This window comes from Schistocerca americana, chromosome 2, assembly GCF_021461395.2.
Source record: "Schistocerca americana isolate TAMUIC-IGC-003095 chromosome 2, iqSchAmer2.1, whole genome shotgun sequence".
Classification (NCBI taxonomy): domain Eukaryota; kingdom Metazoa; phylum Arthropoda; class Insecta; order Orthoptera; family Acrididae; genus Schistocerca; species Schistocerca americana.
Genome location: NC_060120.1, coordinates 757,838,814 through 757,982,992, shown reverse-complemented (window position 1 = coordinate 757,982,992; position 144,179 = coordinate 757,838,814). Strand labels below are relative to the sequence as shown.

Genomic DNA, 144,179 nt, shown 5'->3' with positions numbered 1-144,179 from the left:
TGAAGGAAGGTAATGTTGACTTCGGTGCTTGTGTTGACATGCCGCTCATTGCTCTACAGTACTAGAGTATGTAGCGTCAACAACGAACGTGGTTTCGCAGTCAGTGTAATGTTTACAAATGCGGAGTTGGCAGATGCCCATTTGATGTATGGATTAGCACGGGGCAATAGCCGTGGCGCGGTACGTTTGTATCGAGACAGATTTCCACAACGAAGGTGTCCTGACAGGAAGACGTTCGAAGCAATTGATCGGCGTCTTAGGGAGCACGGAACATTCCAGCCAATGACTCGCGACTGGGGAAGACCTAGAACGACGAGGACACCTGCAATGGACGAGACAATTCTTCGTGCAGTTTTCGATAACCCTAATGTCACCGTCAGAGAAGTTGCTGCTGTACAAGGTAACGTTGACCACGTCACTGTATGGCGAGTACTATAGGAGAACCCGTTGTTTCCGTACCATGTACAGCGTGTGCAGGCACTATCAGGAGCTAATTGGCCTCCACAGGTACACTTCTGCGAATGGTTCACCCAACAATGTGTCAATCCTCATTTCAGTGCAAATGTTCTCTTTACGGATGAGGCTTTATTCCAACGTGATCAAATTGTAAATTTTCACAATCAACATGCGTGGGCTGACGAGAATCCGCACGCAATTGTGCAATCACGTCATCAACACAGATTTTCTGTGAACGTTTGTGCAGGCATTTTTGGTGATGTCTTAATTGTGCCCCATGTTCTTCCACCTACGCTCAATGGCGCACGTTATCATGATTTCATACGGGATACTCTCCCTGTGCTGCTAGAACATGTGCCTTTACAAGTACGACACAACATGTGGTTCATGCACGATGGAGCTCCTGCACATTTCAGTCGAAGAGTTCGTACGCTTCTCAGCAACAGATTCGGTGACCGATGGATTGGTAGAGGCGGACCAATTCCATGGCCTCCACGCTCTCCTGACCTCAACCCTCTTGACTTTCATTTATGCGGGCATTTGAAAGCTCTTGTCTACGCAACCCCGGTACCAAATGTAGAGACTCTTCGTGCTCTTATTGCGGACGGCTGTGATACAATACGCCATTCTCCAGGGCTGCATCATCGCATCGGGGATTCCATGCGACGGAGGGTGGATGCATGTATCCTCACTAACGGTGGACATTTTGAACATTTCCTGTAACAAAGTGTTTGAAGTCACGCTGGTACGTTCTGTTGCTGTGTGTTTCCATTCCATGATTAATGTGATTTGAAGAGAAGTAATAAATGAGCTCTAACAAGGAAAGTAAGCGTTTCCGGACATGTCCACATAACATATTTTCTTTCGTTGTGAGGAAAGTTTGGCCGTACCTTTTTGTAATACCCTGTATTCGTGAAGTTGTCATAGTTACGTAGTGGACATGAAACAGATATGAGAAATGTTCAGCTATCTACATGTAACTCGTAGCTAATCCTATTAAAATGGTAATCTGTCCACCCTAAAATAAATCTCTGAAGTACAACTAATGAAAAATATTTCTGAGCGTTATTAAGAGAAGTCTGTATTTATATACAAAGCGGAAAAAAAGAGACTCGTGAACCAATTACTCGCAGAAAAGGTCGGGGCTAAAGTGAAAATGAGGGTCATGCTTGACTCAAACGTATGTACACTCAGATACCAAAATCATTATAGGCGGAAACGTGATTACCAAAATTAACTTCCGAATCATGACTTCCGAAAGACTTCTTAGCTGGACCTTCAAAGAAATGTGCATTTCTGGAAAAAAGGGGAGAGAAATATGTCTACTACTCATTCATAAGAAAGGGAGAAGAGTCCCAAAAAAAGACAAAGGTCACCAACGTACTGAGGACGGGCGCACCATAGAACAGTAAAGATGATTTAGAGAGAAGTTACTAGACGCAGTGCAATGACGCTTTGCATCCCATCACGTACCACAGATTTTCCGTGGAGGGTAGACGTGAAGTTTGAGGCTGGAGGCGCCGGAGGATCGAGTCCTCCCTCGCGCATGGGTGTGTGTGTTGTTCTTAGCATAAGTTAGTTTAAGTGGTCTGTAAGTCTAGGGACCTATGACCTCAGCAGTTTGGTACGTCAAGAATTCACATACGTTTGAACGTTTGAGGCTGCGGGAACTGACGGACGGATTATATATTCGGTTACTTCGATGTCTATCTTACATTATATGTGGTTTTATGGCTGATGGTCACGTATTCAGCTACTTTTACACAATCTGATTATGCCAAAAGGGGTGAATCGCGTCATTGACATTAAATAATTTCGAAACCAAAACTGTTTTTGTTCTGAAGTATAGGAATTGACATTTTCAGACCGACCTTGGTAACGCTTAAGCGCCTGCACGGGCATTTTCCTCTCTGCACGGACCATCTTCATGATGGTATAGAAATGGCACCGTAATGCGACACATGTTCTGTACGTAGACTAAGTTGACAAAAGTCATCGAATAGTGATATGGCCGGCCGGAGTGATCGAGCGGTTCTAAGCGCTACAGTCTCGAACCGCGCGACCGCTACGGTCGCAGGTTCGAGTCCTGCCTCGGGCATGGATGAGTGTGATGTCCTTAGGTTAGTTAGGTTTAAGTAGTTCTAAGTTCTAGGGGACTAATGACCTCAGACGTTAAGTCCCATAGTGCTCAGAGCCATTTGAACCATTTGAATAGGGATATGCACGTATGCATATGGCGGTAGTATCGCGTACGCGAGGGCAGCACATTGGCGGAGCTGTCATTTGTACACAGATGATTCATGAGAAAAGGTTTGCGTCGTAATTGTGGCCGCATGACAGGACTTAACAGTCTCTGAACGCTAACGGTACATGGAGCTAGACGCACGGGACTTTCCATTTCGGAAATCGTTAGGGAATTCCATATTACGAGATCCATGTGTCAAGAGTGTGCCGTGAATACCAAATTTCAGGCATTACCTCTCACAGCAGTGGCCGACGGTCTTCACTTAGCGACCGAGAGTAGTGACATTTAAAGCGAGCTGTCAGCGATAACAAACAATACTGAGTGAAATATCCGCAGAAATCAATGTGGGGTGTACGACGAACGTATCCGTTAGCACAGTTAGGCGAAATTTGGCAGTATGGGCTATGGCAGCAGAAGACCGATGTCTGCAGCGCCTCGCCTTGGCTCGTAACCACATCGGTTGGTTCCTGGAAGACTGGGAAATCGTGTCCTGCTCAAATTAAGTCTGGTTTCATTTGGTAAGAGCTGATGGTGCGAGAGTGGCGCAGACAGCAAGAAGCCAAGGCACTGTGCAAGCTGGCGGTGGCTCCGTAACGGCGTGGGCTGTGTTTATGTACAATCGATTGAGTCTCCTGGCCTAAACGAAGCGGTCATTGACTGGAGATATGTTCTACTGCTTGAAGATCTTTTGCAGCCACTCATGGACTTCGTGTTCCCAAGCAACGAAGAAACTTTTATAGATGACAGTGCGCCACGTCACGCGTCCACAAATGCTTGTAATTGGTTTGAAGAAGAATCTGGACTGGACGAATTTATGGTTTGGGCACCCATGAAACATTTATGGGACGTAATCCTGAAGTCAGTTCACGCATAAAACCCTGCACTGGCAACACTCTGTGGCCGGCTACAGAGGCAGCATGGCTCAGTATTTCTGCAGGGGACTTCCGACGACAAGTTGAGTCCATGCCACGTCGAGTGGCTGCACTGCTCTGACGGGCAAAAGGAGGCCCGACACGATATTAGGAGGTATCCCATGACTTTTGTCATCTCAGTGTATAACTCTCCGTACGGTGTTCTATCAACAAAAACCAGAGGTGCACGGTCACCGTAAGCTATGGCTCCCCTACACTTTTACACCCGAACTTGGTACAGCACTACGTGATACCCCATGGTAGTTTCCGTTACATTGTTGACACCACACTGAAGACTATAAAGGATCCTCACTCTTCTGTAACCACAATTCGAGTAATTTATGCCTCTAGCTGCGGCTGTGCGGAGCGCTACACACGAGGGGCAGCATCAGTCGCATCCAACTTCATGGAAAAAGGGTGCTGATGGTTTTCGTGGGTAACCACAGTCCTAACGTGCGCTACCATTGCCATGTAATCACACAAATATTGAGATGATTAGACTGATACATTTCAAGCAAATATGATTAATTTGCGTTTTTCTACGCCAAGACTCCGTATCAGACACAAATTCACCGTCGTTCTTGCATATATCTTACTGGGAAAGCTACCACATTGACGCACAACACCAGATGTTAAGTGTTTCAGGAGAAATTTTCAGTGTTCTGCAGGTCTGTAACAATATATTACCGAAATTCAGTTAGCTGCATTGTACTCATTTGTGATCTTTTCTTCCTTGACATTGTAAGTAGCCTGTTTATGTGTTTCTATGTTGGCAGCGCTATGCAGCGCTATACACTGCGTTAATATCTCTGGCAGCGCTGTGTGCTTTCTGTAAGAGACTCTGTGGCTGGTCTGACTCGCAGTTAGAAGTTGATAGCAGTGATGGAGGTTAGAAGCAGTGTTAGCGCGCGCAGACGGTCGGGACGTGTATCGGTGATGGAGATTTAATATTGGTTGGACATGGATTGTAAAATGTGGGTAATGGAATACTTGACGATTATATAATTTTTGGAACTGGATGTCACAAGATTAAGGTAAAAATCTGCCAAATACATTGTTTGCTTTGCAACAAAATCTTTCCTTTGCTAACCACATGCCTATTAGTAGTTAGAGCTTACAGTAGTTAGAATATTTTCCTTTAGCTGGCTGTATATTTGCTGTATCTGCTGTAGTTCGTGTCATGAAGATTTTTTGTGAGGTAAGTGACTTATGAAATTTTATTGTTAGGATTTCTTCTAATTCAGGGGCATTCTTTTGTGTTGATTAATAGTCAGATTGCGTTATCCTTCTATATTGTGGGTCATTAATGAATAGAATATTTTGAGCTGTATTTGTCAGGGAAAATTCTGTAGGTCAGTGTTGAAACGATAAAGACAGGCAAAGTGACAATACGTTCAGTTTCAGTTTCACTCAGCAGTTTGAGAAGGTTCACTTGCATTCAGTTTCACTCAGCAGTTTCAGAATTAAATAAAGATGTCTCAGTATAACAGACTGCGAAATACTGAAGTCGCTTTTTTACACTGTCCACACAGACAGAAAACGACCATGTACTTATTACGCAAATCTTTGTTGTGATACGCCCTTGGGAACCCGCCGTCACCACTTTTTTAGCTGGATGTTGGTTCCTGTGTACCCCGCAGTCTAGGGGTAGTGTCTTAACGTTCTCGGCTACAGATTCGGATCCCGCCACTACTAAAATTTTGATTAATAATCAGCACTGGGGGCCCAAGACTTCCGGCGTAGGATGTCACCCTCATCCTGACAACGACCTTGTCAAAGAGGACGGACGAGCCGACAGAGGTTCAGGGCACTCTCTTGTCCCAGGACTGGGAAACTGTCCCTAAAGGGGGAAGAATCAGTAATGATTAACAGCATGAGGATGCAGAAGGCAATGGAAACCACTGCATTAAAGACACGTAACGTGTATCCACAAGACAAGTTTTTACAGTTGCATGTTAGGCACATTAATAAGAACAATGCTGAACTTTCATCTTCTTTAATTAAGTAATAACAACCCAAAAACGTGTTAAGTGAAAAATAGAAACAATGAGAAATACCAAACACAGGTTACATACAAAAGATTTAGAATATTATGCCCATTCAGTAAGTCGAATGTTATTAGGAGTTGAAAATTTTCGTGCTCTGTCGTATTCGTATTTTCACAGCACCGCCTTTTAAATTATGGTCTTTAGCGTCCTCTACTGCTTCCGCATGCAGGTACGATATTTCTGCGTCACATTCTAATTATTTTTAAGACACCAATTGCAGTGTTATGTCAATACCAGGTTAGAAGTTACTGTACAGTAAACTCTACAGCTTCCGCATGCAGGTACGATATTTCTGAGTCACATTCTAATAATTTTTAAGACACCAATTGCAGCGTTATGTCAATACCAGGTTAGAAGTTACTGTACAGTAAACTTCTAAAAAAATTCATCAAGCAACCAGCTTCAACCGTCTAGTGCGAAGTTGCCATAACGGATATCAAGACGGACCAGAGACTACTATTGGTGCATTTATGAGTCATCCTGTGTGATGGCACATTAATAAGAACAATGCTGAACTTTCATCTTCTTTAATTAACTAATAACAACCCAAAAACGTGTTAAGTGAAAAATAGAAACAATGAGAAATACCAAACACAGGTAACATACAAAAGATTTAGAATATTATGCCCATTCAGTAAGTCGAATGTTATTAGGAGTTGAAAATTTTCGTGCTCTGTCGTATTCGTATTTTCACAGCACCGCCTTTTAAATTATGGTCTTTAGCGTCCTCTACAGCTTCCGCATGCAGGTACGATATTTCTGCGTCACATTCTAATAATTTTTAAGACACCAATTGCAGCGTTATGTCAATACCAGGTTAGAAGTTACTGTACAGTAAACTTCTAAAAAAATTCATCAAACAACCAGCTTCAACCGTCTAGTGCGAAGTTGCCATAACGGATATCAAGACGGTCCAGAGACTACTATTGGTGCATTTATGAGTCATCCTGTGTGAGACATGATACTCCACTACCTTCTGATAAAATAGCCTTAAAGAACAGCCTCAGTCCTGACTCAGAAGCTGCCGTTATCTGCTTTGTTTATGAGTTTCTTGAACATTCACCTCCTCTCACCACCGTAAACATCTCACTGGAAGGTGGTTGAGCAATGTTATCACGCTAACAAGATGCTCACGTGCCAGTTGTACTCTTATCGAAAAACCTTTAACCTCTACGTGGCCTTCAGGATCCACACACGTCTCCGACGAACATTGATCACGTCACAGATCACAGACTAAAAAGCAATCTGTACTGGGTTCATTCGGGAGAAAAAGAATTTCTGAGCATAAGTCGATTGCGTAGTTTCGAATTTATAAACTACACACAAAATCATCGACTGCTTCGAATTTATTAACTACACACGAAATCATCAACGACCGGTACAAAGACACAGAGAAAAATAGCGCTTCTTCGATGTAGTTTTTGTTTGCCACATTACACATGTTTAAACGCTTATAAAACATTGTCTCTGGATGACAAACAAAAGTTCGAGGGATAGTGCTATTCCTTGCAACGATGGTGACTGTCGTTAGTGTACCTTGTGCCGACAAGGTAAAATCAGACGTCATGTGACATTAGTGCACGGAAAGCATGTCAGTGAATCCTGCTTCAGTTTTCATCCGTATTGTCTGTTGTTCGTCAGTAAATCTGGGTGACTCAAGTCAAAAAAAGCATTTCTTGTTACTAGATCTTTGCCAGTATGAAATACGCTCTTAGTTTGATTCCGGTTCTTTCGATGCTAGTCTGACACGCTTATTTTATGTTATTATCCGAAACATTTGTTTCAACTGGTCTGTTGTTACGCTTGTCTTCCGATGCAAAGAAGAAGAAAGGAAAAGAGCAAGAAGAGAAGGTAGTACTTCATTTTCTGCTCTCGCGTAGTAAGGACATGGTATTCACAGCACTCCAAACGGTAGTGAATTATTCCCTTCCAGCGAGAGAGTGCAGCATTCAATTTTGTTGAAGTGTACTTAACTATGTGTTATACGCACACTGCCTCTGGAAAGCGTGGCAGATCGCTTAAAACGGATCAAGTTAGTATAGTGCGCGCAAAATGCCGTAGCCGCTAGATTCGCAGTCGGCTGGGGAAGCGTGGGGAGAGAGACAGTCGTGGGGGTCGCTCAGACCGCTGTAGGGGTAATGTTGTTCTACACTGAGGCCTGCACTCACAAATTTGATAAATATTATGCGGTGATCCTCCACGCCCATGCTTGTATGGCTACTGTTCAAAAAGGTTTGTCATCTCTTCTTCGTGTAGTACTAAAAAGAATTCCGCCGCAAATTGAGCTGTTTATTCTCTCCTGGTTTGTTAATGATTTGCAACTTTCAGAGAAGAGTCTCTGTATTCATTTAAGATCTCTGGGATCGACTCTGTCTAGTGTGGCCGTGGTTTTCCTCTTTGGTCGCTTTCTGGCTATTTAAGCGCAAGGCGCTGTGGGGAGAGGGCTGATTTTGGTCGGTTGGTAGGCGATCCGGTGTGCAGTCTGGTCGTCGGCGGTCGCTCTATGCTCATGCTCTGCATCTTTCTGTCACGTGGGCAGTGGGGCTGCGGACGGAGACGTGCGTTCTGTCGGCGAGTGTGTACTGCGTCTAGTGAGAGGGCGATGGGGTCGTCTGTGTTGGTAAACGATGTGAACATGTGAACATGTGAAAGTGGCTTTGGAATGTATCAGCCTGCAGCCGGATATGCTACAGAATCCACCCGTGGGAATTATTCAGGTTCTTAAGGTCTTGCTATCTCGTATATTGAATTTCGTGCTGTTTGTAGTTAAAAGCTCTCCCAGTATTTGGACGCCCATGTTATTTGTTTCGTATTGACAACTGGCGCACCACTTATTGAACAGTGGTCACCTGTGTGAATGAGATTTGCCTGTATTGGACGCACTTGAGATACGGGCAAGGAGTGTATCAAACATTATGAATCACCTCGAAGGGAACGATCTATTGATACGTAATCAGCATGGTTTCAGAAAACATCGTTTTTGTGCAACGCAGCTAGCTCTTTATTCGCACGAAGTAATGGCCGCTATCGGCAGGGGATCTCAATTTGATTCCGTATTTCTAGATTTCCGGAAAGCTTTGGACACCGTTCCTCACAAGCGACTTTTAATCAAGCTGCGGGCCTATGGGGTATCGTCTCAGTTGTGCGACTGGTTTTGTGATTTCATCTCAGGAAGGTCGCAGTTCGTAGTAATAGACGGCAAACCATCGAGTAAAACTGAAGTGATATCAGGTGTTCCCCAGGGAAGCGTCCTGGGACCTCTGCTGTTCCTGATCTATAAAAATGACCTGGGTGACAATATGAGCAGTTCTCTTAGGTTGTTCGCAGATGATGTTGTAATTTACCGTCTTGTAAGGTCATCCGAAGACCAGTATCAGTTGCAAAGCGATTTAGAAAAGATTGCTGTATGGTGTGGCAGGTGGCAGTTGACGCTAAATAACGAAAAGTGTGAGGTGATCCACATGAGTTCCAAAAGAAATCCGTTGGAATTCGATTACTCGATAAATAGCACAATTCTCAAGGCTGTCAATTCAACTAAGTACCTGGGTGTTAAAATTACGAACAACTTCAGTTGGAAAGACCACATAGATAATAATGTGGGGAAGGCGAGTCAAAGGTTGCGTTTCATTGCAGGACACTTAGAAGATGCAACAAGTCCACTAAAGAGATAGCTTACACTACACTCGTTCGTCCTCTGTTAGAATATTGCTGCGCGGTGTGGGATTCTAACCAGGTGGGATTGACGGAGGACATCGAAAGGGTGCAAAAACTGGCAGCTCGTTTTGTATTATCGCGTAATAGGGGAGAGAGTGTGGCAGATATGATACGCGAGTTGGGATGGAAGTCATTACAGCAAAGACGTTTTTCGTCGCGGCGAGATCTATTTACGAAATTTCAGTCATCAACTTTCTCTTCCGAATGCGAAAATATTTTGTTGAGCCCAACCTACAAAGGTAGGAATGATCATCAAAATAAAATAAGAGAAATCAGAGCTCGAACAGAAATGTTTAGGTGTTCGTTTTTCCCGCGCGCTGTTCGGGAGTGGAATGGTAGAGAGATAGTATGATTGTGATTCGATGAACCCTCTGCCAAGCACTTAAATGTGAATTGCAGAGTAATCATGTAGATGTAGATGTAGAAATCCAAGTGCATGTCCGTGCACTCCAAAATAATCGTAGGTTAGATTTTCGGGCTATCTGCTGGTATTTAGATAATGTGTTCAGAGTTAAACAAGCAGTGGCTTAATGATGAAAAATTTATTGTGTGCTAGATTCCTGTCGTATTGTAATTATTGAGTGTGTCTTTATGGAATATATACATTGAGGTTACGTTATGAGTTAAGTTACGAGTGCGTGATTTAGCACTATTTGACCAGGTTCTTATATACACTCCTGGAAATTGAAATAAGAACACCGTGAATTCATTGTCCCAGGAAGGGGAAACTTTATTGACACATTCCTGGGGTCAGATACATCACATGATCACACTGACAGAACCACAGGCACATAGACACAGGCAACAGAGCATGCACAATGGTGGCACTAGTACAGTGTATATCCACCTTTTGCAGCAATGCAGGCTGCTATTCTCCCATGGAGACGATCGTAGAGATGCTGGATGTAGTCCTGTGGAACGGCTTGCCATATCATTTCCACCTGGCGCCTCAGTTGGACCAGCGTTCGTGCTGGACGTGCAGACCGCGTGAGACGACGCTTCATCCAGTCCCAAACATGCTCAATGGGGGACAGATCCGGAGATCTTACTGGCCAGGGTAGTTGACTTACACCTTCTAGAGCACGTTGGGTGGCACGGGATACATGCGGACGTGCATTGTCCTGTTGGAACAGCAAGTTCCCTTGCCGGTCTAGGAATGGTAGAACGATGGGTTCGATGACGGTTTGGATGTACCGTGCACTATTCAGTGTCCCCTCGACGATCACCAGTGGTGTACGGCCAGTGTAGGAGATCGCTCCCCACACCATGATGCCGGGTGTTGGCCCTGTGTGCCTCGGTCGTATGCAGTCCTGATTGTGGCGCTCACCTGCACAGCGCCAAACACGCATACGACCATCATTGGCACCAAGGCAGAAGCGACTCTCATCGCTGAAGACGACACGTCTCCATTCGTCCCTCCATTCACGCCTGTCGCGACACCACTGGAGGCGGGCTGCACGATGTTGGGGCGTGAGCGGAAGACGGCCTAACGGTGTGCGGGACCGTAGCCCAGCTTCATGGAGACGGTTGCGAATGGTCCTCGCCGATACCCCAGGAGCAACAGTGTCCCTAATTTGCTGGGAAGTGGCGGTGCGGTCCCCTACGGCACTGCGTAGGATCCTACGGTCTTGGCGTGCATCCGTGCGTCGCTGCGGTCTGGTCCCAGGTCGACGGGCACGTGCACCTTCCGCCGACCACTGGCGACAACATCGATGTACTGTGGAGACCTCACGCCCCACGTGTTGAGCAATTCGGCGGTACGTCCACCCGGCCTCCCGCATGCCCACTATACGCCCTCGCTCAAAGTCCGTCAACTGCACATACGGTTCACGTCCACGCTGTCGCGGCATGCTACCAGTGTTAAAGACTGCGATGGAGCTCCGTATGCCACGGCAAACTGGCTGACACTGACGGCGGCGGTGCACAAATGCTGCGCAGCTAGCGCCATTCGACGGCCAACACCGCGGTTCCTGGTGTGTCCACTGTGCCGTGCGTGTGATCATTGCTTGTACAGCCCTCTCGCAGTGTCCGGAGCAAGTATGGTGGGTCTGACACACCGGTGTCAATGTGTTCTTTTTTCCATTTCCAGGAGTGTATTTAGGTATATTATCACTTCCTGCTCTCACAGTAATAGTCTTGTCTGCACATATCACTAATGACACAGTAGTACAGATACTTAAAGTGGATAATTCCGAATGTAAATGGCTTGTGGGACCCTTGCGGTCATATTACTGTATTTTGAAATTTTTTGATGTTTTAAGGATTGTGTTTCTCTGCATACTGCCTAGTTGCTGGGTGGTTTGATGTTGAAATTGTAACAGATAGCTCTGTCGCTCTGTTTATCAGTAGACTAGTTCTTCGGTGAATGTAAGTTGAGCATTTTAATATTTGTTCCTGGTGACGCCGAGGTGTCCGTCGTTCCTTCTTCGCTGTTCGTTTCCGCTTTCATTCGTGCTCGATCTGAGTTGTAGTTTCCACGCACCCCTGATGTGCCATTACTTGTGACTGAAAGATGTCTTTCGTTGTTCTGTGTTTTTAATATCTTATTCAGAAAGAGAAATTATGAGTTGTTTCTGCTGTTATATCTTAAAAGGTGTCCAGCTTCAGTGGAAGTTTTTCTCAGTAAACCATTTATTGTTGTATGGTTCTTAAGATTTATGTAAGTAGGGTTTTAAAACTATTTATTGTTTTGGATGGGCTTTGACGCCCGTAGACATTTTGTCTCAATGTTTCAAATTCTAGGGCAATTATGTATATTATTGTGGGGTAACAGCTGTTTGCTGTTGTCACGTAATTGTTAAATAAAATCTGTTGGAAATTACAAGCCAGAGTTTGTGTTTGATTGGTAATTATTGCCTTGTCTTTATTGAGTTGAAGTATCCTTGAGAGTGTGACCTACGTCTCAGTTAGGAGTGGAGAATTTTGAGTAAAACCTACATATTTTTTTGTAGCCATGTTAAAATTTGCTACTTTTGCCAAAAATGAGCGGAGTTTACAGTCTTACCTGACTATGTTGTGCAGACGCAATTCCGAGAGAACTCTGTAACAGTGGTTTATTAAGTATATTAAGCGACGATCTGAGGAAAAGTAATATATAGCATTTCTCGTTTCACCAACTATCGACGGCCCTTAAAAATTACGTTTTTTCATCGGAAAAGCCTGCAGTTAGTGGAACAATGCGGTAGTTAATGAAGTTTTGCATACTAACCATACAGAAAAACACTCTCCTCTTCGTGAGGTATTATTTGCCGAAATCTCATTTCGATATCTCAGACCGTCTATTTCAAACCGCTGGCGCAAATGTGTGTGCTACGTCATAGCAATTCTCTCGACATTGGAGACGGATAGAGACCTCCAACCAAGTTTAAAGAAAAATTCAATATGTTAGCTACATTTCATGAGCAGCAAGATATTATGTAATATGCACTAGATGCCAAACTATAGCGACCTATATTTTTCATTGCATACATTTTCGAATTTCGCAAAGCGTCTTACTTCCACGTAAATATCCCAATAGCTATGACCATTAACATAGTAATGGGTGCATCATAATGAACCTGGCATATAAACCTACAAGTAAACCAAAAATGAATTTGTTTTAACGAATAGATTCTGTAAAATCGTTTGAGAAATACTGCAGGGCGTGCGCGTCGATTCTGTCATCCCTGCCCGGCCGGGAGGTGGCAAAAGCTTTGTCGGCCTCCGCTTCTCAACAAACGCCCAGCCCTTTGGACTAAAACTGGTCACTGCGCGTCGGTACCGTATCCTGCGCGAGCTGTACCTTCTGCAATGGACGCCTTTACCAGACTCATGCACAACACATTTCCCGCAGGCAACGGTAGTACGACAAGAGCAGCAATAGCCTTCACAGCAGGTACTGCAGCTTCAGCAACAACAAGAGCTATAACAGAAAGGGCAATAATGTCATCAACACTGTCTCACGAGGTTCTACAGGAAAAACAACAAAAGGAACAGATCACCATAAACTTCAAAACTAACTGCACCAACAATAGCAGTTGCTACAAAAAAAGAAACAACAACAGCACCTGTGGTAACGACCTCAGATACAGAGAAACACTTAAAACAATGGTCATTACAAAAACCTTAACCAGTGGAAGTGCATCCACTGTAGGGCAAGAAAATACGAAACCACGAAATAAACATTTTTGTATATAACCTAAAACAGAATTTCATGTAGATGTTGACATATTAGGGAAAACTAATACACGTCCTGTAGAAAGTTGCCCTGTGGTGGTATCAGCTCCAGAAGTGACTAATCAGGGGGAGGATCAGCAGCCTCCTCCAGGACAAAATATGCACGAATGTGGAAGCAATAAAAACAGGTGCAATTGTGTGGATCTGAGGACCTTCAATGTGTTAGATGGAGCTTAGACAAAAATAATGGAAATTTACATCCCACGTCTAGATAAACTAGCGCACTCGTAAAGCACCCACCTTTATAAGAATGTAACAAACGTTGGTCCTTTAGGCAGGAACAGAGTGCAGATTGAATTCAGGTATAGCAGCAAGCAACCTACTGGAGTTATGTTGATTTAAAGAGAATAACCTGAATGCGTATATCCCCAATTTCTTGATAAATAAATACAGAATCATACTTGATTCTGATACAACTAACAGGTAAGTAATACAAAGTGAACACCCAGTTACTAGCGTCAAACAATGTACAATGACAGTTATTTTACAAACCCTGAAAAGAATGGGCTGTTATTGGTCTGTAATATTCCATTTAGATCACAAATGTTACCTCATTACGTTACAATTTTGGGTATGATGTTGACCATATGCTGCTCCAGTTATACAATGCACAAATTGTTTACGATACAACTATTGCTCACCACAGTGCAGAAGCCATTCTAGACGCAGTAAATGCAGAGGTCCTCATTCAATAGATTTTTGCGCGGATTTGCTTATTTATTCGTGTGAAAGCAGCAAACTTCGTCATACAAGATAAGTGTATATACATACATTATAACATTTGTGTAATAACAGCTAATTAATAAATTGAAAATAATGTTACATCTTACAGATCATAGGGTGCATTAGTATAGCTTAAAAGAATCTTAAACAAAAGAAACATAGACCAAATTCACAAAGTAAACAACCTTCGACCAGTAGTTAGCAATCACAATAGCTTCAGAGCTTGTGGATGTCAAGTCATCAATGGCACATGTTGCAAGACATGCATTACTGTAAGTGCTCTGCAGTTTGTTTAACTCCACAGTAACAAACGGTTGATGGCGTGGGGCAACCCTAATTTGGAAGTTTACTTTTGAAACTGCGACCCCAGTTCTGAGGCTTTACTCTTATTCACATGGGCTCATCCTCAGCGAAATCAATAGCAAGGTTTTCCGATGGTGTCACCCAGTGATCTTCCGATCTTATATGCTAAATAGATATCTGCGAACATGTCTATGAACAGTGTTATCTTTTGTTCTCGATAAACTTTACCTGGACGTCAGTCATGAAGGAGGAGGATGGCCTTTCTCCGTATGCAACAATCTCATGCCTGATGACCAATGGAGCAATTCAAGCTAAATGGTAGAGTTTGCTCCTCGGTGTAGCTTTCAGACATCCAGTAACTAGTTCAAGCTGTAGTTTTATCAGTTCTCTATGCTGCATCACAGAAAGTTACCGTATTTTTGCGCACTATGTCGTTTCTGATGGATACTTTTTCTTTTACATTCAGCCAGTGCTGCTTCAAAGTCAATGTACGGTCAAGAGACCCCAAGATATATGCTGAAGGGCCAAAGAATCTGGTACATCTGCCTAATATCGTGTACTGCCCCAGTGAGCGCGCAGAAATGCCGCAACACGACATGGCATGGACTCGATTAATGTCTGAAGTAGTGCTGGAGGCAATTGACACCATGAATCCTGCAGGGCTGTCCATGAATCTCTAAGAATACGAGGGGCTGGAGATCTCTTCTGTACAGCACGTTTCAAGTCATCCGAGATACGCTCAATAACGTTCATGTCTGGGGAGTTTGATGGCTAGCGGAACTGTTTAAACTCAGAAGAGTGTTCCTGGAGCCACTCTGTAGCAATTCTGGAAGTGACAGTGACACATTGTCCTGCTAGAATTGCCCAAGTCCGTCGGAATGTACACTACACATGAATGGATGCAGGTGATCAAACAGGATGGTTACATAAGTGTCACCTGTCAAAGCCGTATCTAGACGTATCAACCGTCCCATATCACCACAATTGCAAACGCCTCACACCATTACAGAGCCTCCTCCAGCTTGAACAGTCCCCTGCTAACATGCAGGGTGGGTCCATGAATCCATGAGGTTGTCTCCATACCTGTACACGTCCATCAGCTCGATACTGTTTGAAACGAGACGCGTCAGACCGGGCAACATGTTTCCAGTTATCAGCAGTCCAATGTCGGTGTTGACGGGCCAAGGCGAGGCGTAAAGCTTTGTGTCTTGCGGTCATCAAGGGTACACGTCTGGGACTTCGGCTCCGAAATCCCATGTCGATGATGTGTCGTTAAACAGTTCGCACGCTGACACTTGTTGATGGCTCAGCACTGAAATCTGCAGCACTTTGCGGAGCGGTTGTGCTTCTGTCACGCTGAACGATTTTCCTCAGGGGTCGTTGGTCCTGTTCCTGCAAAGTCTTTTTCCGGCCATAGCAATGTCGTAGATTTGATGTTTTACCGGATTCCTGATATGCATGGTACACTCGTGAAATGGTCGTACGGGAAAATCCCCACTTCATTGCTGCCTCGGAGAAGTAGCATCTTCGAACTCATTTAAGACTTGATAATCTGGCATTGTAGCAGTTACCGTTCTAAGAACTGTGCCAGACACTTGATGTCTTATACAGACGTTTTCCACCTCAGCGCCGAATCCTGTCTGTTTACATATTTCAGTATTTTAATACGCATGCCTAAAGAAGTTTCTTTGGCGCTTCCGTGTTTTACGGTTCAAGACCCCTTCATTTGCCAATGCTGAGCGAGCAGTTCACGATAAAATTTATATTTCAAAATTAATACGATCCGTTGCTTGCAGACAGATAGTTAGCAAGTAATAATCGGCTTGATTGTATGTGAACGGCTCCTGATAGTGTGGAATTAATTTTTTCAGTTCTGTTTATTATACATTCAATATTTTTTTTCTGTCAAGAGTTCGTTCCCTTTACATGATATTGTGGAATTTTGGAGGTTATGTAAAGTAGAGTAAATGGGAAGACCTTATGACACATTTATTTATTGATACATCTGCGTATAATCCTGTCTGCATACACTGTTACGGCTACGCGATCAAGGCTGGTTCTTCGTATTTGCTGTTAGGCCAGTTCGCTCCACTGACTCTGCTCTAAAGTGTTGTTGCGCTGTGAGCAGCGCTCGAACAAATTCTGAAATAATTTGGCGTTGAGTATTGCCATGAATTCATGCACATAAAAATATAAATTTTAAGATTGTAGGTTAATGTAAGCGGGATATAAGCCAGTGCAAATGTGAAATGCCGGTGCATTAATAACCGGCGTAACCTCCAGAACGTAGAATGTAAGCATGCAAACGTGCATTCTTTGTGTTGTACAGGTGCTGGATGTCAATTTATGGGATTTAATTCTACGCCCGCTGCACTTGGTCGGTCAATACAAGGAAGATTACTGCTGTTTTTGAATGACGCTGCCATGGAGTTGTCATCCGATTGTGTCGCAGATATGCTCTATTGGAGACAGATCTGATGATCGAGCAGACCATGCTCTGTAGACCATATTGGGTTGCAACGGCGATACGTGTGCGAGCGTTATCCTGCTGGAAAATCCCCTCGAATGCTGTTAACGAATGGCAGCACAACGGGTCGAATCATCATATTCACGTACGTTGCGTGAGCTAATCACGAGAGTGATCCTGGAAATTGCGACCCAGACCATATTTCAGGGTGTATGTACAGTGTATCTAGCACGCAGACAGGTCGGTTGCAACCCCTCAGCTGGCCTCCAACACACGACCATCACTGACCAAGGCAGAACCGGCTTTCATCAGAAAACACAACAGGCCTCCACACTGACCTCCAATGAGCTCTCGCTTGGCACCACTGAAATCGCAAGTGGCGTTGGGGGTCAGTGTAATGCACGCTACAAGGCCTCTGGCTCGGAGCTGTCCTTGAAGTAACCTAACCGCTGCTCATTTTGCTGCTGCAGGTGTAGTACGATGCGCCAGAGCGATACGCCGAACACTGTGGTGTTCCCTCTCGGTAGCCCCACGTAGCCGTGCGGTGGCCGGTCTTCTTGCGACCATTCATTCCCGTGACCACCGCTGCCAGCAATCATGCACAGTAGCTACAGTCCTGCCATGTCTTTCTGCAGTATCGCAGAACGGACATCCAGCTCCCCATAGCCCTATTACATGCCTCGTTCACACTCAGTGTATATGTGAACGATCAAAATCTGCCTAATCTGTTATGGCGATCTCGCCCTCTATTCCCAGAGAGAGACCTCGGGACAGGTGGGTCTTAATTAAAACGCTACTTCGGAGGAATTAGGTAAATACCGCTGTAAGGACTTGTTAAAACAAAATCCCAGGAAAACGCAAGTGCATGAATTCCATCTGAGGAACAAACAGGCCCTCAGCAACTTCGAGTGATGTGGAGGGGAATGTTACTGACGCAGCATTGTATCTGTCTTGGCTGCCGACCCGGATAGCCGTGTGTGTTAAGTGCCGCTTCCGGGACAAATCCGCCTGGCGGATTAACGACGATGGTCGGGATGCCGACAAGTCTGGATGTTGTTTTTAGGCGGTTTTACATATCCTACTAGGTGAATACCGTGCTGTTACCCAAGTATCGCCTCAGTTGCAAGATTCGAAAACATTTAGAAAACTTTCGCTCGTTTTCACATGGATAACACTACAGCTGGGATACACAAATTGCGTCAAGGATGGCGACAAGTACGGCATCCGGCTATCCCTTAAATCAACCATGCCACATCGGTTAATAATCACGCCGACCCTGCGCCGATGTGGGACAATGGCATAAGAAAATGGTGAAGTATCCGCGAAACATGGTTCAGACAAGGGTCTTCTGTTTATTTTAGAGGATTTCTTGTGTTTGGACATGACTAGCAGTATGCCAGAGGAAAGCTACGTTCACATTTGCCTCACGATGAAATAAAAATTGAGTACTTTAACAGCAGTATTATACAGGGTGTGGCTGGTAGGACCAGCATAGTTGACAAAAAATTAAGGGTAGTGTTATTGTTATTGCCATTCTCTTCTTGGAGAAGCAGCCCATCTATGCAACTGAATTCAGTTACATCAACGGACCACTTTTCTAAGTAGATAGTAATAATAGGAATAATATTAATAACATAGAAGCAACTAAGGAACAACAGAAAACATACAACTTAAGAGTGTCGTCCTGCCCACAGGGAACAGATATCTCAAGAGGGACAGCGGGTATTTAGTCGAATAGAGTAGAACCTCTATCAGTTATTGCTGGAGATGTTAATTCCCACCGCTACGCTTGGGGATGTGACTATCAAGACAATGACGGAGAGGATTATTTCACATTATAGGTGGTTCCGTTTTTATGTTTTGATTGATTCCGAAACCAGAAGAATTCCAATCCGCTCTCGACGTAACTCTGTATTCAACAAATACCGCTACGGATCTCCAGAGCAATATCTTCAACCATCCCAAGGGATAAGACCACTATTGCTTAGAGATTGACCTATGATAATCAGTAATCAATCAAGAATGTGGGAAGTTAACAAAATAAACTGGATAGACCTTGATGGAATATTAGAGGAACGAATTATGGCTATAACCACATCATTGTCACATACAGAAAGCTACTATAAATTTTTTAATGTAATTTATGATAGAACTATTGCATCGCTTCCCACATTTAGTCCAGTCTACGTACCGAGAGAACCACTGGCACCATGATGGAAATTAGACTGCCACTCTCTTATTAAAAAGCGGTGACAAGCTTTTAAAATAATTAAACAAATTTCTCCTTCGGATACGTCTATGAAATGCTAAACTGTTAGACGTTCATGCGAAACGCGGATTTATACAGGACAAGCGAAATAATTGGCGTGACTGTCAGAAGCCGACCGAAGTGGCCGAGTGGTTCTAGGCACTTCAGTCTGGAACCCCGCGACCGCTACGGTCGCAGTTTCGAATCCTGCCTCGGGCATGTATGTGTGTGTCCTCCTTAGGTTAGTTAGGGTTAAGTAGTTCTAAGTTCTAGGGGACTGATAACCTCAGAAGTTAAGTCCCATAGTGCTCAGAGCCATTTGAACCATTTTTGACTGTCAGAAAATCAATAAAACACTTCTTTGTGCTTTTCCTTAATGATGAAACGTCAGAAGGAAAAGACAAATAAATATCATTCGTTAAGACTAGATAGAGGTGTTCGCTGGTAAACGGGCTCTCGCACTGACTGCCTGCAAAGCTCCTACACTTGGGGACTCCAGAATCCACGGACGTCCAGTATAGATGCTGAAAAAACTATTTGAGATAGGAGAGTTGGAACAAACGTAAATACTGCACCAACAGTCGATCACATCATCTATTCAATGATGTCGACTCCTGAGATCCGTTAAGAACACGCACATCGACATTTATAGTGTGCTGTAACGTAGCAATACATTTCCAACGGAATGGCGCACACATATAGCAATTACTATCTTGAAACTGAGCAGGAATCCGTTCAACACCTTTCTGACTCATTTACTTGCCATCCTGCAGCCGAAAGACTTTAGGAATGGTGGTTAGAAAAACACGTCTTGTTACTGCAGACACAAGGTTTTAGATAAATGAGATGTACCACAGATAATTTTAGAATCCTGATACTGGTCATCGAACGTACCTCTTTGGTACAAGAATACCTGATAGCGAGCGGCATTCATCGAAATAAGTGGAGCGTATGGCAACAAGAATATAACAATCCTGGTGCAAAGACTGCGAATTACAGTGACACCAGAAATATGTATCAGAAGTGTCTGTGCAATTTTGCCCAAACGAATATTTTATGAACGATAGCAGTGTAACATACTCTTTTGCTAAAGTGCTGTAACGCCATTATCCTGACAAGCCTAGACACACTTCGGGGCGTGCACATGTGCGTTCGTAACAATAGCAAAGAAAGACTCCCTAGACATTTGAAATTAATACCTGTCATTACCGACTCCGAACCCATTTTTAACGACTGACGCACTGATAAACTAGTTACCACGTTATAAATTTTATTTAGAAGTTAAATGCACATTTACCCCTCATAAAAAGTTCAGACACAGAAGAAATCATAACAGATCGATTGCTGACGTAGTGAGGAACAATCGTTTTGAGAGAATTTTATTATTTGATCAAGGCGGTCGCAATCGCTATATTAAAAAATAAAATAAAATATTCAAACGGCTCTTCTTCTTTCGAGAGAAGGCGCAGTGCTGTGAAAACCACTGTTGCAATAGTTGGAGTCAAAAGTCCTTGACCCCTCTGGCGTTTTGCACTTACCACATTTTTTGAAGTCGAAAGCACACGAGTGTGCGGACGTTCAGAAATCATAAAACTTCAGAGGGCAGTCACCCCGGCTTCGGTTTCTCACCTTCTATTCAGACCAACGGTTACTGTACAACCACTCCTTTCATACAAGCGTTATACTATTGGAACGAGTAGCCTGGATAAAGAGTAAAGTTTACCTTCTCATTATCTAGAGTAGAAGGTAGAAATGTTGATCGTGTATAAGTGCCACCGTTAATTATCAACGAGAGAGACTATGTCCCCCTCGTGCACTGAGATGAGAAGACACTCTACACATGTGGAAAACCATCAATGTAGCTAATCTGTTTTGATCACTTTGACGGCTACTTCATGGGTTCAGCTGTCTTTGTAATATGTTAAGAATCTTACGGGAATTGACATCTCCCCTGCACTTTAAACTCTAGGGCCATTTCTTTTGATAATTATGTTTGCTGATTTTAGCATTTATTGATTACTATTTCTGTACCTCAGCGGTTTGGTCAATGAAAGCTGCTCTCGGCTACGTCTATGTAAATTGTAGAAGAGCATATACAGTTGTTTAACATTCATATGTTTTAATTAAAGTCGAATCCCCTGTGCGTTGTGGTCTGTCACGAAGTTAATTGGGATTCCCTGCAAATAGCAATAACTTTTACTGTCAAGCGTACATCTACATTAGAATTCCTTGCAGTTTTCGAATATCCATCCCAGAGACAAATGCGTCTCGGCGCTTAAGAAAGCAGGGCAAGTTTCGGACCCATGCAAACCAAAAGACAATCTTCTTTCACTACCGCAAAGGCGAGAGACAACGTTTATGACCCTCTGCTAAACTGTTTCCTCCGAATTCCGAACCCTGCAGGAAAAGTGAACGGCAAAGCCTGACGATATAACTTTTTCATTTGCTTCCCTCTCTCCGAACGCAACAGTGCAGGTTTGATGTTTCTATCCATATAAGCTCTGTAACTGGCAACAGTGGACTTATTATTTATAATTTTCCATGGTTGTATGCTAGAAAGATTTCTACGAGCTTAAAATTTTCGCTCGAAAGTTTAAAGCTTTGTGATCCGTGTAATGTTCTGGAAGAGGGATGAGCTTCGAAATGTGTCGAATTGTAGCAAGGGAGTCGGGGGTGAATGGCAGTGTGTAAGCGACGGAATGGTGGGTTTATAGCAGCAGACTTATCTGTGTTTTAGATGTGTAACATGGGATGCTTTCGATACATATCGCAGACTGTGAAGTTACAATATAGATATACTAAAGTACTCCCCCCCCCCCCCCCCCCCCCCCACGGACTTTCATTTCACAAAGTAAATTCGAAAATTACCATGTGGGGGACAATGAAGTAACGTACTTGTTGTGTAGACTGTTTTCGGTGATAGCGCGGACGCTGAACTCAATGGACTTTCAGATGGAAGTGATTCTCGCGTTAAGCTGTTGCAGCAGAAAATGACAATGTGAAAGCTACAAAACTGAAATAGTGAAGAGACCAGTTTACCGATGATGCGCTGCATAGAGCGGTGGAGTTCAAATAAGCTTCTTCTCACAAAACACTTAATAGTTTGAAAGCTAGGACGTTCAGACAGTGGACTAAAGTGAAGGTAGGAGACGAGGTACTGGCAGAAGCAAAGCTGTGAGTACCGGGCGTGAGTCGTGCTTCGGTAGCTCAGTTGGTAGAGCACTTGCCCGCGAAAGGCAAAGGTCCCGAGTTCGAGTCTCGGTCGGGCACACAGTTTTAATCTGCCAGGAAGTTTCATATCAGCGCACACTCCGCTGCAGAGTGAAAATCCCATTCTAGTGAAGTGTTTATCAAGTGAAAAGTTTTTGATACATTTCACTTTCTGTGAAATATAAATGTACAGACCTGAATCTCGTCACAAGCTAATAGCTAAGAAATACAGTCTGCCTTCGGCAGTGACACAGTGCGGACCGTGTTGCCTGCCGGCCGCGCTGTGGTGCGCGCGCCTGTTTGTTTACGCCGGAGCAGCTTCGCGTGTGCGGTGTTGTGAGTCTAGAACGAGATGGCACACTCGTACAGAAAAACGACTTTGAAGTTCAGTTTTGCGAACGACTATACACGACCAAAGGCACACGAGATTGAACGTTTCTTCAGAGAAGAGGTAAAAATCGATCCACAGGAAATCGTGGGAATCAATTTATCGCTCGTTTCAAGCGTCGTCTATGTCAAGCTTGTTGACGAGGCTGCTTGCGAAAGACTTCTACAACGATCACCGAACGGGTATCGTTTCTGTCATGCCGACGGGAATGTTGGTGCGGTTACAGTCGATCACGCGGGAATGGGGATCCGCACTATACGAGTCTTCGAACTTCCGTTTGAGGTCCTGTCTGAACTTGTTACCGACGCCTTTCGACCATACGGTACAGTTCTATCCCATGTGGCCGAAAAATGGACGAGTTTTACCACGTACCCCGTTTTAAATGGGGTGAGACAAATACGGATAGAACTGCGCAAGCACGTCCCCTCTTATTTGTACATAGGAGGTTGTCGAGCGATTATAATCTATGATGGGCAACCTCGCACTTGCTCGGGGTGCGGGAAAGAAAGTCACGTACGCTCGGAATGCCTCCAGCGACGTTTAGTGCAGACTCCACGGGATGACGTTCAGGCGCCACAACCGACGACTGTCTTACCGTTGACCTTTGTGGAAGCCCTGAGAGGCGACGTGAGGGAGACTTCCGTTGGGCACCAGCAGCTGCCCCCTATAGAGAACATGGACACCAACGGACTGGAACTCCGACCACCGGTTCCACCACAGCAGACACAGGACACCGCACAAGAGATGCAGCTGACGGCCGCTCCAGGCTCATCCGTGGTGGCTGCCAGTGCTTCCACCGAGAGCGTGACAGGCCAGGTCCACGACGGAGGATACGCAACCCCAACAGGCGATGCGGAAGCAAGGCAACGGAAACAGCGTTCGCCGAAGAGAAGAAAGAAGCGTCGACTGACTTCTGCTGACGATAGCCATAGTCCCGAGGGGACAGTGGACGAAAACGACAGTATCGACCTGAGACCAGTGGATTCAACAGATACCGAGATGTCGATGCAGGAACTACACAGCGACGAAAACTTGAACTCTCCTTCTGGTGACCGGAAGGCGGAAGTGGAGATGACAACTGTCCAACATCAGAGCGATGACAACGTTACCTCCCATCCTTCGACCAGTTCCGGAAATATGCTGGGGGACTGGGCGCAAGAAATGGACCAACAGGAACAGGATGAAAATACGAACGCGACGATTGAGGACAGTCCTGCCCAGAGGCCGGGAGGGGTCGGGAAATGTTGACCAACTTAGTGTGTTGAGGGGCGCCGGGGGTGCAGATGGACGCTTAATGACACCGCCCTACAACTGATGAACACAAGCCAGGCGTACCGCATTGCCACGATAAACATTAATGGCATACGGACACCGCTTAAAATTCAAATGCTGAAAGATATGTTACGCGCTGCGGACGTGGATATTGTACTCCTACAAGAAGTGCGTTTCACATCGCCGCCAGAGTTCTACGGTTACGAGGCACATTATTCAGTGCACGATGAAAGTGGATGCGGTGTGGCGATTCTCACCAGGGAAGGAATAGGAGTGGAGGACGTCAAGTCTCTCCCTTCGGCACGTGGCATAGCGATCACTGTCGACGGCGTTCGTTTCATCAATTTATACGCACCATCTGGCTCCACAAAACGAAGAGAAAGGGCGGCTTTTTACACCGAAGAGATAGCACCGTTGTTCGCTGGACGCTTTGATAACTATATAGTGGGCGGCGACTTTAATTGTGTTGTCGACAAAAAGGACCAAGTACCTCATTATGTGCCATGCATGGAACTGCGTGCGTTGATTACCGAAATGGCGCTTCTGGATACCTGGGAACTGCAGCATGGTGACAGACCGGGTTATACGTTTGTCACGGGACACTCGGCAAGTAGACTTGATAGAGTGTACGTGACACGAGCTCTACGGACGACGATACTGGATGCCGAAATCTGGCCAGCGGCTTTTACGGATCATATGGCGTACGTCTGTACGATTTCACTAACGCGTCAGAAGATATGGCGGAGTAAAGGTCACTGGAAAATGAATTGTGCACTTTTACGTGACACTGAATGTCACCGGTCGATAGAGGCGGCCTGGGAGACCTGCGTTCGCCGCCAACGAGCATACACCTCGGTTCTCCAGTGGTGGGTTAAATGCGCAAAACCAACATTATGGAGAACGTTGATACGATACGGGCAGGACAAATCGCAGTGGACCCGCACAACGGCTGATTTTTATTTTACAGCCCTGAGGGAGCTGATGACCCAACAACCATCGCCGGAAAGGCACACGGCCATGCGCAGGATAAAAGCCAAGTTATTACTGCTGACGAGACTAAGAATGGAAGGTATAATGGTCCGGGCGAGATTGGCGGACACAGTTGCTGCCGAAACCCCCTCCATGCACCACGTGGTACGTGAACGCCAACGACGACGCAGGACATTGATCAGGGAACTAATCTCTGAAACTGGCCAGCAGGTTGTGCACCAGCGTGATATTGCGCATGTGTTTACCGACTATTTCCGCCAGTCCATGTGAACCACGAGACACTACATGATGTCATCTCGGAAATGCCAGACAGAGGACCACCACTGGATGCAGAGACTTTCATCACAGCGATAACAGAGGACGAGCTGACAGACGCAATTGCCAGGGGGGCTCCGAACAAGTCCCCAGGACAGGACGGCTTCCCAATTGAATTTTACCGCGCCTTTGCATACCTCATGGGACGGACCTGGATTCAGATGTACAACGAACTCCTGTTACCGCAGACTGAGATACCTGCCGAATTCACGGAGGGTATCATCATCCCAATACCCAAACCATGCGGTGGCAGAAATCCAGGAGATTATAGACCACTCACTCTCTTGAACTGCGACTATAAGATTTTCGCGCGCATCCTTGGGGCTCGCCTGCGGTCTTCACTTTCTGATAGACTCCTCATAGATCAAACTTGCCTCGGCGGTAAGAGCAACGTACATACGGCGCTCAGTGACTACCGAGATATCATCGCATTAGCGGCGGCATGCCGAGTGCGTGGGGCACTCGTCGCTATTGACTTCGATCATGCGTTCGACAGAGTGGATCATACCTTTTTGCATGCGGTGATGGGCAGATTGGGAATCCCACAGGCCTTCATCCTAGTGATCATGCGACTGTTACACGGCGTACGATCAAAGGTCTCGGTGAATGGGCGGGGCACTGACTACATTGTTATTTCAAGGTCAGTTCGTCAAGGTTGCCCCTTTTCGATATTTTTGTATGCTATGGCTTTGGAACCCTGTCTATATGGTCTCCGAAGACGGTTGGAGGGAGTGCCGTTGCCACAACTGACCTTTCATTGCCGCGCTTATGCTGACGATGTGATGCTGGTGGCACGGACCGGCGAAGAAGTACGTACGGCGTTGGCATGGATACAGCGATACGGGATGGCGGCAGGAAGCGTGCTTAATCTACAAAAATCACGCTGCATGAATGTCGGTCGAGGATTACAACCGGGGGAGGAAGGCCCGCTCATCTTAGTTAAGACCATAAAATGCCTAGGTATTACGTTCCACACGGATGTGCAGCGGACAGCAGCGGATAACTACCGCCGCATATTGAAGCTGATGCGGACAATGGTGCTGTTACAGAAATTAAGAGCGTTGGATATGATTCAGAGGGTGACCTATGTTAACGTATACCTAGCACCGAGACTCACTCACGTAGCGCATGTCCTGCCTTTAACGCGCACAATGGCATCACGGATCCAAGCAACTTTCGGAACCTACGTGAGTGTGGGACACCTGTTTAAGATCCGATACACAACGCTTACGCTACCACCTGGAGAGGGTGGACTTGGTCTAGTTAACGTATATGAAAAGGCACGGGCGTTATTCATCAGTAAGATGTTCCGACAGTGGCGCGGTCAATTTCGCAATATCTCGGGTGCGTTGGCCGATGTACTAGCGCCCACTTCAATGCTTCCCCCAGTCGATGTGGGCCATATTTCATCGAAGCTGTCACATTTCAAGTCTTTTTTTTTGGAGCTTAGCTATGTCAGAGATTCCTTCCCAACAACACGACTACCGACGACGCGAGACGTATACCAACTCTTACTGCGCCGGTGCCCCAGGAATACCCTGGAAAAGAAGTACCCAGACAAGAACTGGCGACAGATATGGCGCGTTATACGGAACGTTTACCTCCCAACGTCGGTACGCTCAACATGGTATGTGGTGATAAATAGGAAGTTCGCAACGAATCAACGGCGGCACGCGATTCATTTGGCAGACACTCCACTATGTTTAGGCTGCGCAACAGTGGACACTGATGAACATCGTTTAGCATGTAGTGGGACGGCTCCAGTGTGGCACTTGGCACAACAGATATTGGCGTTCCTGTTACGCTCCGCCCCTCACACAATTTCATCAGACACACTTTTTTCCCCCCAAGAATCTTATTTCCCGGTCCAAAAAACCAATGCACTGACATGGGTGCGGGGAATGGTGGTAGGCTACGTGTATAACGAATCGGAAAAGGACAAAATTGATTTTTGGCATTTTCTCCTAGATGGACACACGAAGCTGCAACAGCATAAGAAATACAGGCAAGACTTCGCTAATTACTTGCGACTTACATTTACCGACCCGCCGGCCAGATGGGGTGTGACTGGTGAGAGATGAGATAGACGAAGAAGCCGAGATAGACATCGATCACACTTACGGACCCTTAGTTAATTTCGAGAAGACGACCCAGTCTTACACCAACGTCTGGCGAACGAGTCGATAGATGGCTCTCTTGCTCTATCGAACGTCGGGTCGTGAGCAGGTGTCGCCCCCGACACGAATTTCATTTCATTGCTACAGGAGAATGTTTCTTTTGTATTTGTACTATCCGCAATGTCTTCATGTCTTTCATTTGGGCATTTTCAGTTTTATTCATTTCCTTAATTAATTAATTTTCTAATTAGCCACTATTTGTCATCATATGGACTTTGTAGACACTCTTTATGCGATAGTACAACAACATGTATGTCAGCAAAGGTGGTAAGCCTGACATTGGATAAAAAAAGTTGGTAGAGCACTTGCCCGCGAAAGGCAAAGGTCCCGAGTTCGAGTCTCGGTCGGGCACACAGTTTTAATGTGCCAGGAAGTTTCATATCAGCGCACACTCCGCTGCAGAGTGAAAATCCCATTCTAGTGAAGTGTTTATCAAGTGAAAAGTTTTTGATACATTTCACTTTCTGTGAAATATAAATGTACAGACCTGAATCTCGTCACAAGCTAATAGCTAAGAAATATGACTACAACATTGGAACAGTGGTAGTAAATGTTTAAAAAGCACATTGATGTCGGTAAAAATCACGTTTTTTTTAGTCTACATCGCTGACTACAGATACTTCAGTCAACGAGGAAACTATGAATAACTGATTTTCTAATGGAACTATATACGAGGGTCGTTCAATAAGTAATGCCCCACATTTTTTTAAGAAAGCCATTAATATGCATAGACAAACCTCCTTCTTGTTGCTTAATATTAGATGTTTGTTCAGTGCGCCGGCGAAGTTTAGAACAGTTCTGACATATGGCAGAGCCGTAGTACAGCGTCTACATGCGATTCACGTTACAGGTAGCGTGCTGTTGTTGAATTCTTATGTGCAGAAAAAGAAACCATAGTGAACATCAATAAACGTTTGTGTTCACTGTATGGCGATGCTGCAGTGGATAGGAGTACAGTTGGGCGATGGGTAAAGAAAGTTGCAGCCTCAGGAAATTCAGAAACAGAGCTCCATGATCAGCCACGCTCGGGACGTTGTGTCACAGCCACTGCTCCAGACATGCTGAATCGTGCGGATGCCGTTATTCGTGCAGACCGCCGCATCACAACTCGACAATTGGCTCTACAGTTGTCGGTCAGCATTGGAAGTGCATCTGCAATGATCGAGAGTCTCGGATATTCAAAGAGGTACTCACGATGGGTTTCACGAATGCTCACAGCGGACCACAGGATTCAAAGGAAGGCTAATTAATCTGAATTGTTGGAGCTTAAATATTCTCGACGGGGAACACACTTTGAAGCTACCGAGAGTGTCAGTCAAGCTCTGCAAACATATCTACATCTACAGGACAAGAGTTTTTACCAGCGGGAAATACATGCTCTTCCACAATTTTGGCGTATGGCCATTGAACGTGATGGAGACTACGTAGAAAAATAGGGCATGGACAAGACATGGTGTACTCTCTTCAAATTCTGACTCTTAATGGTAAATATGTTTTGAGAAAGGAATGTGGGGCATTATTTATTGACCGATGCTCGTACAAGTGGCCATTACAAGCGGAAATTCTTAATAAGGTCTGCACTAATGTGGCTTGTAGACTGCCAACATGGGATAACGACACGCCATTTCCTACAGCTATTTCTTCATCCGACATTATGACTGTTAGGCAGCTCTTCTCCCGAAAAATAGTTTCAAAAAGACTTACGTAAGTGCTTTTTTTTGCGACTTCTCATTGCTGTTACCAATCTCACGTAACGTAAATGTCAGGCACTTTCAAGCACACTTCCAGAATTTGAAACGGTTAGACTGAAATTAATTTCTTTTATTAAATGCTTATCTTATCAGTTATACTATTCTTGCGAATACTTGCTCTTTATACATTTCTGTCATTGTTGTAAGATTTATGTGTGCTATATATTCGTCTGCAATGGCTCCTTCTTTTTAATTTTACGTTTTCTTTTGCATGTTTATCCGTATTGAATGTTGAATTACGTGTTGTTTAATGTAATGTGCTAGAAAAAAAACTCGCGGGATATAATGCCCGCTGGATAGGAATGGGTAGGTGGATTTTCTTTGACGCATTATTTAGATGTCGTAGAAACTTTAAATCTGACAGATACGTTTGGGTGGCGTTTGTTCCCATCTAAGAACTCGTGACGATATAATTTTGTGGAGCTATTGTGGGTCCTTGCTTATCTGTTATGATGGATATCCATGATTCTTTCATTCCGAGTGATTGTAATACCCTGGGAATGAAACAGTCATAGTTTTATGTTTATGCACTGTCCAGTCGAATTGATGTGACCACCTTTCAAAAGCCTGAGTAATCAACTTTTTCAGCTTGGATCGCTGCCAGACGTGCAGGAAGAGAGTCCGTGCGCTTCTGGAAGGTAGCGACTGTGATGTGCCTTGCCGGCTACAATGCCATGGCCAGCTACATAAGATTTGTCCATTGACGATCCATTGCGCGAACAGCCCGTTCAAAGTGGTTCCACAGTTTCTTGACTCAATTTAAATCCAGAGAGCCTGGTGGTCAAGGGAGTATTGTAAATTGGTCCTGGTGCTTTTCGTAAGACGCGCCTACTTTGCGAGATGAGTGACACTTTGCGTTGTCCTGCTGGTAGACGCCTACGTGCCGAACTAACACAAACTGCATATATGGCTGGACATGGTCCTCAAGGATAGATGCATACTTCTGTTACACCATTGTACCTTCCAGAATGACGAGATCGCCCAGGGGATGTCACAAGAACATTCCAGAGATCATAACGCCCCCGCGTCTGTTATGGAACCGTCCGACGATTGTTTTAAAGTGTTTGCTTTGACATGTTTCACGCCCAATGGAGCATGAAACGTGATTCATTTGGAGAGGCTACCTGTTACAACTCCGTGGACGTCCGCTTTGGTACTGGCGCGAAAATTCCAGCCTTCGTCGCCGATAAACAGCAGTCAGCATGGGTGCTTGAATCAAACGCTTGTTGCAGATGTCCATGCACATTAACTTTCGATGTAGAGACATTGTTGGTAGCCCCTTGGTCCTTCTGGGAGTTCAGTTGCTCAACAGTTGCATGTCTGTTCGCCCGTTCACATGACTACTGTCATCTATGGTGCGTGATACAGCATAGTTACCTTGGCGCATGTTTTGGATAGCGGCAATCTGCCGTGCAAGGTGTACTTTAACCAAGGCGGTAAGCGAACAATTTACAAACAGCCGTTTCAGAATTGCTTCTGACCCGAAAGATAATGATCATAAGCCCTTTGTATGTCAGAGAAATTGATCAGTTTCCACATTACAACAACGACTGCAGTGTTTTCGGATCCCCCCGACACGCTTTATACACTCCTCCACAGCTAGAGCTGCCACCTGACCTTTGTGAGTGGTTTTTGCATGTTAACGTTGAAGATAGGCGTTGCTAACATTATTGTAACTGGTATATGTGTTAGGAACATAACCATTTCGGTACAACAGCTGAGATGTCTCATTCGGATCAGGCCACAGGTTTGCATTGATCCATGGTTCACGATGGGTGATGCTAACCCAACTATGTTGTTGGGTCAGCATCGGAATACGTCTACTGCGGAGTCCCGTGTTCAACAATGTACGATGAACAGTGTACTTCGAAAACACTTGTCCCTGTGCCAGTACTAAACTCAGTCCTTAATTCCGCCACAGGCTTCCGTCTACTAGTGGATTAAGCGATCGTCAATCATTTACCATAGACACTAACGGCAATAGCAATTGAACAGTCGACCAGGTTCGCCGAGTCACTCGTTCCGAGACGCCCGGTCGTGACAACGTATCGTTTGTCAAAGTTGCTTTTGTCAGTGGACTACCTAACATCCGATCCGTATCGTCGCTGAAATGATTCCCCATTTGCCTCTGCTCCACTTACATATCTTCGTGCCCTTAACACCACCTGTCGGGATTCAGTCTCGTGGTTGGCGTGAGTCATAACAGTGTTTTGGATCATCAGTGTATTTAAATTACAACAAGTTTAGGAATCTAGCGCATCTTCAGATGCTCACACGTTAAGTTTTTTGTTTGTGCATTCACTGCCAGAGATCATGGTTCAATATAAAATGCAAATTAGATGATTTTGACTAGGGAGACATAAGTAACACCACTGGATGTGGCGAAGCTGTAAGAATTGAATGTACTTACATATACACCGAAGCGCCGAAGATACTGGTATAGGCATGCCTATTCAAATACAGAGATATGTAAACTGTCAGAATACGGCGCTGCGGACAGAAACGCTTGTATAAGACAAAAAGTGTCTGGCGCACTCGTTAGATCGGTTCCTGTTACAGATGGCGCACGAGAGATGGGACACAGTATCTCCGAGGTAGCGATGAAGTGGGGATTTTCCTGTACGACCATTTCACGAGTGTATCCTGAATGTCAGGAATCCGGTAAAACATCAGATCTTCTACTGGAAAAAGATCCTGCAAGAACGCGACCAACGACGACTAAATAGAATCTTTCAGCCTGACAGAAGTGCAAGCTGTCCGCAAATTGCTGCAGATTTCGATGTTCGCCCATCAACAAGTGTCATAGTGCGAACCATTCAACGAAACATCATCGATATGGGTACCATTGACGATTGCATGACACAAAGCTTTACTCCTCGCCTGAGCCCATCAACCCCGACATTGGTCTGTTGACGACTGGAAACATGTTGCCTGGCCGGACGAGTCTAGTTTCAAATTGTATCGAGTGGATGGACGTGTATAGGTATGGAGGTAACCACATGGATCCGTGGACCCTGCGTGTCAGCAGGGGACTATTCAAGCTGGTGGAAGCTCTGTATTGGTGTGGGGCATGTGCAATGGAAGTGATATAGGACTCCTAATACGTCCAGATACGACTCTGATGGGTGGCACGTGTGTAAGTATCCTGTATGTGCAACTACATCCATTCATATCGATTGTGCACTCCGACAGACTTAAGCAATTCCAGCAAGACAATCCGACATCCCACACGTCCTTAATAGCTGCAGAATGGCTCCAGGAACACTCTTCTGAGTTTAAATACTTCCGCTGGCCACGAAACTCGACAGACATAACGTTATTGAGCGTGTATGGGAAGCCTTGCACCGTGCTCCTCAGAAGAGATCTCCACCCCCTCGTACTCTTACGGATGTATGGACAGTCCTGGAAGATTCATCACGTCACTTCCCTCCAGCGCTACTTCAGACATTAGTCGTGTCCATGACACCTGTTGCGGTACTTCTGCGTGCTCGCGGGGGCTCTGTATGACATTAGGCAGGTGTACCAGATTCTTTGGCTGTTCATTGTAGATGGGGTATTCAGAGGTCAGTTGCACATTTGTCACCAAAATAATAATGAGCACCACCATAAACCGATTACTACACACTGATATCCTTTAAAGGTTTATTAACTGTACCTGAAACATAAATACATAGCATCTAAAACATTAACATTTAAATACAAAAATTATACCCAAAGAGTTTACAGCTAAGAGGCACAGAGTTGTTACACATATAGAAACATAGTGGACACTACAATCTTCAAAAATCATTGCATTATTGTAAAACCGTACTACCAGATTATAATATATGAAACTGTTACTGCCAAATTAAAATATGTTACGTAGTCAATAATAAATAATATGTCATTCTTTTTTACGTTACATATGCTCTTACGATTATCAGTTGTCAACAGGCATAACCAGACATAACTACAGTTTTATTTATTTTTTCTTCAGTGGAAGCAATATTTGGTGAATAACCTATTGTAGAAAGCTTTCATATCATGAACATTCATTAGATTTAAACAAATTAAGTAATTTACATGAAATTATCTTACACGCCAAGGAGTTTAATAGTACAAGATCGGTGGTTATGAGCGGACAAATACACTACTGGTCATTAAAATTGTTACACCACGAAGTGACGTGATAGAGACACGAAATTTAACCGACAGGAAGAAGATGCTGTGATATGCAAATGATTAGCTTTTCAGAGCATCCACACAAGGTTGGCGCCGGTGGCGACACCTACAACGTGCTGACATGAGGAAAGTTTCCAACCGATTTCTCATACACAAACAGCAGTTGACCGGCGTTGCCTGGTGAAACGTTGTTGTGATGCCTCGTGTAAGGAGGAGAAATGCGTACCATCACGTTTCCGACTTTGATGAAGGTCGGATGGTAGCCTATCGCGATTGCGGTTTATCGCAACGCGACATTGCTGCTCGCGTTGGTCGAGATCCAATCACTGTTATCAGAATATGGAGTCGGTGGGTTCAGGTGGGTAAAACGGAACGCCTTGCTGGATCCCAATGGCCTCGTATCACTAGCAGTCAAGATGACAGGCATTTTATTCGTATGGTTGTAACGGATCGTGCAGCCAAATCTCGATCCCTGAGTCAACAGATGGGGACGTTTGCAAGACAACAACCATTTGCACGAACAGTTCGACGACGTTTGCAGCAGCGTGGACTATCAGCTCGGAGACCAAGGCTGCGGTTACCCTTGACGCTGCATCACAGACAGGAACGCCTGCGATGGTGTACTCAACGACGAACCTGGGTCTTTTTTCGGATGAATCCAGGTTCTGTTTACAGCATCGTGATGGTCGCATCCCTTTTTGGCGACATCGCGGTGAACGCACACTGGAAACGTGTATTTGTCATCGCCATACTGGCGTATCATCCGGCGTGATGGTATGGGGTGCCATTGGTTACATGTCTCGGTCACCTCTTGTTCGCATTGACGGCACTTTGAACAGTGGGCGTTACGTTTCAGAATTTCAGATGTGTTACGACCCGTGGCTCTACCCTTAATTCGATCCCTGAGAAACCCTATATTTCAGCAGGATAATGCACGACCGCATGTTGTAGGTCCTGTAGGGTCTTTCTGGATACAGAAAATGTTCGCCTGCTGCCCTGGCCAGCACATTCTCCAGATCTCTCACTAATTGAAAACGTCTGGTCAATGGTGACCGAGCAACTGGCTTGTCACAATACGCGTCACTACTCCTGAACTCTTGTATCGTGTTGAAGCTGCATGCCCAGGCGTATCAAGGCCGTGTGGTTGTTAAGGGTACTGATTTCCCAGGATCTATAAACCCACATTGTGTGAAAATGTAATCACATGTCAGTTATAGTATAATATATTTGTCAAATGAATACCCGTTTATCATCTGCATTTCTTCTTAGTGTAGCAATTTTAAAGGTCAGTAGAGTAGTTAATAGCTTTTGTTTCTAAATAATTCATGCAAAACATTTGCAAATGACTTTAGGATTAGATGTGGTGAGCTGGAACTGCGATTGTAAATTTTAATGTCTTCAATAAGATTCTTATTCTTACATCTGGTGACAGTTTGTATAGTCTGAAGGTTGTGTTTATGTCTGTGGTTGAGTGACCATGTCCTTTCAAACGTGTTGCAAAGTTTACTTGCCGAAACGCATCAAACTGCTGCTGTTACTTTAGAGTGAAGCTCCTTGCTGTCTGTGTAGAATTGTGGGTGATTATCACGTAGAAGCTTGTGAATACCTGACTTGCAAAGACATTGTGCTATTGCAGATTACTGTTTGTGCTGAAGTATATTTGGATACCAACGCTACGGAGAAGCAACTTGGTATGAAATTTTTTCTATAAAGGAGATGCAGGCACATGTGTGTTTGTTTATGTGATCATGTATTAGCTGGAGTAGGTTGTTTCTTTTCCCTTTGTATTCTGAAGTTTATCAATTATGTTGGTTTTCCGTTTGATATATGCCATTTGTTTCAGGTCATCAAAAGGAATGAGTGAGACTTGGTGCGTATCATTAAGTATAAAGAGGAAGAAGGCAATTCTGTCTTATGTGGGCAAGAAGGAGGCGTATTTTCTAGCATAACTGGTGGTGGTTTAGCAACCACTTTGAGAAGCAAGTTGTTCAGAAAGATACAGGGACGTATGCATGTCGCTGTTATTGTGGCGCTACCAACGTCCAGGATAACAAACGAAATTCCATTTTAATCTATTTTATGGGATGACGGTGATGGGGATATCCATCTTCATAGGCCACGGCTGTAAGAGAAGTGGCCACGTTATTTTACTGTTAGGAGTACTTTTAATCTTCTTGCCTATGTCTCGTGTCTTATGATGATCAGTTTTAAAGATCATTGAACTATTGTTCTGATAATGAAGACCTGACTTTCAAAACGCGTAAATTGTCTTTTATTCTGTAGATGGATGGTAGAGCCGGAATTGTAACACTGATTTTTGAGACCACGACCTTACATCCATTATGGATACAATCAAAGAGTTAATAACATCTTCTCCACTTTCCAGCGGTGCTAGGCAGTTAAAACCCACAAGCTTTCGACCGAGCTCTCCTCGGCCACTGTCAAGTGGTAAATGGTTACCGCACCGCCGTGGCCTCGCCGCTATACAGAAGTGCTACTAGTCGTGACGTCACTGGTACTCTCTCCCTCGCCAAATGGGGTAATGTATTCGTCCCGCGACCGTCGCCATGATCGGGTCCCAGGCTGTGCTGAGCTGCAAACCGCCATCCATATTGATGATGTTTTCAGACATTTTTATTTCTATGGCTTCTTTTATAACGCTGTCACAAAATCTCTTCTTCTTCCTGATGATAGCCGTTTCGTTCAATAGAATTTGATATTGATTTTCTAAAATGCGTTCTAAAACGGCTAATTTTTCTGAACAGCGTAGGCGTAACCACCTCTAGCTTTCCGTCTGGTATTGCTCCACTGTACGTACAGTCTGTCCGACATAGTAGCAGCCACACTGACAGGGTATTTTGCGCACTCCGGGCGTTCTGAGCCCTATATCGTCCTTCACAGGCCTCCTGGACTGTCGTATTTTTGCTGGGGTCTGAACACTGATGAAATGTTGTGTCTCTTCAGGAGTCGGCTGGTCTTTTCCGACACTGTGGCACATTTCCTGCTATCTTCTTCTGTGCTGTTTTTCTTGCACGTCCCACCAGAAATACCCTGTGATACCTGACGGTGTTTGTAGCCATTTTCCCGCAAGTTTTAGTTCCAGACAGATCTGCAGCGTCTGCGACGACCCATGAGTGGATGAGGGTGTTCAGAATGCTAAAGTTTTGTGCCACAAGGCGATGGCTGAGAGCATGCAGATACTGATCCATGTTTGTGGATTTTCTTCAGACAGTGTGGCTGAGGTAACCATTGGTTTTCCGGCGAACGAGGACCCCAAGAAAGGCGATTTACTCTGAATCCATATTATGTACTCATTAGACTGTCTATTCCATTCAGCAGATAATGTAATTCTTCTTCACTTTAAGCGAGGATAACAATATCATGAGCGAATGTTATCATTGATATCCTTTCACCTTGAATTTTGACTCATTCTTGAACCTCTCTTTTATTTCCGTCATTGTTTCTTTGACGTACACATTGAACAGTAGGAGCTAAAGGCTACATCGCTGTCTTACTACTTTTGAATTTGAACACTTCGTTCTTCGGCTCTCACTCTTAATGTTCCAACTTGGTTCTTGTACATATTGTATTCCCTATAGCTTACCTCTATTTTTCTCCGAATTTCAAATATCTTGCAACATTTTAAATTGTCAAGCGCTTTATCCAAGTCGACAAATCCTATGAACGCGTACTGATTTTTCTTCTGTCTTGGTTCCATTACTAACCGCAACGTGAGAATTGCCTATCTGGTACATTTTTCTTTTTTGTCATCAGTCTTCTGACTTGTTTGATGCAGCTCGACACGAACTCCCCTCCTCTGCTAACCTCTTCATCTCAGAGTAGCTCTTACAACCTACGTCCTCAATTATTTGCTGGATGTATTCCAGTCTCTGTCTTCCTCTACAGTTTTTGCCTCTACGGCGCCCTCTAGTACCATGGAAGTCATTACCTCATGTCTTAGCAGATGTACTATCATCCTGCCCCTTCCCCATATCAGTGTTTTCCAAATATTCATTTCCTCTCCGATACTGCGTAGAAATCTCCTCATTCTTTAGCTTATCAGTCCATCTAATTTTCAACATTGGTCTCTAGCACCACATCTCAGGTGCTTCGATTCTCTTCTGTGCCGGTTTTCCCGCAGTCTGTGTTTCATTACCATACAATACTGTACTCCAGACGTACATTCTCAGAAATTACTTCCTCCAATTAAGGTTTATGTTTAATACCATCTGGCTTCTCTTGGTCAGGAATGCCATTTTTGCCATTGCTGGTCTGCTTTTGATGTTCTCCTTGTTCCGTCCGTCATTGGTTGTTTTACTTCCTAACTAGCAGAATTCTAAAACTTCATCTGCTTCGTGACGATGAATCCTGATATTAAGTCTCTCACTGTTCACGTTTGTGCTACTCCTCATTACTTCTGTCTTTCTTCGACTTACTCTCAATCCATATTCTGTACGCACTAGAGTGTTCATTCCGTTCAGCAGATCATGTAGTTCTTCTTCATTTTAACTCAAAACAGCAATGTCATCAGAGAATCGTATCATTCATATCTTTTCACCTTGAATTTTAATTACACACATGAACCTTTCTTTTATTTCCATCATTGCTTCCTCGATGTACAGACTGAGTAATAGGGGAGAAGAGCTACATCTTTGCCTTACATCCTTTTTAATACGAGCACTTAATTTTTGGTCGTCCCTCTAGGCTGTTCTACGTATTGTATATGACCCGTCTCTACCTATAGCTTACCCCAACTTTTTTCAGAATCTCGTACATCTTGCACCATTTTACATAGTCGAACGCTTTTTCCAGGTCGACAAATCCTATGAATGTGTCTTGATTTATCTTAAGTGTTGCTTCCATTATTAACCGCAACGTCAGAAGTGCCTCTCTCGTGACTTTACTTTTCCTAAAGCCAAACTGATCAGCTAGCGTATCCTCAGTTTTATTTTCCATTCTTCTGTATATTAGTCTTGTCAGCAACTTAAATTCATGAGCTGCTAAGCTTATTGTGCGATAATTATCGCACTTGTCAGCTCTTGCCGTCTTCAGAATTGTGTGGATGATGTCGCCAGACATACTACACACCAACATGAATAGTCGTTTTGTTGCCACTTCCGCCAATGATTTTGGAAATTCTGATGGAATGTTATCTATCCCTTCTACCTTATTTGGCTCATAGAGGTTTTCAATGTATTCATTCCACCTATTTGCTCTTTCGCTGAATTAAACACTGGAATTCCAATTGCACTCTTAGTGTTACCACCCTTGCTTTTAATGTCACCGCAGGTTGTTTTGACCTTCATGTGTGCTGAGTCTGACCTTCCGACAACCATCCCTTTTTCGATGTCTTCACATTTTTCCTGCAGCCATTTCGTCTTAGCTCCCGTATGCTTCCTTTTAATTTCATTCCTCAGCGACTTCTATTTCTGTATTCCTGCTTTTCCCGGAACATTTTTGTTCTTCCTCCTTTCATTAATAAATTGAAGTATTTCTTCTGTTACCCATAGTTTCTTCGAAGTTACCTTCTTTGTACCTATGTTTTCCCTCCCAAATTCTGTGAAGGCCCTTTTTAGAGATTCCCATTCCTCTTCAACTGTACTGTCTACTGAGCTATTCCTTATTGCTCTATCTATAGCCTTAGAGAGCTTCAAGCGTATCTCGTCATTCCTTAGTACTTCCGTATCCCACATCTTTGCATATTTATTCTTCCTGACAAATGTCTTAAACTTCAACCTACTGTTCATCACTACTAAATTGTATCCGATTTCGGAATCTCTGTCTGATAATGATGTAATCTAACTGAAATCATCCTGTATTACCCAGCCTTTTCCAAGTATACCTCCTCCACTTGTAATTCTGGAACAGGGTATTCGCTATTACTAACTGAAAATTGTTATAAAACTCAGTTAGTCTTTCTCCTCTCTCATTTCTTGTCCCAAGCCCATATTTTCCTGTAACCTTTTCTTCTACTCCTTCCCCTACAACTGCAATCCAGTCCTCCACGACTATTAGATTTTCATCGCTCTTTATATACTGTATTGCCCTTTCAGTATCCTCATATACTTTCTCTGTCTCCACCTTCAGCCTGCAACGTCGGTATACATACCTGAACTACCGTTGTCGTTGGTGTGCTGTCGATTCTGATAAGAACAACCGTGTCTCTGAACTGTTCACAGTACACACTCTTTGCCCTAACTTCTTATTCATAACGAATCCTACTCCTGTTATACCATTTTCTACTGCTGTTGGTATTACCGTGTACTCATCTGACCAGAAAACCTTGTCTTCTTTCCACTTCACTTTACTGAGACCTACTATATCTAGATTGAGCCTTTGCACTTCCCTTTTTAGATTTTCTACTTTCCCTAGCACGTTCAAGCTTCTGACATTCCACGCCCCGACTGGTACAACTTTATCCTTCCGTCGATTATTCAATCTTTTTCTCATAGTAACCTCCCACTTGGCAGTCCCCTCCCGGACATCCGAATGGGAGACTATTACGGAATATTTTGCCAATTAGGAGATCATCATGACAGTTCTTCAATTACAGGCCACATGTTTTGTGCATACATGTTACGTGTCTTTAAATCAGTGGATTGCACTGCCTTCTGCGTCCTCATGCCGTTGATCATTGCTGATTCTTCCGCCTTTAGGGGCAGTTCTCCACCCCTAGGACAAGAGTGTGCCCTGAACCTCCGTCTGCTCCCCCCCCCCCCCCCCCCTCTCTTTGACAAGGGCGTTGACAGAATGAGGGTGACTTCTTATGCCGGAAGTCTTCGGGCGCCCCAATGCTGATTATTAATCGAAATTTAAGTAGCTGTGGGATTCGAACCCGAGACCGAAAACGTTTTGATTATGAATCAAAGACGCTTCTCCTAGACCACGGGTCCACTGGTACTATTACCTTTCCTAAATCCAAAATTACCGTCATCCAACAAATCTTCAATTTTCTTTTGCATTCTTCTGTGTATTATTCTTGCCAGCAGCTTGGATGCATGAGACTGTGGAACTGGTTGTACCATAATTCTCGCTCTTGCAATCTTCAGAACTGTGTGGATAATTTTTTTCCGAATGTCAGATGGTGTATCGCCAGACTCATACATTCCGCAGACCAACATGAATAGTCGTCTTGTTGCCACTAACCCCAATAATTGTAGAAATTCTGATGGATTGTTATCTATCCTGTCTGCTTTATTTGATCTTAATGTTCCAAAGCTCTTTTAACTTCTGATTCTAAAACTGGATCCCCTATCCCTCCTATACCAACTCCTGTTTCTGCTTCTATCACAACATCAGACACGTCTTCGCCCTCACACAGGCCTTGAGTATACTCTTTCCATTTATCTGTTCTCTGCTCTGTATTTAAGAGTGGATTTTCCAGCGCAGTCTTAATGTTACCACCCTTGAATTTAATTTCACAAAAAGGTTGTTTTGACTTTCCTATATGCTAAGTCAGTCCTTCCGACTGTCATTCCGTTTTTCATTTTCTTTTTTCACATTTTTTTCGTGTAGCCATTTCACCTTAGCTTCCCTGCGCTACCTGTTTACGAGGGCTCCCAAGAAAGTAATGAAGCGCATTTTTTTCTCAGCCTAAACCAACGCTACGAATGCGAAATTTTACGTATGTATTATTTGAAGTCTCCTGAGTGAGCGCGCCGAGTTTCCGTCACTGCCGACTGGTAGTGTAGCCGCAGGACTGCTTCAAAATGGTTGTCTGTAGGTAATGTACCTAACAAATAACGTGCTGTCATTGAATTTCTCACTGCAGAAAAAGAAACTGTGGAGAATATTCACAAACGCTTGTGCAAAGTTTATGGAGCATCTGCTGTCAACAGAAGTAAAGTCAGTCGCTGGGCACGAAGGGTGAGGTCATCAGAAGGTGGTACGGCAGAGCTCCACGATTTGCAGTGGTCGGGGAGACCATCCACGGCTGTCACACCTGATATGTTGCAGCAAGATGATGTCATTCACGAGGACGGACTCAGTAAAGGACGTCTTTCGTGGAAGATATTTTGAGGTCGATGAGGAGGTGATTCACACAGTGAAACACTGGCTCCGCCTCCGGGACAAGGATTGGTATCGACAGAGCATATACGTCCTTGTTTCGCTCTGGAGGAAGGCCATAGAAAGGTATGGAGATTAGGTGGAAAAATAGTGTGTGTAAATAAAACACCATTCTTTCGTGTGTGTAATTCTCTTTATGTTCAATAAAGAATTGCTGAAGAAAAAATTGCTGCAACCCTCGTATTTCATTCCTGTATTCCAGCATTTCCCTGAACATTTTTGTACTTCCTTCTTTCATTTATCAGTTGGAGTATTTCTTGTGTTACTCATGGTTCCGTCGTAGTTTGGTAGTTTGTACCTATGTTTTTCTTTCCAGATTCCGTGATTACCCATTTTAGAGATGTCCATTCCTCTTCAATTGAAGTGCCTACTGTTCTATTCCATATCGCAGTGTCTATAGCCTCAGCGAACATCAAGCGTACCCCGTCATCCATTAGTATTTCTGTATCCCACTTCTTTGGGCAGTAATTTTTCCTGACTGATTTCTTAAACTTAAGTCTTCTCTTCCGCACTACTAAATTGTGATCCGAGTCTATACCTGCTCCTGGGTACGCTTTACAATCTTGTATCTGATTTCAGAATCTCTACCTAACTCGGGCTTCAACTTGCGTCAAGTGGTTAACATCCCCGAGACCACCTCTGATTTGAAGGCTTCCAAAACGGAGTACAATTTTGATGTGTTCTGCCTGCAAATGCTGTGTAGATCTCCTATCCCAGTGATTTGATAGAACAGTTGTGGGTTTGTTTATTAAGTTGACATCGTCATTATGAGGGCGTTGGGATTCTGGGATAGTGTTATAAACGATGTCATAAAAATAAAAACACCTCAAACCACCATAAACATGCGCGATGGTTGCATCTCATCAAAGCCTGAGACCCGGCCATCTCCAGCTTGAAGCGGGTACCACTGACGTGGGACGGAAACATTAGCATATTTGGCGAGGACGAGAGTACCAGTGACGTCACAGCTAACAGCGCGGCTATATAACGGCGAGGCCATGGCAGCACCACAGTCATTCACGAGCAGTGTTCGGGTTAAATCTCGTGGTTTTTAACCATCTGACGCTACTGGAGGCCCGGGAAGATTTTAGTAATTCGTATCGCCGAGAGGCCACGCTTTCACACAAGTGAAAACATGTTTGTTATTTAGACTGAAATTATAACGGAGAAAATTAGTTCCTTTATCTACTTGACGTTTTGCGGTGAAGTCTATGTTATTCTGCATGCTTATGAGAGCATTTGTATGATTTTTAACTTCATTATCTGGTTGTCATGATTATACTATCATGTACATATATTTTATAACAAATGATTTTACTTTTAAATAAAGAAAGTGAATTGAAGAACAGATTTTTATACGACTAATGTAAATGTACACTAGAGTTCCTACCAGACTGCTGCCCCTTGCAAGACCATCTACTGTCTCATAAATTTTGTTGTTAAGAGTGATATAATTTTCGGACAGGATTCCTTCTAACAGTTGAACTTTTTCATGTATCTAGGCCATGGATAAAATTTTGTATTTTAATAAGTTGTTTTTAGTAACGTGAGCTATCTCATGGATAGGCTTGTCAGAGTAAAGATTTAGTGTATTTGCTGAAGCAAAGATGGCACCCTGTGGTATTGGTATGTCTTTCATACCTTGTATTAGATCACACAGTCTTAATTAAGAAATTTTTCTGGTACATTGTATTGAGAATATCTTCTAGAGTCCTAGTGGTAATAGCTGCAGAACTGTTTCTTGAGTAGACATCAGGACATGTAGGTAAATCTGCGTTAGCAATTTTTTGAACATATTTTTGGTGCTGATGGGTCCATGATAGGACGTCTCTGGACATCCAAGTAAGATAACAGAGCATCAGAGGTATTCTGTAGTTTCCCTATCTAGATCTGAAACTTGAGCGCGAGGTCATTCTGAACTTCCTGTATGTTATTACTGAAAAATTCAGGACTTTTTTGTTATTTTCGATTTATATTACTTAGTCCCTTTGTGAGCGTTCTTTACCAGAGCTTTTTTTCCTTCGATAGTGTTCTATTAATATTTATGAGCAATTTAGACTGAGTTTTCACAGAATTTTGTGTTTTCAGGCCTTAGACTTGTGTGCGTGGGATTCTTAACTTTAATGTCAATATTTATCTGTTCCTTTTAGCTGGCTTTAGAGCAGGCAATTAAATCTTTTATACTGTCGTTATTGAGCAATGGTGTAATACGAAAGCGAATTTCAAAATAATCTACAAATTGCGTTGTTTTATAAACATCGCTCAAACTACGGACACGTCCTCTCGTAGGGTGATGATTCTACTACACGCAGACGCTATGTGTCAGTGCCAACAGTGCGTACAGTTAAAGGTACGAAAGCTATGGACAAGTTGGAAGCCATCATGGACCAAAGGAGAACTGGGTAGTTTTTGCGGAAGAAAGGGGCCGAAACAACAGCTATTCATAACATTTAACTGCGGTGTGCGGTCAAGATGCTCCTCCACGAATAATTTTTACAACTGGGTCGCTGGGTTCGCTAGTGGAAGGGAACCTGGACCCAGGAATATGAGGTTTGGTCATCTGTCAACTTTGCGATCTCCAGGAAACACTGACGTCATGTCTCAGTTGGTTATAGCTGATAGGCGTATAATCTTTGATGAACTAGAAAAAGACAGGATTCGGCTGCAAAATTCTGCACTACATTATTCATAACGACTTGGACATAAAAAAGATGTGTGCATATTTGGTGCCAAGGAGCGTGACAGTCCCGGGAGGAAATGAAGTCTGGCTGAAGTTTTTTCCGACAGAGTTCTTGCACAAAAATTTCTCGGTTCTCTTGCTGCGTCATTATTGAATAAAAGTCCAAGATTTTGAACATATCCTTCCTCATCTTCGTCAGGGACTAAAACTGACGGTTGTGAACTGGCAAGGTTCCCTCGTTTATACCCATAGAACGGCACCCGATTGGCTGCAGTACGTCAAGAAGGGACGTAGATAGGTGACGCTTGCTAAATACATATCTCCGTGTTTTTTCCTTACCAAGTACCACTTCAATGCATTGCTAAGAGCTTAGCCGGTGTCTGTAATGAAGTTATTTTCACAAATGATAATTTCAACTGCTACTCTGATCATAGAGTACAAATAGTTCGATGTGGAGCAAGTATTCTCGTTTTTTTTTCAAACAAAACATTGTTTTCATTTAACAGGCCGTGCCGTGCCACTGCTGATTTTTCGAAATGCCTGTATATAAGGTAACTCTGATTCTCGATACAATCATGAACCTTGCAACGCTTTATACCACTATTTTCTCTACGGATTACTATGATCAGCAATGAAAATATCCAAAATCCTACTTTTCCTCAAACCCCACAAACCTCCTACTTATACCTTCTCCCACCAGCCCAAGTGCCTCATCTCAGTGTTCAGTAAAGTCTTGGAATCCATTCTCTTCCGACGCATCCATCAACACTTGAACCAACACCACTTTCTTTCCATTAGCCAGTGTGGCTTCCGTCGTCTGATGACCAGTTCCCCTACCCCAATTATCCCCTATCCCATCAATTCATCTCCGCATACCCTGTAATAGCCAAAAACTAGATTCCGGTAACCCCATCGTCTCGCGTCTGATCACCAACCCTGGTATGCTACTGCACGCTGAAAGACATATCTCTCCATCTGTACATCCTATCTGAATGCAACTTCAACAAACTCCCTCTCCTGTGAGAGGGAGTTCCTCACCTACCGAATCTGCATCAGGATTCCTCTCTTTTCCTTCTACACCCACCCTTATCCCTTTTTTCTTGTACCACTACCCACCCCACATACCATTACTCGTCGCCGGCCGGAGTGGCCGTGCGGTTCTGGGCGCTACAGTCTGGAACCGCGTGACCGCTACGGTCGCAGGTTCGAATCCAGCCTCGGGCATGGATGTGTGTGATGTCCTTAGGTTAGTTAGGTTTAAGTAGTTCTAAGTTCTAGGGGACTGATGACCACAGCAGTTAAGTCCCATAGTGCTCAGAACCATTTGAACCATTACTCGTCGTCACCCTCTGTCCCGGCCGTCTATATTCCCGCCATCTACTCACCTCTTATCATTTCTTTAGTTCCTCCACCTAACAAATCTCTATATCTTTACCTACTCCTCCCCCCCCCCCTCCCAAACCTCTATGAAACATATTTCCGCTTCCCAGAATACATTTTTACCCAGCGTAGTTCTTTCAGATGTTAAGTAAAAGTGCAGCTCAACAGAGTTTTTTCACAGAAGATTATTACCTCATTGCAACTTTGATTTTTACGTTCTATATATTTGTTGTCCTTTTAGCTGACTGGCGTTAATCTTTTAACTTAAAACATAATGAGTCCCCATATTTTTATTTTTCTATTATCTTCGTAATCTCTTGGTTGAAGGGAGGAGTATTGTACTGCTGACAGCCCACTCTCCGACCCCGTCGGGCGTGGGGGATGAAAAAAAAAAAAACAAAAAAAACAAAAAAAAAACAAAAAACGACGCACCAATTTGCAACCGTCCGTACAGACTGGCCCATGTAACTCTCGCCACAATCGCAGGGAACGTTGTAAATTCTCAGCACACTCTGGCCTAGATTTTATTTAACCCGTCGCAACATTTCATTAATTTTTCTGGGTTGCTGGAAGACTAGTCTGAGTATTTGCCTGTTTAGGACTCTATCTTGCTAGTTGTTGCACCGCAGAATGGAGGCCGCACTATATGTCGGCCCTTTGGACTTCTTTGAACGGCGTCGCATCTTGCTTTTCTCAACAACGTTGATCTAATGTCACGGACAGAATACCCGTTGCTTCTTCAGGTGCTTAATATGGAACCGAATTGGTCCATGTCCAAATTAGTTGTTGCTTTGTGTACTAAAGTGTTCTGCAGAGCTGTCTTTTGCGTTGAATGGTGAAACCTACGCCCCCTCAGAAACAGATGTGGATTCGTCGGTTTTGTGTTCACAGAATGGCCGTCGTCCATTGGATTTCCGTTCACCAACCCATTCAAGAAATGTACACTACTGGCCATTAAAATTGCTACACCAAGAAGAAATACAGATGATGAACGGGTATTCATTGGACAAATATATTATACTTGAACTAACATGTGATTACATTTTCACGCAAATTAGGTGCATAGATCCTGAGAAATCATTACCCAGAACAACCACCTCTGGCCGTAATAACGGCCTTGATACGCCTGGGCATTGAGTCAAACAGAGCTTGGATGGTGTGTACAGGTACAGCTGCCAATGCAGCTTCAACACGTTACCACAGTTCATCAAGAGTAGTGACTGACGTATTGTGACGAGCCAGTTGCTCGGCCACCATTGACCAGACGTTTTTAGTTGGTGAGAGATCTGGAGAATGTGCTGGTCAGGGCAGCAGGTGAACATCTTCTGTATCCAGAAAGGTCTGTACAGGACCTGCAACATGCGGTCGTGCATTATCCTGCTGAAATGTAGGGTTTCCCAGGGATCGAATGAAGGGTAAAGCCACGGGTCGTGACACATATGAAATGTAACGTCCACTGTTCAAAGTGCCATCAATACGAACAAGAGGTGACCGAGACGTGTAACCAATGGCTGGGTCATACGCCAGTATGGCGATGACAAATACACGCTTCCAATGTGCGTTCACCGCGATGTCGCCAAACACAGATGCAACCATTATGATGCTGTAAACATTCGTGCACACAGGTTCGTCGTTGAGTACACCATCGCAGGCGCTCTTGTGTGATGCAGTGTCAAGGGTAACCGCAGCTATGGTCTCCGAACTTATAGTCCATGCTGCTGCAAACGTCGTCGAACTGTTTGTGTAGATGGTTGTTGTCTTTTAAACGTCCCCATCTGCTGACTCAGGGACCGAGACGTGGCTACACGATCCGTTACATCCATGCGGATAAGATGCCTGTCATCTGGACTGCTAGTGATACGAGGCCGTTGGGATCCAGCACGGCGTTCCGTATTACCGTCCTCAACCTACCGATTCCATATTCTGCTAACAGTCATCGGATCTCGACTAAAGCGAGCAGCAATGTCGCAATACGATAAACTGCAATCGCGATAGGCTACAATCCGACCTTTATCAAAGTCGTAAACGTGATGGTACGCATTTCTCCTCCTTACACGAGGCATGACAACCACGTTTCACCAGGCAACGCCGGTCAACTGCTGTTTATGTATGAGAAATCGGTTGGAAACTTTCCTCATGTCAGCACGCTGTAGGTGTCGCCACCGGCGCCAACCTTGTGTGGATGCTTGAAAAGCTAATCTTTTGCATATCACAGCATGTTATTCCTGTCGGTTAAATTTGGCGTCCGTAGCACGTCATCTTCGTGGTGTAGCAATTTTAATGGCCAGTAGTGTAACTTCCCGTCCGTCTCCACCCCTACTGGAAATATTTTGTTGAGATAATACGATTCTAACGATCAACGAACAGCTTCGGCACGTCACTGCCATGCGGCGGCATTGCACGGCCTATTAGATAAGCACAGGATTTTGTTCCAACAAACGAGAATATTTGCTCGTGCATCGAACTATTGACACTCGGTGATTAGGGAAGCAGTGGAAATTTCATTTTGTGGAAACAACTTCAAAAGAGACACCGGCTACGCACTTGGGAATGTGTGGAAGCGTGCAAGTGATAAGGAAAAAGCACATAGGAATACATCTCGCAGTTCATCTCCCTATGTGACAGATGACGCCGCAGGCAACGCTAGGTAGGGAAAGCAAACAAAATCTATGGACGTGGAGGGCGCCACCTCAACACACGCCATCATGCCGTCCAGTAGTTATACTGTTCAGTACAGAGCCAGTTTTCGATTGTATCGAAATGTTCTTAGCGAAGCCTTCATCGTCAGTTACCCGTTTTTCGTGTACTCGCTGACGTGTTCCCGGAAGTACTTGCGCAGTTGTGTTTCTCACGGACGCGTCGACGTACGTGTAAAGGCGACTGCAGACTGTTATCGGCTCCCCATCTGAAACGACATGGTTCACGCCACGAACGTCTCGTCGAACACTGCACCACTGCACTGTGTGACACTATAATGCAACTACAGTATAACACAGGGAAGCAAAGTCTGAAAGCTAGGTCTATACCAGAAACAACGGCCAAGCACCGGGAGGAGAAGTACGAAGACCACCGTCACCACCGCAGAGAAGCTTTAAAAAATACTCCGTATCAAACAACTGCTTCAGTAAGTTACAGACGATTATTATGAGGAATTGTCGTCCTGTGCCTCTAACCACGGAGTGACAACAGCAGGTCCTGGTAGAACAGCATACCCAGACGGTGACTCTATGGAATGCCAACCTATTGTTGACATCGTGGCTAACGTGGGGTTTCAACCAGTTCAGCGCTGCTTAGGCGCTGGTACGAGCTGCGAAACCGACAATTGTCGCTACAAGCAGATGTGACACCCTATCTGGAACTTCGTGTCAGGAGCCGACCCGCCAGTCCCATCTCCATCGATCCCAAAGATGCCCAAGATACCACCTATAGTGATTTACAACTGTGCCAATCATGTCAAGCTGTGCCGCGACCTTAAGGAACAGATTTATGGTGGTTTAGAACACGGGCGACGGAGTACAATTCTACATTGACACCCTCGAGGGATACCAGAAGGTGTTCGGCTTTTGCAAGAATCAACAGTTACCATTTCACACGTACCAGGATCTCAGCAGATGGGATATGAAGGTGGCGGTCTTTGGTTACTGCGGAGGAAGTGCTCAAAGACCTACAGGAGCAAGACTTTCTCATAAATGATGTACATCAGTTCAAGCGCAAGAAGCAGGGAAAGCTCCTCCCACTGCCGGTGTACACTGTGACACTGCGAAAGGGGGATGAATCTGATACTAGCTATTGAGTCCCCTATGTGCTGTCGACGAAAGTGCGAGTGGAGGATTACCGCTTACGCAACGAACCGTCCCAGTGTACACGATGTCACCGTTGGACACGCATATCTAATTATTGTTGGCTACCGGCCACTGTGTTAAACGTGGCGCCATGCACGCCAATACTGAATGGAGAGTACCTCCAGGCTCACCGCCTAAATTTGTGGCTGCATGCAGGTTCTTCGAAGAGCGCATTTCAGAAAGCTCACAATAAATTGTGCCCATCAGCCTCACGTCCTTTACAACCACAAAGGAAACCTCCAACTGTTCCTGATGGAGTGAAACTGTAATGGCTGACGCGGTTGCCCTGGCTGCTCCAAAGCCCCCCCCCCCCTCCAACCACTACACCACCACTGGACTAGGTGAGGGCTACCCCGCCCCCACTCCAACACCACTGGACCAAATGTGGACTGCACTACAACACGGGAAGGACGACCGTTAGGTTCAGCACTGCAGGGTGTACAACGTGTCACTGGTCGTTCAACAGCGAAGCGTCTCGAGACAAAGATCCTGATACTGCACTTACAGAGGTGACAACCGTTTTCAGTATTATTAGCAGCCAGAACTTTCTACATAAACCTACCCCTGCTGGAAAAAGGATGTTGGCAACTACATTATATAAGATAGGTATACTGGTGGAAACACTGCTTCAGCTTGAGGGATCAGATTAACGGCCTGGACACATATACGACGGATGTTATGGAACGCTACTGGGGTTCGCAATAAGAACTATGCACAACAAGATTTCATTGGCTGTCACAAGATCGACAGAGTCCTCTTGTCAGAAACTTACCTACAGCCGAATGAAACTGAGTTACCGCACTGCCACACATGCACGATGTGGTGGCACAGCACTTTACCTTCGCCGTACTATTATTCACTGGGACATCGACCTACCCAACTTACAAGAGCTAGAGGCGACTGCGATTTTCGTCTGGAGAGATTTGGAAGAGGTCACTTTTGTGGCAAGAAGTTTATTGGCGGCTATTGCAAAGTGAAGCACCCTACCTGGAATTCACGCACCACGAACCCTATGGGACTGTCGCTGCACCGCCTGGAATAGGACTTCGATCTGGAGATCTGGGTAGCTCTTGAAGTGACTCATAATGACCCCCCCTCTCCCCTCACAGTCAAAATATGGTTCAAATGGCTCTGAGCACTATGGGACTTAACATCTTAGGTCATCAGTCCCCTAGAACTTAGAACTACTTAAACCTAACTAACCTCCACACACATCCATGTCCGAGGCAGGATTCGAACCTGCGACTGTAGCAATCCCGCGGTTCCGGACTGCAGCGCCTAGAACCGCACGGCCACCGCGGCCGGCCCATCACAGTCATCAACGTCCAGATGTCCTTGACATTGTTATCACCCGAGAACTTGGGATTGATCCCCTGCTTGTTACTGTCAATGACTTATTGTCGAACCATGATCCTTTTCTGGTGATACTACCAACAATGCTACCAAGGACGAGTCACCTACCGAAGCAACGAGTTCACCAGGAAAATAAATGGCCCCAGGTCAGGAGGTACTTAAATAACAACATCATGTCTACCCTGGAGGTTCAGACGCCGGCCCAAATCGATTACGCCATCAATTACTTCACGTGTAAAACTATGGAAGACTTACAAACTGGCCTACGATCCATTGCCTTCCGTCCTTGAGGAACTACGGTTACAGAAGAACCAGTACCGGAAACTATGGCAATGGACTCGCTACCCAGCTTGCCGCCGCTGGCTGTTATTGTCTGGAAAAGCAGCTTCGACGACGATTATCTGGCTGGAGAGTGGAAACTTGAGAGGATAAGATGTCCTCCATCCTCCTGCAAACCACATACGAATGGTGGTTAGTGAAAAACCTGACGGCCGACCCCACGCCCAAACGACCACGTCAGCCCCCTCAGGGATTAACGGAAGACCCAGTCACCAAAGCTGAAACATTCACGACGGCGTTTGTGCGACAAATGACGCTTCTGAGGGAACCTATCTACAGAGCCCAGACGTAATACGAATATGAAACCATACAACTAGTCGATCGGATCGTCACAGCTCCCGCGCGGTTCCGTCCCCATATATCTACACCTAGCGAAATTGGAACTATACTCAGGGAGCTAAATGGGAACAAGGCACCTGGTGTTGACAAGGTCAGCAACTTACACCTGAAGAACCTACTGCGTAAACCATTGGTCCTCCTGACGAAAATTTACAATGGCTGTCTCTTTATTCTCCACTGTGTAAAAGATCGCCAAGATAGTTCCTATTCCCAAACTACAGATGGACATTATCAAAAAATGGTTCAAATGGCTCTGAGCACTATGGGACTCAACTGCTGAGGTCATTAGTCCCCTAGAACTTAGAACTAGTTAAACCTAACTAACCTAAGGACATCACAAACATCCATGCCCGAGGCAGGATTCGAACCTGCGACCGTAGCGGTCTTGCGGTTCCAGACTGCAGCGCCTTTAACCGTGGACATTATCCTGGCTCCTCTTAGTGGTTTGACCATTACGGTCAGTATTATGGAACCACTGGTACGATCAGGGCAGAGCAGTATGGCTTCCAACGTAAACTATTCGCAAAGCAGCAGTTCCTTCGTCTGGCGAAACATGTTTCCAGAAATTTCAGTGTTTCTAGTGCTACTGCAGCAGCCTTCCAAGATAATCATAAGGTATGGAGGGAGCAACTAAATAGGAAACTGGGTGAACTTACGTCAATACCACATTGTTCCATGAAACTTATAGCTAGTTTTTTGACAGACAGAAAAGTGATTCTTACAGTAGAGGGCCAATCGTCTGATACCCGACAGGCGCAGGGGAGGGGGGGCTGCCTCAGTGATCCGTTTTATCCCCCCTAGTATTTAATCTGTATGTAACTGACATGCCATATGTCACAGAGGTACAAAATCCACAGTTTGCCGAGGATACGGACTTTTTCACTAGAGGAAGACATATTCACGGCAACATTCGACGCCTTCAAGATCAACTGATGAAGCTTGGTTTACGACCTATGAAGCGCAACTAAATCCCACCAAGAATACAGCCATCTATTTCATCAAGAAACGCCCCGTGATGACTACCAATTTGAGACTCCATAGGCGGGACATCCCTTGAGGAGGGGGGGGGGGGGGCGTAACGGTGACTTACCTAGGGGCCACTTTGGACAAACATGTCTTTCTCCATAAACATATTGACTTTCTCAGGAACAAAGCTTTTGGTCCGGCAAAGAAACTCCTTCCTTTTTTTTTTTTTTTTTTTTTTTTTAAGAGTACTGACCTCAGTACCACAGGAGAGTTTAAATTATATAAGGCCTCGGTTTTCTCACCTCAGTACCACAGGAAAGCTTAGATTATACTCGTATAAGGCCTCAGTTTTCTCTAAGATAATTTATGGTAGCTCGATCTGGGTTTTGCCAATCCAACCCAAATTGGCCGTCTACAAGTTTTACAAAATATGTTGCTCAGGTGAATACTTCGTGCCAGTCGCTATACTCGCACCGTTGACTTGCACATTGCCATCCGTATGCATGCAGTACTTGAAGCAGTTTGCAAATGGACGACGACGCTGCACAACAAAGAAGACACTTTTCGTAACCCTCTGTACCACATAAGAACTCTACGCAGGACAACACCCTTCCGATGGCGTCGGTATAAGATCCCACGTTCCTTGGTGCTATGACATCCTAACCCATTAAACCAACTGGCGGTATCTTATGGACCGATATACAGGTCCTAACAAGTTGAACCCAAAAGTTCATTCATAATAAAATGAACCCAAGCACCTACTTATCTTCCATCATGAAGTCTAATTCGTCGTCGACGATGGCACTTTGATTTACAGCGTGTTATTAATAAAACGTTCACGACACTCAATTTTAATCCACGACAGAGATGATGCAGTTTTATCCGAATATGACGTAGCAAGTGAACTGAGAAATTTTTATGCAGAGGTTAAGTGTGTCACCAGCTATTGGAAATGAAGATCCAGAACTTTTGGAGAATCTGGTGACTGGCGACAAATCATGGTAACAATACCATGGTGTCATTACCATGGAATTATCCTGGGAGTCACCAGCCCAAAAAATTTCTTGCTGCTCTATCTGCATATGAGCAGATGTTTTCCATCTTTTGGGATACTTCTGGCACAGTGCTAAGGGACTGACATCCATTAGAAACAACTGTCAACAGATGGGTGTACTGCGACAATGAAATGGTTCAAATGGCTCTGAGCACTATGGGACGTAACATCTGAGGTCATCAGTCCCCTAGAACTTAGAACTACTTAAACCTAACTAACCTAAGGACATCACACACATCCATGCCTGAGGCAGGATTCGAACCTGCGACCGTAGCGGTCGCGCGGTTCCAGACTGTAGCGCCTAGAACCGCTCGGCCACCCTGGCCGGCACTGCGACAATGTCACACGACTTAGACGCAGGGTTTAGCAGAGGCAACAGGGAACTTTATTGAAGGGAGTGCTCTTCCAGCACTACAATGCCCCAACCACACCAGCAATACTCATCTCCTTTTGTACTCTGCAAACTTGACATAACTGGGATTCACTGTTGTGCCATAAGTACCATATCCGCCGTATATTGCTCAATCTGCTTATGCTTTATTCGATAACATGGAGGACGCACTGTGAGGTAAGAGATTCGGCAACAGACACCTGTCCATGAATGGCTGCGTAAGATCCCAAAATAATGGCTTCACAATAAACTAACAAAGTTGCTAGAAAGGTGGCAGCGGTGTACTGATATCGGTGGGGAATATGTTGAGAGATCCCATGTACACTGATTCATGTTGATAATGTATGAGGTACGAAAAACCACTATTGTATTACATTTACTCGTATAATTATTGAAGACTTTCTCAAGCAACTCAGATTCATCTCTGTCTGATGTTGTAGGGGTAGACTTTAAACAAAGCTCTGATTGTGAAAGTTGACAAATCGAACCAAGCAATACCTATGTGTGAATCTGAATATATAAGAAAAACTCCTTAATTTCTCATTAAAACAACATACATAAAACACAGAATGACCCCACATCTAAATTTTAAGCCCAGCTAAGGAAACTTCTAAAATCCTCACATAAACGGTTAGATGGTTCAAAATGGTTCAAGTGGCTCTGAGTGCTATGGGACTTAACATCTATGGTCATCAGTCCCCTAGAACTTAGAACTGCTTAAACCTAACTAACCTAAGGACAGCACACAACACCCAGTCATCACGAGGCAGAGAAAGTCCCGGACCCCGCCGGGAATCGAACCCGGGAACCCGGGCGCGGGAAGCGAGAACGCTACCGCACGACCACGAGCTGCGGACAAAAACGGTTAGATGACTCTGACGTCCAAGATTGTCTTTTCATGAACCATCAGCACCGAAAACACGTTCACAACCAAAAATTCACAAGCCAAGTTGTCCTGCATGTCCTTTTGTGAACTTGTGAATCATTGTGCTCTCTGGCCAGATCAGTAACAGATCGACGCTTATCTTACTTTCCAGGCAACCACTTCTCATACACAGTCACAACAATAGGAAGCATACAGCTGAAGATCTTCATCGTTTCTGAAATGCTGGTTCCCAAGTGCTAGGCCATAACATTCTACCCTTTGTCAAAATCGCCTACGTCAGTCGATTTCTCCTTTTGCGTACCGTATCGTAGCTAGAATGACTCTGCATTCGTCTGCATTTTTATATTTCTCTTACCATGTGACGTGCCTGCATTCACGCTCTCGTTGGCTTATCATTGTATTGAGTAGCAGTACATTCACTCTCAAACTACCAGGTGCAGAAGTATGAAACCGGAATTTAGTTGCAATAATTACAGGTCTGTTGTTTGAAACTGACAACAGTATTTTATTCAAAATAATCTCCATTGCTATTTATACATGTATCCCACCTCTCCGGAAGGCTATGAATGACACGCAAAAAAAAAAAAAAAAAAAAAAGAGGTATCCTTCTGAAGCCAACCAGTCAGCAAGCCATTTTCGTACATTTTCATAGACGAAACCAAGTCTGGAGCGTAAGCCGCATGCGCTAGTATTTCCCAACTGATCGCCTCGATCGCTTCCCTGACTCGTTTTGCTGTGTGTGATGGGGCGTTATCATGGAGCAATATGACTTTGTGTTGCCTTTTTCCATATTCCGTCGCTTTACAGGTAATGCTCGATTTAAATCGATCTTTTTCTGTTGGTAACGGTCAGTGGTAACGATTTTATCAGGTTTTAGCAGCTCATAATAGATGGCACCCTTATGACCCCACCTATAACAGAGCATTGACTTCTTTCGGAAGCAATTTGGCCTTGCAGTGCATGTCGATGATCTGCCTGGAATCACCCATGATTTACGGACATTATAATTCTCAAAATGTATCCATTTTTCATCGCCTGTCACTATTCGATGGAGAAACGACATTCTTTTGTATCTGGAGAGCAGCATTTCACAATTGGTCTTTCGATTAGCTTGCTGTCTTTCACTCGGTTCATGCGGAACACATTTTTCCACTTTCTGCACCTTTACCATATCTTTCAACCGAAGAGAAACGGCCTCCTACGACACATTCAATAGTTCTTCGAGCTCCTGTTGAGTTTTAGCATCATCCTCATCCAATAAAGCCTGCAATTCATTACCTTAGAATTTTTTCGGTGGTTTCCCGCGCTCGTCGTTTCTCACGTCAGAATCACCACTTTTGAATTTTTTGTGCCACTGGAAACGCTGTGTTTTCGAAAGAGCATGTTCCCGAGAGGTTCGACAAGCATTCGATGCGATTCTGTAGCAATTTTCTTCAAATGAGAACAGAAAACCAATTCTGTTCGCAAATCGTCATTCGTAGGCACAAAACTCGACACGTTTACGGGTTTGAAACAGATATCTATGCCGATGTATGGAACTTGGGTTACTATGTTTTGACATTCGCCGTCAGCCGTTACAGGAAGCATATGGCGCTGCAGACGCGGTCTCAAGGGCCCTACACTGACAGCTAGCACCATCTGTAGGGACATTCCGGTTTCATACTTCTACACTTGATAAATTGTGAACCATTAGATGTCTTTTTATTCTCTGGCTACCAAGAACATCAGAATAATTGGATGGTAATGGCTGTTCGTAATGAACAGGAGGAAACAGAAATTGAGGATATGTTAGATAAGGACCAGCTTGGTCTTAAGAAAGTTAAAGGCACCAGAGAGGAAGTCCTGATGTTGCGCATGGTTCTAAAGCAAGACACATTCATTTGATGTGTCGACCTGGAAAAAGCGTTCGACAATGTAAAATTGTGAAAGACGTTCAGAGAAACGTAGGTGTAAACTGTAGGAAAAGAGAGGTAATATACAATATGTACAAGAACCAAGATGGAACACTAAGACTGGCAAACCAAGCATGAAGTACTGACATTAAAAAGGGTGTAAGACGGGAATGTAGTCTCTTCGTCCCTACAGTGTAATCTATACATCGAAGAAGCAATGATGGAAATAAGAGAAAGATTCTACAGTGGAAATAAATTGAGTGTGAAAGCGTGTCTGTGAAAAGATACGCTGATGACATTGCTACCCTCAGTGGAAGTGAAGAACAATTAAGGGACCTGTTGAATAAAATTAGCAGTCTAATGGGTACAGAATACAGACTGAGGGAGACAAAAGAAATGAGAAACAGCGGACATCAGAATAGCGAGAAGTTTAACAGCAAAACTGGTGATCACGAAGTAGACGAAGTTACGGAATTCTGATACCTCGGAAGCAAAATTATCCATGACAGACGAAGCAAGGAGGCTACAGAAAGCCGACCAGCAGACGCAAAGATGGCATTCCCGGTCAAGAGAAGGGACTGATATCAAACACAAATCACAATTTGAGGAAGAAACTCCTGAGAATGTACATTTGGTGTGCAGCATTGTATAATAGTGAATCATGGACAGTGGTAAACCGGAACAGAGGAGAGTCGAAGCAAGACTAGGCAGACCTACTTACTGACAGGGACCGTACAACTTTGCTGAGTGTGGCTGTAGAAAATCTCATGAAATTTTCGGGAGGAATCTTTCGTGAGTTACAAAGCCGTACCAGCAAACCAGGTAGCAACATAACTGTGCGTGGGAACTCATGGGATTGGGTTGCAACGATCGAGCAGTTTTCCATAAGCGATACGTTTCTGTAGTCAACACTCAACGACACTTGAGGTTGTGTAAAGGAGACGGCACTGCAGTGGATAAACAGAAACGATTGATTTCGAGTAATGAATCACACTATGCCCTGTTAAAATTCATTGGAAGTGTTTGTGTTCTGCGAATGCTTGGAGGACACTACTTGCTACCGTATGTAGTGCCAACAGTGAAGTGTGGAGTATATGATATTAAGGTGTGAGGTGTTTCTCGTGGTTAGGTGTGGCTCCCTTATGGCGGTTAAGGAAACGGTAGATGCGAGAGGATATGAACATATTGTACAGCACTATGTGCAGCGTACAGTACGTGAATAGAACGAGACAACGATTGCATCAGCATGACAAAGGACCCTTTCATAAGGTACCAGCTGTCAGGCAGTAGTCCTGAAATGGACTGGACCCAACAGAGTCTTGACCTGAACCCAATGATACGCATTTGTAATGAGTCAGAACGTCACCTTCGTTCCAGACAACAGCGTCCATCGTAACAGCCTTCTCTGGTTTCGTCTTTTGAGGAAGAATTGGCTGTCATTCCTCCGCAGACGTTCACACACCTCACTGAAAGTGTCCTCGGATACACCCTATATTGATGTACAGCAATAGGTGTGTGGACTCATTTGGCCAGATACATGAGTAATTTGTGGAATGATTTGTACTCAAAAATGAATGAATGGGTAGTACTATATTTTTATATTACAAAATAACTATATATATAAACGAATCAGTATTGTCCCTTAGGAATAATCTGAATTAGGTTGCGCTGTTTCAAATAGGCGTGTTTTATACACTACTGGCCATTAAAATTACTACACCACGAAGATGAAGTGCTACAGACGCGAAATTTAACCGACAGGATTCTGTGATATGCAAATGATTAGCTGTTCAGAGCATTCACACAAGGTTGGCGCCGGTGGCGACACCTACAACGTGCTGACATGAGGAAAATTTCGAACTGATTTCTCATACACAAACAGCAGTTGACCGGCGTTGTCTGGTGAAACTTTGTTGTGTTGCCTCGTGGAAGGAGGAGAAATGCGCACCATCAAGTTTCCGACTTTGATAAAGGTCGGATTGTAGCCTATCGCGATTGCGGTTTATCGTATCGCGACATTGCTGCTCGCGTTGGTCGAGATCCAATGACTGTTAGCAGAATATGAATCGGTAGGTTCATGACGGTAATACGGAACGCCGTGCTAGATCCCAACGGCCTCATATCACTAGCAGTCCAGATGACAGGCAACTTATCCGCATGGATGTAACGGATCGTGCAGCCACGTCTCGATCCCTGAGTCAACAGATGGGGACATTTGAAAGACAACAACCATCTGTACGAACAGTTCGACAACGTTTGCAGCAGCATGGACTATCAGCTCGGAGACCATGGCTGCGGTACCCTTGACGCTGCATCACAGACAGGAGCGCCTGCGATGGTGTACTCAACGACGAACCTTGATGCACGAATGGCCAAACTTCATTTTTTCGGATGAAATCAGGTTCTGTTTACAGCATCATTATGGTCGCATCCGTGTTTGGCAACATCGTAGTGAATGCACATTGGAAGCGTGTATTCCGCATCGCTATACTGGCGTACCACCCGGCGTGATGGTATGAGGTGCCATTGGTTACACGTCTCGGCCACCTGTTGTTCGCATTGATGGCACTTTGAACAGTGGACGTTACATTTCAGATGTGTTACGACCCGTGGCTCTACCCTTCATTCGATCCCTGCGAAACCCTACATTTCAGCAGGGTAATGCACGACCGCATGTTGCAGGTCCTGTACGGGCCTTTCTGGATACAGAAAATGTTCGCCAGCTGCCTTGGCCAGCACATTCTCTAGATCTCTCACCAATTGAAACGGTCTGGTCAATGGTGGCCGAGCAACTGGCTCGTAGCAATACGCCAGTCACTACTCTTGATGAACTGTGGTATCGTGTTGAAGCTTCATGGGCAGCTGTACCTGCACATGCCAGCCAAGCTCTGTTTCATTCAATGCCCAGGCGTATCAAGGACGTTATTACTGCCAGAGGTGGTTGTTCTGGGTACTGATTTCTCAGGATCTGTGCAACCACACTGCGTGGAAATGTAATCACATGTCAGTTCTAGTATAATAGATCTGTCCAATGAATACCCGTTTATCATCTGCATTTCTTCTTGGTGTAGCAATTTTAATGGACAGTAGTGTAGTTGGGAGGAGGGAAGCTCTTTCTCCAACCGCTATTTCTAATTTTCAGTGGTTTCCGCAAATTACATGAAGAAAATGCCGGACGATGTCATGTTCCATCTTTTGTCACACTGGTTCTGTAAGTATGTGATTGCCAGAGTATATGAATTAAGTCTCTTTTCTTTCCTTAAACCTTAATGCCACAACATGTCCAATATCGTTGTCAACAACAACTACTACTGACGAGTTTTTGGGACTGGAAACAAATTGGGGGGTGACACACTTATACAACAGCAACACAAAATCCGCCCCTACTATAACAGAGAGAAGACAAGTTCGCTGATGAATACTGTGGTGTCACCGCCAGCCACCACACTTGCTAGGTGGTAGCTTTAAATCGGCCGCTGTCCATTAGTACATGTCGGACCCGCGTGTCGCCACTGTCAGCGATCGCAGACCGAGGGCCACCACACGGCAGGTCTCTAGAGACGGACTAGCACTCGCCCAGTTGTACGGACGACGTAGCTAGCGATGCACACTGACGAAGCCTCGCTCATTTGCAGAGAAGATAGTTAGAATAGCCTTCAGCTAAGTCAATGGCTACGACCTAGCAAGGCGCCATGGCAATTGATAGTTATCGTATGAAGCATGTCTCATCAAGAACGATGTATACAAATGATGGATTAAAGTTAAGTATTCCAGAAGCTACGTCCTTTTTTTATAGCATTCATTACGTATCCTGTTTCAGACCTCACTCCATCCTGCGTGACCTTATAGCGTGCATTTCGGTCTCCTCAAACCACACTGTGTCGGCACTTCTGTCGACACATCAAATACTCCTACGTTGAGAATTAGCTCAACGACTGCAGCATTTACTCCAGAAAAGCTATCCGGAAAAGTATACTTATTCTCTTTTTACTGCCATAAAGCCATTTACTTTCTCATTGACTCCAGCTCTTCTCACAGCAAGTAGTATTCCATAACATTTGTTACAATGAGCACAGACTAGACGATTCCGCGTGTTGCGCTATACTCTTAATTTAAAATCTTCGACACGTGCACAATGTTTTAAATTTTGGGGGATGATTTTAAAGAAAGTGACTGCTATTATTAAATGAACGGGAGGACAAGGATTGCAGTTTGACCTCAAATACATTTCGTTAAATACATACACGCCTAAGGGTAGCTTTTAAGACATCCATTTCCCCAATGCAAATAAGTCCAGATTTCGTCTTGGTGCTCTCGAATCACTCCCTCCCGTAGGTCACAGAAAACATTTGTAAAGCGTAAAATAGTGAAAAGTCTATAATTTGCTTAAAAGATAAGCGAGATGTGGCTTCTCACAGAAAAAAAAAACAAATATCAATTTGCAAGGTTACAAAAGCAGCTAAACATTGCCTATAGCATTTGCTTCCGTGGTAGCAGTAAAAGTCAGGCAATTCAGGGTGTATCTCCTGCTCCTCTTTTTACTGTAGGTGACACAGTTCCAGAAAGTATTTAATTACAGGTCTGCAGCCTTGCTGTCTGAGAGACACCCCCACAGATATTGCCCTGACTGTCGTAGAAAATCCGAAAATTCGTTCTCTGCGTCAGAAGTTTCCCACTTTGACTTTGATACCAGTAAGTTCCGAGAGAACTTTCGCAATATAGTTTAATATAAGTAAGAAGAGTAGAGAACCTAATTTATGTATCATATTAAGTACTCTGGTAGACACAACATCAGGGTTTCCACATTTTTAAGGAATTCAATTATTCGAAAACTGTGCTTTGCCGAGTTTGACTCTTAATATACAATAAATACCCTGACGTTCCAAAGAAAATGGTATAGGCATGCGTATTCAAATGCAGAGATATGTAAACAGGCCGAATATGGCGTTGCAGTCGGAAACGCTTATATAAGGCAAGCGTCTGGCAGTGTTGTTGAATGGGTTACAGCTGCTAAAAGGGCAGGTTGTCAAGATTTAAGTGAGTTTGAACGTGATGCTGTAGTCGGAGAACGATGGGACACGCCATGTCCGAGGGAGCGATCAAGTGGGGATTTTTCCGCACGACCATTTCACGAGTGTACCGTGAATATCAGGAATCCGGTAAACAGCAGATCTCCGGCTGGAAAAAGTTCCTGCAAGAAGGGGACCAATGACGACTGAAGAGAATCGTTCAACGTGACAGAAATGTAACCCTTCCTCAAATTACTGCAGATTTCAGTGCTGGGCCATCAACAACCATTCAACGAAACATCATCAATATGGGCTTTCGGAGCCGAAGACCCACTCGTGTACCCTTGATGACTGCACGACACAAAAGCTTTTCACCTCGCCTGGGCCCATCAACGTCGACATTCGACTGTTTATGACTGGAAATATGTTGCCTGGTTTCAAATAGCGGATGGATGTGTACGGGTAGGAGACAACTTCATGAATCTATGGATCCTGTATGTCAGCAGGGGACTGCTAAAGCTGGTGGAGGCTCTGTAATGGTGTGGGCGTGTGCAGTTGGTGTGATATGGGACCCCTGATACGTACATAAGCATCAAGCTTTGCTACGAGTGGCTCCAGGAACACTCTTCTGAGTTTAAACACTTCCGCTGGCCACCAAACTCCCCAGACATGAACATTGTTGAGCATATTTGGGATGACTTGCAAAGTGCTGTTCAGAGGATATCTCCACCCCTCGTACTCTTAGGGATTTATGGACAGCCCTACAAGATTCGTGGTGTTAATTTCCTCCAGTACTACTACAGACATTAGTCGAGTCCGTGCCATGTCGTGTGCGGCACTTCAGCGTGCTCGCGGGGGTACGATATTAGGCAGATGTACCAGTTTGTTTGGCTCTTCAGTGAATATTCCTGCATGTTCTATCCTTTGGTCAGAACAACATTACCTACACTTTATGTCTTATTGACATGGTTAGGAACTAATTTGTTTCCAATGGATTCTGCACCTCCTTAAACAATTATTGTACAACATTGGCATCTACAACCGTAATCTGCAAACCAAAGCGTAGCGGTCTGATTGGGGAAATCGCGGTCGCTTAAGGAGGAGTCAGAATTAGAATACCATACACATGGATTTACCAGCTTTCGTGAACATACTACTCTGACCGGAAGTACCAACAGATAACGATAGTAACGGTCTTTATGGTGTTAAGTTTAAAGAATAAATGTTACATGGTCACAAAAATGAAAAGAAATAGCATTATAACGAAGGAAACCAACTCTGAAATCAAGAATAATACATGCAGAAGCATATTTAAATTCCATCTAATGGGAAGTAAGGTATTCACAAAAGTAATAGCTTGGCGAAATTTGAATAATTGAATGTTTCCTACATAGTTTGCTCTTGTGTTTATGCTAAAACCACAGTTGTAGTAGTCTGGGTAGCCCACCATGAACAATCTTAATGTGCCATAAACCACAGATTGTACATCTCTACCGTATTTTGTCGTTCTTAGCGTAGTCTTCGCAAACTAGACATTTTCCCTCGTCAGTTTCATTGTCGTCGTCCGAATTATCACTCTCCGATGTAATATCAACAAATGCAGCAGCTAGATTTCTCTTACGGCCTAGATCTGTCTTCTGAAGGATTGGTATCCTGTTCTACAAAGCCTTCGATTTCTCTTTGTTTGCCTTTTCCGCCTTCTATGCCCTTGTTTATTCAAGAATTTTTATCAAAAGGGGCTCAGAATTAGTGAGTGGAGCCATTTCTTTGTCTGTACTTCGGAGACGTTTCTGCGAGCAACTCCCTTTTTCTGGAATATGCTTTATCCTGAGTGTTATTTCATTCAGAAGATTATAGAATGCAGAGACCTCTTCCCTACTGAAGCCTAGAATCCGGCTCACTCTGACTGATTCTGGTTTCCCTACAGAAATGGTGGGATTTCTCTTGAGAAAACTCTCTAGCCAATCTCTACCAGCCATATGAGCAACTGGGTTGAAGTTGTTAACTGTTTTGTTCCTTTTCTCAAATTCATATGTAGCTCTTCTGAGATCAGAAGAACCGATGGATACATAGAACCGATGTCATGAAACAAGTCTGCAAATTCCTTGACATCTTCTGTAACTTCTTTCTCCTGCTAAACAGTGAATATCGATTTTCTTCGCATTCTGTGCCTCCTCCATTCCTGTCTTATTCTGTCCTGGAGGTGCTGAAAGGAAATCTTTTTTTATATACTGACCTTCTATAATTCCCATATTTGTAAGTTTTTATAGCATATTGCACCTGCTTTTGAGTCTATGTGACCTTATTCGAAATTCTTTTGCGATTAATGCATAAAATTTGATTAATAGGACATCCGCAACTATTGTGGAATCAGATACCAAACCGCTTCAGTTGGGAATAGTTTTATTGGTTCAATCATGACCACTTTCGGGCGATTATAAGCCTAGCTTCAGGTGAGCAAGACTGCAACAGGAAAATATTGTAGCTATAATTAGAGATTAGTTGTTATAATAATAATAATGGGAAAGCACTGCGTAACTGTAATTATGAAATTGATATGGTCGGATTAGAATGAGAACGGTTGTCACACCACACAATCAACAAAATTATCTGAACGGGTGAGCGGTCGAGATGAGAAGAAAAGAAGGAGAAAACTAAGAGAAAATCAATTAACAACATAAGAGAACATACACAGTGAGGGGCGTGGCCGCCGCACCATGAAAAACAGGCTGCAGGCAGGTGACAGCCCACGTAAAGCCGGGATACTGCGTGACGTGTTGGTAGAAGGCAGTCGTGCACGAGAACCAGCGAGCGTCGTACTGTGAGAGAAAGTAAAGCCATCTAGCGGCGAACACCTTCAGATCTGACTAGCCCGATGCTGGATACAAATATGTAACTGAACAAAAGCTGGTTGCATGTATATCATCGAAGTAACAGAAGAATAATGTAAAAATTATGCACTTGGGCTTAAATAGCGAAAGTGCCCAACCATCTGTTAAAATGATGTAAACGTGCCCTGATTGCTCTCTCTCTCACACTACAGCTCATTTTATACACGATTTTCATGCAGCGTCACTGACATGTTGCTGCCCAGCAGAATATACTGGCCGACTTTTGCACTCCATCTTGGTTTCAATAAAACCCCTCATGTCATTTCAACATGTGTGTCAAGTACTATCTGTCTACCTACAGTATTCCGTAAATTAGCGCTTTTTCAAATGCTAGCAGACTTCTGGGTCACCCTGTACTCTGCTGTAACTTTATTTTTTAAAGTTTGAGCCAAGTATGTTTTTGCATCTCCCGTGCTTCTAGATGCCAGATTTTGTTTGTGTTTAAATTGATGTTTTAACGGTCTAAATGCTGCTTATAATTCGATTGCTTCCTGTCTCTTATAGTGATCCATTATTCTTACCACATTCATTTGTTATTGCCATTCCAAGGCGACAGTCGACTTGTTACTCCAACAGCAATTTATCAGAAGGATACTTCATTTACTATTTTGATACATGAGTGATTCATTATACAGTTAGTTAAACATTTTATTGTTTAATAATCTCACAGATCTTCTGAAGTAATGGTTGTTAATCTCTTCAGTTAACTTGTTAAATTCACAATTAAATTTACAATTTTGCAAAATATAAATAGTTCTCATTTAGTAGAAGAACATGTGAATAAGAACATTGTGCTAATGTCCTGGTTAAAATAATCTCCGGCAGCTTACCATTTCCCAGACCTCCCTCCCTCCCCCCTCTCTCCCCCACTACAGTGTACAACTTTACATTTATGAACATTTAAGTCTTTGCAACACTTTGACTCAAAATTTGTGCAGAATTCTTTAGGCAATTATTCATTATAGAAATTTTGCTGCTGTTAATATTGTCTGAAAGCTGATTAATGAAGAAGGTGTACATAAAGATACATTTGAAGTTACTTCTACATCTGTCTATGACTCATCATCTGAGATAAAACGCTGCATTCACCCTATCAAGAAATCCAATCCTCAATACGAAGACAGTTCTCATTTTTCGCCTTATATGACCCTGTTTTCGACTGTTAGCTAGGTCTAACGCTTTTTGGAAATTGAGAAATACTACATCCACCTTACTGCCTTAATCCACAGCTTTTAGGACGGCATGTGAGAAAAGTACGCGTGTAACGTGATCGACGTTTTCGGAATATATCCTAGTTTACATGGAATAGATCATTCTGTTTGAGATGCGTCATTACGTTTCATCTCAAATATGTTATAATGGATGTTACTGATATTGGACATTAGTTTTGTGGATGACGCTTATAGATGGGAGTGTCCTGTGCTTTCTTCCGGCTACTGTGCGCTGTTTTTTTTTCTAGGGATTTGCGATATATTATGGTAAAAAGAGGGCTAACTAGAATTTCGGTACAGAACTTTATTCAAAGATGGACTGCAGCTGTTGAGCTGATATGTCATTAACTTACTTTTATTCTCGAAACTAATTTCCCATCAGCTGCTAATTCCTGATGATCGTATGTTCAAATCCAGTCGAGTTTCTCGATCACCTTTGAATAGGTATTGAAGCATGCACAGTTGTTCATGGGCAATAAATTTTGTGGATAAAGAGAAGTGGATGCATAAAAAGTAATGTCGTTTGCTTGCTGTCATCTCTCAGTCCGCGTAGCTGCTTGACCCGAACATGGTACTCGTTCCGAGAAAGAAAAAGACCAGCGTTTAATATCCCGTCCTCAACAAGCTCATTAGAGATGGTGCACGAGCTTGCATGAGGGAAGGATGACTGCTTTCAAACGAATCTTCCCGGCATTTTCCTTAGGCAATTAAAGGAAATCAGAGAACAGCTAAATCTGAATGCCCGGACGGGGATGTAAGGCAGTCCTCTCGAATGCGAGTCCGGTGTGCTAACAACTACTCCAACTCTCCCCGTTACTCTCTAGAGGAAGAATATCCGGGTGCAGACTTGTACCAGAATTTCTTAAGATTCGTGGAATGTTCCGTGATTTTCAGTTATATAGTTTCTCGGAGCACACAATTAGTTTCTTTTGGCAGTTAAACAAATTTACTTTCTTTATTTCAAATTTTGCATTTAATTCAATCTAAAGTTTTATTTTACACTGTTCATATACTCAACACAGGCCAACCAACAGCCAGTATTGCTCAGCAATTGAACACGATATCTACCGTACACGTTACACGAAAACAAAGTTTCAGTACTCTCACGTATAGACAAATTTTTTATAGAAAACTCACAACTTGTGTGAAGCATTTGGTGACAGGGGGATGAATAGTTGCCACAGCCAACAAGTGTTCGCTGGTCTTATCTTGCTTTCTGGTTACTTTTCAGTCAGTTGGGGATCACTAGACAAAAAGTTTCCGGTTAGCTTTAAACGTCAAATTCGGATCAAATCCCAACATTTTGATTACTGTCTCTATTATTGACGTCAGGGGATACGTTAGGGATCACAGGTGGACTTGAATACAGCACCCCTTTCTTGCTGATGGCTTACTGCGATGGATATAACACAGTGGTTATCTCCAAACGATTGTCCTTGCATAGCTGCCAACCTAGGGTGGGCTGGTCATTCCTCCATCTCTGTGTACTACGCTGTAGTTATTAAAATTAGTACTGAGTACAATACGAAACTGTTTCAACGTAGGACTGAAGGACATACAGAAGGTGAGCTCACGCCACTCGGCACGAAGTTGAGTGAAGTCGCAGAACTGATCCGTACGTCCTCCAGATGAAGTCGAAAGTGATGTTTGCGAGTGATACGAGTATATGAGGCATTCAAAATACACGTGCTGCAAGTCCGGAGAAAGTGTCTCTGAGGTATTGGAGGTTAAAGAACATACATCTACGTCGACATACATATTCCGCAAGTCACCGTATAGTACCTCGCGGAGGGTACCCTGTACCACAGCTCGTCATTTCCTTCCTGTTCCACTCGCAAACAGAGCGGTTGAAAAACGACTGTCTACGTACTTCCGTACGATCCCTAATTTCTATTATCCTCGCGGTCCTTATGCGAAAAGTGTATTGGTGACAGTACATCACTTTGCAGTCAGATTAAAATGTAGGTTCTCTGAATTTTCTCAATAGTGCTGCGGGGAAAGATCGTCGTCTTCCCTCGAGGTTTTTCCACTTAAGTTCACAATGCATCTTCGTAATAATAGCGCATTGATCGAATCTTCCGGTAACAAAACTAGTAAAACTAGCAGACCACCTGTGAATAGCTTCGATGTCTACTTATAATCCGGCCTGGTGGGATCCCAAACACTCGAGCGTTAGTAATGTTCTATACGCAGTCCTCTTTACCGATGAACCATACGTTGCTAAAATTCTCCCAATGAACCGGCCGACCATTCACCTTCCCTTCCACGTCCTTACTTGCTCGTTCCGGGTTATATCGCTTCGAAACGTTGTGCCCAGATATTTAAACGACTTGACTGTATTAAGCAACACACCACTAATGCTGTATCCGGACATTACGGAATCGCTTTTCCTAGTAATCCGCATTATTTTACATTTACCTACACTTAGTGCTAGCTGCCATTCATCACACAACTAGAAATTTTGTCTAAGTCATATTGTATCCTTCTACAATCCGTCACTCAACTTCGACAAGACGCCGTACGCCACAGCAACAACATCAACCACAGATTGCTGCCCACCCTTTCCCCATATAATTTATGTCTACAGAAAATATAGCGGTCCTATCACACTTCCCAGTAGCACTTCTGATGATGCCCTTGTCCCTGATGTGAGAATAATAAAATTAGAATACGCTTTGTTGTTGTTGTAATGAGACTGCTTTGATGCAGCTCTCCATGCTACTCCATCCTCTGTAACCTACATCCATCTGAATCTGTTTAGTGTATTCATGCCATGGTCTCCCTCTACAATGTTGACCCTCAGCACTTCCCTCCAATACTAAATGGATGATCCCTTGATGCCTTAGAAAGTGCCCTACTAACCGATCCCTTCTTCTAGTCAAGTTGTGCCACAAATTCCTCTTCTCCCCAATTCTAAAGAGTTACGTGATCTACCCATCTAATCTTCAGAATTCTTCTGTAGCACCACATTTCGAAAGCTTCTATTCTCTTCTTGTCCTATTCATGGTCCATGTTTCACTTCCTTACATGGCTACACTCCATACAAATACTTTCAGGAAAGACTTCCTCATACTTATATCTATATTCGATGTTAACAAATCTCTCTTCTTCAGAAACGCTTTTCTTTTTTGCGTCAACATTTTATATCCCTCCTACTTCGACCATCATCAGTTATTTTGCTCCCCAAATAGCAAAACGTATCTACTACTTCAAGTGTCTCATTTTCTAATCTAATTCCCTGAGTATGACCTAATTTAATTCGACTACTTTCCGCTATCCTCGTTTTTCTTTTGTTGACGTTCATCTTATCTCCTTTCAGGATACTGTTCATACCATTCAACAGCTCTTCCAGGTCCTATGCTGTCTCTGACAGAATTGCAATGTCGTCGGAAAACCTCAAAGGTTTTATTTCTTCTCCATGTATTTTAATTCCTACTCCCAATATTTCTTTTGTTTCCTTCACTGCTTGCTCAGTATACAGAATAACGTCGGAGATAGGCTATAGCCCTGTCTCATTATCTTCTCAACCACTGCTTCCCTTTCGTGCCCCTTGACTCTTATAACTGCCATCTGGTTTCTGTCCAAATTGTAAATAGCTTTTCGCTTCCTGTTTTTGACCAGTGCTACCTTCAGAATTTGAAAGAGAGTGTTCCACTCAACATTGTCAAAAGCTTTCTCAAAGTCTATAAATGATAGAAGCGTAAGATTTGTCTTTCCTTAATCTATGATAAGTCGTAGAGTCAGTATTCCATCACATGTTACAACATTTCCACGGAATACAAACTGATCTTCCCCGAGTTCGGCTTCTACCTGTTTATCCATTCGTCTGTTAAGAATTCGTGTTAGTATTTTGCAGACGTGACTTATTTAAATGATAGTTCGGTAATTTTGGCGCCTCTCAACGCTTACTTCCCTCGGGATTGGAATTATTATATTCTTCTTGAAGTCTAAGGGTATTTCGCCTATCTCATACATCTTGCTTACCCGATGGTAGAGTTTTGTGAGGGCTGGCTCTCCCAAGGCTATCAGTAGTTCCAATGGAATGTTGTCTACTCCAGGGGTCTTGGCTCGACTTCGGTATTTCAGTGCTCTATCAAACTCTTCACGCAGTATCAAATCTCCCTTCTCATCTTCATTGATTTCGTCTTCCATTTCCATAATATTGCCCTCAACTACATCGCCCTTGTATAGACCCTCTATATACTCCTTCCACATTTCTGCTTTTCCTTCTTTGCTTACAACTTATTTTCCATCTGAGCTCTTGATATTCACACAAGCGGTTCTCTCTTCTCCAAAAATCTGTTTAATTTTCCTTTAGGCAGTATCTATCTTACCACTAGTGATAGGTGCCTCTACATCCTTACATTTGTCCTGTAGCCATCCCTGCTTAGCCATTTTGCACTTCCTGCCGATCTCATTTTTGCTTCCTTCATTTACCTGATTTTTATATTTTCTCCTTTCATCAATTAAATTCAGTATCTCTTCTGTTACCCAAGGATATCTGCTTGCCCTCGTCTTCTTACGTACTTGATTCTCTGCTGTCTTTACTATTTCATCTCTCAAAGCTACCCATTCTTCTTCTACTGTATTTCTTTCCCCCGTTCTTGATAATCGTTCCATAACGCCTCTCTCTGAAACTGTCTACAGCCTCTGGTTTTTTCAGTTTATCCAGGTCCCATCCCCCTAAATTCCTACCTTTTTGCAGTTTCTTCAGTTTTAATCTACAGTTCTTAACTAACAGATTGTGGTCAGAGTCCACATCTGGCCCTGGAAATGTCTTGCATTTTAAAACCTGCTTTCTAAATCTCTATCTTACCATTATATAATCTATCTGAAACCTTCCAGCGTCTCCATGCCTCTTCCAGGTACATAACCTTCTTTCACGATTTTTAAACCAAGTGTTAGCTATGATTAAGTTATACTCTGTGCAAAATTCTACCAGGCGGCTTCCTCTTTCATTCCTTACTTCAATTTCATATTCACCTACTACTTTTCCTTCTCTTCCTTTTCCTGTTATTGCATTCCAGTCCCCAATGACTATAAAAATTTCCGCCTCCCTTCTCTATCTGAATAATTTCTTTCATCTCGTCATACATTTCTTCAATCTCTTCGTCATATGTGGAGCTAGTTGGCACATAAACTTCTACTACTGTGATAGGCGTGGGCTTCATGTCTATCTTTGCTACAATAATGCTTTCACTATGCTGTTCATAGTAGCTTACCCGCGCTCCTATTTTTTTATATTATTGAACCTAATCTTGCATTACCTCTATTTGATTTTGTATTTATAACCCTGTATTCGCCTGACCAGAAGTATTGTTCCTCCTGCTACCGGACCTCACTAATTCCCACTATATCTAGCTTCAACCTATCCATTTCCCTTTTTAAATTTTCTAACCTACCTGCCCAGTTAAGGGATCTGACTTTCCACTCTCCGATGCGTAGAACGCCAGTTTTCTTTCTCCTACTAACGACGACCTTCTGATTTGTACCCGCCCGGAGACCCGAATGGGGGACTATTTTACCTCCGGAATATTTTACCCAAGAGGCCGCAACCATCAATTAACTATACAGTAAGGCATATACCTTACAAACCCAAATTTAGTTCATTTGAAAACAGATAACTATACTTTGTACTTTGCTTGTTATATTCGACATGAAGTACGTAGAATAAATAATATGACGCTATGGTAAGTTTTGAACCGGAAGTTATGCACTTATTTCGGCAGTGTCATAAAAATTGTTACAATAAACTAGTGCATAACATAATATTTCAGTTTATAATGTTTCTTATGTTGAGTATATTTGTTGATATATTCACTCATAGAACAATTCATCAATGTTTTCTACACATACAAATTCCTACTGTAATGGTATTTACGCAAACAGTTTTGGATGCGGGGTGCGTTCTGTAGATCAAATTTAGGTACCTAAAATTAATCTGAAATGTTCGTTGCATCTAATTTCACATTCACCCCCACCTAGACAACTTATCTTAAGCGCTCTTCTCTTTCCTGCTTCAGGAACGTAAATTCACCTTAATTCTGTCCCATTGAAATATTTGTGGTAATCCCATCACAGAAACTGCTCGTGTCGTTTGATGGTAGCTGTAAATGGAGATGAATTTTGTTGGGAAGACATTGTAGTAGAATTTATCTTTTACTGGTGTTTTTCATCACATTTATGGACGTACTGTCCATTTTGCGAATTGAGAAATCTCAGTTTAAATAATTTCTTTTAGAATTTTTGTTTCTTGTGTAACGGCTCTGATAAGCAGAAATTGATTTCATATAACCAATAACGCCAGTGTCATCAGTTTTATTGCTTGAATTTTTCTTGCCACGTGACTCGACTACTGCAAATAAGTTTGGCTTGATATGCAGCGGTACATTCGTCCATCAGATATCTGAAATGCGTCCAGAAAAAAAAAGATTTACAAACCTGCATGCTTTGGAAATGCTTAAATGACGTTTGTATTTCATTTCCATAGCTACCTCTCGGCCGTTTCCTAGGTTCGTTGAATTATTGCGCTATTCGGCAGTGGTAAACATTTTGTTGGGAATACTTACCTAGTTTCTAGAAAGAATCAAACAAGTTCTTAGACTGTCTTTCAGTTACTCTTGAAGAGCATTTTAGGCGACTTAAATACATGCTGTAGGTAAAAGCTTGTTTCCTTCTCCTGTTGTGAGATCTTGTCAAGTATTTGGGAGACTTTTCATTTCCTATAACGAAAAATCTAAAATTAAAGTAACTGTCACAAACCCAATAATTAAAATTATGGAAAATACATAGGTTCACTATTCGTTTCAAAGTCCGCAGCTCGTCGTCTCGCGGTAGCGTTCTTGCTTCCCGAATACGGAGGCCCGCGTTCGATTCCCGGTGGGGTCAGGGATTTTCACCTGCCTCGAGATGAGTGGGTGCTGTTGTGTCGCCTTCATCATAATCATTCATACCCATTACAGTCGGAGGAAGGCAATGGCAAACCACCTCTTCTAGGACCTCGCCTAGTACGGCGGTGCGGGTTCCCCACATCGTCCCCTACGCTCTGTCGAGGAGAATGGGACCTCACCGTCATCATTGGTTTCAAAACGCGTTATTTTATTGTAAAATCACGCAGAAAAGGATATAAGTGCTAAAAATAATAAGTTTCGTTACGCAGAACTTTGTAAAATAAGTTATTTTACCATCATTTTCTTATGAAAGCTCTTCTCTGACTGTACTAATGATTATCCGGGGTAACAGCACAACAAAACATTGAAACACAGCATGGAGTGTCGACTTGCTTCACTTATTTTATAAAATAACAACTTTTTCAGTTGCCAAGTAAATTTCTGCCTTCTGTAAACAAACACCTAAACTAGGGACTTTATTTCCCAGCCCTCTTGGAAGATACCATACTGGAGAATGTAATACGCCTATGTTCTAATAATTTTTTTTAACTTTCGCCACTGTCTAGTATTCTGAACACCTCATATCTGTGTGGCCTTTCACAGAATAATACAGATCTGCTATTAATCAAAAGCTTTCAGACAGAAAATGCCTACCTAACGTACATCGGTGAAGCGAACAGTTCAGATGTACGGTGCTCGTTTTCTAACGAACCTTCGATCTAGTGTCAACTTTGAGCGTTGATCGCGACGAGGAACAGTCCAACATGATTTCTTGAAATACGCACTTCGCGATTCTTTTACAACTGGAATCCACAAATGACATTCACAAATCTCGACACTAAAACTTTAAAACTACACTAGATAGCTGGTTATTAAAGTCTAAAGTTGGAAAAATAAATTAAGACAGCCTGTATATCGACGCGACATTTGGAACTTGCGTTATGCCGCATGCTGGTGCCAATGGAGACACTACCCTTTTCATTGAGGTCAAAATTTGTCCTCCAAGAGTTCAGTTGTCGGACTGTGTGCGGCAGAGAGCGAAGGCAGCACTCGGAAGTCCACCAGCACAAATCTAAATTTTATTACACTAGGCGAATTGCTGACTATCGAACACTTTTCTGGGATACACATCAAGACTGGAGCAAAGGCGGCGATTGTAATTATCGTTCTGTCAGTTGCTTCTGATATATTCCACTGTCCTCTAAGTTGTCCCCTCTTATTGTTAACAACACGGTTAAAATTATAGAACATCGAGATCATTACATCAATGTGCATAATACTATGTATAATGTTGGAGTGAATCAAAAACATACCATTCTATTGTTCGCCTGCTTTGCTGGGTGGTAACGTGCTTGCCTCCCATGCAAACTGGGTCGGCCGGGATGGAGATTTTCTCCGCTCGGTGACTGGGCGTAGTGTTGTCCGCATCAACATTTCATCCTCATCACCGGCGCGCAAGTCCCCCGATGTGGCGTCGAATGAAATAAGACTTGCACTTGGCGGCCGAACTTCCCCGGATGGGGCCTCCCGACCAACGATGACATACACTCATTTCCATATCATTCCAGAGTCGGTTTAATAATGAATAAAAACATAGGAGTGCATGTAGGCTGCTACAAACAGCATAGTGAACGCATTATTGTGGCCAAGATAGACACGAAGCACACGCCTACTACAGTAGTCAAGTTTTATGCCAACTAGCTCTGCAGATGACGAAGAAATTGAACAAATGTACGATTAAATAAAATAAATTATTCAGATAGTGAAGGGAGATGAAAATGTAATAGTCATGGGTGACTGGAATTCGGTAGTAGACAAAGAGAGAGAAGGAAACGTAGTGGGTAAATATGGATTGGGGCTAAGAAATGAAAGAGGAGGCCGCCTGGTAGAATTTTGTACAAAGCACAACTTAATCATAGCTAACACTTGGTTCAAGAATCATAAAAGAAGATTGTATACATGGAAGAAGCCTGGAGATACTGACAAGTTTCAGATAGATTATATAATGGTAAGACAGAGATTTAGAAACCAGGTTTTAAATTGTAAGACATTTCCAGGGGCAGATGTGGACTCTGACCACAATCTATTGGTTATGAACTGTAGATTAAAACTGAGGAAACTGCAAAAAGGTGGGAATCTAAGGAGATGGGACCTGGATACACTGACTAAACCAGAGGTTGTACAAAGTTTCAGGGAGAGCATAAGGGAACAATTGACAGGAATGGGGGAAAGAAATACAGTAGAAGAAGAATGGGTAGCTTTGAGAGACGAAATAGTGAAGGCAGCAGAGGATCAAGTAGGTAAAAAGACGAGGACTAGTAGGAATCCTTGGGTAACAGAAGAGATACTAAATTTAATTGATGAAAAGAGAAAATATAAAAATGCATCATGTGAAGCAGGCAAAAAGGAATACAAACGTCTCAAAAATGAGTTCGACAGGAAGCGCAAAATGGCTAAGCAGGAATGGCTAGAGGACAAACGTAAGGATGTAGAGCCTTATCTCACTAGGGGTAAGATAGATACTGCCTACAGGAAAATTAGAGACACCTTTGGAGAAAAGAGAACCACTTGTATGAACATCAAGAGCTCAGATGGAAACCCAGCTCTAAACAAAGAAGGGAAAGCAGAAAGGTGGAAGGAGTATATAGAGGGTCTATACAGGGGTGATGTACTTGAAGACAATATTATGGAAATGGAAGAGGATGTAGATGAAGATGAAATGGGAGATACGATACTGCGGTAATAGTTTGACAGAGCACTGAGAGACCTGAGTCGAAACAAGGCCCCAGGTGTAGACAACATTCCTTTAGAACTACTGACGGCCTTGGGAGAGCCAGTCCTGACAAAACTCTACCATCTGGTGAGCAATATGTATGAGGCAGGCGAAATACCCTCGGACTTCAAGAAGAATATAACAATGCCAATCCCAAAGAAAGCAGTTGCTGACAGATGTGAAAATTACCGAACAATCAGTTTAATAAGTCACGGATGCAAAATACTAACGCGAATTCTTTACAGACGAATGGAAAAACTGGTAGAAGCCGACCTCGGGGAAGATAAGTTTGGATTCCGTAGAAATATAGGAACACGTGAGGCAATACTGACCCTACGACCTATCTTAGAAGCAAGATTAAGGAAAGGCAAACTAACTTTTCTAGCATTTGTAGACTTAGAGAAAGCTTTTGACAATGTTGATTGGAATACTCTCTTTCGAATTCTGAAGGTAGCAGGGATAAAATACAGGGAGCGAAACGCTATTTACAATTTGTACAGAAACCAGATGGCAGTTATACGAGTCGATGGACATGAAAGAAAAGCAGTGGTTGGGAAGGGAGTAGACAGGGTTGTAGCCTCTCCCCGATGTTATTCGATCTGTATATTGAGCAAGCAGTGAAGGAAACAAAAGAAAATTTCGGAGTAGGTATTAAAATCCATGGAGAAGACATAAAAACTTTGAGGTTCGGCGATGACATTGTAATTCTGTCAGGGACAGCAAAGTACTTGGAAGAGTAGTTGAACGGAATGGACAGTGTCTTGAAAGGAGGATATAAAATGAACATCAACAAAAATGTGGATAATGGAATGTAGTTGAATTAAGTCGGGTGATGCTGAGGGAATTAGATTAGGAAATGAGACACTTAAAGTAGTGAAGGAGTTTTGCTATTTGGGGAGCCAAATAACTGATGATGGTCGACGTATAGAGGATATAAAATGTAGATTGGCAATGGCAAGGAAAGCGTTTCTGAAGAAGAGAAATTTGTTAACATCGAGTATAGATTTAAGTGTCAAAAATGGTTCAAATTGATCTGAACACTATGGGACTCAACATCTTAGGTCATGTCCCCTATAACTTAGAAGTACTTTAACCTAACTAACCTAAGGACATCACACACACCCATGCCCGAGGCAGGATTCGAACCTGCGACCGTAGCAGTCCCGCGGTTCCGGACTGCAGCGCCAGAACCGCACGGCTACCGCGGCCGGCATTTAAGTGTTAGGAAGTTGTTTATGAAAGTAGTTGTATAGAATGTAGCCATGTATGGATGTGAAACATGGACGATAACTAGTCTGGACAAGAAGAGAATAGAAGCTTTCGAAATGTGGTGCTACAGAAGAATTCTCAATATTAGATGAGTAGATCATATAACTAATTAGGAGGTATTGAATAGGATTGGAGAGAAGAGAAGTTTGTGGCACTACTTGACTTGAAGAAGGGATCAGTTGGTAGGATATGCTCTGAGGCATCAAGGGATCACAAATTTAGTAATGGAGGGCAGCGTGGAGGGTAAAAATCGTAGAGGGAGACCAAGAAATGAATACACTAAGCAGATTCAGAAGGATGTAGGTCGCAGTAGGTACTGGGAGATGAAGAAGCTTGCACAGGATAGAGTAGCATGGAGAGCTGCATCAAACCAATCTCAGGACTGAAGACCACAACAACAACAACAACATGTATAACTTATCAACAAACATATAATTTTTTGAGCATTTTTAAAACCTCTTCTTAACTGTGGTATTTAACAGATTTCATTATTTGGAGAGTTATGGTATGTTATGTTCGTAGTGCTACAACTAAAAATTCCACTAGATTCTGCCACGTATTTCGCTATAAATTGATTTCTTGCTTACCATGGGGCTAACTCAAATGTTATTAACATTTCAACGGAAAGCACTGTTCACCGGTTATGTCAAACATCATCTGTAGACTAATGTTATACAAAAGAGAAGGGTCGATATCTGACAGTATTTGAAACATATTACACCTTGTATCCCATATGTAGTTTGTGTATCGCATCATGATACTGAGTGAACGATATGGAACATATGGGTCACTATATTAATTCTCACAAACGGTGTACCATTTAGCTACGTCTCAGTCTGACACAGCAGAGGATGAACGTCACTTTCACGAATAAATGACAACATATACACCACGCAAGGATACAGATTTCAATTTGTGGTACTAGTTAATACTGAAGCGCCGGCCGTTGTGGTCGAACGGTTCTAGGCGCTTCAGTCTGGAACCGCGCGACCGCTACGGTCACAGGTTCGAATCCAGCCTCGGATGTGGATGTGTGTGATGTCCTTAGGTTAGTTAGGTTTAAGTAGTTATAAGTTCTAGGGGACTGATGACCTCAAATGTTAAGTCCCATAGTGTTCAGAGCCATTTGAACCATTTTTTAATACTGAAGTCCTTTGTAAGCAAAGTGGAGGGATGTTAATGTAATGGTGTACTGCAAGGCACGCTTGTTCATATACGTCTGATTACTCATCCGCAAACACATCATTTGCTCTTACTTTTATTTCTAGGTCCTTCTCGACAAACGCGCGCATACACAAACACACACACACACACACACACACACACACACACACACACACACACACACACACACAAATACACAAATACACAAAGGCAGTAAGCCGGCAAAAAAAAAAAAAAATTTACAGTGGATTTCTGTGCAATAAAGTGTCAGAGGAAGCATGGTATGGCGGTGTCGTACTTGTGAGCAACGATGAACATGCGTTCTTGAGTGGTCCCTTATGACCAAAGCGATGCTGCCACGTACTTTAGTATTAGAAGCACGGTGTAAGGAATTAACGGCAACACATCCATGAGAACCTTCCCACCAGCTATCAGAAGAAGTAGAGGCAATTCACAAAAGAGTACAGGGAAAAATTTGCTGGCAGATTACAGTTGTGTGCTGGAACACAAATCCGGACAATTGCTTTACACGCACTATGCCTTAACTTCAACAGAATGTTTGTTATCCTTCAGGACCGCTAGTACCAATTTCATAGTTTGATGCACGATTATTAAAGATGGTTCCTTCCACTTACAGTTGTCAAATAATCTATTTTTATTGATTACGATTGCAGTTTTCAGTATCACTGTTCATGGTCAGGCAGTCTGAGGCGTACAACAAATCAGTACATGCAGTTTTTTTATAAAACAAGCGCTTGTTCCATTTAATATATAAAAGCTAGTAGTGAGCACTATTTATATGAGTTAGGTAGGAATATCCACACAGATACAAACACATCTAGTGGAAACATGAAACTAATACGAACGCTCTCAAAGTCACGGGATGCACAAATAATCACAAAATAGATAGATTTGTTATTTTCTATATAGTCTCACTTAAAAACTGGGTAACACATTTTAATTTCACACAGCATGTTTTTAATCTGATTACTGTAGTAATGTTAACATATGAAGATGGTTTGTGAAATCAGATGAATGCAGCAGTGACCCATATTTGTACCAATAGATCTGAGGAATAGTAAATATTTTGTTGCAGTAAGACGTGTTCACGGTCTTCTCCTAGACACATTGTTTTCTTACTGACGGAGTCCTGCAAACTCCATTTGGGAGCCAGCGACACACAATTTTAATCCGACGACAAGTTGTAAAACAAACTGACTCTCTTTTGCACGGTGGACGATTGAGTATGAAGAAATCAAAATTTCTGGCCGGGAATACGAACCCTAATGTCGTGGTAATTGGGTCCAGTCTCTTAATGATACTGCCCCTCGTTCGATCAGAACAAAGTTGACTACCACTCTGCTTCTCAGATACACTATTATATTTCTTATGCCTCAAGTACGGCTTCTCAGTTGCGGAATTTTCCTATTCCAGTTAATAAAGTTTCATTCTGGACCAAGCAGACACAGTCTGATAAAAATTCAGAGAGACCTTATCTGATGCGAGGTATTACTGACGAACCGGATGTTTCTTCAGAAAGAGGGCAAGATAAGAATACCTCATACGTAACTTGTCTTTTGAGCAGTGTTACGAGCTGCTACTGCAATGCAACGATGCGTGGGAGTACACATTCCTAGAATCTCCGCTGACGGCAGTCTCTTTCATATGAAGAGGGCAACGACGTCAAGATTTGTTTGTTGTGGCTTGAGCAGATGGGCGGGTGTGATTCATCAGAAATAGAACAGAGGTTAAGGTCGATGTTTCATACTAGCTGGCCTCTATTGGCCACAAATTCCCTCTTTTCGATGCTAAATTTATCAATAATCTCATATCTGCTAATCCTCAGTACTCCAGTTCCTCTTCGGTTTACTGTCAGTGAATATTCTGTGCCTATTAGACTGATCACTGCGTTCATCAGATCCTATGATTCCTCTTCACTTTAACTGAGGACAGCAGTGTCATCACCGAATCTTATCATTGATATCCTTTTACCGTGAATTATAACTTCACTCTTAAACCACTCTTTGATTTCCGTCAATGCTTCTTAAATGTACAGATTTAAGACTAGGACGAAAGACTACATCCCTGTTTACACATTTATTCTAACACATATAATGAAGTCTGTTAAAATATTCTGCCACTTGTGACTTTTCTCTTATAGCGCCAGGATGAAACACCGTTCGGCACCGTTCACGAATGGATTCTCCACTACCAACTAATTGTCATCATAAGGCCAACGTACGGGTATCCAAACAACACTCAGAATATTGTACATCAGAATATGTAGCATTTTCCTCCTTACCATCACAATGGAGCACAATGACACAATGAAGATCTGTAAGCTTTGTTTTTCATTATCTAACTGTATGTGAGTGTATAGTCATTCTCACAATTAGAAACAATCAGCATTCAAAGATACTTCCTAAGCGTTTTTCGTGCAGTCACAGGATGTCGTGTTACGACTCAGACTGTGCGCAATAGGCTGCATGATGCCTAACTTCACTCCCGACGTCCATGGCGAGACCCATCTTTGCAACCTCGAAATCATGCAGTGCGGTACAGATGTGCCCAACAGCATGCCGAATGGACTGCTCAGGATTGGCATCAAGTTCTCTTCACCGATGAGTGTCGCGTATGCCTTCAACCAGTCAATCGTCGGAGACGTGTTTGGGAGCAACCCGGTCAGGCTGAACGCCTTAGACGTCCAGCGAGTGCAGCAAGGTGGAGGTTCCCTGCTGTTTTTTTGGGGTAGCATTATGTGGGGCCGAAGTACGCCGCTAGTGGTCGTGGAAGGCACCGTAGTGGCTGCACGATAAGTGAATGCCATCGTCCGACCGATAGTGCAACCATATTGGCAGCATATTGGCGAGGCATTCGTCTTCATGGACGACAATTCGCACACCGATCGTGAACATCTTGTGAATGACTTACTTCAGGATAACGACATCGCTCGACTAGAATGGCAAGCAAATTCTCCAGACATGAACGCTATCGAACATGCCTGGGACAGATTGAAAAGGGCTGCTTATGGATGACGTGACCCACCAAACACTCTGAGCGATCTACGCCGAATCGCCGTTAAGGAATGGGACAATCTGGACCAACAGTGCCTTGATGAACTTGTGGATGTGTGGTGTCACCGCCAGACACCACACTTGCTAGGTGGTAGCTTTAAATCGGCCGCGGTCCATTTAGTACATGTCGGACCCGCGTGTCGCCACTGTGTGATCGCAGACCGAGCGCCACCACAAGGCAGGTCTCGGGATACGGACTAGCACTCGCCCCAGTTGTACGACGACTTTGCTAGCGACTACACGGACGAAGCATCGCTCATTAGCCGAACAGATAGTTAGAATAGCCTTCAGCTAAGTTCATGGCTACGACCTAGCAAGGCGCCATTAGCCTTACATAGTATGAAATGTCTCATCAAGAACGTTGTAAACCAATGACGAATTAAAAGTTAAGTATTATAGCAGCTACGTACTTTTCTTGTTACCATTTATTACGTATCTTGTTTCAGACCTTTCTCTAGCCTAAGTGAGATTACGCGTGCCTTTCGGCTACTTCAGTGTGGCGTAGCTGTCTCGTTACACCACAACAGATAGTATGGCACGACGAATATAGGTATGCATCAATGCAAAAGGACGTGCTACTGGGTATTAGACGTACTGGTGTGTACAGCAATCTCCATCACCGCCTCTGAAGGTCTCTACATCTACATCTACATTTATACTCCGCAAGCCACCCAACGGTGTGTGGCGGAGGGCACTTTACGTGCCACTGTCATTACCTTCCTTTTCTGTTCCAGTCGTGTATGGTTCGCGGGAAGAACGACTGTCGGAAAGCCTCCGTGCGCGCTCGAATCTCTCTAATTTTACATTCGTGATCTCCTCGGTTGGTATAAGTAGGGGGAAGCAATATATTCGATAACCTCATCCAGAAACATGCCCTCTCGAAACCTGGCGAGCAAGCTACACCGTGATGTAGAGCGCCTCTCTTGCAGAGTCTGCCACTTGAGTTTGCTAAACATCTCCGTAACGCTATCACGGTTACCAAATAACCCTGTGACGAAACGCGCCGCTCTTCTTTGGATTTTCTCTATCTCCTCCGTCAACCCGATCTGGTACGGATCCCACACTGATGAGCAATACTCAAGTATAGGTCGAACGAGTGTTTTGTAAGCCACCTCCTTTGTTGATGGACTACACTTTCTAAGGACTCTCCCAATGAATATCAACCTGGTACCCGCCTTACCAACAATTAATTTTATATGATCATTCCACTTCAAATCGTTCCGTACGCATACTCCCAGATATTTTACAGAAGTAACTGCTACCAGTGTTTGTTCCGCTATCATATAATCATACAATAAAGGATCCTTCTTTCTATGTATTCGCAATACGTTACATTTGTCTATGTCAAGGGTCAGTTGCCACTCCCTGCACCAAGTGCCTACCCGCTGCAGATCTTCCTGCATTTCGCTAAAATTTTCTAATGCTGCAAGTTCTCTGTATCCACAGCATCATCCGCGAAAAGCCGCATGGAACTTCCGACTCTATCTACTAGGTCATTTACATATATTGTGAAAAGCAATGGTCCCATAACAGTCCCATCTGGGACGCCAGAGGTTACTTTAACGTCTGTAGACGTCTTTCCATTGATAACAACATGCTGTTTTCTGTTTGCTAAAAACTCTTCAATCCAGCCATACAGCTGGTCTGATATACCGTAGGCTCTTGCTTTGTTTATCAGGCGACAGTGCGGAACTGTATCGAACGCCTTCCGGAAGTCAAGGAAAATAGCATCTACCTGGGAACCTGTATCTAATATTTTCTGGGTCTCATGAACAAATAAAGCGAGTTGGGTCTCACACGATCGCTGTTTCCGGAATCCATGTTGACTCCTACAGAATAGATTCTGGGTTTCCAAAAACGACATAATACGCGAGCAAAAAACATGTTCTAAAATTCTACAACAGATCGACGTCAGAGATATAGGTCTATAGTTCTGCGCATCTGCTCGACGACCCTTCTTGAAGACTGGGCCTACTTGTGCTCTTTTCCAATCGTTTGGAACCTTCCGTTCCTCTAGACACTTGCGGTACACGGCTTTTAGAAGGGGGACAAGTTCTTTCGCATACTCTGTGTAGAATCGAATTGGTATCCCGTCAGGTCCAGTGGACTTTCCTCTGTTGAGTGATTCCAGTTGCTTTTGTATTCCTTGGACACTTATTTCGATGTCAGCCATTTTTTCGTTTGTGCGAGGATTTAGAGAAGGAACTGCAGTGCCGCCTTCCTCTGTGAAACAGCTTTGGATAAAGGTGTTTAGTATTTCAGCTTTACGCGTGTCATCCTCTGTTTCAATGCCATCATCATCCCGGAGTGTCTGGATATGCTGTTTCGAGCCACATACTGATTTAACGTAAGACCAGAACTTCCTAGGATTTTCTGTCAAGTCGGTACATAGAATTTTACTTTCGAATTCACTGAACGCTTCACGCATAGCCCTCCTTACGCTAACTTTGACATCGTTTAGCTTCTGTTTGTCTGAGAGGTTTTGGCTGCGTTTAAACTTGGAGTGAAGCTGTCTTTGCTTTCGCAGTAGTTTCCTAACTTTGTTGTTGAACCACGGTGGGATTTTCCAGTCCCTCACAGTTTTACTCGGCACGTACCTGTCTAAAACGCATTTTACGATTGCCTTGAACTTTTTCCATAAACACTCAACATTGTCAGTCTCGGAACAGAAATTTTCGTTTTGATCTGTTAGGTAGTCTGAAATCTGTCTTCTATTACTCTTGCTAAGCAGATACACCTTCCTCCCTTTTTTTATATTCCTATGTTCTTCCATATTTAGAGATGCTGCAACGGCCTTATGATCATTGATTCCCTGTTCTGCACTTACAGACTCGAAAAGTTCGGCTCTGTTTGTTATCAGTAGGTCCAAGATGTTATCTCCACGAGTCGGTTCTCTGTTTAATTGCTCGCGGTAATTTTCGGATAGTGGCTCTGAGCACTATGGGACTTAACATCTGTGGTCATCAGTCCCCTAGAACTTAGAACTACTTAAACCTAACTAACCTAATGACATCACATACATCCATGCCCGAGGCAGGATTCGAACCTGCGACCGTAGCAGTCGCGCGGTTCCGGACTGCGCGCCTAGAACCGCTAGACCACCGCGGCCGGCTTTCGGATAGTGCACTCAGTATAATGTCACTCGATGCTCTGTCCCTACCACCTGTCCTAAACATCTGAGTGTCCCAGTCTATATCCGGTAAGTTGAAATCTCCACCTAAGACTATTACATGCTGAGAAAATTTATGTGAAATGTATTCCAAATTTTCTTTCAGTTGTTCTGCCACTAATGCTGCTGAGTCGGGAGGTCGGTAAAAGGAGCCAATTATTAACCTAGCTCGGTTGTTGAGTGTAACCTCCACCCATAATAATTCACAGGAACTAACCACTTCTACTTCTCTACAGGATAAACTACTACTAACAGCGACAAACACGCCACCACCGGTTGCATGCAATCTATCCTTTCTAAACACCGTGTGCGTCTCTGTAAAAATTTCGGCAGAATTTATCTCTGGCTTCAGCCAGCTTTCTGTACCTATAACGATTTCAGCTTTGGTGCTTTCTATCAGCGCTTGAAGTTCCGGTACTTTACCAATGCAGCTTCGACAGTTTACAATTACAATACCGATTTCTGCTTGGTCCCCGCATGTCCTGACTTAACCCCGCACCCTTTGAGGCTGTTGCCCTTTCTGTACTTGCCCGAGGCCATCTAACCTAAAGCACTGCCCAGTCCACGCCACACAACCCCTGCTACCCGTGTAGCCGCTTGCTCGCTTTATGGAGGTACAACACGTAATGTGTGATTTTCATGAGCAATAAAAAGGGCGGAAATGATGTTTATGTTGATATACATTCCAATTATCTGTACAGGTTCCAGAACTCTCGACACGGAGGTGATGCAAACCTTTTTTTGATGTGTGTGTATAAACTTGGTTAAGTACGTAATCAAAACTCTTGTCAGCACAGACCATGAGGAGCGTTTATTCTCGCTCAGCTAATAATACATTTATCATGTAAATAGAGTATATACTGACGCACGATTTTACACCAACCAAAAAAGTTTATCACACCTTGGTTCCGAGAGTTCCGGAATGTGTACAGAACCCTGGAATTGAGATCAACATAAACATCATTTGCGCCCTTTTTATTTCTCGTGAAAACCACATATTGAGTGTTGTACCACCATACAGCGAGACCTTCAGAGGTGGTGGTTCAGATTGCTGTACACACCGGTACCTGTAATACCCAGTAGCACGTTCTCTTGCATTGATGCATGCCTGTATTCATCGTGGCATACTATCCATAAGTTCATCAAGGCACTCCTCAATGACGATTCGGCGTAGATCCCTCAGAGTGGTTGGTGGGTCACGTCATCCATAAACAGCCCTTTTCAATCTATCCCAGACATGTTCAATGGGATTCATGTCTGGAGAACATGCTGGCCACTCTAGACGAGCGATGTCGTTATCCTGAAGGAAGTCTTTCACAAGATGTGCTCGATGGGGGCGCGAATTGTCGTCCATGAAAACGAATGCCTCGCCAGTATGCTGCCGATATGGTTGCACTATCGGTCGGAGGATGGCATTCACGTATGGTATAGCCGTTAAAGTGCCTTCCATGACCACCAGTGGCGTACGTCGTCCCCACATAATGCCAGCAGCAGGAAACCTCCAACTTGTTGCACTCGCTGGATAGTCTAGGGCATTCAGCCTGACCGGGTTGCTACCAACACTTCTCCGACGATTGTCTGCTTGAAGGCATGCAACACGTATTGATGAAGAGAACTCGATACCAATTCTGAGCGGTCCATTCGGCACGTTGTTGGGCACATCTGTACCGCAATGCATACCGCAATGCATGGTTCCGTGGTTGAAAAGATGGACCTCGCCATGGACGTCGGGAGTGAAGTTAGGCTTTATGCAGCCTATTGTCCACAGTTTGAGTCGTAACACAGTGCCCTGTGGCTGCTTGAAAAGCATTATTCAACATGGTGGGGTTTCTGTCATGGATCCTCCGAGCCATAATCCGTAGGTAGCGGTCATCCACTGCAGTAGTAGCCCTTGGTTGGCCTAAGTGAGGCATGTCATCAACAGTTGTCCATGTCCGAACAACATCACTTAGGTCCACTCCGAGACGCCTGAATACTTCTCTTGTTGAGAGCCCTTCCTGGTACAAAGTAACAATGCGGACGCGATCGAACCCCGGTATTGACCGTCTACGCAAGGTTGAACTACAGACAACACGAGCCGTGTACCTCCTTCCTGGTGGAATGACTGGAACTGATCGGTTCTCGGACCCCCTCCGTCTAGTAGGCGGTGATGATGCATGGTTGTTTGTATGTATGGGCGGGTTTAGAGACATTTCTGAAGAGTCAAAGGCACTGTGTCTGTGAAACAATATTCACAGGCAATGTCTATCTTCAGGAGTTCTGGGAACTGGCGTGATCCAAAACTTTTGCTGATGTGTGTATATTCCTTCCATTACAGGGATATGGTTTAGTCCATTCCTCCGGTTCCAAGCTCAAATTGAGAGTCACGTTTCCTTTCACTGGAAATGAATCCATATGCCAGTCCTCTATATGCTTCGAGAAGGCATTTGGCACCTCCATCGCATACATCTTTAACTTTCTCGCAAAGCTACTTCTCGAATTCCGGACCAATGGCTAACATAGCTATCTTATATGCCCTATGTATTCCGCTGCTATGTTAGATCGAAAATTGCATAAAAATCAATCCTTAAGTTAGATTTTAGTGCAAATTGCATTTATGAAATGGAAATTTCACATTTGCATATGTCCAAACCTAGTAAACAGTAATCTTTTAGTTTTTGCAGTTGGTAATGAGCTTCTGCAGCGAAAATGATATATCACTATCTCGTCTCAAAGTGTGGTACAGTTCCACTTGTTGTATGTGTAAAAAACGGGGATACACTAATGAAAGACAATACGTCACGCAGCACGCCATTTCAGCTTGGGGTCCATATATCATCGTGTACCAAAGTTAATGAGTACATGCAATCACAGATAAAATAAACTCTTATTCAAACTGATTTGATAACGCTCAGAATTTTCAAACGTCCTGGAGCCAAATTTGCCTCTGATCCTCAAATATCGAGACTGTACAGTGGCTAAAACACTGGACTTCCTTCAGGAGGAGACGTGTTCAAATAGCAATAGGTATGCACCATATACTGAAATAAGTCCTGCACTCTTTTAATCATGTACACATACAACAGTCAGGTGGAAAGATCTAAAGACTGCTTTAAAATAAACCGAACTCGAAGATCATCAATTCGACACAGAATAATTAGCTGAATAAGTAAAAGATCACAATTTATCTAGTCAAATATGTGACCCTTTATTTATAATTAGTGGTTAAGGGTTGGGCGAGGCTAAAATCTTAACAGTTTTTAAATACATTTAATAGACAAGTCCAACAAATATGAAAGCATGCGCGGGGTGAAGTGATGAATCCAGCACTGACAGTACAAGAAAGCACAACATAAGTTCTAACACAATAGAGGACACGGTAAAATCATCTTTCTCTTAGAATATCTTCAGCTTTAGAATAAGGGAACACAAAACAATTTACTATAATAATACCAAAATTGTAAAAGTATGACAAAAAAGACACACAATGATCGAAACTTTGCCCAGACTCAATATCCCAAAATATACCGGACCAAATGCTGACACCCTAAACTAATTTTACACGATCAGTTAACAAGAAACAGAATATAAATAACACAGTACACCAACGCACGTTACCCACTGCTGATTACAGCCCATAACAAGCGAAAACAGATAATCGGTCAACGCCAGCAGTAAATATGGATCAAAAGTTCACTGAACACAATAAGCATGAAATTACAGATTCTAAGGGTTTAACACACCTGGGACCTACAGTGACCTGGCCCTAATTGCCGAGTGACTTCCTGCACAGTCCATACTGAGAAATGCAGATATAGCTGTCTGCACAATACTGAAGAGTACTGTCACAATCTTCGTTAACTGTTGTGGATGAACGTTCACCATAGCTAATATCAACTTTTACCCTGGCAGTTCTACGTTCCTTGGATCCACGAGAATCAGGCACCGTCCACTCGTGCAGCCAGGTATCTATGATTCTCGTTGACAGCAAATCAGCAGAATCTACAAGAGTGACTCTACTGCTTTGTCACACGAACATTCAACTTCATTTCGTCCAGCCAGCTGTCCTGTTAGGAAGTTGCTAGTTGTGTTACCAGTCTTGCTGACCGTTTCTATACTGCCACAGCTACCTCTGCTGTCTCACGTATCGATCCATCCTACGGGCGTGGAACTGAAAATTTCCGTCTAACGCTGATAGAGTTTAAGTGGGATCTGACAGAACCAATGGTGCGTGCCTGCTGAGCCATGCCTCCACCAGCTCTGGACTACAAGCGCCCTCTGCCGCCGCAACATAGGACGACGGGGGCAGTCACACAGCCCGCTTCCTCTTGGCGTCTCAGCACTACGACACCATCCTTTGTGCTTAGTTCAGAGAGCCCATTCTGTGTTGACACTGTGATAGCTGCACGCTGTTTCTTGCTGTATTATTCGTAAAAAGGCTTTGTACATAATGAACATAAAGTTTTTGAGTCCTACTAATACAGCTACACTTAAAACTAAATTTTTTGTCAGTTAAGTGAATATTTGTCTAGGAAAACAGGAGTAGTCCAAAAGTAATAATTTTAAATTAACTTTAAGACTACCCATCAGAAATTTAATGTTGTTGAACAAAAACTTGTTGTTGGTGCATATTGAACACCTTTATGAACCAGTTACAGCTTTAATAACGGATAGTAAAGGCTATGTTTCTTCTAGTAATGTAAGTAAGCACATCATTTGCATTCTGAAATTCTGATGGATTTTTTTATGGCGAATTTCATTAGTTAATGTAGGTACTGTGACGGTGCAGTTAAGGAACCTAACCCCTTGACGAGATACATACAAGATGACTGTGAGTGAAGACCACACATATTCGATCTTCTCGCTTTTGTGCAATCAGCACTTCATTTTACTAGCAACCATACGAAGAGCAAAGATATCTGAACTTTAGTTCAGTAATACGTCTCCTTCGTTTCAAGTTTTCACCTATAAACGGACATAAAAATTTTGAGCATTCTGCAATGTTTTTGACTCCTATTCATGTGCTTCAGCAGTTGTTGGTATGGCTCTGTTTGTTGTATAGAAGTGAGTATAGCGAGTATTCCAAAAAATTAGAAAAATCTGTTTTCAGAAAACCTCTTAATAATTTTCTGAATAAAATAATAAATAGTTTTTTCTCTGTTCCTTCCTTTTCAAAGGGGTTTATTATAACACTAGAGCCTTCTGCAAAAAGTACCAGTTCCGCTTGGGAAATTTAAACTAGGAAACTGAAAGCAAAATATTTTTGGGTGTGTTGAAAGACAGGCTCTCCACAACGCAGAGCGCCTTTTTTTTTTTATAGCGTATTTCAGTGGAGTTTTCTGAACACTTTTGTAACTCTCACTAAGAATTCCGATAAGTGGTAAATACCGTAGGATATCTCTTCTTTGAAAGTCTTTTTGGTTTTTTTTCTCTCTCTCTCTCTCTCTCTCTCCCTCTCTCTCGCTCTCTGCTCCTTTAATATGATGAACAATATCGAGAACTTATAGAACTGGATTTTGTAATCCACCTCCTTCGTGGTTGTGTGACACTCTCTTATGTTATGGCCGATGTATCTCAGTCTGGGCTCTGGCTTCATTGGCTTCATCATAATGGGGTTAACCGTGTTTGTGGCCATGCAAACTTAAACCGCTCCTTATAGAAACACATAAGTACTAGATGATTGTGACTGATTCCTCTGACCTATAATCTGTCTTGTAGTAATACGATATTGGGCCTTAATTACATTAACTGTTAGTAGCGAGCTTTGCACTAAGAACTGATCATCTTCACATTTCCCCTTGTACAAAAACAGTTATATTATTATGTCCTCGTGTAGAGATTTAGTTACATTATTTATCGTTTTTTATTTGGTAGAAATATTTGGTGGCAAAGTAACTTGAGTGAGATGCATGAGAAAATCGTTGTAGTTGGTAACATAGGAGAGAGGTACTGGCAAAAATAAAACTATGATGACAGGTAGTAGGTCGTGCGTACGTACTTCATTAAGTAGGAGCATTGTCCATGGAAAGCAAGTTTTCGGTTTCGAATCTCTGCACTACCATAGTTTTAAACTAACTGGAAGTTTCCATGTCAGACACGATGACAATACCGAGAGTAACTAATAGAGGTGATAAACCATTCTAAGAGTCTCCACTTCTCTTCTGAATACTTCAAAATCTCCAACGCGCAGATATAAAGTAAGGAAGTTTTGTAGACACAGTAAATCCCGTGAAAAGTCTTATTCAAGTGGATGTTAGTATTTACATCCGTTTCTCCTCCGGATAATGAGTTGACATAATGACTGTTACATCGAAACAGCAATGCGTCATACACTTGCTCACCTCGCTCAGCCACATTCTCAGGAAGTGCCCTGACAAATTTATTTGGTGCCGTAAAGCACGGATCAAGCCCTCGGTACATGTTTACTGTGGAGCGCGTGCGCCAGATAAGGAGCGAGGACTTTATAATGAGAGGAACAGCGAGTACCGGCATCAGTGTCTCGCTACGCCTGACAAGACGACCTGCGGGATGGGCACGTACATGGTACTCGCGTTCCTTCTTTTGGTGAGCACCGTGATTCTGTAGTAATTGAATTTTATTACTAATTTCTGATGTTCCTGAGGGTATATAAACTATAATGATCAATACACATTCAGTTGTGTTGAATCATCTTCGTAATCGCTTATTCTTCGTGCCTACAAAATTCCGTTCACAAGAAACAGAACTCACTTACTCATACGGCTTTTCTTATTTTTGTTTTTGTAAGTAGTTCTGAGGAGGTAAACGAAACCGCTACATTTCTCATTTCTTACATATTTTCACCCCATTGTAATCTCGGTTTTCGGTTGAACCTATGGCTGCCCCACCAGTGAACTAAAATTCATCTCCACATCCAGTTCAACCACTTCAAGTCGTCATCTGATACTGAAGATATTTTTTTCTCTGCCGTTCCTCATATCTTAATTTATTTTATTCCCGTCGTTAAAATAATGTGGAGTCTTATGTTACCTCGGTTATACAAGGATTATCTCCACACATCACTCTAATGTATTATCGAATATATCTATAGTCTCATGTCCTTCGTTGATGAATTATTTACGAGCTACTGAGCAAGAATGCTCTTCAAGTTTTATTATTTTGCGGTAAGCGCAGTAAGAAATCAGGAAAATTTTCATAAAAAATTTTCGTTTCTAATGATAGTTTTATACTGAGGATGGTTTACGCTAGTAAGTTCTTCTGAGCAATTTTCATCGTTCTGTAGCGTAACCTCGAGTCCTGTTTCACTAACAGAATCTGTTTTTATGTTTTTTTTTAAATTTTATTTTTATTTTTTTTTAATGAGGCCACACACTACACGCACTTGGCGTTGCTAATCTGCTTCACTAATCGTTCCTCAAAAGAATAACATCGTTTCTTATGTTTCCGCGACCAGGTTACCCTTGCACTTTTCCTTAATGAAAATGTTGGTATTGTAATTTTTTCAGTAGATATTATTCATGAAGATATCATATGACTATAATATCAAGGCACATGTAAAGAAATTTATTGCTACAGCTGTTTCATTCAATTTGTTACCGCAGTTATCACATAAGAGGCTCACTGCAATGCTTCAAATGGCTCTGAGCACTATGGGACTCAACTTCTGAGGTCATAAGTCCCCTAGAACTTAGAATTACTTAAACCTAACTAACGTAAGGACATCACACACATCCATGCCCGAGGCAGGATTCGAACCTGCGACACCCGTAGCGGTCACACGGTTCCAGACTGTAGCGCCTAGAACCGCACGGCCACCCCGGCCGGCCAGACTCAATGACTTACTTGTTTACGAGAGCTGCTATATGTCAGTACAAGTAGTTACAGACAGGCACATCACACTAATTCGCAGAGTGTAATCATGATTCAAAAAACTATTTAGTTACATTCCTAAAGCCTACATTCTCAATACAAATGGTTACGTTTCAAACATATAGAATTCTTTCTTAGGTTTAGTAGGTAAGGGATTTCATTTTTCTCCCTATTTCCTTTTAAAGCGCGGGCACATTCCAGACGTTTTGAGTTTGCGTGTTTGACTCTGTGTGTGTGTCTGTGTGTGTGTGTGTGTGTGTGTGTGTATGAGAGAGAGAGAGAGAGAGACAGAGAAGATTAAGTATCAAGTGAGGACCATAGGAATATACTACAACTCCCCATGTATCGATCCCACAAAGGTCTCCAAAAAGGCGTAAATGTCCTACTGTACTTCAAATGGTTCAAATGGCTCTGAGCACTATGGGACTTAACTACTGAGGTCACCAGTCCCCTAGAACTTAGAAATACTTAAACCTAACTAACCTAAGGACATCACACACATCCATGCCCGAGGCAGGATTCGAACCTGCGACCGTAGCGGTCACGCGGTTCCAAACTGACGCGCTTAGAACCGCACGGCCACACCGGCCGGCTCCTACTGTACTATTAGCCTTGATAAGCCAAGGGGTGGATTCAGCCGCCCGTAGGAAAGGATGTTCTTCATAGGTGCACACAGGCTCCTTTCTTTGCAGATTTGTGAGCGATGTGTCGAATGCGTATTTGTGAAGTATACGTTAGTTTAATTGATGCATGTATAGTGTGGTGTTAGATTTGCATTGTATTATGATGACGAGAAAAATAAAAGAGTTAAGTCCGATATTGGCACATAAGACCAAGCATAACGTCCTCTGCGACTGACGAACGGCTCACCACCAACAGTTTGATATGCTCACGTTTTATGAGAAACTGGGGGGAGGTTTCGAATTTAGTCCAATACATTGTCGCAAAGACTGGCGAGCAGACGGATGATTTGTTCCCCCACCTCCTGTCCCCTTGTCGCCCAAAGGCTGACAGTAAATACAGGGACTGGACACTAATGTGGAAACTCTGCGAGAAATTCACGCTTGGATATAAATGCAGATGCTAGACAATCCTGCAGGATGCGCTGACCACGAATGGCAATTGCGCAACGTCGTGAATAAGCTGTAAGAGTCAGTAGTGGTCAGAAAAATGTTCTGTGTAGTTTTGAGTGCATTATCTCAGAGCTAAGTGACTTGGAAAATTGTTGGCGCTCGTATGGTGGATGCTTCACTAACCAAGGGAGCCGAATTTTTGTGTGTTTCAGGAAGCATTGTGTCAAAGAGTTACACCAAATACAGGGAAAGCGGAAAGATATCATCCACTAAGTTATGACGCGGACGAGAATGTGTGCTGATACAGTAGATCGTGACGCACAGGCACTGAAGATGATTGTGACGAGACGTAAGACGACGATAGCTACAAAAATCACTACAGAATTGAATGTCGCACTCGCGAGCCCTGTGAGCACCAAAACAACACTGGAAATTTAAGGGCGAACTGGGATTCTAGAACGATTCGTCGGAGCTGCCAAAGTCATATAATGTGGAAGATATTTGGTCGGATGAGTCTTGTTGCACACTGTGTCCAAAGTCTGACCGAGTTAAAGTCCCAAGAACTAAACATGCAGAGGTTTCGGGGTGGACAGCAATACTGTGGTATTCCATAGGCCCGGTGTGTACTCTGAAAGATGGCATTAATGCCAAGGAATAGGTGGCTATTTTGTCGGATCAGTCATTCCCATAGTGATGCTGTGTTCCAAGACTAGAGGCGCCTTTTTGCACGGCGGGTGCGTATCGTCCCGAATTGGTTTTGTGAGCTCGAAAATGGATTGTCACGTCTCCCCTGGTACCACAGTCAATATATCACCTTATTATTAAGCCTTTGTGGTTCTGTTTTTGAGAAAAGGGTGCACATCGCTACCCACCTCCATCATCGTTACATTAACTTGCCACTATTTTGAGGAAGAATGGTATAAGATTAGGTTCAAAACCACACAGCTTTTATACATTCCGAGACTACTGGAATCTGTTTTGAACGCCAAAAGTTTTCGACCACCCCATTAATCTTGGTAATGTGTTCCCACATTTTTGTTCACATCGCATGTTTCATCCAGAACCAGAATTACTTACGTCTGAATAGAGTGCCACAGCACAGTTGCGCCTTAGCGACCTCGGGTATGGAGGCGGGTAGGACAACCAAGACAACCTTAGACTAGTTACAGAGCGCACAAAGGTATGTAAACATTCTTCCCGCGCTCCATACCGGGTTGACACACACAGTGGTTACGGTTACTACAAGCCACACCACAAGTTGGGAAACGGGGCCAAATTTCTAGAAGTTTACTGTCGAGTTGAGATTTTCACCGATGTTTTACCCGTATCTTACAGAAACTACCAGTACGGCAATAAACAGCCTTTTAAACACGCCGCTAACGGCAATCAAGTGATTTATAGCAATACAACAATTTTTAAAAAATTAAAGAAATACACAGAAGCTAGCAGTACGGTAATAAACTACCTTTTAAAACACGCCGCTAACGGCAATAAAAGTAATTTATAGCAATACAACAATTTAAAAAATTTAAAGAAATTAGTAAACAGGCTACTAAAGTAAATACAGAAATTTATTAATAAAGTACGGTGAGATAGTGAAGCTACCAACACCGCCATTTAAAAAATTAAACAGGTCTCAGCAAACACACGATTAATGTCAATAAAGGGAATTTACAAACTTGGAGGAATTTAAAAAAAATTTTAAGCAAAAGTGTCCTGGAATATCATTAGAACATAACAGATATGACGGACCCGTGTAAGGCGGCCACAAATCACCCACTAAGTGATGCACAGGCTAGACAGAATACTGACCAATTTAAATAAGCCCGTAAATACAACTGCCACTCTCAGACTGGTCACTGCACCGACTTTTAGCCAGCGAAAACTTGTTATAAGGTGTCTTAATTTGCTGACAGAATTAGAACTAACCTCGTGCAAGGCAACATTACACCACACAGTCCTCAATGAGTGACCACATGATCAACCAACAAGAAGCATGAATTTACTCATAACGCACGACAGATTAGCGAAACAATTAAACTGCCAAAACTATACCTCCCATCGGACAGTAACGAGAGCAGGAGGAAAGATCACTGTCTTCTATTACACCGGTGCCAGGGACAGGAAACCCGGTCGCCGGAGGCCACAAGGCAGAAGAGACGCTGGTTACACAAAATTATTACTTAATGATTAAACCTTCCACGAACTTAACTTGCAATTATGCTTGAACAGGTAGTACACGATCTCCGACGGCAAGGATCCACACATCCGACCGCGCACGCGTCGCCAGCGTACCCAGCACGCTACGGTCGCGTCACAACACGCTCTGTCACTGGAGTTCACGTCTTCTCTGCAACGTTGGCGGGTAGTGACCGCTCCTTCATGTTAGGTGTCTCCTTTTAAACTCCAGTGTTGAAACGGAGGATTTAAAGAAGCTAGTTTACGTCTCACCAAGGCGATTCTGTATACAACCAACACGCGGAGAGCTCTTCCGTCAACTCGACCCGCTCGTTACACACAACCGACATACATCACGTGGCGACTCGGTACAACCGACCACGCTTGCTTCGCGCTTGCTCTCCCGTGTCCACCACACTCTCTGCCCGCAACCCCCTACTTCCGCGCCACCACACGAGGTTACATCCGGTCAAAGATCTCACTTCCTCCATAGCAGTTTACCGGAAGCAAAAACGCAGATATCGATAGCAGAGGGAAAAGACAACCAAGCAGCCACTTAATGACAGACAACATATCAAACAAACATGTCAGGGGGAGAAAAGGAAAACCAATGCAATCTAAACACAAGGTGTAGCACGAGTCGATACACGGCTCACGGGTTTTTCGAGGAAAGAAACAGTATCATGTAACAGAACACTAGGTACCCTCTGCATGCACTTCACCGTGGTTTGCATACCATGTATGCATATGCAAATAAGTTGACGCTGCAGCCTTGTAACTAATGTTTGCTTTTCGTCTGGTGTTCTCAGACGACGGCGCTGCTAAGCCGCAACGGCGCACTGTCGCAGTCGCCCTCCCTGACGGAGTTCGCCGCCTTCTGCAACGAGATCGGCACCTCAGGCGGTGCTCCAAACCCCTTCTTAGAGGTGCTGTGCCGCCAGGTGGCCGAGAGGACAGCCACGCAGCCGCCTCCCACCACTACCACATCCTGGAATGGGCCGGAGGCACTCAACGCGTCGGGAGAAGCACCTGCCATCAACACTGACCTGGCAACGCCTCTGATTACACAAGATGAGCAAGAGGCAGTAAAACAAGCAAACGACAGTGGCGTAATTCCTCAAGAAACAAATCACACTGCAGAGTTCCAATCACTTAGGAATGAAACTTTCAACGTGTCCGATGCGCTCCCTGGTGGAGAGCAATCAGTAATCGTTCTTAACAACATATTACCACAAGAGCAAGTAGATCTTGAAGTAAGCGGTGGTTCAGATTTTAGCTGGAATGTAGGTGGACCGACAGCGACGACAGGCGAGCAAAGCAATGGATCTGTTGTAGAACCGCAGAACAAACTCATTCACATAAAACCGCATAACACAACTAGCAATAGATCTGTTGTAGAGCCACAGAACAAACTGCTTCATATAGAGCCACATAACGTGAGTACCTTTTATGTGGGTGTAAGAGAGCAGAGTGAATTCGTTGGCGATTATGGCAATAATGGACGTAACAGTACTCTCGCTCTCCAGGCACCAATCACAAATTTAAAGACACTGAAACGAGGAGATCAAATGCCAGTGCCAGGAAATAAAAGTAGTGATTCACCTGCATTATTAAATGCAGAAACCCTTGACCAGTTACCACAAGTCGAACCACACCAATCGCCAGATGAGGGAGGACTATTGATTCAGCAATCTGGCATCCAGAATTCTAATGAAACACCGAGCATAAATCAGTCACCCGATACTACCCATGTACTGGAGAAAGAACAGGAGGATGTACCAGACGACAGAAATAATGCTACAGAAGAGTCGATAAGTGAAGCGCAACTGTACGTGGAACAGCTATCAACTAGTGTAACATCAGAAAGTGAAGCACCTATAACTATAGAAGTAGCGAGAGATGGCTTATACATATCTTCGTCAGGAAGTAACATAACTAGAGTGGAAATTCAAGATGAAGGGCATGGAAGTACTGCTAATGTGTCTTCTACAGAGTCTGGAATCCAAGTAGTAGAGGTCAATAACTCCACATTCATAGCATCAGACGTGGGACCGGAACCTGGAATAATTAAGGATGCGCCAAGTAGCATCGACGCTTTCTCTGAGGTTCAGAATCTGAATTCACAAAATATTCCAACTCAAGAATTTGGCACAACGCAATCTACGAAAGGGGAATCAGCTACTGAAAACGAACAGTCGTTAGTCTCAGAGCAAGTAACAAGCGGAGGACAATCATCAGTTGATCAAACTGCAGAAGGTGTTCTACAAGATTCACCAGCTATGGATACGCAGCGAGATCAGGGAGAAGGAATATTTACACCAAAAACAGAGCCTGCAGTGGATCTAGTAGAAGCGGATGTAGCCACAACTGAATCGACCGTCTTCAGCACAGAAAGTACAGTTGTCCTCACACAAAACCCAGCTCTTATTAATGGTGAGGAGCCAAACGTGCAGCCACCAGTTATACTGGAAGAAAACTTAGGAAATTCTAATTCAACTGCAGTGCAGCCTACTAGTGGAGGAATGAGTTCAACAGTACCATCAAATAATTCGGCATCAGAACAGGATACCTTGAGCAACAACAAAAACGAAGCCACTGGTGACCAAGAAACGTCAGTTACAGAAACAGCGGAAAATTCTAATAACAGATCAGACAATCGGACTGTGCACTCATCACAGACATTATCAGGTAATTCTGAAGTATCAGACTCTACAGGCTCGGATGGTACCAGCTTACCAGAAGGGGTCAGCAGCTCCAACCAGAGTGCTAAGTCTATCCCACAGCTTGGGTTGTCTGGTGGATCCATTAGCCAGTTTCGAGATGGGGTGTCTTCTTCCGAAGGAAATTCAGTTGCTTCCGCATCTATACCACCTAATCCTGCTGGATCCTTCAGCCAATTCCCAGTTGGAGTGTCACCTTCTGAAGGAAATTCCCTTGCTTCCACATCACTTCCATCTAACTCTACTGGACTCACCAGTCAGGCCCCAGTTGGAGAGCCATCTTCTGAAGGAAATTCAGTTGTTTCTGCTTCACTACCACTCAATTCTGCAGGAGCCACCAGCCAGTTCCCAGTTGAGTTGTCATTTTCTGAAGGGAATTCAATTGCTTCGGCGTCATTTCCATCTAAACCTGCTGGATCCACCAGCCAGACCACACTTGGAGTCTCATCTTCTGAAGGGAATGCAGTCAGTTCTACATCACTTCTGCCTAATCCTGGATCAACCAGCCAGCCCCCCATCGGACTGTCATCTTCTGAAGGGGATTCAGTTGCTTCTACATCGCTCCCATCTACCCCTGAAGGTGACTTTGTGGGAGATTCTATCCTCGTCATGAAAGAAATGTCGACCAAGTTTCTGGAAGGTTTGGCTGAAGTCCACTGCCGCCAGGTGGTGAACGACTTCTGGAAGAACGTAACCGAAGTCTTCAGAAGAGTGTCCGCTTCTCACAAGCCTACAGTGTGGGATGTGACGTCGAGCGTGAGGGAGGTTCTCGAATCGTACCGCAGAGAGAGCCCCTACTGGGAGACGATCGCCGCCAAGCTGGAGGAGGCGACCTCGGACCGCCGGTGGCGGCAGCTGCTGGGCTCTTTGGCGGGGCAGCGGCGCGGCGACGTCGCGTCGCAGCTGCGGCTGGTGCTGGCGTCGCGGCAGCTGCGCGCGGCGGTGCGCGCCGCGCTCACCAGCCCGGAGTGCCGCGCGGCGGGCGCGCAGCCATCGGCCGACAGCTGCGACAGGTTCGTGCTGTGCTACCGCGCCGGATGGCAGTGGCGCGCGCTCACGATGAGCTGTCCCCGGGGCAGCGCCTTCAGCCGCAGCGAGCGCCGCTGCGTGTGGCGGCCTCTCGCCGACTGCAGGCCCGACCCGCTCATTCGTCGCTGGTTCGACGACGACGGCGACTCCGACTCCGATTCCGATTCCGACTCCGATTCTGAGTCCGACAGCTCTGAGGGCAGAAGCTGGTCGCTGTTCGGACAGGGTCACTCGCTGTTCCGAATGTTTAACTTCCGCCACTGATCACACTGAACATCACTGGAATCTCTAAACGTCGTTTATTTATATTCTACACTTTCATTTAATTAGCAACGCCATTTTGTACATATTTTCTAAATAAAAACTTGTAATTCGATACTCATTGATTAACTTCTAGGAAATAAACCTACAACAGTAGCTGGCAATCACAAATACTTTTTACTTTAACTGACCGTATCGGCTGCACTGCACATCTCGTTGAACTTTCTCTTGTTGATTAAAGTAATACATTATTGGTAAATAGGGAACTGTGTTACGAGAATAAAAACGTGTTTCAAGTAGGCTTTAATCTGTTTATTATCTGTGCAACTGGCCAGATTCAACCATGAGTAATTTTGAAGTGTGTATTTTAAGCTTCACGCTTCATTTCACACATTATTACGTCACTGGTACATGTGGATACGTGTGCATCGGATTTCTGTGCGTGTGTGATTTACGCACAGACCATGTTTTCATTCTCAAAAGACACTGAGACAGTGAGCGCATACAAAAATAATATTTAAAATTGTATTATGATTTCTGATCATAGGCATATAACTTTACATGCACAAGTCTTCTGCAGCAGCTGATATACATCTGTTATTAATGTTTCTTTCCTTCTTAAGATTACTGCAATTTAATATTGTTTTCCACCAAACGCTTTTCACTTTTATTTACAAATCGTCTTCATTGGTTGTTCCAGAAATATGGTATACATATGTTAAAAACATATTTTCTTTATAAATTTGGCGTACAAATTACACAAGGGGTTTTTGCCTCTTTATATGTTCTGAATTCCACTGCTCTGCCTTTGTTGCTAGTGGAGACTTAAGACGGAAAAAAACATGGTTTAGTGTTGTGGGGCTTTTATAAACTCATCTTAGGCTGCTTTTATCGTTTTGCCCCACCATTTTTGTAAACCTCATGCTATAAATATTTTAATAACTCAGGTTCCATTTTTTTAAATTAATTTCGATCGATAAGCAAATTTTCCGAAACTTAAAATATTCTGAACAACGTTTAACATCAGAACTTTTAACACAAATATTGTTTAACACAAAGAAATACTTCGTTTCTTTTTCTCTAGTAACACAAAACAGAAAACGTTGAGCACAAACGATTTCGCTTCTCCGAAAAGAAACATACCTTCTGTCTCGTACCGCAACGTTCCGAGGTTTATTTGCCTTCTTCCCCCTTACACTGCACAATATAAACAATCCTTGCTATAGATGCTTCGTTACAGTTTAATTTTGGACACGGTACTACCAACGTCGAAATACAAGGCTTTCTAAACTCGGAAATCGGTGTGCCGAAGTTGATAGACTCTGTGTCGAAACTAATAAATTTTGTGTCAAAATCTTTTTGTTTTATTTCCTTATAAACATAGATTCTTTAAGTTCAATTGCAGACAGGTCTAGAGAGAAGTAAACCACCATTCCGCTTAACACCATCATTTATTACGTCATGATCGCTTAACGCATACAATGCTCACATGATCGATTTTGGCAATTGAGTGCCATCTTCAGACATCGTTAATCCACTTACACGTTTGTCGTGATGTATAACAATTAGATTTACGCACTTTGAACACTCGAATTCATATAAAACATTTCTATGAGTTTTAGATAAGGTCGTCGCTTAGCAAAAGATACCATTTCGCTTAATATCGTGATGGAACTGCTCAACGCAGTTGATAAAAACGGAGATTCGTAGTGGATATTTGTGAAGAGTTGACATTATTAACTGTACACTGTCGGTGATAAAAAGGAGAGGTTAAATTATGGAAACGTTCGGGAGGAATTTGTTCGAGTCGGGGAGAAAACATTTGTGAAGAAGTCGAGACTGCGTTGTTTGTTTGATTCGAGGAAGGTGACTCACATTATGCTCTCATATCAAGACAGCAATGAAATTGGAAAAAAATGCATATTCCTTTTTCTACAAATCCAGGATGCAGAGAATGTTTGAGAAAAGGAACGACACACTGTTAAAATGTTGATGATGAAAGTAACCATTTTTCACCAAACGAATGCAGACTGGTTGCGGTTTACTTCGGCTTCAATCCGTGAGCAAGTATAAGCTGTCTTCAACGCCAACGAGAGTTAATTTATCGCTGGTTACCCTGTACCACGTTATACATTATCCTTCATAGGGCAGTTATGTCCAGAGCATAAAATTTCCAACTAAAGAGTTATAGTATTGGTAGGATGTAGCTCGGATGGAACTGACAACGCCGGCCGGTGTGACCGTGCGGTTCCAGGCGCTTCAGTCTGGAACCGAGTGACCGCTACGGTCGCAGGTTCGAATCCTGCCTCGGGCATGGATGTGTGTGATGTCCTTGGGTTAGTTAGGTCTAAGTAGTTCTAAGTTCTAGGGGACTGATGACCACAGATGTTAAGTCCCATAGTGCTCAGAGCCATTTAAACCATTTTGGAACTGACAACCTGGAATTGTTTGCCATAATGAAAACAAACTGCCATGTTTTAAAAACGTAAGAACGTTACCAGTGGAATGTATGTGGCAAACAAAAAAGCGTGTATGTTGGCCGCTAAGTTCACGGATTGCATTCTCAGTTTGTATACATAGTAACTCCCCAAAAAGAAGAGTGTACTTTCAATCTACAGTTTTTGCGTACCTACAAGAATAAATTTTAGTAAGATATCTACCATAATAAAACTCGACTAAATCGAAAATACAGTTTTTTTGCGTTCGCAGTTTAACACTAGAATTTTTTCAAACGAAAGAGTATTTCGGACACGGCCTTTGCGTACTAACCTTTTTTCACTGCATTGCTTCATGGAGGTGCTAATTTTAACTTCATGAATATAACTGTAGAAACTCTTAATTAAAAATAGAGGGAACTATCTCCAAGGTGAGACAACAAATGCTTTGGATTTTGTTCAATCAATAATGCCATGAACTCAGTTGACAGCAAGAGCAAAATACTTTCACGAGAGACATTCACTACATTTTAAGCGGGGTATTAATCTACTGATTAGGGGGCGTAAGTATTCTAGCATGCATATCAGTTATTACATCTTCTTCGTCATCAAATATAAGAAACTACAGTCTCGTTGACCGTATTGTTCAACATAGTGGCTTCTAACTATGTTCTTTATCACGCCTTTAGAAACGACAGTGTACAGACACAAGGCGTGAATTTCAGGTATGAATAAGCCAATCAAATTACAGAAAAATTTACATCATGTGGTACTTAGAAAAATTACATGTGTCCTGACAGAAAATATTGATATTGTCATAACGAATGTAGCGAGGTTTATAGTTCAATGAATACCATACGAGAGTGCCAGGCGTCGAACAGTAGCGAACAAGAATTCTTCGCGTACCGTATACACGTCTTGTCACAATTTTCCCCTAATTCTCTACTAAATATTTGATTCGCGATAAAAAACCAATTATCTTCAAAAAGGAAATCATGATGGTACCTGCAATGGATAACTTCTCTGTGAAGAAGTAACGTAAGCTATTTTCAACGTGCGAGTGTATGGGTAATGAAGATCCTAGGTATTTATATATCCTTAATGTCTATTCTTTGTTTTGTGTTAACTTCTAACGAACCATAATTGATACCATTTACATGCAAGGGGACGCGTTGCTCCTGTAGGAAAAGTTGAACCTGTGAAAAATTTTGCTAACGATAAAGTGACAAGTGCTGGTATTCAGTAACCTAAAGACGGGCATGCAGAGCCATGTCGTTGAATTCGCGAAAAAGTGATAGTTCCGAGAAGGAGAGGGAGTTTTATGTTGGTGAAAGCCAAACTGTAAGTAGAAGAGGGAAATACAAGAGTTTAAAGAGTTCTAACAGTGAACGTTCTGCGCCGGGACGGTGCATCGCTGAAGTGGCAGGAATTTACTTTCTAACATTTAAATAAATTTTTTCGCCGAGAAAATTGCACCAACCATCTTGTCATTTTTCCGCCAATTACCGAATATATGCCGCATAACGGTACCACCGATTGATGATTGCAGCAGCAGCCTCCCAGATACGCTAAGGAAATACTGCGGAGATTGGTTTCGGTGCCGAATAATGTTTTTTATCTCCGTAGGCATGTATCTACTCACAGAGCTTCGCGTGAACGTTAGCTAAGGTCAGTAGAATGTAAAGGACAGCAAAAATCAAAAATAGTTACCTAGGAGAATAATAGGTTAAATACTACATTTGAATTCTCAACTCCAACTAAAATTTTCTTTCTCTTCAAAGTTGTTGTCCCACTAAGTAAGTTAACTGCGAAATCATTAATGGTTGTCCGTAATCTTTACTTTTCAATCTATTATTTTACACGAAAGTAGTTCTGCAAATTTTAGCGTCTCATAACAGTTTATACACCAGCGACTTCACTATATGAAAGCCGTTCTTATACTACGCTACAAATATTCCAATAGCACATAATGTTAAGCTCATTCATATTGTCATAATTTACACAGAAAATGTTAATAATTCACTCTCTTTTACACACTCTTAGTTCCGTAGAGAAAGGGGCGTGATAAATATGTTTACACACAATAATTCAGAAGAGACCAGAGAACAATTCATCTTTCATGTAGTCAGAACCTGTTTTCGTATAACTCTAGATGTGTGAATGTGTGTGTATTTCGTTGCCAGACATAGATAAAATCAGGAGTAAGGCTAGAGGCGAATTTGTTCAAGCGTATTACTTGTCTTGCACTGCACTATTTTGATTAATCTGTGGCGAGCGAAGAGATAGCATTTGGGCTGATATTGCCAGTGGAGACAGGTAGTTATTCCAGCATACATCGGACTCTGTTTATGACTGTTTCACTCTCATCTTGTAACATTTATATCTAGGTGCAAAATGTTGCTCCTAGATATCTGAAGGTGTCTAAGTCCGAAATGCGTCTCGTTACGAGCTAAGAAGTCGTTCCATTTTGGGAACATGGCTTTTTGACTAGCAACCAATTCAACCTTTATGCATTACTACTGTTCATTTTCAACATTGTCGCCTCCCTCCTACGTGGCTTCATGTCGCTGCTGTGTTACATTGGAAGTGTTCAAGCGTGTGAGAACAAAATTGCAGGTTGCTTAGGCAGTCAGTCATTAGCAGCGCATCATGTTATTGTGTTGTTAAATCGTTGTCATATTCTAAGCTGTATACTGTATTTGGCAATGGCGGTGATGAAGACAGCAAGTGGTCACATAAACGTGCGATATTCGCTTTTCATCAACATTTTTCTTATTACATATTGACTATACCTCACCACAAATGTCCCACGATTATTATCATTTTTAGTACTGTACCTGTCCGGGAAAAAAGAATGATTTCTGGCAGCGGTACAAGTGTTTGGTGATACTCTCGTCTTACAATCAATAAGCTCGCAAAATTTTGAACCGAGATTTGTCGATAGCGACTGAGAAGCACATCATAGAGTAAGGTGCCCTATTTTCGGATATCTACGGTATCTCCGACATTCTCAAGATAGAGCTGTGACGGTACTTTCCTCATGTATCTCATCCATTACTTGGCAATATTTGGAAATTTTTCAAGATCATTCCATAAAGCACGTTTCTGCGTTATCATAAAGCCTAGTTTCTCTCCCAAATTCCCTGCCTTTACGTAATCCAAAAGTGTGTATTTTACCAGTTGAAACATTGTGAATGTCCTTAAGAACCTGATTTATTTATTTCTATGGCTTTCACTGCGTGCCTCATATTTTCGTCTGCCCAACATTTTTTTCCCTTTTCAGTCAGATCCTGAAGAGAAATAAATGTGAAATCTATTATGGGGCCCATGTGTTGGTTGGTCGAAATTGGGGACCCAGAAGCATCCGAAATTAGGCAACTCACAAGTGTCATTAAACTAAATAAATAAGACTAAAATAAACAATGCCAATAAATAAGACTAAATATCAAACTACTTATGATGCAACTGTGATGCTTACATCGTGTTTACAGAATATTACATTCAAATGTAGGACGATGAAAAAAAAAGAAAAAACAAACAGTTAAGAGCAGGTTAGCAGGATACGAAAATGGCGGAAGCAGCAGGAATTCAGCAGCAGCCACCAATCCCTAATAGCCGGTGGGTTTCTGCCGCCAGGCGATATCGATTCTTACTTACATCTTTGATCGTTGTCTCTGTGCCTTGTTCTCTTTGCGTCGCTGAGGCAGGCTATTTATGGTGGCGCGCTTGCGCAAGTCGAGGAGAGTGGGTCAGCGCATGAGCCGAGTCAGTCTGTGACGTGACGTGCTTTCGATGTTGTCGTTGTGGAGATGTGGCGACACCATGTCACGTGGCACGGCTGTATGCCGTGAGGACCAGCTGAGTTGGAGCAATGAAGAAGCATGGGCCGCTGCCGGAAAATATTAAACTTGTATTGACACGGCTGGCCAGTGGCGACAAGGATTTGCTAGTACCTCGAGAGCTATGTGGGTGGATGGTGTGTGAATTTCACATGTAGAAGAAAAAAATTAATCGCCAAGCTTTCGTGGTGGGTTCCTCCTTCTACATATATAGTGAATATTATTGTGTACTTAAACACTGTAGATTGTTGCAGTTGCTGGTGCTAGTGGCCAGCTAAACATTCACTGCAGTGGTGGCGAGGCGACTGATGTTGTGGAACGGCCATGAAATTATGTTACTACAGTGTCTAGGAATAGCGCCTCGCATTTGTAAGTTTGGATTTGGTGCTTAGTCGCACGCTGAAGGTAGCTGGTTCACTTGAACGTCATTTCTTAATTTAGTTATAGATTTAGAATTTTCTGGTTTTACGAATTAGTGGTACTTAATGTTTGTTAATTTCTTGTGTGTATGGAAGGCAAGTGGCCATGATAAATATAGGTGACATTGTGTTTTATGGTCAGATAGAGGCAGTGTGTATTTTGGTCTGTGGCCATAGTGGCCGTGCTCATTGCATTAGGGACCTATTGAAGTGACATTAGTTTTCTATTGCAATTTCAAATACCTATCTGAAGGTTGATCGTCACGTTAGATACTGCACGTTTGATTTATGTGGTGTCAGCCTTTCAGCAAAGACAGATTATCTTGTAAGGTGGACCTTAAGTCATTGGGTGTGGACTGACACATCTTTTCACGTATTATATATATACACTCCTGGAAATTGAAATAAGAACACCGTGAATTCATTGTCCCAGGAAGGGGAAACTTTATTGACACATTCCTGGGGTCAGATACATCACATGATCACACCGACAGAACCACAGGCACATAGACACAGGCAACAGAGCATGCACAATGTCGGCACTAGTACAGTGTATATCTACCTTTCGCAGCAATGCAGGCTGCTATTGTCCCATGGAGACGATCGTAGAGATGCTGGATGTAGTCCTGTGGAACGGCTTGCCATGCCATTTCCACCTGGCGCCTCAGTTGGACCAGCGTTCGTGCTGGACGTGCAGACCGCGTGAGACGACGCTTCATCCAGTCCCAAACATGCTCAATGGGGGACAGATCCGGAGATCTTGCTGGCCAGGGTAGTTGACTTACACCTTCTAGAGCACGTTGGTTGGCACGGGATACATGCGGACGTGCATTGTCCTGTTGGAACAGCAAGTTCCCTTGCCGGTCTAGGAATGGTAGAACGATGGGTTCGATGACGATTTGGATGTACCGTGCACTATTCAGTGTCCCTTCGACGATCACCAGTGGTGTACGGCCAGTGTAGGAGATCGCTCCCCACACCATGATACCGGGTGTTGGCCCTGTGTGCCTCGGTCGTATGCAGTCCTGATTGTGGCGCTCACCTGCACGGCGCCAAACACGCATACGACCATCATTGGCACCAAGGCAGAAGCGACTCTCATCGCTGAAGACGACACGTCTCCATTCGTCCCTCCATTCACGCCTGTCGCGACACCACTGGAGGCGGGCTGCACGATGTTGGGGCGTGAGCGGAAGACGGCCTAACGGTGTGCGGGACCGTAGCCCAGCTTCATGGAGACGGTTGCGAATGGTCGTCGCCGATACCCCAGGAGCAACAGTGTCCCTAATTTGCTGGGAAGTGGCGGTGCGGTCCCCTACGGCACTGCGTAGGATGCTACGGTCTTGGCGTGCATCCGTGCGTCGCTGCGGTCCGGTCCCAGGTCGACGGGCACGTGCACCTTCCGCCGACCACTGGCGAGAACATCGATGTACTGTGGAGACCTCACGCCCCACGTGTTGAGCAATTCGGCGGTACGTCCACCCGGCCTCCCGCATGCCCACTATACGCCCTCGCTCAAAGTCCGTCAACTGCACATACGGTTCACGTCCACGCTGTCGCGGCATGCTACCAGTGTTAAAGACTGCGATGGAGCTCCGTATGCCACGGCAAACTGGCTGACACTGACGGCGGCGGTGCACAAATGCTGCGCAGCTAGCGCCATTCGACGGCCAACACCGCGGTTCCTGGTGTGTCCGCTGTGCCGTGCGTGTGATCATTGCTTGTACAGCCCTCTCGCAGTGTCCGGAGCAAGTATGGTGGGTCTGACACACCGGTGTCAATGTGTTCTTTTTTCCATTTCCAGGAGTGTATATTTATCAAAGGAAACTAAGCTCCTTACTTTAAGCTCCTTACTTCTGTACATTAGCTAACTTGTATATGCTACAGTGTGTTTGCCGCTAATGTTTTCCTGTTTACAGAAACATGTATAGTGGTCGACGCGTGCAAACCCCGCCCCGTGAGCTTACAGTGTGACGGAAATCTCAGGATTTGAACTCAGGGCTGTGCGGACCAAGTTAACTTTCGATTTCTCTATTCCATTCAACGAGAGTCTTGTTTTAGGCAGAAGATTTCCTACTGCCAAAAGCTGAATATAAGTTCACCCTTTGGATCGTGTTTGTGAAATCGTAATAGATTAACGTTTGCTCGCGTGCATCACATGTTCATCAAATTGAAGTTTTACCTTAAGCTTGCATAGAGTCTTCCGGACCTTGAGTGTAGTAAAATGCTAAGTGTAAACAGAACAATTAATAGTACCCTTCAGGTCAGATAGCGTCAATTAATTTTACCTTTTCAGTAAGTGTAAAACTGAGTGAGAAAGGCAATAGCCGACATTGTAAACATTTGGTTATCTATTTCATCTATTATTTTGGTTGTTGTTACCGGCACGTAAAGGGGCCGTTGTCACAAGTGTGACGGTTAATATTGTAAATACTAATTGTGGATAGGGCCTTGATATGCAAGTGTTGTTAATTGATTATTACTGCTGATGAATTCATGTGTATGTGTAATCAATAAAGAAGTGTTGCAACTACAAACCCGAATTAGGCCATTGTCTGAAAATTGTGCACCTTACCCTACTAGAACAGCTTTTCTTGCTTCTGTATTCATGGAAAGAGATTAACGAAATCGCTCACCCACTGTTTTTTGTCAATCTAAACATCCGTTTTGCTTTATTACGTTCACTAATGTATTACAGATGAAAGTATCCAATAATATCGTGTACGGCCCCTAGATTTCCATCTTGATACCGCCACTTTCTCATTCCCTTAACCACAATCTATTCACGACAAAGATTTACCGTTTCAAAGCGGTGTTGACATTCTCGAATCTCATCACTCATCTAATCTTCATTATTCAAGGAGTAGAGATTGGCTGAAAATCTAGTGTCATTCACTTAAAGGGATGAGTATTTGGCGTAGAAGAGGGAGAAGCAGAAGAAGTGGTGAGGCAAATATTGCAGAGAGGATGGGCGGATGGCGGAGGAGGAGTCGAGGGGAGGGGCGTTCGCCGTGACAGATGACGGGCCAGGCCTGGCGCGGTTATGAATGGACAGGAAATTACACGTTAAGACTGAGGGCGGGCTCCCGCAACGAAATAGCCGCCCGCCTTTCGGATAGCGGGGCGCAGGGACGGCTGGCGAAAGCGGAACATAAATAAGGGAGGATAAATGCGCAGGCGCATGAATAACAATAAGGACCGTGATCCGGATTAAGGCAGTGATAATAAAAAGCGCGCTGAGCTGACACCGTTATTTATGGCGGTCGCGGCGCGCGCGGAATGTATATAACGAGGGCGGCGCCGATCCATCAGCTCCGCCGAGACTAGCCGTACCAGAAGGGTGGGGCCGGTAGCTAGCTAGCGCAGGGGCGAGGCAGACGGTCAGTCCCCTGTCGCCACGGAATCGCCATTATTTTAACGTACACTGAGGTGGCAAAAATCATGGGATACCTCCTAATATCACGTCGGACCTCCTTTCTCCCGGCGTAGTGCAGAAAACCAACACTCCCTTGTGATATGTCTGAAGCTTCTTTCACGTTTAAATATTTCTCTCAGTTCAGAATTACATTCTGTGTCCTGTTTGCTAGAAAGTCTTCAGTGCAGTCACATGGCTGGTCTGACATTACGTACACTGGTATTATGCTCACTATACGACAATGCGAAACTGTTTCGAATGCCTTCCGGATTTCAAGAAACACAGCATCAACCTTAGCGCCCGTATCTACTACTTCCTGGGTTTCAGAGACGAAGAGGAAGATGATGAGTTTCACACGATCGTTACTTTGCTAACACAAGTTGATTTCTACAGAGGAGATTTTCGCTCACTGGAAATTTCATAACACACGAGACTAACATGTTCCAAAATTCTACATCAGACTGATGTCAGAGATATATGTATCTAGTTTGTTTGTCTAATCGGCGATCCTTCTCGAAAACGGGAATGGCGTGCGCTTTTTTCTAACCATTAGGAACGCTTCTCTCCTCGAGCAAACTACACTACACTGATGCTAGAACAGGAGCAAGTTCTGTTGCATTCCCTATGTAGAATCGTACTGGTAACCCGTCAGGTCCAGTCGCCTTTGCTCTATTAGGCGATTACAGTTTATTTTCTATCCCGTACTAATTTATTACGATATATGTCATTTTTTCGTTCATACAACGATTTAAAGGAGAAACAACAGTGCGATCCGCTTTAGTGAAACAATTTTGGAAAAAGATATTTTGTATTTCGATCTTGTGTCTGTCATTCTCCATTACGGTCACCGATTATCTACACAGAAGTTTTCGATCCCTTTACTGATTTAACATTTGAAGAAAACTTGGGATTTTCTGCCACGCTTCCCCTGACAGTCGTACCACTATACTGGACATCCTCTTCTGGCCACTGTCAAACGACAGTACCGTTGACGCGTCCACAATGTCGCCTGGGGATACTGCCAGTACATTTACATACACCGCCAATAGCCTAACAGTTGCCAAGTAAATAACTTCCACTTTTACACTCTCACCAAGCCCGACTGTGAGTTTCCCTTTTAACAACCACGATTAAAATCACTGGTAACCATCCTGAAAGCTTTATTATTAATGATGGGCACATTGTTAAGTCGTTGGTAGTAATGGAAGATCATTTCGTAATACTGATTTGTGAATTATTTATAGCCATGGACCAAAACACCTTTATTTGTCAAGATAAATCTATTTAATCAATATAATTACAATCTTATGGTTGGTGCTCCTACCTCTTTATTTATTACGCAGATGCAGTACCATTATAATTACGAAATATTAACACAGCATTCAGTCACTCCAACATTTCCCAGCACATAAAAGAAGGAAAGCTATAGTGACTCTAGATACAATGCAACCTTGAGGGAAGTGGAGAGTGAAGTTGGGGGAGGATCACTACTGCGACGTAGAAAGGAGGTATGACGTGTCGTGTGGTGATGACCTCACAGATAAGGGAGGCATGCTTCTGAAGTCATGCGTGTTCATGTGATATGTAAGTAATGACTATCATGATCTACATTACCACGTTCAAGTTCAAATTGTACCCAGAGTCACTTACAGCCTTTCTACTCATAAAACAGTCCAGAAATTATATAGTAAGGAAATTATATAATATGGAAATGAGCTAACTTATACCGTAGTTAAAGAGAAAACGATCCTGTTCTTCCGTCTACTGTTATGTCATTGTTGAGAACGTCGTAATGTATGTCGGAGAAACAGTGGCTGGGCGTAACGGATAACATGTTGCGACCAATGAAGGTGATCACAAAGCTGTGGGGCTTCTCGTTCTAGATGTACTTAACATGTCTTGCAGTAGATTCGTCACTTACTGTCGGTTCTTGAAACTTTGTGTTTAGGATTTCGTGGAATAATTAGGGTCTATATTCTAAAGTTGCCAGTTCAAATTTTCCAGCATCTCTGTCACGGTCTCCTGTGAGTCAAAGAAACCTGTGATCATTTGAGCTTCACTTATTTGTGTATGTTCAGTAAATTCTGTTAATTCTACCTGGTGTGGGCCTGTAACGAGAAATGGAAAGAAGATAGGCACTTCCGGTCAGTCAAGTGTGGGGTATGTATCAACAGCAGAAGAAAATGGTGCAATCTGATAAACGAGAAGGTAGTGGAGAGAGTGAATTTCAACAATTCATTGACAGGATAATTTTCATCAGAATCGACAGCAAAGGAACGCCTACAACAATAGCTCAGTTACACTTGTCGGCTTCGTAAGCAGAAGATGAAGAGACTGACAAAGAATATAAGGATATTTGCTGAAGAGTCAAAGAAACTGGTACTCCTAATGTCGCGTAGGGCCCCCACGAGAACGCGGAAGGCCGCAACACGACATGGACTCGACTAATGCCTGAAGTAGTGCTGGAGGGAAGTTACACCATGAATCCTGCAGGGCTGTCCAAAAACCCTTAGGAGTACGAGAGTTTGAGATCTCTTCTGAGTAGCACGTTGCAAGGCATACCAGATATGCTCCATAATTTTCATGTCTGGAGAGTTTGATGGCCAGCGGAAGTGTTTAAACTCATCTTGGAGGCACTCTGTAGCTATTGTGGACGTATGGGGTGTCGCATTGTCCTGCTGGAATTGCCCAAATCCTTCGGAATGCACAATGGACATGAATGGATGCAGTTGGTCAGACGGGATCCTTACGTACTTAGCACCTATCAGAGTCGTATGTAGACATATCAGAGGTACCATTTCTCTCCAACTGCACACCGCCCACACCGTTACAAAGCTTCAAAAAAATGGTTCAAATGGCTCTGAGCACTATGGGACTCAACTGCTGTGGTCATAAGTCCCCTAGAACTTAGAACTACTTAAACCTAACCTAAGGACATCACACACATCCATGCCCGAGGCAGGATTCGGACCTACGACCGTAGCGGCCGTGCGGTTCCAGACTGTAGCGCCTTTAACCGCTCGGCCACTCCGGCTGGCTATAAAGCTTCCACCAGCTTTGACAGTCCCCCGCTGACATGCAGGGTCAATGGATTCATGAATTTGTCTTCACACCCGTACGCGTCCATCTACTCGAAACAATTTGAAACGAGACTCCTCCGACCAGGCAACATGTTTCCAGTCATTAACAGTCCAACGTCGGTAACAACAGGCACAGGCGAGGCGTAAAGCTTTGTGTCGTACACAAGTAGGCCATCGGCTCCAGAAGCCCATAACAATGATGTTTCGTTGAATGGTTCGCACGCTGACACTTATTGATTGCCCAGCATTGAAATCTGAAGCAGTCTGTGGAAGGGTTGCACTTCTGTCACGTTGAACGATTCCCTTCAGTCATCGTTGGTCCCGTTCTTGCAGGAACTTTTTCCAGCCGCAGCGATGTCGGAGATTTGATGATTTACCGGATTCCTCATATTCACGTTACACTTTTGGAATGGTCGTACGGGAAAATCCACACTTCATCACTACCTCGAATATGCTGTGACACATCGCTGATGCGCTGACTATAACACAATATTCAAATTCACTTCAGCCTTGATAACCTGCCATTGTACCAGCTGTAATCGATCTAACAACTGCGCCAGACATTTCTTGTCCCTGTATAGACGTTGCCGACCGCACCACCGTATTCTGCCTGTTTAAAAAATATCTGTATTAGAATACGCATGCCTATACCAGTTTCTTTGGCGCTTCAGTGTGTGAGAATTTCAAAATGTAAAAGTAGATGATAATCTAATAATGAACTGCAACGTAGTAGTAGGGTTAGGAATAGAGGAAAAAGCTACAGGGGACTATGGACTCGGTAGCAGGAATAGGAGTGGAGAAAGACCAAGTTCTGCAACAATTTTCAGCTATTAATTTTAATACACTGCTAAAAAGTTACAGGAGAATGAGGTATGCTTGGAAACAGCCTGTTGCTAGATTACTTCATACCCTGACAGAGATTCAAATATCAAACGTTGGATTGTAAAACATACCCAGGAGAAGACATGTATTCATATCACTAGTTAGTAATGAAAAGTCAACGTGGAAAGATATGGTTTTACTGAACTTACTGCGTAATGAACAATAGACAGTTGACTTGGAAGAATGGACGTGACTAAAAAGGGCCATCACAGAATTTGGACAGATGAATATAGGTACGAAAAAAAGTAACTCCGTAGCAATCCTAGGTGAAAAACGTATTCTGCATTTCGTCGACGAACGAGGAAACTACAAAAATGTAGGAGAAAACTCGGTAATGGAGCTACGTAAGTAACTCACGCATAAAATAATCAGGAAGTACAGGGAAGCCAAATCGAAATGGCTTCGAAAAAATTTGCAGAAAATGGAACACAAATAGACATCAGAAGTACTATTCAGCATATAGAAAAGTCAAACAACCTCCGATGAACGTAAAATAAAAAATGTGAGCAATGCAAGAGTTGATGGTTGGAGAGACAACATCACAGTTACAGGTAGCCGGCGTAAACCAGTTATGTTGGCCACTGCCACATCATGTATCAGCTTAGGTGTGAAGATGGTGCACTGAGGCACCGAAACTGGTAGGCACACAATCAATGACAACATGAGAACCGCTGTACATGTTTCATTTTCTTACACAAATATAATAAGAAATGAGATTAGCAATAAACTTACCATCAAAGTTGGTGACAACGAAGTAAATGAAGAGGAGTAATTATGCTACCTTAGAAGAGAAATATCGCACAACTGACGAAATTAGCACTACACAACTGGAGCCTAGCAACAGGCCACAAAAGTCTTTTTCTGTCAGTGATTAGCCATAATTTGAGGAATAAGTCTGAAAATGCACGTCTCCACACAGCGTGGTATGAAAAAGTATTATGGACTGTGGGAAAACAAAAACATGGCTCTGAGCACTATGGGACTTAAATTCTGAGGTCATTAGTCCCCTAGAACTTAGAACTACTTAAACCTAAGTAACCTAAGGACATCACACACATCCGTACCCGAGACAGGATTCGAACCTGCGACCGTAGCGGTCGCGCAGTTCCACACTGTAGCTCCTAGAACCGCTCGGCCACATCGGCCGGCTGTGGGAAGCAGGGAAAGAAGAAAATCGAAGCACTTGAGATGTGGTGCTGTAGAAAGACATTGAAACTTAAGACTGATAACATAAGAAAAGAGGAGGTCCTTCCAAAAATGTCGAGTAAATGAACGTACGGAGACCACTGACAAGAAGATGGAGCAGAATGAGACGAAATGTGCTATAATATCTAAAAATAATTACTGTCTGCAATAGCATGAACTGTAGCTGAACTTGGAGCAAAGGGAGCAACCCAGAGCAGTAATCAGACAGCAGCCAGTTTCAGCTGGTGCTGGTCAATGAATTGCATGGTCAGCGGAAAAAACAGCCCCAGTTTTATCTGACAGCGCGCGCTGCCTCCGAGGCCAACCTCCAGGAAGTAGGGCAGTGTGATCTACTATTGGTTATGACAGCCAGTGATTGCCTCTGTTCCAGATCATTTGGCGTGACATACAAATCCATACGGTACCGTGAAGTCAGCATGTAGTTGCTGCATTTAAACCCGACTTAATCAATTCACTGTCGTCGATTATCTGGGTAACGTACCTGTTCCCATTCTGCGTCCTTCACCACACCTATTTCACTGCATGGCGATGATCCTCGGACGCCTGCCCGTCTGCCCATGCCCTCGCAGCCAGCACTCACCTGCTGACCCTGCCGGCTGCCCTCCGCCGCTCCCTAGCCAGCGGTTCAGTTAGACGCTGGGCAGCACGGCAACCTACCGCAGTGGCTGTTGATGCTGCCAGCCGCACTCGTCACAGACAGACAGGTGCAGTGCGTCCTCGCTGCTGCGGACACAGCCCAACATACCGACTACGCTAGATCAAGTTGCTGCCTGCAGAGTAGAATTTGTCCGCGCTATCATGTCTGCTGTTACAGTGCAAGAATTTTGCAAGAGTATACCAATGTGCACCAGAGATGAGGGTCCATATGAACGTCTCTCCATCCTTCTGCTGCACACCTGCATCCATCTTCGGCAGAAAACTGCCGTTTACACCTACCTTTATGCAGTATGCTACAGGGCGCTGTAGAGCGTAAAACACGTAAGGGTAAAAATCTTCCTGGCAGATTAAAACTGTGTGCCGGACCGAGACTCGAACTCGGGACCTTTGCCTTTGGCGGGCAAGTGCTCTACCAACTGAGCTACCCAAGCACGACTCACGCCCCACCCTCACAGCTTTAATTCCGCCAGTACTTGGTCTCAGTATCCTTTCTTTCAGGAGTGCTAGTCCTGCAAGGTTCGCAGGAGAGCTTCTGTAAAGTTTGGAAGGTAGGAGACGAGGTACTGGCGGAATTAAAGCTGTGAGGACGGGGCGTCAGTCGTGCTTGGGTAGCTCAGTTGGTAGAGCACTTGCCCGCGAAAGGCAAAGGTCCCGAGTTCGAGTCTCGATCCGGCACACAGTTTTAATCTGCCAAGAAGTTTCATATCAGCGCACACTCCGCTGCAGAGTGAAAATCTCATTCTAGACACGTAAGGTTAGACAGAAATTGGAACAAATGTAACAAATCATCCAGCACGTTGGGCACCAGTGCTACTCTGAGGTGTAGAGTCCGGCGAAAGAGATGGACTCGTGATGGCCTTCATTAAACCAACATGGGGTGATGTTACATTTCTTTTTTCGGTTTTTTTTTCTTGGGTCATCATACTTCTGACTAGTCTGATGAGGCCCGTCACGAATTCCTGTCCTGTGGCAACCTTTCCATCTCAGAGCAGCACTTGCAACCTACATCCTCAATTATTTGCTGGATGTATTCCAATGCCTGTCTTCCTCTAGTTCTTACCTTTGCAGCTCCTTCTAGTACCATGAAGTCATTTCCTGTCCTTCCTTCTTGTCAGTGACTTCCTTGTGTTCCTTTCCTCTCCGATTCTGCGGAGGACCTCCCCCTTCCTTACATTATCAGTCCACCTAATATTCAACATTCTAATGTAGCACCACATTTCAAATGCTTCGATACTGTTCTGTTCCATGTCTCACTACCACTCAATGCTGTGCTCCAAACGCACATTCTCAGAAAGTCCTTCTCGAATTAAGGCCTATGTTTGATACTGGTAGACTTCTCTTAGCTAGGAATGCCCTTTTTTCCGATGCTAGTCTGCTTTTTATGTCCCCCTTGCTCCGTCTGTCATGTGCTATGTTGTTGCTTAGGTAACAGAATTCCTTTTCTCCGTAATTACCAATCTTAATGCGAAGTGTTTGGCTGTTCTCATTTTTGCTGCTTCACATTTCTTTCTTGTTTCATCTATTTACTCTGAATCCATATAATGTAGTCATTAGACTATTCATTCTATTCAGAAGATCCCATAATTCGTTTGCACTTTTACTTAGGATAACGATTACATAAACAAATCTTATCATGAATGACCTTTCACCTTGAATTATGATTCCACTCTTGATCCCTTCTTTTATTTCCGTCATGTATCGATTATATAGCAGGGAAGAAAGACGACATCCCTATCCTACACCGTTTTTAATCCGAGGACTTCGTTCTTGGTCTTCCGCTCATATTTTTCCCTCTTGTCTCTTGCGAATATTACATATTACACGTTTTTTCCATATACCTTAGACCTGTTTTTCTCGGAATGTCGAACATCTTGCATCATCCGACATTGTTGAACACGTTTTCTCTAATCTTGCTTCCATTATCAACCCCAACGTCAGAATGGACTTGTAACAACAACAACTGTACATATAATAATTTTTTCCTCTGATTTTCGATAAATTAGTGTAAGCGATGTTCTGTTTTTCATTTCTTTTTTCTTTTCACGTCATTATGTTAAAGAAACTGTAAACAATTTTCGATGTGAATATTAGTGTTTATTTCAAATTGCAAGCAATATTATAACAAAATGGAAATGTAAGAAATGTTGAAACTGTTGTAAGATGTTAAAGTTGTAATTGTGCGCCTGGTCCATACGTAGGCATTGTGTTAGGATATGTAGAATGCAAAACCTTTGGTGAATACCCTGTCTGTAGGGGAGCGGTAAAAGGTGGATGGCAGGCGAGCGCGGGAAAATGCACACGGGCGCGGCACGGCATAACGGGCTCAGCAGTAGTAGTCGGAGTTGGGCATCGGTCTGAGTAACACGTTCTGGATCGAGGAGGCTCTCCTGGAAAACACGATTTCGTTGAGCCTCGGACGTGCCGTTTCCGACGCCTATACAGCATTGCAGTATTCCATTGGCACTAAATGGAAAAATATTGCGACGCTATGAAGAAGTAAAGTGCCGATACACCAAGAGCCATAGCTGTGCTTGTATGTGTGCTCTGCGCCTCGTCATCTCGCCGCCCGCCAACCGCCGCTTCGATACGAACAGGTTGAAACTTTTAGTACTGTATTCGTGTGGACCAGTGTTACTTTTGTTCCTGACTGTTCAATAACAACTTAACTTTTGCCAGAACTGTCCTATCATTTAATTATCCTCATCACTAACCTAGACAGGGTCCTTTCCACATGTTGTGCAATCCGAGTGTCCCGAGATGAAGAATTAAAATTTATGTTAATAATAATTACCTGCAGACCTAGCTATGTTACAATGATGTTTAAAGAACTTTGTTGTTAATGAAATATTAGACAAATAATATAGGTCTGACAAAGTTGGAAGATAATGTTGAAATTGGTTTAGTAATGAAGTTTAATTAATTTGAGACAAAAATAATGGTAGTTAAATGAGCAGGAAATATGATAAAAAGAGTAGTAATTCATATATTGGAAATCTTGAGTGCTTAATGCTTTCAATAGTTAATAGTTTCAATACAATGATCATAACCGTTTCAGGGTCCCCCCCCCCCTTTTTCTTTTCTATTCATTTAAATTCTGAAGTGTACTGAACTGATTTCACCAGCAAAGTTAAAGTCAATATAAAACCAAAATTTATTAGTGTTTTACCTTTTTCAAAATTGATATTGTATGTGTGTTTCGAAAGTGCTATTTCTAGGGTAACCTATGCCCGATTTTAATCAGATCAATAGACAGTACGAAGTTTGTAGTAAACATTATAGTGTATTGTTGTGTATTTATGGCTTGTCCATATTAGTACAGAAAGGGAAATCATTAGTTCAGTAAATTTTCTGGTTCTAAAATTTACCATAGTATGCAGTGTTATTACGTGTTGTTTTGTATGAACGTACTTCAACTTGTACTGGGAAGAAACTCAGTTAATGCCTAATTAGGCTGGCGACCATATTATTAACAATTTGGTAGCATCTGATGTGTTGTTTCTTGTCCGTCCTAACGTGTAGTTGCACTTCAGACTTGCTTGACGTATCATTGTTGTTACTGAGTGGGTGAAAGTCTGATTTTGCCTCCATTCAGGTACACGCGGTCAACATATATACCAAAATCCTTTCTTATAAGGTGAAACCCGTTAACTTGCCATAGTACAGGCTTTAATAAGTATCGTGCGCAGTAGCGTAGAGTTACAGCCTCTCTGGTGCCTAAGCCTTCCCTAAAGCCAAACTGATCTTCACCTTTGTTAAACTGATTGTGCGATAGTTTTCGCACTTGTCGGCTCCTGCAATCTTCTTAATTCTGTGCATGATGATGTTCCGAAAGTCTGATGGTAAATTGCCAGAATCATACGTTGTACACAGCAACGCGAATAGCCATTTTGTGGCCACTTCTACCAATGATTTTAGAAATTCTAATGGAATGCTATTTATCGCTTCTGCCTTATTCGATCTTAAGTCTTCCAAAGCTCTACATAGTTCTTGATTACTTATGAATTAGTAACAAAGGTTCACTAGTATGGGTTAGTGAATTGCAGACCGCGGTACGTCATTGGAGAGGGTTACCTGTTAACAGTTCCCTGGTTACAGGGGTACCCTGCGAAGTGCGTTGCGACGACTGCCGTTAATTTTGTATATTAATGACTTCGCAGGCAATTTTGGTAGTAAACACAAATTTTTCGCAGGTGATGCAGTTGTCAAATACTATTTGAAAAAACATGCACCACATTCAGCCAGATATCGATAAGCTTCACTGTGGTGCAAATATTACCAACTTGATTTAAACGTTAAGAAATGTAAAAGTGTCCACTTTACAAACAAAAAAAAAGTGGTATCCTATTACTATAGTATCAACGAATCACAGATGAAATCTGTTAGCTAAGTGTATCAGTTTGTAGGTATACGAAAGGGAATGAGCACAGCGTTTCAGTCATAGGTGAAGCACGTGGCATTCTTCGGTTCACTAGTAGAATACTAGGGAAACGCAATCACTTGACAAAGGAGATTGCTTAAGAAACACTCATGAGACCAGTCCTAGAATATTATTCATGTTTCTGAGGTCCATACCAAATAGGATAAACAGAGGGTAGTGAACGTATACAGAGAAGGACACCGCGAATGGTTATAACACAAATCAGCGTTTTTTTTGTGCACTGAGTCACTAATGACAAAGGAAGTAGTCTTATTTATAAAAGATGAATCCATATTGTTTGAAAATCTGCAGTAACGGGTCTAAATTAATATATATTGCTCACGAGATCTCTGCCATCTGTCTGTCTTTCTTCTCGTGTAACTTCCTTCTTTATCCTTCCTTCTGCTGGCGTTGGTCTATTAAGATGCATTTATCTCTGTGGACACCTGTAGGTGAGAATAATTATCTTTTTCACTCAGGTAATGACTCTCTTTTTACTACTTATTAACACAAACTGAAACGTCCCCTTTGAACAATTATACAAGACTGTGCTTAAACTGACACACAATATTTTTATCGCAACGCAATCTAACTTTCAAAAATCCCTACAGAAGAATGGCCCTGACTAACATTAACCTATACGTTTCACAAATCACTTACCCCACAAAAATCTTCGTTACTCGAACTACTGCAATACAGTGAGCGCCATTACTGCCAGTTGAATAAAAGATTCAAACTACTGAAGGCATTAACTACTGATGGGCATAGTTAGCACATGAAAGGTTTTGATAGAGAACAAACAATGTATTTACCTTAATAGTGTTCAAAAGTCATAATATATATAGCAGTTCATCACATCCAATCTTACAAATTTACTGTCTCTGTCCAGATCATCCGCTTTCAAAAATCCGCCATCTCACTCACTCATATCTACCACTGCTGGGCGGCTCACCTCCAACTGCACAACGCTATGCGCTGTTAACATCCAGCTGCCCAACACTACAATGGCAGACAACAATGCAAACTAGCCACAGACTGCACACAGCGCAGCCAGTGAAAAAAAATGGTTCAAATGGCTCTGAGCACTATGGGACTCAACTGCTGAGGTCATTAGTCCCCTAGAACTTAGAACTAGTTAAACCTAACTAACCTAAGGACATCACAAACATCCATGCCTGAGGCAGGATTCGAACCTGCGACCGTAGCGGTCTTGCGGTTCCAGACTGCAGCGCCTTTAACCGCACGGCCACTTCGGCCGGCTGCACAGCCAGTGATTTTCATACAGAGCACTACGTGGCGTTACCAATAAAAAAGGCTAAACAGCCTACTTACATAGCCCCCATGCTTCCCACAAAAAATTTTGCAAATTGTTTTGGGCACTGGCCAATACATACTTGTTAAAAAAAATTTTCACAATTACAATAACAAAGAAATCATATGCACACACTTATTGATACAATGTTGGTCAAAACTAAAATTTTCTCACCGTCCATAAAGACAGTCCTGATCATTCATCACAGTAAAATTGCCGTTTTTTTTCTCAAAGTCTGAGCAGTAAAAGACAATGCACTCGGAAGTAGTGGATTTCAATGCAGTCTTGAAGAAGTAGTGTTGTCCTTCCAACAGAAAGACGGTGCTAACTCTTGACATGGAGACAGATGATGGTCCACAACAGAGCAAACCCACAGCACAGTCAGTCGAAGTTTTGAAGAATATTGGTAGGTACGTCGTCACAGAGTTGACCCACTGTAGTCCTGGTAGAGATTATGGTATTGATGGGCCACCAGAGGTGCAGACCCACTGCAGTCCTTGTAGAAATAATGGTATTGGTGGGCCACCAGAGATGCAGATCCACTGTAGTCCTTGTAGAGACGGCCAGCAGCCATCTGTTGCGACTTTGCAGTTGCACAATCACCATCGAAGAGTCTTTCGGACAATATAGCAAGTCCATAAACCACCACTTGTGCACTCACAAAGTTTTTGGAATTGTCCTTAGAACCAACAATGCTGTTAACCAGTCCCATGCTGAATTATCAACACACGTGCAAACACTAACGGTCCCAACTTCTCATATATTGTGCATATACTATGACCAACAGAAACGTGTGCACTGAAATGAATGCTTACTAGTTATTTAATTTGCTGAACTGGTGTCCATTACAATTTTATAACATGAGAATACAATTACAAAGATACAAAAAACATCATTAAAACATAATAATACAGATAACATTTGTAGTAATACAGGCTTTACAAGAGAATAGAAATAAACATATACACAGTGTTACAGGAATTATGACATAAGTAAATATATAAAATAACGAGAATAGTTTTCGAAACATTAATTTCCCATATGAGCATTGAAACAGAACACAATTAATAATGCCTAAACATCTTTACAAAGTAAATAACGTAGTATTTGAAAAATTCTACAACACAAATCTTATTACCTAAACACTTAAAGACAGGAGAAAGACAAATACACAAGGGTACATACATAGCGGAATAATACAAAAGGAAAGACAGGGTTCGTTTTCAGTGTGACATTTGGTACTGCAGTCCAACCCAAAACTTCGTTCTGTAGATCTTTCCTCTTATTTCAACATTTGTTTCCACCAAAAAAATTATATACAAGCGTGCTTTCTGTATTCTGTTCACATCCTCTTTCAAAAATAGTTTTTCCCCACTGTACACTACTTTTTTCGCCAAACCATTTTTTTATAGTTTCTCAATGCATTTCTTCCAATTCATCATAACTCATTCTCTTATATAGTCTACCCCCTCTTAAGCTAACTTAAATCTACTGAGCTCAGATGCTAAACTACGGGACGAGGCAATGCAGCAGCACAAAACAACTAATACAAACAGCAATGAAAATTGTCAAAGCAAGCAGCAAAAAAATATAAATTAGCAAAGCAATTGCAATATTACAACTAATATAAGGCAATGTGCAGCAACAAGAAAAATAAATCAGTAGTAAAAATAGCTTAATTGAGTAATACCCATATGAAACGTCCCCTTTGAACAATTATACAAGACTGCTTAAACTGACATACAATATTTTTAGCGCAACGCAATCTGACTTCCAAAAATCCCTACAAAAGAAGGGCCCTGACTAACATTAACCTATACGTTTCACAAATCACTTACCTCACAAAAATCTTCGTTACTCGAACTACTGAAATACAGCGAGCGCCATTACTGCCAGATAAATAAAAGATTCAAACTACTGAAGGCACTAACTACTGATAGGCATAGTTAGCAAATGAAAGATTTTGATAGAGAACAAACATTGTATTTACCTTAATAGTGTTCAAAAGTCATAATATATATAGTAGTTCATGACATCCATTCTTACAAATTTACTGTCTCTGTCCAGATCATCCACTCTCAAAAACTCCGCCATCTCATTTCCTCACTTCCACCACCGCTGGCGGCTCACCTCCAACTGCGCAACGCTATGCGCTGTTAACACCCAGCTGCCCAACACTACAATGGCAGACAACAATGCAAACTAGACACAGACTGCACACAGCACAGCCAGTGATTTTCATACAGAGCGCTATGTGGCGTTACCAATAAGAAAACCTAAACAGCCTACTTACAAAACCTCTTCGGTATGTTGCTGACTGGTTAAGCATAAGTGTGGATGACTTTTGTTGCATGAACGCGAACAACTGGCTTGAGGATATTTGTTTAGCCGCCATTGCGACCATCTCACCGATACAGCTGCGAATTGTAGTAATTCCTTACAACACATTATCAAGAAAAGTACGATTGCACAGTGCGAATCAAAGTAGAGCACTTGAGATATTTCAAACCTTCATGGTCTCGAAAGTACGAAGCCAAGCTAAGCCAGTTATTCCGAGAGAATATACTATTTTGTGTGTTACAAATTTTAATCCGTAGACCTATCGTCAGTTTAACTAGACCAGCGCTAATTACGTTGAGTGAAATGGTCAAATAATTGTTTGACCAGTTGGAGAGTGTCGTAGGGATGATGAAGAAACTGAACTGGCAGATAATTTTGAAGACAAACTCCAAGTGTCCTACGATATCTTAGAAACTTTCGAGAATCAGCTATAATGATGCATCGAGTAATGTGAAACAACCCCCAAGGTACCACTCCGGTGAGTAAAACATAAGACTAATTGCAGTTCACACCGAGACATTTCAGCAGTCGTTGTTCCCACTCTCCATACGTGAATGAAAAGAGAAGTCCTAATAACTGGCTGGTACAATGAGAAGTACGTTCTACTATGCATGTGTCAGTAGTTATAAGAGTATGACTATGGATATAGTTGTACATGTGATTTACATCAGTGTGAATCAGAAGGGCATATGGATATTCTGCTGTTTTAAGAGTAGTAAACAAAGTCAATGGACTTCTTCTCCTGCTATAAGGATCCTTTTTGTCAACGGTTGTCAGTATTGCGTGTCAGTTAATCACAGCCATGTCACGGGCAATAGGCACGACTTTTGGTCGTTTATTGTACTTAATTTGTTGGTAAAATGCTTCTCTTCTAAAGATCCAGTTGCATTCGTATTAAATGAACCGTAGTATTCCAAAACATTAGGGACGCTTAAAGTTTTCATAATGTATCTAGACACATGACTATTCATTCCTGTTGGACGGACGGCTTATTTGAATTAACAGTTCATCCTATGCAGTACACAGTTGTTGGTCATTAGGATTTTCATCAGTCTCAGGAGTATTTGAAATTAAATGAAACACAGTTCTGAGCGGTGAATGCAGGGGATTCTCATAGTAGAGCACGTATAATCGGCTTATAGCTACTGCAGAATATCATACTGTGACTACAATTCAGAGATGTGAAGTTGTCACAGTTATTAACTGCATCACTGTTAATTGCTTATCAAGCATGTCTAATAATGCTTATGATCCAGCACATTTCATTTTTACTTCTTATTTGTGCAATAGTTTAAGTTTGTAAAATCTAACCTGACTGCAAAAGAAAATGTTAGTAAAAGAACCTGCCTCATGCAATACCTATTCTTGAGTACTAAATCCCATAGTCTTTATGTTAAAGTGTGTTGATCCGCCTGTTTGATGCGACATTTTCCTGAGCATGGTAATAATGTACCCTGTTTCACCTGCGTCATGGACGTGAACAGTGATTGTGTGAATTGCTCCACAGATGGTGACATCATTGTAAATTTTCGTTGAAGTAATTTTTGTGGGTGCATGATTAAATTGAAAAAGACACACAAAGTTAGTAATTTTTTTGAGTTGTAAATTATTATTGTTCACTTTGCTTCTGGCACCAACTGTCAATGTACAAAACTGGTACCGATTGCTCAGCTTTCATCAATCATGCTACACACTTTATCAAACATTGAAATATTTTCTGTACTTCCTTCATTATTGTACTTGTAATAAACGTGTCCTTCTTGCATCGTCGAGATCCTACTACAAATGTCAGTCTCCCAATTTTTCGTACTCTGTACCATGAAGTCCATATACAACTCTGATCGCTCTCTACTACCGCTAGAATTACACTCTTTGCCCTTCAGCTGGGTGCTTACACCCACAATCCACACTTTGAACACGTGAATAACAAGCAGGGTTTGACAGCAACGAAGTACATGCTTTTCGCGTGATTGTTGGAGGAGCGCAATATTCTTGCGACCAATTCAGTTTTTATCCGGTATTTTTATAATCAAACAGCTATATCAAAGGGCACTGGTAAGGTACCGGTCCAAAATGATATGTCGAAATCTGCCTTGAAATATTTTTATACAGGAAGAATACACAGAAACACACACAATGTCAAAATTTTGTCATCTAAGATACACTGCAAATATTTGTAAAAAAACATGGAAACTTGACAAATTCATATCTCGCCAAGTGTCTGGAGAAATATACACGCCTATTGTAGCTGTAGATGTAACAGACAGCTCATTTGCAACACGGCAGGCACATATCCTTGGTTGGTGACACATCAGTAAATAGATAAAATGGCACAACGCGGTATTCATTTATAAGACGGATTTCAATTTCCATTGTTAATTCCAATGACACGGTTGTTTACAGTTACTAATTGCTCGAATTTGCAGCTCACTTAGTATCCATAATAATCAGCAGTTGCCTTTGCAGAATGGCTAAGTATAGACAATGGAGGATTTTTTTTCGTATATGCTTGCTGATAGCACCGGTCTTTGAGCAAATTGCAGAGTTTGCCAGTAATGCGGAATTCCATAAATGTTTTCAACCTCGAAAAGGAAAAAAATAAGGAGAACGTGATCTGCAATCGAAATCACCTACTTATTCTGAAGACCTACATATGTGTTATAAGTTGGTTAATTTCTGGGATGTTCAATCGAATAATGTCGACATTTCGTTAAAAATTGTGGAAACGTTATGAGAAAGAAATAGTCTCACACGTTCCTGCGAATTGTGGTTCGACTCATGATTTTTGTCCTGATTCAAATCCACCGCTAAAATACAGTACAGAAACGATGGACAGTAAGAGTTTTAAGTAACAAAGAAAAAGCTGTAAATTCTACTTTTAAACGTAGGAGGAAGGAAATGCTTAAAGTTAAGTTGTCTGACAAGCCAGTTTCGTAAAATTTGAGGAGTAATTGTACAAACAGGGGAAAGATTTAAAAGCTGTACGAAATATGCTCCAAAATGAAATTCGCAAAACTGAGAGTCAGTGCACCGTTATCACGAGAAATCCAAGAGACAAGTGAGAAGAAAGTGATTGATTTTCAGGCTTCTTCGACGCTGTTAAACAGATTAAGAAAATTATACCGAAAATAATGTTGCAAAATTACGAAGTTTGCTTCAAGTAAACGTCTAGAGGAAATGCCATTAACAAGAAGTACTACAGATAAATTCGTAGTTTCTTCTGACTCTCTAAAATACGGAGTATACAGCCAATGAGGCAGGTTTCGTGCAACAATTGCATGCAAACCGCACTTTATCATTTCGAGCGAGGAAAAGAGTCGCTTGTACAGGGGATGAATGCTATGACACGTCTGTATATGACAATGCTAGTGATACGCATCAGTGGATTATTGTTTTCACCGTCTTACATCTGTCTTCATCAACCTCAAGGCAAGACAGGGCAAAAAACTTAAAAAAGGACAGTTTAGTTGCAAAAGTCTTGTAATGAATGTAGCAAAATCTGGAAGAATGACAGACAATAATTTTCAATACCACATCCAGAACGTCTTCTTACCAACTCGCAGAAAATAATTCATAGTTGTAGTTGGACTCTTCGCGCTGTCACAACAACACCTTTGTCTTAGGAGGGGGACGAAAAGACTATTAATGTAATTCGAATTCCACCTGGAAGTAACAAAATGATTCAGCCGCTCAATAATGAAATTTTTCCTCAGTGAAAACCATTTTTCAGAAAATTGTCGCATAATGTAATTCCCGATAGCTCTTTGTCATTTCAGGTTATCAGCGTAACAGTGTTGTTAAACTTCAGCCACTTGTACATTAGCGCTTATAAAGCATCATCGCATTTTACGAATTTGATCAAGTATGCCTTGTACGGAACAAAATATGCAGAAATATGGCCACGGCCTTTTCTCACTGAATCCCAACCATGTCTAAAGTAGCTTAGCGCCCGCCGCTTCACTCGCATAGACTGTAAGGGCTGCTGAGATTTTTTTGTTTTTATTTAATCAAATTTTTATATTGCTAGCAGACTGCTACATCCTCTAACCTTCTCACGTTGATAAAAGCATGGTCTTTTCAGAATGTACGTCTGACCAAAAAGTGATTCTGGTAGCTGGGGTCCAAAGTTTTTGTTAATCATGCCTTTTACGGTCTTGTGGAGATATTTCCATAGTAACTTTCATCCCTTGACAAATGTTCCTTTATATCTATCCCAGAAGTGAAATACCGGTTTTCATAAACTTAGCTATAAATTTTTTTTAATACAACGAAATAGTTTCTTAAAATTTTTCATCTCCTATTCAGGGTTTGATTTTACTGAAGAACTGAAACACGTATCTGTTTATTTCCAACCGAAAAGTCAAATATCAATTACCATAGATGTAGCCCTATAAATCCTTTAGTAGTTCTTTAGTAATTATTTAGCTTCAAAAAAGTTTCACCCACTCTTTCACCTCCTTAGTGGATGAAATTTCAAATATTCTGAGACACAAACTTCCTGTCTCCTGACTGAGATACCAAATACCGGTTTTGGTAGTGCCACCTTCATACATTCAAAAAGTCTATCTTTCCCTACTTCACCTCTTTAGGAGTGGAATTTCGGACAATCCCTTCTTAAACGATGCCCACAGTGTAAGATCAACACCCTCTCCAAACTTCAAGTTTCTATCCTAAGAAGTTTGGGCTGGGCGATAATAAATCAGTGAATCAGGCTGAATCACTTTTACTCCCTTAGGGGCTGAATTCCCAGAAACAGTGAAATACGTATTTTTCATCTCTAACTGAGAAGCCAAACTTAAATTTTTATAATTTAGCTGTAAAAATATGTTTATAATAAAATATGTTAATAAGAAATCTCATCCCCTATTTGACTCCCTTAGGGGTCCAATTTAGAAAACCAATGAAACACATTTGTAATGGAGAGGTCCAATATCAGTGTTCATAGATGTAGCTTTAAAAATGCGTCAGTACTTCCTTAATAATGATGTATTTTCAAAAGAAGATTTTACCTACTACTTCACCTCCATAGGGTTAAATTTCCAAAAATGGTGAAACCCATAATTTTTTATTTCTGTCTGAGAAACCAAATACCATTTTACATAGATCTAGATTCAAAATTGTCTTAATAGCGACATTTTTCATAAAAAACCTTCATCCTCTATTTCACCCCCTTAGCAACGGAATTTCCAAAAATCCCTCTTAAATGACGCCTACAGTATAAGATCCACATGTTCTCCACATTTCAAGCGTCTGTTATTAGTGTTTTGGACTGGACGATGAGGAGTCTATTAGTCAGGTAGTCAGTCAGTCAGTCAGGACATGGCCTTTTATATACATAGAGATAAAACCAGTAATTTCTGTGAAGTGCATGAATGCATTAATTTTTTATCAGGTGTGCCTTATGAAAGGAAAATGTTCGCTTTCATCGCCCATTACACATCTCGCATTTTTATGTTATTTTTGTCTTCCAGTGCGCAACTTGCGTTTTTATGGCAACTGCAAGGAATAAACAAGGAACCGCTCCATTGCTAGCAACTGTTATTCAGAAATTATCGTACGAACTGTTTTAAAGGAATCGTTATAAAATATTTTTTGTCAAGAAATTAAAGTCCCGATTGATGGAAGGTGTCTGAGGCGTAAAATAACACATTGCCTTGATTTTGTTTCCTCTGTCAATCACTTGTGTAAGAATTACGTACAAAACAGTTTAGCTGTCATTATGAAGCGAAATTTATTCAAAAAAATTAAAGATTTGAGACGCTGTTAGTACGGTTTAAGTGATTAAAGTTTCGGATGTGTGCGCTTTCGACATCGCAATACACGGCTGTGTCTAGTTTTTTGCCTGATCGTGCGCTAGGCACGAAGAGAGGTACAAACCGCTGTTATAAGCTGTTCTTTTCACGGAAAAACTGGGTAGCTTTAACTAAAAAAAATACCTTTAAAAGTTCCATCTGGTTTTTTATTATTTTTAGACGTTATGGTTTATAAAAAGCAGATGGAACTTTGGGACACAGTGTTCACCGAAAGCCGACACACACAAATCGGTATCTGCATCCTAAGAGTTGTCATCCACCACAATAACGCAGTGGCGTCCTTAGGACTTTGGAACGGAGAGCATATGCCATTTCCGACGCAGACAGCTTAACCCAAGAACTTGAGCATTTGATGACTGTTTTTAAGGAAAATGGATACACCGAGAAGCAGATTCGTCGGGCTATGGAGTTTGGACCATATCCGGAGGTGTACGAAGAGAAACATATATCTGTGGCCTTTATTCCTTATGCTGGAGGCTTATTGTTTAAGACTGAACGAATTTTTAGAAATTTTAACATTAAGAGTGTGTTCCGTCCACCTTCTAACATTAGGGCTCTGCTCGGCTCTGTGAAGGATGATTTTGGGCTTAGGAAACCCGGCGTGTACAAAATTACGTGTCAATGTGGGAAAGCTTACATTGTCCGTTCGATTCGCACAGTGCATAACAGGTGTGTTGAACATCGCCGTCATACGGGGCTACAACAGCCGGAAAAATCTGCAGAACACTGCTTAAATGAGGGACACAGTATGAAATTTGATGAAACTGCGGTGGTGGCCAACATTTCCGGTTTTTGGAACAGTGTCTATAAAGAGGCGATTGAAATTAGGTTGGCTGATAATTTAATCAACAGAGACAATGGGTTTTCTTTTAGCAAGACGTGGAATCCTGTATTATCTCGCATCAAAACTGAACGTTCTTCGGTGCGGCCGTGATTGCGATATATCGTTGCCAGCAGTGTTTCACTAAGGGCGGCGCCACCTCCGTGTCTTGGAAGACAGAAACCGTGATGGGCGGCACATGCGCCGTGTACTAAACGGTGGCCTATATAGGACGTCGATTTGCAACCTGGCGTCAGTTCTCAGCGGGACTCATCAGCAGAAGCAGCATTTTCCTGAAGATGGCGACCAGTTGTATCGCCGAGAAACTAATCAAGTTGATTTTAGGATCCGGCAGCAAACCCGAAGAGACTTTCAAGATTACCCTTTGATGTCTAAAATTTTGACAGTGCATTCTTTCTGTGTGTGTTCTTCCTGTGTGAAAAACTTCAGAGTAAGTTTAGATATGTCGAACAGGAACATTATCTTGTGATGTCTGAGGCAGAATCAGATATTCGATTATATACGAAGAATTTTTGTCCTGCATGCATTAACGTTAGTGTGAGGTGGTATCTGAAATGTTCGACGACATGGTCACTTTATAATATTAATTGAGAATTAAAATTAGGGTGACAGAGCATGCATAGTTGCATGCTGCAAATGTTTAGTGAATTTAAAAGTCACGAATCACTACTCTAAAAATGCTGGACATGTGCAGTGGATTTTAACGTCAAGAAGAACTACTCTAAAAATACAAAAACAACTTTCTACTTACCTCAAAGTACATCGAAACTTTAGGAACATTAACGTTTTCTCTTGTAATAAATTTAAGAAGCTCAGTATGACAACTTGTTATGTTAAAACAACCGCTTAACAAAAATATACATAAAATAAATTATTGACAACAATTTTTAATGGCACAAATATAAAACGACATGACTGAAATAACCTGTAAAATTTAACAGCTGCTGGTCATTAACAAAATATTTTTATAACCACAAACGTAAAATAACTGCTGAAGTTATAAGGAGTTCTCTTGATCAACCAGGAGAGTTCCATAACATCAGTATTACATTAACACGTTCCACATATAATTAAGCTGCTTGTAGGACTTCACATACTCCACATATTCTAAACTAAGATATAATACCACCTGGTTATTCTACCATATTCTGTGAAGCAAAATCTGACAAAGGTGGCCGAGCGCTTCTAGGCGTTACAGTCTGGAACCGCGAGACCGCTACGGTCGCAGGTTCGAATCCTGCCTCGGGCATGGTTGTGTGTGATGTCCATGGGTTAGTTAGGTTTAAGTATTTCTAAGTTCTAGGAGACTGATGACCTCAGAAGTTAAGTCCCATAGTGCTCAGAGCCATTTGAACCATTTTTGAAGCAAAAGCGCAAACGAACAGCCCATGCAACAACCAACGACCAGAAGAAAATATTTAAACAGCTGCAACCAATAGGTCATTAATAGATTTCCTGAACAAGCTTACATCTTACCTAGTTGTAAGGAACACACCAAATTCAGCATACCAGATAGACGCCGATGATGATTCCAACTGTATCCTGGTTTTGTAACTTTGCCTTCAAACAACCTATGAGTAACTTCCGTTAGGAACACGATTGCTGGTCTCAATATATGTTTATCTGTACACTTCAAGAGACAGCTGTTAATACTGCAACGCAGCTTACAACCAATCATGGCCCGTAGAGGATACATGGGGGAGCATAGCTATTACAGCAGTGGGTAGAGTGACTGATTCGCTACAGTAGACCCCCTGAGCACCTTTCGGAGGTGAAAAGTGATTTTTCCTGAAGATCGTACTAGACGACTCTCCAGTGTACATTGCCGATTTTACGAGAACGTGTGTGTAAGCGTTGTACACTGTATCAACTACTGTCGCTTTACGTCCAACAACTCTAAAATACGAGTAAAGCATGTAGTTCGTTTGTGATTACTCTTGCATTAATATTTTTTTAGTGAGAACGTTAAAAATGATAATTACTTCTAGAGTCGCTGTAATCAGTTTAGTGGTCTGGATAACTGAAGTGTCTCCCGTGTTGTAAAGATGAACTGGAAACGAAAGTCTAGTATGTCAGTACTTCAGTCATTGACTCAAGCACAGAGTTCAGTCTTTAAGTGGATTTACGAGGCATCATATAGCCTATACAGTTTTAGCAAACATTGTTGAGCAAATTTCAGGCAATGCAATGTGAAAGAAAAAAAATGCATGAAGTTTTGGCAGATGAAGTCTTTTCTGAATTGCACGGAAAAGTAATGGAACATATTTAATGACGTGAAAATGTACTGCAACATCTTTCATCAGAATGTGGTGCTATAGAGACTACGGAACCGCTGTCTGTCCTTGTTCAAACAGATTTACTGCCGGGAATAGAAAATAATACGGTCCGACTACTAAACGCCATGTGCAAAAACCGTAAAAATGGCGTAAAACCCCACGGTTGTGAACTCTACTTCGCCACTCATCAAGTTATTGACTTAAATGGAGCAGCGAAAATGTAGCTTCGCAGCCAATGAATTATGTTACCATTATTAAAAAGAGATCCAGTTTGTTTCAGTGCATTTATATGAAATACCCGTCTCGACTAGCAGTGATTTACGAATTGCAAATTTGTCACTTTGCTGAAATTATTCGAGAGGAAGACAGTTCAAATCCTCGTCCGGCCATCGTGATATATGTTTTCCGTGATTTCGCTAAATCGCTTCAGGCAAAAGCGGGGACAGTTCCTTTGAAAGGGCACGGCCGATTTGCTTCCCCATCCTTCCCTAACCCAAGCTTGTGCTCCGTCTTTAATGACCTCGTTGTCGGAAGGGCGTTGAACAATAGCCTCTGGAACAGCACTGCTGCTACGGTCGCAGGTTCGAATCCCGCCTCGGGCATGGATTTGTGTGATGTTCTTAGGTTAGTTACGTTTAAGTAGTTCTAAGTCTAGGCGACTCATGACCTCAGATGTTAAGTCCCATAGTGCTTAGAGCCATTTGAACCATTTTTGAACAATAGTCTCCTGCTGATCCTTGCTGAAATTTTTTAACAACAAGGTATTTGTTAGTTACATGCTAATGAAAATTATGCTTCTTTCGACGTAGTATTATGCTAGTTGAGTGCATTGCGGTCTTGCGTAGGAAGACGACATGCTTCTTCGCATAGCTGACATAGCGATTTTATATCTCGTCCCTGAGAACTGTGGTGCAGATATTCCGCACTGTAAGCGGGTATTCAGAGCTGTTGCAAAGTTCTTTCACTGCAAACAATACAATGAACTGCTGCTACGCAGTAATATTGCGTTGAGAAAGGTAAATAAAGAATTCATGAGCCAGAGGATCCTTTTTCCGTGAAACGTACTTTATTGAAATTTCGCCATTGTGATGTTCTCTGAATTATTAAACGTCGGCCAAGCTGGGAGGAAGAAGATTACTTCCATTGTCCTATGGAGTCGATATCCAGACATCGAAGAGAAAATAATAGCGGGAGGGTGAATAGCGAACCGTGGGTGCAGCGGTGGGACTGTTCGAAGCTTTGGCGTAATCTCGGGCGTTAAATGATACGAATGGAACTACCTGCAGGTCGATCCTCGCATGCGTCGCCTGCAACACTGCTCTACTTCAATGCATTTTTTTTCCTCATAGCGCATGAAGGTGCGCAAAGGGACGCTTATTCGGAATCGAACGTTCGCAATTGCATGCACATAACAAGAGATGAATTTTTGATTTATATAAACCCGATTACTGTAGGAGGGGTCAGCATCTACCTAAATGGTGCGAAGCTTCTTAGGTATTTTCACAGCTGTACAATACATTTCTTGACGTCAGTGATGGTAGGTTACATCAACAGCGCTGCGAAAATTTGTGTCGAAAGAATGGTACGAAGTGTTGCGCTCTATCAAAATTACGGTTCTGTAGGTTTGGTACAGTACCTAAATGACGTAGTAAATGGTAGTATCACTGGTACTATTGGTAGCGTTGCTGGGAAAGAAACATAAATGATTGTGTAAGAGAGAAACTGGGTGACGACTTCCTCACTTTGTTTCTTACTGTAGGAGGGGTCAGCATCTACCTAAATGGTGCGAAGCTTCTTAGGTATTTTCACAGCTGCACAATACATTTCTTGACGTCAGTGATGGTAGGTTACATCAACAGCGCTGCGAAAATTTGTGTCGAAAGAATGGTACGAAGTGTTGCGCTCTATCAAAATTACGGTTCTGTAGGTTTGGTACAGTACCTAAATGACGTAGTAAATGGTAGTATCACTGGTACTATTGGTAGCGTTGCTGGGAAAGAAACATAAATGATTGTGTAAGAGAGAAACTGGGTGACGACTTCCTCACTTTGTTTCTTTGTTTCGCACGTAATTAGAACCACACATCATTCACAATAAGTCCACTGTGTATTTTATATTCTTACAGAATACAAATTGCACTTTACAATGAATAAAAATTTGTTGATAGCGTAGCTTCTGCACTTGTATGTAAGCTAAACAGTTGCATTTGATGTAATATCGGTTTACATTCACAAACATAAAAAAAAAATTGTATACTAAATGTTGTTGTTGTTGTTTTGCCTCAATAGAACGTTCTTCATTATAGGCAGTTAAAGGGATTCCTGTTATTGTTGATAAGTGGAAAATTGTTTACGAATAATAGATACATGTTTTAAATGACTTCGACGATGTAGTGAAGATTCCACTTTCTAGCGCTATATGATAGACCTGTACTGTTTTTTTTTATTTTTACTTTAATATTCTTCTATTTCACATCATATATCTAATTTTCGAATAAAACCCGCATTAAACAGTGACAATTTCGGTTTTGATATAAGTACTTTTTATTTTTACGTAACCGACAGGAGAAAATATCTTTTCTGTTATGTGCCCTTTTATATTCTCCGCACTCAGTTTCTAACCATTTCCCAGCTTCTGGTCTCCCGAGGAATCTAGCAAGATACTGATCGCATATGAAAACAAAGCGATCGATATGAGGCAAAGCCCGATACCTATGAAACACATCTAATGTGCTGGTAATGAGGGTACGACCTTAACTGACCAAGGCTACCAGGAAAATTATTGCGGTGGACGGTTACGGTAGCTTCGGCACTTTAAAAATATGGCAAAAGAAGGGAAGAAAAAAATTGAGGTGTTCTATGTCTTTTCATAGAAAACTTGGTTTAGAGGAGTTAAATTCGTAAGGTGTTGTTGGCTGTTAGAAACATATGGGTGAGGTTCATGAGCCAAACTGGAAACATACACGTTGGAACCTTATATTGAAAAACGTGGAAGTAGTGTCCAAATTTTTTGTGTGCCTCATTGAAATGAATGCATTAAGAGTGTCGTGTAACGTTTGTGTTGTTGAAGATGACGACGGAAAACAGAAGGGAGGGGTGAAACCTGCTGCCAGCGCACAGCCGACTGGTCTTGGGGCCGCCACGTTTAAGGCCACGTCCTACGGAAGGATGGAAATCAACATTGTCTCTCCATAAGACACTGTGGAGTGGTTTGGAGTCCAAACCACGACCCTAACGCCCTGCACTGACACATGACTGCTGTTACAGTGTGCCTCGTTTCGGAACATATAAGCGTTTTCCACGCACACCGAATTTGACAGGTGTCAAAGAAAGTAAGCGAATCTCATATTCACCGGTGATGGTAGATTTATTTTTGAGCCATCACGAAGCTAGCCGTTAGTTCTGTCCGGTTTGCAATGACACCTGTATTAAATGGCTTTTTCCAAGTAATTATGAGATAATAGGGATCTAATCATTGGAGAGAAGATTAGAAATAAGGTTAGCCTTTTTGTATTACGTCAGTATTCAAATTAGCAACGGGACACTACTTGTTTTAGGAAGGTGAGATATATACTGTAAGAGGCCTCTTTGAAACTATTCTCCTGCATTCTCTTGCAGTTATTACTGAAATCACGTGCAGTATAAAATAGACAACTGAATTGGAATCCATTATTTGCTTGTGATATTCAAATGCGAAGGGCAGTGTCAGCCGCGGAATCCATAAAATATTACAGATCTATATTTCGACTACAACGGTCATCAGCGGTGGTTGGTTGGTTGGTTGGTTTGGGGAAGGAGACCAGACAGCGAGGTCATCGGTCTCATCGGATTAGGAAAGGACGGGGAAGGGAGTCGGCCGTGCCCTTTGAAAGGAACCATCCCGGCATTTGCCTGGAGCGATTTAGGGAAATCACGGAAAACCTTAATCAGGATGGCCGGACGCGGGATTGAACCGTCGTCCTCCCGAATGCGAGTCCAGTGTCTAACCACTGCGCCACCTCGCTCGGTCATCAGCGGTGCATCACCAGAAGAACCGTGTAGGCATAATCACCCCAGATCATAAACATGTGACTAGGATTGTCACCGATGTTGTCTATATTATAGTCGAAATCCAGTTCGGAAATAATTTACGGATTCTGTGACTGAATGCTGACCTTGTAACGCCGGAAATGCATATCCTCCTATTTCCATCTATTGTACTATAATTTGTTTTCCTTAATTTTGCTACCTGAATATATGATATTTCTGTGTCTTCACATATTGTAATTGTTTTACTATTTGTATATATATATTTATGCATTTATGTCGATGTATAATTGGTTTGTTTCGTAAATATTATTTGTATTTTTGCGCTGGGTCTTGCCTAGGGAAAACTGCTATCGAACGATTACGTCGATAGGTCGTGTGAAGAATCAAAGTGTGTAGGATCTTTGGTAGTGTTAATTCTGCCGCGTGGAGCGCGGGCGGAACAGTGAGAGTCTGGCGGGAGTAGCGAGTGGAGCAGGTGTGTTGTGTGACGCTCCCGCGAGTTGCCGCGCTTTCGGGGTTTGGCAGCATGTAATTGCGCTCGACTCGCGATGATAGTTTCTGACATGGTGTCGCGGACGGGAAGCATTAGCTGGCGTACATCAAGAGCCCGTTTCGCCTGGTGACCGTGTCGAGAAGAAGGCGCGCCAACATCCAGCTTCTGCAACAGCGACGGCCGACAATGAGTGACCGTCGCCACCTCCTCGATCGACGGCTTCGAACCTTCAATCAACCAACAAGGAAGACTGGAAGCACGTAAAGTTTTAGAACTGTATGGCAGACCTCAGCTTTTAATCTTGTTCCATTTGCCTCGCAAAATTACAGCAACTTAGCATGAACCTTTGTTGCTCATTGTCCCAATTGCATTACCAAGCAAGGTCCCTTCCTTTTCCGGAATGAACCCGAGTGTCGTTGAAATTCAGACGCCAGCATTAAAGTAACATCATTTCACTGCTTTAATCTCAAAGGTATTCATAGCTGGCTTCAATATTCAGATTACACAAGCACAAATTAAGAGTGCGAGTTTTGTTATCGTATTTTAGCTTACCTGTGACTGCAGCTCAGCTTGGTACGTACTAAATTTTACTATAGTTAATTGTTCAGGATCATTTAATTCAAGTTCAAAGTTAAATCTCTTATTTCTAAATTGCGTAGATTCAAGTAGTTTTTGAAATGATTGTTGAGGTAGTCCAAGACTAACCGTATTTTACTGAATTTCGATGTGCTTCAGAAAGAAAGCTCACTATTAACTTCAGTCACTAAATTAACTTTCGATTTTCCGGTTATTAATTCTTTTGCTAAATTAAGTCAGGGTGTAGCGAAATTTATTACTTCTGACAAACTTTCAGTTTTCACACTACACGTGTCAACCTTCAGTTGCCACGCTTCTAGTGCTAATTATATGTGTAATAACCTTTCTTTTTCAGTTACTATAGTAATTGTCCTTAGGACTGGCGACCGTGATTTCCCCCAAATCTCAAATACCTAATTACCGCTAGTTAATTGTTAATGTAACGGCTGCACATTTACTTTCTTTATTAACTTTACCCCTTTTCAAAAATTAATTTCCACCAGTTTCATTAGCACATTTCCTTTCATTTAGATGTAACCCTTTCCTCCCTCTTTACCGACAGGTTAACTTCGGTGACGATTGCTTTTCCAAAACTCCCATTAGGTACACGCGGTTTCATTTTTCACTGTCATTAAGGTCGGTAAGTGAGGGGGGAGGTTACACGTGGCGACCTGGTGACAGGACAATCTTCAGATTTGAGGTTGTTCTGGACACGAATTTTCTTTGGTGCAAATGTCGTAACAAAGTACTGGTTACGTACAGGCCGTTACGTCAGCGAGAATAAGTAGTGGGAGTAATCCTAATTACATTTGAGATTTGTCATTTATATTGAAAATTATTAAAATGAGTGAAGGCAACAATTACCAAAATTTGGTAGACTTGGATACGGAACAATCGGTCGAACAGTGGGAAACGCGCACGGCGGTTCCCATTGTTCAGGGGCAGGCGGCTAGCATGAAAGACGCGACCGCCGAAACGCAACAAAGAGCAGAAATGGAATTCCAAACTTTAGAAAATGTTTCGGAATCGGAAGCGAAAATCAAATCTGTACCCCTTGATGATGAATACGGGGGAACATATACAGAGGAACCAGCTACGGAAGTAAAACCGGTAGTCTCCGGGAATTTAACTGATTTATTGAATGTTTTGATTAATGAAATCAAGAGTCAATCGGCAGAAATTATAGCTCTGTCTGCCAAGCAAGAAGCTCAGTCTGAAAAGATTGAACGAAAGCTAGACAATCAGAACAAAGCTATTAATGTTGTTAACAACAATGTTGGAGTTGTTAATACAAAAGTTGATAAAATCAAAGAAGATATTGTTGTAATTAATACCGAAATCGGTAATCTTAAACAGGAAATGATAGGCGTTCAGGCGGAAATTGCGAGCATAAATACTCGTTTTGATTCCGAAATTAGCAGAATCGAGAAAAGTGTAGGAGAAGCAGTTGCTCCGATCATCGAGAATAAGGTGACGGAACAAATTCAATTAGTGAAAAAAGAGGATCAACAGAAGGTGGAAACTTTAAAGGCTTTAGTGTCCGAAGTAGACACTAAAGTGAGGGAGCAGGCTGATACCTGCGAAGAGAAAAAGAGGGAAGTGGAAACGCTTGCGACAACCACTTGCCAAGTAATTACGAGAGTGTCGGAATTAGAAAAGAAACTTGATGAAAAACAGAGCTATGTGCCAATCTGTGCACATAGTTCGGAATTGTTGACGAAAGAGGAGCGGTTCGACCCCTTGAAAAAAGGCGGTATACACGCGACGGATTTCATTAAAAATTGTGAAAGAGTTTTACACAGATCATGGACTAATGAGAGAAAAAATAATGCGGTTATTGATGTGCTGGCTGGTGATGCCAAGCGTTGGGGCTTAAACCTCGACATTACGAACCTGACTTTTGACGAGTTTAAAAATTTGTTTCTGGCTGAATACTGGTCAGAGCAAAAACAGCAAAGTGTCTGGCGCGAATTTGTCGTATCGAGGCCTTTCGATGCGAATTCGCGCGGTTCGATGAGGGAGTTTTGTGAGGGCTGGATCCGCAAGTTGGGATATTTACGTGATCGCCGCACGGAATCCGAAATACTCTGGGAACTCTACAAGAAGCTTCCAGATGATACACAACGCTACGTAGGAAGCAATTACAGGACAATCAATGATTTCCTGGAAAGAGTTGAGGACGAGGACTATTGGCGCAATAATCGCGACAGTGGTAGAGGCCGTGGTAACAACAACGGGTACCACCCCAACCATAACAACGATAACCATGGGAATAATGCATACCGCAGCAATAACAATAATGGTTCGGATCGTAATAACAATCGGTACAATGCGAATAATAACCGGAATGACGGAAACCGGTATCATACTAGCGTGATACGGGCTGCGCAGAATAGTAATAATGCCAGAGGGTGTGACCAGCCGCCTCAGCAGTATCCGGGGAGCGTATCTGCTGGGACGAGACAGGGAAACCATTAGCTGCGCCGGTGAGGGGCCGACCGGGCGTGGAGAAATTTTGGCGGCCCAATAACAGGAGAAAACCCAGGTATCGTCGTTATGAAAATTCCGTGTGGAATAATCAACGGCGGGAGTGTGTGCCAGTGTTAGGAGAAAGGAGTGCGCCCACAAGTAGTAAATCAGCTGTATACATGGCAGCAGAAAATACATTCACTGTCAGTGAGAACAATTTAAGTAGTGTTCCGGAAATCGATTATAAAGTGGCAGCTGTAATACCCACAGCGGAACTGGAGATTGAGTTTAAGAATGATTCGCAATTGTTGAGAGAAGATCAGATGTCGGATAAAACGTCCGTCATCGAGCGAGGGGATGCAGAGAGGGATGAGGTCTGGTTAAGGCAGTTCGGTCGCTTATACGACGAACTAAGAGATTATAGGGGCCTGTACGGGAGGAGTGTTTATAGGGAGCGCGGGCAGGATTTGCCGCGTCTCGTCCCACAGGAAGATAGTATTTGTGAAGTGATGGAAAGTTCTGGCCCTAACCGGCAGACTTTACCGAAAGTTGTAGTGGTAGAAGTAGCCGACCCATCCGACGCAAACCTCCAGTTTAAACATTGCGAGAGTATTAAGGAGAAAGATTACGAAAATTTTAGTGATAGCCGGACACGATTGGTAGAAAAGCACATAGATTACAGCGTGTATGAGGTTAGAGTTGACATTATACAGTCAGACGATAGCAGTGTGGGTTGCGCAGATCCAGAGGAAGTAATTGCAGATACTACTGGGCACATTTCTCCAGGTAGATTGGCAGATGAGATCAATCTGACCAAAGAGGAATCAACGAAGGTGACAATTAGTGAATCGATAGCAAAGCAACACTCACTAGTTGACGAGTTACAGGAAAAGGTTTCGGTATTGGAGGCGAAGCTACAGACTAAGCCTCAGGACAGACGTGTTGAAATTAAAACTGTATGTGAACAGAGGCTGAAAAAGCCGCCAGATAAACCGGATTTGGGATCAAAGCCGGATGGTTTTTTCTGGAATGACCTGGATATAGACGAGGATTTACTGTGGGAAAATAATGAAACAGTCGAGGACAAGTGTAGACAGATAGTAGTGTCTGTTAATATGCACGACCTACAACTAAACGTGTTGATTGACACCGGTGCAGAATTGAGTGCTGTATCTGGGAAAATATTTGAGTTACTGAAAGACAGACCTGGCATCGTAGTTATGCCAGTAACAGGAGTGAAAATTATCTGTGCTACTGGGAAGGCCAGTAAACCGGTCACAAAACAGATTTTTGTCAACTTCGAGATATGTGGGGCACGATTTGAACAAGAGTTTGTCGTCGTGCCAGACTTAACTACGGAAGTAATTATCGGGTTAGATTGGCTATTAAAGTACCGTGCAGTGATTAACTGCGAAAGCAAAACTTTGACATGTACGTCCCAAGATAAAACAATAGTAGTTAGTTTTGACGAGGCAGGAGACGGTGTGCATAGGCAATACCAGCCTATACACATTGTTAACTGGCCGAATGGTATTGACGTAGGTATGAATTTGAACTACTGTAATGTGAGGAATCTCGGCATTGACAATAGTGTAGAAAGTGGATTGGAAAGTATTGTAGACGGTGTGTCAAACGTAACACACGAACAAAGACGAGGCCGAATTTGCCGTACCTATTGCCATCACAACCATAGGCCATGGGGCAGATATGTAGCAGAATTTGAGAGAATTGTGGACACTTTGAGACATGAATCTACGGGATTTTCTCCAGAGGAAATCCTGTTGGATGACAGAAGTAAAAGTTTTGTGGAAGAGATAATCAAATTCCCTCCACGGATTGACATTAGTATTGGTGTGAAAAAAGATCGTTTGCGAGAAGTAATGAAGCTAAAAGCCGATGCTCGCATACGTCGTCATGACGCTAAAACGCGTTTTGCTAAGTTTGCAATCGGAAACTTAGTACTTGTAAAAGCTCATGAGAAATCGAGCGAGATAGACAATGAAATCTCTAAATTTAAGTTTGTTTATAATGGACCATATAAAGTCATTGGTATACCTCACACAAATGCTTATTGCTTAGAGTATCCAAGCTCTGGAAAGCTATTAGGTATACGAAATATAGTAGATTTGAAATTGTACCAACCCATTGTGTACCACACAATGGGTAATTTGTACAATATGTAAATATAGAGTGTAAGATTTAAGGTTTGCTAGATTGCCATGCTTTTGACTGACCAAGGTCATTAAAGAAGTTGTAATTAATAAGTAATTAATTTTGAATAATCAATTTAATTTTAATCAATTTAATCATGATCTAATCAACTGAAAAATCCGAGCTGCTAGTTTAAGTTTTCAGCTGAGTCACAGTAGATAAAGGAATGTAAATATGATTTTGTAAATAACTGTAAGATTTCATAAATATGAGATTTACTAGTCATTGCCGATGTACTTAGACGCTGCTTTAAGTTTCAGGCTAGTACTTGCGTGTGATGATGGACAGTGTTGAGTTATCCACTGTGATAGTGTTTATGGACTCCTTGAGATTACTCGGGAGTGAGTTTTTCCGAAAGAATTCAGTGAAACGGACGTTCTGGAAATGCCGTTACGCAGGCGAGTGAGGTCAAGCGTGCCGCACAGGCGGGCGCAACAATACTTGCGAGGCGAAGCCGCTATCTGCTCTTGTGCCGCTGTCGGCTCTTGTGCCGCTGTCGGCATTCTTTGTACTCGCGAGTACATAATGTGGAGTTGCTTTTCTTCCCGGACAGCTGATGTGAAAGAATTCTACTGTCAATATTTATGGTTTTTTCGATCTGATGTGTGTTATTTTCTTGTTTAGCGTTTAATGGACTCCCATGACGAGAATATTAATTATGAAAGGGTTATGTAAAAATGTGTATTCTAAGTAATTAATTATTAATTTGCGTATTTTGATCTACCTGTTTTTATGACCATGTACTCTGATTAATTTTGTAAATAGTATTCCATTTCTTGATACTGTTGGGAATTTTGACAATTTTAGAATAGCTAAACCATTTTCTATGTTTTCTATGAATTTTAATATGTTGTCAACCTGTTTTATTTTGTGCAAGATGACAGAGTTTGAGCATATGCATTTCCGCTGTTTCTTTTTTGGGACATTTTCTGAGTCTGTTTACGTGACACGAACATCCTCAGACAATGTGGGGCACGTGTAACGCCGGAAATGCATATCCTCCCATTTCCATCTATTGTACTATAATTTGTTTTCCTTAATTTTGCTACCTGAATATATGATATTTCTGTGTCTTCACATATTGTAATTGTTTTACTATTTGTATATATATATTTATGCATTTATGTCGATGTATAATTGGTTTGTTTCGTAAATATTATTTGTATTTTTGCGCTGGGTCTTGCCTAGGGAAAACTGCTATCGAACGATTACGTCGATAGGTCGTGTGAAGAATCAAAGTGTGTAGGATCTTTGGTAGTGTTAATTCTGCCGCGTGGAGCGCGGGCGGAACAGTGAGAGTCTGGCGGGAGTAGCGAGTGGAGCAGGTGTGTTGTGTGACGCTCCCGCGAGTTGCCGCGCTTTCGGGGTTTGGCAGCATGTAATTGCGCTCGACTCGCGATGATAGTTTCTGACATGGTGTCGCGGACGGGAAGCATTAGCTGGCGTACATCAAGAGCCCGTTTCGCCTGGTGACCGTGTCGAGAAGAAGGCGCGCCAACATCCAGCTTCTGCAACAGCGACGGCCGACAATGAGTGACCGTCGCCACCTCCTCGATCGACGGCTTCGAACCTTCAATCAACCAACAAGGAAGACTGGAAGCACGTAAAGTTTTAGAACTGTATGGCAGACCTCAGCTTTTAATCTTGTTCCATTTGCCTCGCAAAATTACAGCAACTTAGCATGAACCTTTGTTGCTCATTGTCCCAATTGCATTACCAAGCAAGGTCCCTTCCTTTTCCGGAATGAACCCGAGTGTCGTTGAAATTCAGACGCCAGCATTAAAGTAACATCATTTCACTGCTTTAATCTCAAAGGTATTCATAGCTGGCTTCAATATTCAGATTACACAAGCACAAATTAAGAGTGCGAGTTTTGTTATCGTATTTTAGCTTACCTGTGACTGCAGCTCAGCTTGGTACGTACTAAATTTTACTATAGTTAATTGTTCAGGATCATTTAATTCAAGTTCAAAGTTAAATCTCTTATTTCATAATTGCGTAGATTCAAGTAGTTTTTGAAATGATTGTTGAGGTAGTCCAAGACTAACCGTATTTTACTGAATTTCGATGTGCTTCAGAAAGAAAGCTCACTATTAACTTCAGTCACTAAATTAACTTTCGATTTTCCGGTTATTAATTCTTTTGCTAA

The 144,179-nt window shown here is 42.8% G+C and overlaps 1 protein-coding gene and 1 non-coding gene across 2 annotated transcripts; one reads left to right on the top strand and one right to left on the bottom strand.

The window, feature by feature from the left end:
- Window positions 1–23,603: 23,603 nt before the first annotated feature.
- On the top strand, window positions 23,604–99,324 carry LOC124594406 (flocculation protein FLO11-like). Its single transcript, XM_047132776.1, has 3 exons — window positions 23,604–24,161; window positions 96,121–98,912; window positions 98,994–99,324. Exons 1-3 carry the CDS (start codon window positions 23,604–23,606, stop codon window positions 99,322–99,324), a joined length of 3,681 nt encoding a protein of 1,226 aa, XP_046988732.1.
- Window positions 99,325–115,611: 16,287 nt separating this feature from the next.
- Window positions 115,612–115,686, bottom strand: Trnaw-cca. Its single transcript has one exon. It is a non-coding gene; the product is annotated as a tRNA-Trp (tRNA).
- Between the last annotated feature and the right edge of the window lie 28,493 nt (window positions 115,687–144,179).

Coding starts and splice junctions, on each gene's coding strand:
- LOC124594406 (XM_047132776.1), top strand. CDS start 23,604: ATGGACACCAACGGACTGGAACTCCGACCACCGGTTCCACCACAGCAG. Junction 24,162..96,120: donor CTGCCCAGAGGCCGGGAGGG/GTCGGGAAATGT, acceptor TGGTGTTCTCAG/ACGACGGCGCTGCTAAGCCG. Junction 98,913..98,993: donor GGCTCTTTGGCGGGGCAGCG/GCGCGGCGACGT, acceptor CGCGCTCACCAG/CCCGGAGTGCCGCGCGGCGG.